The sequence below is a fragment of the Magnolia sinica genome, chromosome 17 (assembly GCF_029962835.1).
Source record: "Magnolia sinica isolate HGM2019 chromosome 17, MsV1, whole genome shotgun sequence".
Taxonomy (NCBI): Eukaryota; Viridiplantae; Streptophyta; class Magnoliopsida; order Magnoliales; family Magnoliaceae; genus Magnolia; species Magnolia sinica.
Genome location: NC_080589.1, coordinates 5,589,564 through 5,733,742, shown reverse-complemented (window position 1 = coordinate 5,733,742; position 144,179 = coordinate 5,589,564). Strand labels below are relative to the sequence as shown.

General features: G+C 40.4%; 6 protein-coding genes and 1 long non-coding RNA gene across 7 annotated transcripts; 2 read left to right on the top strand and 5 right to left on the bottom strand.

The window, feature by feature from the left end:
* Positions 1–9,410: 9,410 nt before the first annotated feature.
* On the bottom strand, positions 9,411–11,167 carry LOC131231795 (UPF0481 protein At3g47200-like). The gene has a single exon (XM_058228101.1). The coding sequence runs from the start codon at positions 11,079–11,081 to the stop codon at positions 9,510–9,512; it is 1,572 nt and encodes a 523-aa protein (XP_058084084.1). The 5' UTR covers positions 11,082–11,167; the 3' UTR covers positions 9,411–9,509.
* Positions 11,168–56,096: 44,929 nt separating this feature from the next.
* On the bottom strand, positions 56,097–58,316 carry LOC131231794 (UPF0481 protein At3g47200-like). The gene is made up of 2 exons (XM_058228100.1): positions 57,652–58,316; positions 56,097–56,826 (listed from the first exon to the last, which is right to left on the bottom strand). The coding sequence occupies exons 1-2, from the start codon at positions 58,314–58,316 to the stop codon at positions 56,097–56,099; spliced, it is 1,395 nt and encodes a 464-aa protein (XP_058084083.1).
* An 18,640-nt stretch (positions 58,317–76,956) lies between these two features.
* Positions 76,957–81,823, top strand: LOC131231159 (protein argonaute 10-like). The gene is made up of 7 exons (XM_058227265.1): positions 76,957–77,232; positions 77,578–78,208; positions 78,408–78,494; positions 80,024–80,131; positions 80,257–80,328; positions 81,519–81,573; positions 81,720–81,823. The coding sequence occupies exons 2-7, from the start codon at positions 78,203–78,205 to the stop codon at positions 81,737–81,739; spliced, it is 348 nt and encodes a 115-aa protein (XP_058083248.1). The 5' UTR covers positions 76,957–77,232; positions 77,578–78,202; the 3' UTR covers positions 81,740–81,823.
* A 2,100-nt stretch (positions 81,824–83,923) lies between these two features.
* Positions 83,924–84,138, top strand: LOC131231160 (uncharacterized). Its single transcript, XR_009164223.1, has 2 exons — positions 83,924–83,964; positions 84,070–84,138. It is a non-coding gene; the product is annotated as an uncharacterized LOC131231160 (long non-coding RNA).
* A 3,636-nt stretch (positions 84,139–87,774) lies between these two features.
* Positions 87,775–89,634, bottom strand: LOC131231793 (uncharacterized). Its single transcript, XM_058228099.1, has 2 exons — positions 89,036–89,634; positions 87,775–88,912 (listed from the first exon to the last, which is right to left on the bottom strand). Exons 1-2 carry the CDS (start codon positions 89,632–89,634, stop codon positions 87,775–87,777), a joined length of 1,737 nt encoding a protein of 578 aa, XP_058084082.1.
* Positions 89,635–91,493: 1,859 nt separating this feature from the next.
* LOC131231792 (uncharacterized) lies at positions 91,494–93,597 on the bottom strand. The gene is made up of 3 exons (XM_058228097.1): positions 93,285–93,597; positions 91,899–92,108; positions 91,494–91,672 (listed from the first exon to the last, which is right to left on the bottom strand). Exons 1-3 carry the CDS (start codon positions 93,595–93,597, stop codon positions 91,494–91,496), a joined length of 702 nt encoding a protein of 233 aa, XP_058084080.1.
* Positions 93,598–98,497: 4,900 nt separating this feature from the next.
* Positions 98,498–131,938, bottom strand: LOC131231791 (UPF0481 protein At3g47200-like). The gene is made up of 2 exons (XM_058228096.1): positions 131,494–131,938; positions 98,498–99,866 (listed from the first exon to the last, which is right to left on the bottom strand). Exons 1-2 carry the CDS (start codon positions 131,884–131,886, stop codon positions 98,757–98,759), a joined length of 1,503 nt encoding a protein of 500 aa, XP_058084079.1. The 5' UTR covers positions 131,887–131,938; the 3' UTR covers positions 98,498–98,756.
* Between the last annotated feature and the right edge of the window lie 12,241 nt (positions 131,939–144,179).

Here is a 144,179-nt window from a genome sequence, read left to right as displayed (position 1 = left end):
GGCAGCCAAGTATACGCATTATCACGCTTTGCATAGTGAAGGGATGCGGGTCTCAAATCTATTACTGAATCCAACATTTTAAAAGTTGAATTCTAACGTGTCGTGACGTTCAACTTCATCGTTCTCTGAGTTGACAAATTCAACCGCTTCATGATCTTATTTCATGCATGTAATCGTGAAGGTGACCCCTGTATGTACTTCACACTCCCTTTTATATTCTCGATCGTTGGATCGATTGTTTTAAGGCCATCTTGTACAATCAAGTTTAGGATGTGAGCATAACACCTTACATGAAGTATCTTTCCACCGAAATACAGGTCAACGGTGGCCTTAAACTGGTTGCACAAATTAATTATCACGTTATCATTTGCAGAGGCATTGTCTAGAGTAATTGTGGAGATCTTCTTCTCAATTCTCCACTCCATAAGACATCTGTGTATGTAGTCTGAAATCATCAAACCACTATGAGGAGGCGTAAGATAACGAAAGTTTATTATTCTCTTGCAAAGCCTCCATTCAATATTAATGTAGTGAGCAGTTACGAACATATACCCCTTTCATTGATTGGATGTCATCCACAAATCTGATGTCAGGCTAATTTGGAAAATCATTTTCAACTCTCCTTTTAACTTGACCTTCTCGCTTTCATACATCTTCATACACACCCTCTTAATTGTTGTACGAGAGACCTTCTCGTATTTGGGGTTAAGGCATCTGGCTAGTCCAACAAAAGTAGGACTCTTTACCAACTGAAATGGTCTTTCATCTATAATAATTAACTTCGCTGTCCACTCATTCACCGACTCTCTGTCATACTTGTAGATAGACACTGACGAACCCTCTGCAGATTGCGAAAATGAAAGTGTTTGTTGCCTTGTCGTACCTCTCACTTTTTTATGACACCTTGAAATATGTTTCTTTAACGTTGTGGTCGAACCATCTGCTTGCTTAGTGTAATAACTCTTACAGTGCTTGCATTATATATTCACTTAGCCGTTCTTCAGGGTTACTTCTTCAAAATCTTCCCACACTGCAAACCTCTTCTTCGATTTTCCTGCAAATGTGACTATGTGGTACTAGTATTAACGACGTCGACGGGCACCTCTTCATGCTCAAGACCTAATCCTTCATCTTCAAGGATCATAGGTGATGTAATTGACCGACCACTAGGGGCCAGGGATAGGGTATTGGAAAGGCCCTCACTTTTCATATGATAGTTGAAATATACTAAATCATATTAGCATTAGCAATCTAATGCTAACAGAGTTATACTAAATCCTAAATTAGTTACCCATTCAAGGTTGGATAGATTGTAATACTTTCATATTTTCATTTAAACGTCTATGCCGAAAATCCGGCAGCATCTCCCCGTGCCTCTCCAGATAAGTTGATTTTACGTTACATTTCGATACCAAATATCTAAAACAATATAAAGATATTTGGCGTTAGATACGAAACAGAAGAAATATATCCAGAGAGAAACAAGGAGATGTACTGCGGATCAGGTATGGACATTTAAACAGATTATATGAAAGCATATTATCCATCTAACCTTGAACTGTTCAAAAATGGGACAAATTGAGCGATTTCTATGTCATCAAAAACACACTATATCTATGTATGGCCACATAGAAATCCTCAAACAGATAACTAATTATCTAACTTACAAGTAACATTTAAATCTTAAATTAGTTACCCATTCAAGGTTGGATAGATTGTAATACTTTCATATTCTTATTTAAACGTCCACGCCGAAAATCGAGCAGCATCTCCCCGTGTTTCTCCAGATAAGTTGATCTTACGTTACATTCCGACGCCAAATATCTAAAGTAATGTAAAGATATTTGACATTAGATACGAAATGGAAGAAATATATCAAGAGAGGAACGAGGAGATGGCATGAACATTTAAACAGATTATATGAAAGCATACTATCCATCTAACCTTGAACTGTCCAAAAATGAGACAATTTGAGCGATTTCTATGCCACAAAAAACACACAGTATCTATGCATAGCCACATAGAAATCCTCAACACGGGTAACTAATTATCTAACTTACAAGTAACATTTAAATCCTAAATTAGTTATCCATTCAAGGTTGGATAGATTGCAATACTTTCATATTTTTATTTAAACGTCCACGCCGAAAATCGGACAGCATCTCCCAGTGCCTCTTTAGATAAGTTGATCTTACGTTACATTCCGACGCCAAATATCTAAAGCAATGTAAAGATATTTGACATTAGATACGAAACGGAAGAAATATATCAAGAGAGGAACGAGGAGATGGACCGCGGATCAGGCATGAACATTTAAACAGATTATATGAAAGCATACTATCCATCTAACCTTGAACTGTCCAAAAATGGGACAATTTGGGCGATTTCTATACCACCAAAAACACACCGTATCTATGCATGGCCACATAGAAATCCTCAAATGGGTAACTAATTATCTAACTTACAAGTAACATTCACAACTCACAAGTCACAACTATAAACTAACAAGTCACAATAATAATTTAAGAAAAAAAATAAAGTAATGATTTAATAGACAGTTGCATGTTCATGTTCACATAAAACTATAAATAGACAGTTGCATGTTCATGTACATACTGCTATTTCAAAGTACAGATTCAGTTCATCTATGTAGTAGTAAAAGATTTAGTGGTTGGCTTCTTGTTGAAGTATCCCTTGATTCTGACATCTACCATCTTAAATAGTTCAAGACTCTTTTTTCCCATTTGATGTTAATCGCTAACCATTTCATTTTTTAACCATTGGTTAAGGGGCAACATTTACAAGGCTAGGATCACCCACTCAGCATGATTTCAAGTGTGGACAGGACCTAACCACCGGATGGTCTAGATTCACTGGCCCACCAATGATGTGTAAGGCATAGGGCCAGAAATGCCTATTGCTAGTGCAGATGCCTGGAGGCGATATATTGGTGGGCCAACATACGTTCTTATTTAAGCCGTGAAGCTGGGACATAAAAATCAACAACATACGATCATCTAGCAAAGTTGATGGTTAGGATGGTCTGAACAAGGAAATTTCTGGTTAGTGGATGCATTGTTCAGATCATCACGCATATGCCATGTGTACATTACACAATATCCAAGGCACTAGATCTATTCCCATATGAGGCCCTCACATCTCTAGATTTACTTGCCTAAAACAACTATAACAAAATATTTTAGATGTAGTTAATTTTCATATTTTTCCAATTTTGTACTTACTTTTTGGTGGTTTGCTAATTCCACACGTTCCAACGTGAAAAACGTATGACTGAGAAATCAGATCTTTCTATAAAGTGGGTCACACCGTCTAATCTTTTGGCTAAAAATCACGCCATTAAAGACTTCAATCATAACATCATGGGGTATGATTGCATACGTTCTTGATCTGTGTAGGGTCCACCTGTGATGTGCATTTGAAATACAAACTGTGCACATGATGCTTCGTACATTCTAAACATCATACATGTGCAAGATTTGGACCACCTGTCAGGTGGTCCCACCATGACGATGACCTGGCACGAAAACAAGGCTGGCCCACACATCAGGCGGCTCCCAACTCAAACATGCACAAGAAAAATATACATTTGTGGAAAGAAAAATATGACCAATGGCCTATATGGGCCATGGCTATATCAGATGTGCACATCCAGCCCACCTGATGAGCAGACCAACTTAAAGTTTTGGGGCCGGCCATGCTCATGGTAAGACCAACCTGATCATCATCACTGACATGCATTTGTACATTGAATACGCTGTTCATCATATCTCAAAGACAGCACAAATATCTACAAAGCTAAGATGGCATAATTCCTCATCCAATCCAGTTGAAATTTCTAACAAAATACAGAAACCAAAAGAATCCCCAACTTAAATGTAAACCCTTTCTATCAGAAAAATAAATTAAAATAACCAATCCAAAGCCTCATCCTTCCAATACCACCAACAACCCCCACAAAAATGAACATGTGGAAAAAAAATCCCAAAAAACCCAAAACCCAAAAAATCAACTCGAAATTCTAAAACAAAATATGCAAAAAAAAATAAAAAAAAAATGGCATGCAAATCAATAAACTAGCCAATAAATAAATAAATAAAAAATCACAGATTTTGCATATATCCCACATCAAATGGATGAAAACGACCCATCCAAAAAAAAGGGAGAAAGGACCCCGACCCTTACCCGGACGTCGGACAGGCAGCAGCGAAGAGGAGAGGAAGAAGAAGAGGATAGGTGGCCTGGAGTGGTTCCGATCGAGCGACGAGCGTCGAGCACGTTCTCGTTCGGGCGGGAGAAATTTGTGGAAAAAATTGAGCTAGGGTAAAAACGAGGGAGAGATTTGGGGAAAAAATGAGCTAGGGTAAAACGTTTGAGTGAAAAAATAAGGTATTTATAGTATACCCGACGTCGCTATCAGGTCTATTCGGGCCGGTTCGGACCCATTCAGTCCGGGTATTCGAACCGGATCTGTTCGGATACAATACTATCCGGACCCGATTCGAAATTCAATCAGATCTGGACGATCAGAATCGATCAGGCCTGATCAGACCGTCGATTTTGTTCGGAAAGGTATCGAGTCAGGTCTGGATCCACCGGATCGGGCCCAAGTTGCCCACCTCTAGGTGTGAGTGTTGGTGCAGCTCTACCCTCTCATCCCCTTTATAGCTTTCTCACTGTAACAAGAGATGTCGTCAGAGCTTTTTCAGTAATGATTGGAGGTAAGTCTTGAATCCTGCTTATTATTTAAGGCTTCAATATGTGTTTGTCCCTAATTCACTGCCAAGTTGAATTGATCAAGGTTGGCCTATGAAGCGGGATCTTCGGATAAAATCCCACCCCGTGCCAAGAGAAGAAAGATCATGCGAGCCGAGATTACCTTGGTGATATCTTTAGAGGCAGATCCCCATTCAAATACAGGCTCCTCAACATATATGACGTGTCCTACTAGGATACGAGGATCGGATGTATTTCATCAAGATACGCTATCTCATAAGCTACCCATGCATCATATAAATACACCCATTACTATTGAAGATGGTAAGGACAAAAAACCTCGGCTAAAGTTTAGTTTTCATTATAAGTTAGCTTCAGAAAGTCCCCAATCATAACCGGCGCCCCAATTGTCTTTCATATACTCTTGGTACCGGTATTCACACGCCACAATCATGATCCTACCTATTCAGTTTAGAGCAACAACATAAAGAGTTACCAAATTAAAAAGCGATTGATAATCTACTGTTATGTTTCATACACACAAGAAATACTCTCATAAGCGAAACATCAAAAATAAAATCTAAACCATTAAGGCATGTTGATCAAGGACTAGGACAGCGGTCGAAAATAGGCAAAGACGGCAAAGAGCCTTTGGCTGAAGGTGAGCGGGAGGAGAATCACGGTCGCTATGGAAGAAAGGCCAGACCATGGATTGGTGAAATGATCGTGCCTCAAGCTCGCACACCACTTGTTCCATTCAGTCTTGCAATGTTTATCCACATCCCTGTTTAAATCCGAAAGGTAATTATTCCGAAATAAACAGGTATGTTTGGAGAGCTGCTTGAATATGTAGGCCACCTCCTTTTCGGTTGGCGTCAAATAATCAATAATCCCATTGTGTTCGAGCAACGCCACATCGATGCCATCCGTCCATTTTTTTTTCCATGTCATTTTAGGATATGAATATGAACCCAAAAACGTGGAAGATTCAAGGTTCAAGTGAAAAACACAGTGGGGAGTGGACGCCCACATTTAAAAACTTCTTGGGAGCCGCATAAGTTCTAATATATTGAAATTTTCCTTCTTCCAGGTCCATGTGACCTTATCAACAGGCTGCTGGATGTCAAATAAACATCACGGTGCATCCCAAAAGCGTTTAAACGCTGGCACCGTTATCACCACTTTGCAAATAAACATCACCGTGGGTCCCCAGAACATTTAAACGGTGGCATCATTATCATCACTGCTTCTCGTGGTGTGGTCCACTTGAGGATTGGACCTGCCTTCTTTTTGGGCTTGTGCTATAAAATGATATCTCAAATTGGATGAATGGCACGGATAAAATACATACATCACGATGGGCCTCACAGAGCACCTACCAAGACCAAGTCCTGTCCCTCCCAAATGCAATCCGCATCCGATTTTCTCGACTCGGTCCAAGCAAGGGCTCTATGCTAATGCAACCCCACCAAAAGCAGCAGTGACAAAGACGCCCAACACTGGGGCTTTCTTGGGCCACCATCATGCTTATTCGCCATCCAACTGTTCATGAAGGTCACATGGACGTGGATAAAGGGAAACCATACAATGTATGATCACCTCATCCAAACTTCTGCCAGTCCCAGGAAAATTTTGAGGGTGGGTGTTCAATCCGTGCTATTTGGTCCACTTGACCCTTGGATCTGTACCACTGTTTGTTGTACAGTATCCTCCTTCTCCGGACATGCCACTTGTGTAAGACATCAGTACCATGTTAATAAAAGGGCCCACCATGAAGGTCGCCTTAGACAAAAGTTATGTCATTCCATGAATCAGGTATGCCATACTGTTGTAATCCATGGATCGATGGCCAACAGTCTCTATGCAGACATATCTGACCCACCCAGGGATTTGATCAGCCTGATTTTATTTTATTTATTTTAAAGTATCCTCACGGTGGGCCCTATCATTTTCATGGAAAGGACATCATAATCAAGTGGTTTGTTACCGGGAAAGATGGTATGGTTACCACAAGTTGGGGTACTTTTGCCTCCGAGGGATTTTTTTTGACAAGGGTACGTAGAGCTGCATACGAGCCGAGTTAGCTGAACTCGCTCGGCTCGATTTGAAAAAGCTTGATTCGACTTGATTAAAAACTGAGTTCCAGACGAGTCAAGCTGATTCTTGGAGCTTGAAAATTTTTCGAGCCAAGCTTGTCTGAGCTCAAATCGACTTAGATCGAACCTCAACTTGAATCAAACGTGGATCAAATCAGTTTGGTGACTCGATTATTTTGATTTTGACATTGCTCACCAAGTGTTTGATGAAATGACTCAACGAAGTGTTGTTTTGAGTGCATACATTTTCCATGGATTGGCTAGTGGTGAGGAATGTATAGATACGAAATAAATCACTACAAAAAAAAAAAATTACATGATAAAACTGCTCTTTAATTTTGATTTTAATGCTACCTATCGAGTGTTTGATGAAATACTTGTAAACCGCTGTTGCTATTTTGTCTTCTATAAGAAATTGAAGGTGCACTCCATGTGTTCGAGAAAATGTCGCAAAATCTCGAACTCAGCTCAAATTGACCCGAGTTGCTGACCGAACTGAGTCGATTGGCAAGTCAGGTTCGAGGACCAAGCCGAGCTGAGTCGGGTTGTGCCAAGCTCGACTCGATTCGACTCGTGTACAGCTCTAAGAATACGTTGTTCTAGTCCGGTGCAGGGGACCGTCGTAGTACAAGCGGCTTATTTTTTGCGGAAGCGGATTGTGTATACTGAGTAAACTCTGTGCAGCCCACCATAATTTATGTATTTTATTCACTCCATCCATCTATTTTAATTTACAAGATAATTTCAGATCTTGAGTCCAAAAACTAAACATATCCAATACTTAAGTGGACCACACCACAGGAAAAGTATGAATTGAACATCTACTTTAGACATACTATTTGGGCCACAAAAGTTTTGGATCAAGTTGATATTTGGTTTTTTCCCTTCATCAATGTTTGTGTAATCTCATGAAAAGATTGGATGACAAATAAACATCACCGTGTGCCATAGGAAGGCTTCAGCTGTGGATATCATTATTTCTACTGTTTCCTGTGGTATGGTCCACTTGAGGTTTGGATATGCTTAAATTTTGGGCTCAACGCCTAAAATGATCTGAAAAAAAATTAATGCACGGTGTGGATAAACCACATACATTCATTGTGGTCCCAAAAGTGTTGACTCGGTATGATAAAAGCATACAAAGTAAATCAGCACATGCAATCTGATTTCACTTTTTGCAGGTTAATTGAGAGCGTGAATTGGGTGCGACACCGGAATCGGCCATGTGATTGTGGCCTGGACTGTGGGGCCCACCTTGATGTATGTATTGAGATAATTTTAGGGCAGGATCCAAAAAATGAAGTAGATTAAAGTTTCATCCATGTGGACGACATAACATGAAACATTGGTTATTGGCTATTAAAAGCATATCGTAGAGTGAAAAAGTTTTGGATCAAGCTTTTATATATATATATATATATATATATATATATATATATATATATATATATATATATATATATATATATATATATATATATTGCTTTTCTTTAATGTATGTCTGTTTGACCTCGTTAGCTAACATTGCGGTGGACCACAGTAAGTCTTCAACGGTGGGCTTTCAACAAACTCAGGATATGTACAAGGAAGTTGTGCTTAGATGTTCAACTCCCGGTCAAGGGTTCGAGTACCCATAGGTGGTGAAATTCCATTAGCATGAGTGTGTGGGGTGTGTGCCTGTGTATATAAAAAAAAAAAGACAAAAAGTTGTGCTTAGATTTTTATAAAATAGCCCTAAAGTTTGACTTTTAATAGTTTTTGACGTCACTTTTGATTTGATTTGATTTTATTTTTAGCTCTTTAAAAAGTTTAAATTGTCCTTACATATTTATACTACCATAGAGTGCTCAAAAAGTTAAGATGACCCGTTTACCCATTTACCATGAATTACCACTGTAATTAGAAATTCAAATCCAGGGGTTTCAAATCCACTCTTTGAGGGGGTTTGCAATCCACGGTGGGTGACAACTTGGATTACACCTAAAATCATTTCAATAGTTGCAGGTGTAACATGTGTGTCACTATACACTATTATTCTATTGGGGACATGGCCCACTAATGATGAGCAGCACCGTCCAAACACTGTCTAGGTAAATCAGTATTGTCCAAACATTGCCCAGCATCATTCAAACATTATCCATGTAAATCAATGATTAAAAATTGTTGATTAGTTGCTTAGACATGATCTTGTGCTTGTGGCCCATTTGAGACTTGGAATTTCTTCATTTTCAGGCAAGGCATATATTTCAGTGGGCTTATTATCACAACCATTGTGTCAAAAATTACATATCTCACTAATTAGAGATATTGAAGTTGATTTAGTAATTAAATTCAAACTCTCTGTATATATACCATGCATAGCTACTTTTGGATTAAAGTTGATTCACACTCCAGGGCCAAACACGCTGGTAGGATTTCAAATCCGGGGGGTTCCGGGGGTTCCAAATCCACTTTCCCAAATAGGCCCTGTCGTCCCAGTCATATGCAACTGATCCGAGTCAATTTGAACTTGATAGGGATCAGTACAGTTGACTGAGCCTAAACGAGTGGGGATGAGTTACCAGATTTAAAAGAAAATGAAGATTTATATTCTATAGTAATGTTTTTCACCCACAAGTAGCGAAACACAAATGAGAAAAATCAAAATAATCTAAACCATTAAAACATGATGATCAAGAACTAGGACCGCGGTCGGTAATAAGGAAAGACGCTGAAGAACGTTTGGATGATGGTGAGGAGTAGGAGGATGGAAGCCGCGATCAAAGAAATGACAGACCATGGATTGGTGAAATAATCGCGCTTCAAGCTCGCCCGCCACATGTTCCATCTGTTCTCGCTATGTTTTTGCACATTGTCTTTTACATCCGAAAGATAGCTTCTCTTGAAAGTATGGAATATCCCAATGCAGAGGCGGTTGAATAGATGGGCCACTTCATCATCGCTTCCCAGAAAATTATCTATGATCCCATTGTGATGGAGTAGCGCCACATCATTGGACGTATTGACAAGGAAATCCATGAACACAATGTAAGTCGTGAAAAAGTGGATTTTTGCTTCTAGGCAGCATTGTTCGAATGCTACGAGGTTCCGAAAGAGAGTATCGCTGTGGTCATGTATCAGGAAGGGTGTGATTTCCAACACCCCGTGGCTAAATTTCACGTTCAAGATGTTATTTGATTCCTTAATCTTCTTGAACTTGACCCCCGCAAGTTGGAGGTCAGTCGCGCAAGGGATCATCTTGCGCGGTTCAGTAGTAGGCTCATTTGAACATGGGAGGAACATAAGTAGCTTCTTCGACTTGTTGAGGACGTATTTGATGATAGGATTGCACAAAAGGTTGTGCTTCTCCTTGCCATCATTTCGGGTTGGTATCAAATGCGAGTGGAACAAATGGAGCAGATGATAGTAGGAATCTTTGATCTCGATTTCCTTATTCATAGGCATGACGTGATCGAAGAAATCAAGGGCCAACTTCTCAAGTAAATGTGGTGCGTTCACTGGACAAGCCATTTTGAAAATACGCTGTAGTACGAAGAAAGGAATTTGATTTTCAAGGAGGAGCATATCATACCTTGGATAGTACACCTTCCCAATCGCATGACGTATCGGGTCTTCGAAGCCATTTGAATGGAAAAGGAATGCAGAAATAAGACCGAGATCCTCCTCGTTGTGCTTGAGCTCCTTCCATTGTTGCGTGAGCAACCCCAGTTTATCCGGATGGAACCTGAGAAAGATCTCGACAATGAAGCAAGCATCGAGCACCATCATTTTCACAAACTCCTTGCGCATAAGTGGGCCCACTTTCTCGGAGTAGCAACTTCGCGCTTCATCCTCCAATTCCTCCATCTCCTTGAGGTAGTCCTCCAACGGATGTTTGGGATTGCGGGAGAGGAACGAATGTAGATACAACAATTTGTTCTCTTCCATGCCTTGTAGCCTCTCCTTGCCGTTATGGTATGGGCCGATCGACACCATCTCAGGCTCATAAGCAACCTCGTTTACTTGCCGGATTGTTCGTGGGACTATGTAGATGGTGGGTGGATCTCCACGTCTGAGCTTGCAAACGGATGCTTTGACCGATTCCATTATGGAATCGGCGAGTGCTTGCCTATCTGGGGTTAAGCAACTCGGTCTCGGGGAGGCATTGGTCGATGTGTCCGCTTCCTCTTCTATTTCAATTATATCATCATCCATCTTCAACGCTGCAGCTGATTTCATCATGGAATTGGCTGCTGCTTGTCTATCATCCATCAACGATGTGGCTGTATGGACCCAAAATAACTCAATATAGTGTGATGCGGGCCTGTATCGGTAGTCAATGATACGATACCCGTTACACTGATTTTAGTCTGCGTTCTCTCTGTGTGTGTGTGTGTGTGTGTGTGTGTGTGTGTGTGTGTGTATATATATATATATATATATATATATATATATATATATATATATATATCTCGATTTTAAGGCGTTTGGAATTCCTAAGTTTCGCTTGTAGGTTGGTGATGGAGCGGTAACCGGATTCTGTGAGGCCCTGAGGTGGGGTCCACCGTAATGCTTTTGAAAATTCCACGTTGTACATTTGTTTTTCTATCTCATCAATTTTAGGACGGAATACATAAAATGAGACGGGTCTAAAACTCAAGGTCCGGCGGAAGCAGTTGGAATCAAGTTATGGTCTACTGGTGGATATTTTCTAACTTATTTAAGTGCATGGACCATCCAACACGTTTAATAGATTGGACCCTATCCACTCATCCAGTGGACCATACTAGTATTTTGCTATTTATCAAGTGTTATGCACTATTTTCTATCATGCATGTAGCTCATTTCATGAACGAATAAGACTAATATTTGCAGCAGTTCATCATCATGGTGGGACCAACCTATTACGAGGATTGACAGGATTGAATGTCACGATGAGTTAACAGGTTGGAATTTATCCAGCAGGTGGACTATAGATTTTGGTACAAAATAATATGAAAAAACTTATGAATGACATGTATATACAATGCATATATGAGGTGGCCCCTATGTTCGGGGTCTCACCCACATCACTGGTTATGGCGTCTCACCAAAGTTGGGTTCCTTTCAAACGAGCTCCACTTCGGTGAGAAACATGTGAGTGAGACCTTGACAATAGGATATAAATTGTTTATCCACGCTGTCCATCTGCCTTTTCACCTTATTTTATTATATTATTAAAAAAACTGAAGCTGATGCAAGTTTCAGGTAGGCCACACTAAAGGAAACAATGGTCATTGAACTCCCACCATTGAAAGCTTTCTAGCTTCTACTGTAATGTTTATCAACCATCCAATTTATTGATAAGGTTGTAAAGATCTAGATGAAAAGAAAAAATAAATATCCACTACCAAAAAAAGGGGCAAAGGCTACGGATTAAATCCGTAGCCATAGACCTATGGCTATGGATTCAGTCCGTAGCTATTCCGTAACTGCTTCGGTTTTGGTAAAATGGCCTAAAATAATTTAAAAAAGCAGATGAGCAGCCTGGCTATACAATGCATATATCAAGGTGGGCTCTTACGGTCAATCCTTGCCATGGGTAGAGCTTTACAAAGTCAAGTTATCTTGGCCATCTCGCTCGACTCGACTTGGAAAAGCTCGACTTGCCTCGGCTTGAAATTGGATTCAAACCAAGTTGAGTTGGTTTTTGGAGCTCAAAAAATTTTTGAGCTGAGTTCGATCTTTCTTTGCTTGAGCTCGACTCGACTTGGATCGAACCTCAACTCCAAATCGACTCGGATCGAATTAGCTCGGTAACTTGGGTATTTTGATATTATTGTTGCTAACTGAGTGTTTGATAAAATGACTCAACGAAGTGTTATTATAGGGTGCGTACATTCTCCGTGGGATTAAGTGTTGGCGAAGAAGGAATTGCTACTGGCCGAGCCGAGCCGAGCCAAGCTCGACTCACTTCGACTCTTGTAAACTTCTAGCTGTCGGGGCACGAAGAACGTCCAAATCTCCATTTGAAAACTAGAATATTTAAAACTACTGGATTGCGTGTTACCCGGATGTTATTGCTGATTTGGTTGCTTATCATTGGTTTATAGATTCTTGTTATATGGGTTAGGTATATATTCTGACCGGTGAAAGTTGATGAACCTATTCTAATAACTTACACGTGCGAATGAAACGGCAACACAACGTTTGACGTATCACTTTTTTCCGAGTTATCCTGGGACACCTGATCCGTTCCTAAATTTTTTCATACTTGATCTTTCAAGCTCCAACATCTCACCTTTTTCAATCGAACGGGGACAGGTTTTCTTGAAAGTAGCGTTGTAAGTAGTGTAGTGCACTTTGAAAGTATTCGCATCACATGTGGAACATCGGAGCCATTCATCAAGCGTTTTCCAGACTTCGATACTATGTTTAAAAGATGATCATATCAATGTGACCATTTTAGGTCACATTTTAAAAATGGAATTTGGACCGTTGGTCAATGCCAATTGTGAGACATCAACTGGTGAGTGCATTAGATCTATCACACATGTCGTTTTATTTTCTTTTTATTTAAGGTGATTCCTTTCTTTGTTCCTTTTCCATGTGGGGACTTATCCGATGGGATTTTATTAATTTTATTAACCTTTTGTGATTTAATTAAAAGATTTTTTTATAAATTACTACCTCACTGATTTGGTATTTACAGACAGGTACCTCTTTCAAAAAGGTTTTCAAGAAACTACCTTACAAATCGGATGTATTGTCATTCCATTATCTTCCGTTGGCTTTCGTGGCAGACTAGATGGGTCTGCCATGTGCGCAAATGATCGGTTGCTTGAGTGGGCCCCACATAATGCTCCTGTGAAATCCCCAACCATCAAGTGCTTTATCCCATGTTAGACCCTGTACCCAAAAATCAGCCTCATCCATGGACCACATGATTATAAACAATGTACAAGGTAACACTCACCTGCCAACAGTTGGAGTGTGTTTTATATCATCATCATGGTGTGTCCTGTACAAATCAAGGGTAGATGTACTCTCTCTAAAAATTTTGCTTTGGTATGGCCCACCCAAAGCACAACTCAACGTAATATATTGTCATTGTGTCCAAAGTGGGATTATACATCTAATAGTACTTGGAGTGGATCTCACATAAACATCACAGTGGGCCTTTTGGAACCCAAGTTATGGTTCACCTAGTTGATGTTTTCTAACTTATTTAAGTGCATGGACCATCCTACACATTCAATAGATTGGACCAATCAAGAGGAACACTTCTTGTAACAAGTCAGCCCTATCCACTCATCAAGTGGTCCATACTAATATTTTGCTATTTATTACGAGTTATGCACTATTTTCTATCATGTAGCTCACTTAACGAACGTATAAGGCTAATATTTTGCAGCAGTTGATCATCAAGGTGGGGCCAACCTATTATGGCCGAAAGTCCAACTAATTGGACTATAATTTCCTATCCACCTGGTGGATAAATGGGTGCCCACCTTTGATTTTAATGGAGATCATGGTGACATGTATGTAAGGTCCACTCTTACCATTAAATATATAATCCCAAGTTAGGTCTAAAGGTAAAAATTAAAGCTAATTTATGATTCAGGTGGGGCATACCCAAGGAAATAGTTAGGAGAGAAGCATCTACCTTGATTTTTTAAAGAACCACTGTTATGGTCATATGAAATCCAATCCAACCTCTAGATGGCATACCATAATTTAGACTGGTGGCTTAGAACTTAGGCCCATTCGTAGCTCAAGTATGCTACACCAAGGGAAACAATTTAGAAGGTGAGTATTGCCTTATACACTGTTCCTAATCATGTGGTTCACTGAGCAACAGTGGAACTGGTATATGGCTTGACGCACCTAATGGTTGGAGTGAATTTCACATAAACATCATGGCAAGCCCACTCGAGCCTAGTGTACTAATAATACTGGTCACAATCCTCGGACCATTTGTCCCCACAGTAGGTGAAGGGGTGTTAAGAAATTTAACAGCAGATGGTGTACTAATAATACATCATTATTAGGAAGCCTTTTGAAAACCTTTTTTAAAAAGGTAGTGACCTGATCATTTTCTTTGTGGGAAGTTATAAGATACGCAGGCAGTATCTGATGCTTGATACGTAGTCAATCCGTTGCTGCATTACGTGGCATAACTTAACTATACCGGCCAAATTGTGAAACCCGTGGTCTCCGAGTAAAGTTTGCAAAAGCCAAGATGGATCAGAAAAGGCCCGGTCGACGACAGAAGTGATCCGGACCATCGGACCTTAGATCGGGCATATCTTGCAATCCGGGATGAGTTATCTGACGTAAAATATATGATTTTGGGGTAGAACGAGCTACTTTAGCCAACCAACCCGCTATGCTGGGTTACGCAGCCCGGAATTGCGAAAAATCCCTTGATCGATGGTCGTTTCCCTGTTTTAATTTCATTTTTACTATAAATAGTAAGTTTTAGTTTGATTATAACTCTTCATCCGTCGGGCTTTAGGAGTTGCGCCCAACGTAAAAAGAGCTTAGAATAATTAGGAGAACGGTTTGGTGAAGCCAAATAGGACACTTACTATTTTTGGCCGAAAACCTTGCGCACTAGTAGACATCACGACCGTCTATAAATAGTAAGTTTACTATTTATAGTAAGTCGCGGATTCTAGGAGTTTGAGTTGTAGTTTGATTCTAATTTCTTTCCCATTGCTTGGTACCCTTATTTAAAGGGTTGTGAACTCGTTTTTAAGAATTCATCAATCAATTTCGAATTTATTAGAATTTATTTCTATTTTCTGCTTTCTTTCCTCGTGGATTCGAGAAGTCTCTGTGAGGAGTCCAGAGAAGTTCCGTGGATTCGGAATAGTTATCCTCTTGAGGAAGACGGTGCTCGACCTCACATCCTTCCCTGCGTCGATTTGGTATCAAAGTGAGGTTTCTCCTCGGATTGATGGCTTCTAATGACGGATTAGGAGTAACAATCCCATGGGCGGTGCTCAGGAATTTACCTTTAACGGCGATAGCTTTGAAGTAGCGCAACGAGAGAATCGAAGCCATGCAAGGGTCGCAGCTTATCGACCGCATGCGGATCTCTTCGAAAACCTAAGGCAACTCCGTGTTCTGGTGGCAATCCTCCACCTCCAATTAATCGCCCCTGATCGCAAGATAGTACCGACAATGCATCCAAGGGTCCTTCCCGAGGAAGGGGGCTCCAATGAGGAGGAAATTGACGACATAATCTTCCAACACCCCGGACATGGCGGCGATCGAGTAGATCGAGCGGATCGAGAATTCAAGATGAGGGTTGATATTCCTATCTTCAATGGCCAACTACACATTGAGGATTTCCTCGATTGGCTTTATGAAGTTGAGTGATTTTTGACTATATGGACATCCCCAAGTAAAGAAGGTCAAGCTTGTGGCCTACAAGTTGAAAGGAGGAGCTTGAGCTTGGTGGAACAACAGCAACTCGCGCGAACCAGGCATATGAAAGCACCAATCCGCACTGGCAACGGATGAAGCTACTACATGCCCGATTCCTCCTAGCGATTACGATCAAGTATTATTCCAACAATACCAAAATTGTCGGCAGGGTAGTCGGTGAGTGAATACGCAGAAGAATTTTACTTTGTGCGGCGCATAACGATTTGGTCGAGATTGAATCAGCAAGTCGCTCGATTCAACGGTGGATTACGTATGGCTATCCAGGATCGGGTCAAGATGCATCCGTCTGGACAATGAATGATGCAATCAAGTTGGCTACTCGGGCGTAAGCGCAACTTGCAACGTCCTACACACGGACCTATCCTCTGCGAGGATCCCGTGGCGGGTCCCCAGCACCCTAAGGGGAAGGAGCCCGTAGGAGCACGCACTCAACCTCCTACATTTGAGAACCGAGATCGGGGAAGCGGGCAAGCTAGAACCCAAAGGGGCATATCATGGTCCAAGTAGAATCCCAAACCCCTATACTCGGCCAAGGCCCGATAACTGCTATCGTTGTGGCCAACCGGGCCACCTATCAAATACTTATCCCCAACGAAAAGTGGCAAACCTCGTCATTAATGATGGTAGTTCTGATAACGCTTATGAAGATCCAGATATTGAAGAACAAGAGTATACCACCAAGGACGAGGCAGATGATTCAGGTTGGATTCAGCATGATCACGGCGAGTCGCTCGTCGTGAGGCGATTATTATATGCGCCAAGAAAAGAAGTGCATCCACAGCGGCATAACATATTCCGCACTAGGTGTATGGTGAATCGAAAGGTTTGTGACGTGATCATTGATAGTGGGAGCAGCGAGAACATCGTCTCCAAGGTTATGGTGGAAAAATTACAATTGAAAATGGAGCGTCATCCCTCTCCATATACAATCGGTTGGATCAAGAAGGTCAGCGAAACAAAGGTAACTGAACGGTGCACCATATCCTTTTCAATTGGCAAACATTATAAGGATGAAGTAGTATGCGATGTGGTTGACATGGAAGCATATCACATACTACTCGGTCGGCCCTAACAATCTGACCGTGACGCCACTCATAAAGGGCGAGATAATATATATATCTTCGTCAAGGATGGTCGGAAGACCATATTGGCCCCTATGGATCCAGAGGGACCACCTGAAACTTCTAAAGTGGATAGCTATTTTCTCTTAATCATACGGGACTTCGTGGAAGAATCCAAGGAAATAGGACAGACTTATACATTAATTGTAAAGAGGGAAGAACTCAAGCCTACCAACATCCCTGAAAGACTAAGGCCCCTACTACATGAATTCAAAGAAATCTTACCCGATGACCTTCCCGATGGGTTACCCCCATGCGGGATATCCAACACCATATCAACTTTGTCCCTGGGTCTAGTTTACATAATCGTCCTCATTATCGAACGAGTCCGAATGAATGCAAGATTCTGCAGGGACAAGTAGAGGAGTTGATCCGTAAGGGTCTTATTCAAGAAAGCATGAGTCCATGTGTTGTACCAGCTTTATTAACTCCAAAAAAAGATGGGAGTTAGCGCATGTGTTGACAGCCAAGCCATCAACAAAATCACCATAAAATATAGGTTTCCTATACCACAGTTGGACAATATGCTGTACATGCAAGAGGGTGCAAAAATATTTTCTAAATTAGACCTAAGAAGCGGCTACCATCAGATTCGAATACGGTCGGGTGATGAGTGGAAAACGGCCTTTATGACCAAGGAAGGATTATACGAATGGATAGTCATGCCCTTCGGTCTTTCGAATGCACCTAGCACATTTTTGAGATTGATGAACCAAGTTCTGAAACCTTTCATTGGGCGGTTCATTGTGGTTTATTTCGATGATATTTTGATATACAGTCAAGACGAAACCACCCATATGGAACACCTTAAGAAGGTCCTTCAAGTGCTCACTAAAAATAAACTGTATCTCAATTTAAAAAAGTACAACTTCATGACTGATAGCCTATTGTTTCTGGGTTTTGTCGTAACATCTACGGGCATTCGGGTGGATGAGAAAAAGGTGAAGGCAATCAGAGAATGGTCGGTTCCTACAAATATTCACGAAATACGAAGTTTTCATGGACTGGGACATTCTATCGTCGGTTCATGAAAAATTTAGCACCATTGTGTCACTAATCACAGATTGTATGAAGAAAGGGCAATTTCAGTGGCGATAAAGCTGACGAGAGCTTTCATGAAATCAAGCATTGTTTACACCGGTTCTTGTACTTCCCAACTTCGACAAACTTTTTGAAGTCGAATGTGATGCCTTATATGTCGGAATTGGGGAGTTTTGTCTCAAGAAGGTAGGCCGGTAGCCTTCACAATGAGAAACTTAGCAATGCACGTAAGAAGTGGTCTACATATGAGATCGAGTTATACGTGGTGGTCCAGGCGCACTGTCGACATTATTTGATTCAAAGAGGGTTTAACTTTACACGGACCATCAAGCTCTCAAATTCATTAATAGTCAAGCTAACATTAACCGTGTGCATGCTAGATGGATCTCGTTTTTGCAGGAATTCACGTTCGTACTAAAACATAAGTCAGGGCAACAGAACAAAGTAGCTGATGCACTGAGTCACCGTGCAACTTTGTTAGTCACTATGAGCAATGAGGTTGTCGGGTTCGAGCGCCTCAAAGACATATATACCGATGACGACGACTTCAAGGACGCATGGGTTAGATGCCAAGAAGGTCACCCCGGCGACTTACATATGCAAGACGGGTTCCTTTTCAAGGAAAATCGAAGGTGCAGCCCAAATAGTTCGCTAAGGGAACAGATAATCCAAGAGCTATATGGAGGTGACCTTAGTGGACACCTTCGGCGAGATAAGATGTGAGCTCTTGTGGAAGAACAGTATTACTGGCCGCAATTGATACGTGATGTGGGAAAGGCAGTCTAACGTTGTTATATTTGTCAGACCTCTAAGGGGCAATCTCATAATACGGGCCTTTACACTCCGTTACCCGTGCCTGACGGCCCTTGGGAGGATTTATCTATGGACTTCGTGCTTGGTCTCCCACGAACACAACGCGGCATGGATTCGGTGTTCGTGGTAGTAGATCGTTTCTCCAAGATGACACACTTTATTCCATGCAAGAAGACTCTCGATGCAACACACGTGGCGAATCTATTCTTCAGAGAAATTGTGCGGCTACATGGGGTTCCTAAGACTATTACTTTTGATCGTGACACGAAGTTCATAAGCCACTTTTGGCGGACTTTGTGGACTCGATTCGATACATGACTTCAGTTCAACAGCGCCTATCACCCACAGACTGATGGTCAAACTGAGGTTGTGAATCGCACGTTGGGAAACCTCCTTCGATGTATTTCAGAATAAAAACTGAAGCAGTGAAATTTAGCCTTATCTCAAGCAGAGTTTGCATTCAACAACATGGTGAACAGCTTGACAGGGAAATCCCCGTTCCAGGTTATTAATGGACGACTACCTCGCCACACACTAGACTTGGTCCCTCTGCCCAAGCTCCCAAGCATGAGCATTGCAGCGGAACATATGGCTAACAAGATTATGGGCATTCATGCGGAGGTACAAACCAAGCTACATGCCTCAAACAAAAAGTACAAGGAGTAAGCGGATAAGCATCGGCGAGAAAAAGTATTCGAGGTGGGCGACCAAGTAATGGTCTATCTGCGTAAAGAACGATTTTCAACCAGAACGTACAACAAGTTGAAGAATAAAAAGATTGGACCAGTACCAATCATTCGAAAGATCAATGACAATGCTTATGTTGTTGATCTTCTAGATGATATGACAATCTCACGAACTTTCAACGTTGCAGACCTGACCGAGTGTCATGAACCAGCGTAGGATGAGAACTCGAGGACGAGTTCTTTTGAAGTGGAGGGGACTGATGTAGAGCAGGTCGTGGACAGTTTCATGGCCAAGATGGATCAGAAAAGGCCCGGTCGACGATAGAAGTGATCCGGACCATCCGACCTTATATCGGGCGTATCTTGCAATCCGGAATGAGTTATCTGACATAAAATATATGATTTTGGGATAGAACGAGCTACTTTAGCCAACCAACCCAGCTACACAGAGTTGCGCAGCCCAGAATTGTGAAAAATCCCTTGATCGATGGTCATTTTCCTGTTTTAATTTCGTTTTTACTATAAATAGTAAGTTTTAGTTTGATTATAACTCTTCATTCGTCGGGCTTTAGGAGTTGCGCCCAACGTGAAAAGAGCTTAGAATAATTAGGAGAACGGTTTGGTGAAGCCAAATAGGACACTTACTATTTTTGGCCAAAAACCTTGCGCACTAGTAGACATCACGACCGTCTATAAATAGTAAGTTTATTATTTATAGTAAGTCGCGAATTCTAGGAGTTTGAGTTGTAGTTTGATTCTAATTTCTTTCGCATTGCTTGGTACCCTTATTTAAAGGGTTGTGAACTCGTTTTTAATCATTCATCAATCAATTTCGAATTTATTAGAATTTATTTCTATTTTCTGCTTTTCCTCCTTGATTCAAGCTATGTCTATACGAGGAGTCCATAGAAGTTCCGTGGATTCGGAATAATTATCCTCTTGAGGAAGACGGTGCTCGACCTCACGTCTTCCCCTGCATCAATTTGGTATCAGAGCGAGGTTGTCTGGGTGATATTAAAATTTGATTAGTGAACATTTACTTGTTGAAATATAACCTTACATTATTCATTTTTACCAGTCTCATCAATTGTCCACTAAAATAATAATATAATAATCAAATAAGTGTAGTTTTTTGGTTCATGGTTATCTAACATAAGAGCCACGAGTCTAGTTGATTTATTCGAACGCCGCATATACTTTTTAAAAGAAATTTCTAAGTGCTTGTGTATCGTCACACTCCCCTGGCATATTAAATATCCAAGTTCTTTGTTGCAGCTCATTTTAAGTCTTCGACACCAAAATCAAACAAATTCAAATCACAAGTGGACCACACCACAGAAAACAACAGTGACTAAATGCTTCACCATTAAAAATTCCAGAGGGCCTATCATAAAATTTCATAATGTTTATTTTCCATCCAACCTCTTGATAATTTCAAGAATATGAAGGAAAAATACAAATATCAGCTTCAACAAAAAAATTTGGATCTTAAAAAAAGCTTTTAATGATTGCATTCTGTATGCAATATTGGTTAGGCTCCTATGGTAGTCCGTCACCATTTTTTTAAATGGTGGTGAATTTTCCTAGTATGCGTGTCTAAACGGACATCCAGACCATCTAAACAGAGCATGGCACTGTCGGTGGAAAACATTTCTAAGATTAGATGCAATACTAACCATCCAATTGATCTATCAAATATATACTTAAATGCGAAAAAAGCAAGTGGGAAGAATCAGGTTGTCACCATCATCTTCACTTTGTTATGCCAGCCGTTTGGATGGTCTGGATTGCCTTACAACTATCCCATGCCAGGTCAAGAGTCACCACTGTTATAAAAAAATGGTGGTGAACAATCATTGGAGAGTGATGTAAAAGGCCAAGTGCATGTAACACCCACCGTTGAAACATTTATAGGGCCCACCATGATGTATTTTTTAGATCCAACCTATTCATAAGTTAACATAGAGATAGATGAAGTGAAAACAAAAATATAAGCTTGATCGGAAACTTCTGTGGCCCCTAAGAAGTTTTGAACGGTGGATGTCACTGTCCTCACTGTTTTCTATGGTGGGGTCCATTTGTAATTTAGATCTATGTAATTATTTTTCTCATGCCATAAAAAGATCTCTCCAAATGGATAGACGGTATGGATACAACAATCATGGTGGGTCCACAGAGCTTGGTGGCATCACTTCAGTAGCGATTTGGATACTTACCTTGTCAGTATCTAATCCGCGCCCACTAATCTGGTTTGTCTATTCCAGTCCACTGCTTAAGTTAAAAAAATAATACTGTTCCGATGATCCAGACCGTTCAAGAGCATCGATCAAAGTAGAAAAAGAGCCAAAATATTTTCGTAATTCGTACCTGCCACGTGTCAGTTCCAACATTTAAATGGCGTTGGCACGCAAAGAAATGATACCTTTTTAAAAGAGAGATTGATTGGGGTGATTCTCAGGGCACGTGCCAAAACGATAACACGTGCATGGTATAGGGCTATTCATCAGATGGAGCCCACCTTAATCAGACAAGCGCCAGAAAATCATGTGGTCCACTCAGCAGGTGGACCATATGTATATCACCATATACGTTTCGCTGACCCGATGGTGGGATTGGTCTTAATTATTTTTTGTCTATGACATGTTAACAGTGGGCCCTGGCTGATGAACGGACCGGATCTCATGCAAGTGCCACGTAGCATGTGTGCCACCGATTCATTCTTCAAATTCAATTCCCTTGCCAGGACCTTACTCTTGCTCGGGTGGTAGACTCTCAGGGCTTCAACTCCCGATCAAGGGTTCGAGTACCCATAGGTGGTGAAATTCCACTAGTGTGAGTGTGTGAAGTGTGTGTGCCTGTGTGAAAAAAATAAAATAAAATCCCTTGCCAGGATGGCCTTCTAATCTCTTGTAAAAGCTGAGCTGGTCTTTTGCCAGCTGCGACACTCGCTTTAGATCGAGGTTGCTTTATGGGAAACGGATTGGCTGGTGGCAGGGGAGTAGCCAATCCGTTTCCGCTTTCCGGCTGTCACGTGTAGAAAATGTCCACCTCACCTAGGTTCTCATACTTGGAGATTGTGATCTAAATGATGATCTTAACCGTTCCTGTTCTGTAGATTCGGGGCATCATAAGAAGCATTTTCTGCACGGGTGATTGTTCATGAACATGAATATAAATGGCTCATATTTAAACCCAAGATTCAAAGGTGATCATCATCGTTATAGGACAGCTGGCAGCAATGAGAAATTCAACGGCTCAGATCATTTGAAAGGGTACAATACCGGGTTGGAAACTTGACACTGTCCCACCTTCCATTCAGTAGGGGAGGCAATGAAGGATCGATCACGACCCACATGTATTTCACTTACTGATCTAAACGGTTGCTACGATGGGCCCACATGGACCCCTTGATACATCAAAAGCATAGTGTGTCAATAACCAGTCAGACGCACAGCTTAGGTCAGACACCATTCACTGTAGACCCCACACAGGCGGAGGTGGGCCACAGTACCGTTCTTGTTTTCAGATTCTACAAGTGCCGCTTCTGTTCTAGTGGCCCACACTGTAGATATATATATTTTGGGCCTACAACGAACCGTTGATGCATCAAAAATCAAAGTGGGACAATAAATAGGCACATGCATAGCTCGGGTGGGCCACCATTTGGCCGTGGACCCCACACACACTCGACGGTGGGCCAAAAAACAATTATTAGATACGCTGTAGTGGTGGGCGACGGAACCGTTGAGCTGGGTCACAGATCTCACATGCAGATGCATGTTCAATTAGATGCAAAGTCCATGGTGGGCCACAGATCTCACAAAATAGAGGTGGGCACAGATCGCACACCACCATGGACCCCACATAACAAGGTGGGCCACAAAACAAGCATGAGTGAAAATAGAGGATCCACGCCCTTGTATAGATCCGAAAGGTAAATTAATTTCATCTGAAATTATCAATTATACCTAGAGGTAGGCATCAGGTTGAGTCGGACGGGATTGAGTCCAACTCAACTCGATCTGATTTTTGCAAGAACCTGACCTAAACTCGATTCGATCCGGGACTGAGTCCAGAAGGGCTGACTTGATCTGATCCAAATCCTTGTTGGCCTGACCTGAACCGAGTCTGACTCGATCTGGGAAATAGAATCGAATTGAATCGAGTCGAGTTTGTCCAGTTGATTCGGACTAGGTTGAATGAAGATAGGGAGAGAGAGGGAGAGAAAGGAAGAGAGAGAAGGAGAGAAAGGAAGAGAGAAAAGGAGAGGAGGGAAATGGGGAGAGAAAGGCGGAGAGATGGGTGGGTGCAGCATTTAGATAGAGAAAGAGAAGGGAGGGATTAGGGCTTGGATGAGGCGGGTAGTAAAAAAAATGAAAATAAAAAAGTAAATATTAATTATATAGTACCTAACCGAATCAGATTGGAACGGATCCATTCAGATCGGATCAATCCGGATCGGCCGCTAATCCAAACTCGACTCAATGTATGTTCGGATTTGAGTGAGCCTACTCGAACCGACCTGATCCTAGCCTTCGGTTCAGATTAGATCGGGTTGGATTCTACCCAGCTCTAATTATACCATTGCAGCCTCATCGCTTCCCAAAAATTGATCTAGATCCCATAGCGATGGAGCAACGTCGAGATAATACATATGAACGAAATGCAAGTGGTTAAGCAAATTGTAGCTTACCTTGGTTTCTACTTATTAAGCTGTAGTGATTAAGTAAAAGAAACTTTAAGTAAAAAAGTTTTAGTAATTCTTAAAAGTTTTAGAAAAAAATATACTCCTTCAGCATAAACTAAAGAGAGAGATAAAGAGAGATGGAAGAGATACGAGAGATGTCTTACAACTACAGGTGACAAACCTTAGAGTTTTGAGATTCGGAATCTGTGAAATGGTTGAACGGAGTCTTCGACCATTTCTGTATACTCTATATATGTACTATGCAGGTTGGCTTTAAACATGAGTGCTCTAAATGGTGATATTACAAGGAAGTTACAGAGGATAGTGTTGGCACACATGCCAAAATGACATACATCTGTGGGATCCATGCCATTCACAAGGCAAGGCCTACCTCAATAGGGTACTTAGCTAGGCCAGTGAAGTACCATATGATTAAACTCTCTTAAAACCCTAAACACATCTCTTTATTAGGTTTTTCCAACACAAGGGATGGAAGATCTGAGAGAAAAGCCCTCGGACATCCTCATCCCTTGGAAAGTTTCATAGAGATAGAGAGAGGGGAGTGGGCATTCCCACCTCCCCCACCTCAAACGTATGCACATCAGGGATGCGTGGCCCACCTCTTTCACGGCACAGGTCAGCCTTTTGCCCCAATCAGATGATCTAATTAGCTTCTCACTATCTTAAACTTGCAATATATATATATATATATATATATATATATATATATATATATATATATATATAGGAAAAAGGTACTATGTGTGGGCCCCACCGTGATGCGTGTCGACCATCAACACCGTGCATTTGATGGGTCCCCTTTAAATTATATGATATCCCAAAAATCAGCCGTATACGGAACTCAGGTGGGCCATACCATCTAAAATCATGTGAAGACACTATTAAAACATATAAAAACACTTGGTGGGGCCCACCTGAAATTTGCATGCGTCTGAAACTTGGTCTGAACCCTCATCCAAGTGGGACGCACATAATGGATGGGCTGGATTTGCAAACCACATCTCGGTGGGCCCAAAAAATGATTATGAATGTTTTAATGGTGCACGGCCCCTCTCCACTTCTGTATGTGGTGTGGCCCACAAAAGTCACGGATTGACTTGATTTTTGAGACCTAGGCCCACGATGGAATGGTGCATCTGACTGATGGGGTAGATGTTTGAAAGGCATCATGGTGGGGTCCACACAACTCGACCTCATGGGATGAACTCGTGAGGTCCGGCGCATAGTACCTTTTCCCATATATATGAGAAATGCTCACGCACAGCTAGTCAGGCCTTTCAAATTGGTCCAACTTGTTGGGCATTAAATTGGTGAAAAATCTTTTGTTGTGAATATGTAAACCATTTATTAAATGGGCATGTTAATTGGATATTATTTATATAAAAAATTATCAAAATATACTTATATATTACTTTACCCATGGATGCAAGTAAAATCTAGACCCTTGTAATGCATTTGTAATTGTCCAAAATTCTCCTATAACTATTTTAACTACTAATTAGAAAATAATTTTTATTTGTATTTTTTTACACAACTTGATTACAAGGTACTATATTTGTTCAGTGGACCCGTTCCCTTATGATAATTTGCTATACCATTTTTTTCCCTCTTCTAATCAATAGTTGATTAGAGTACCACTTTTTTAGGAGAAATTTGGAGCGGTTAGAAATGCATTATATTAATTTAAATTTAACTTTCATATGTGATTTAAATAACTACTATATTTTAATAAAAAATTTTCAAATAACATCTAAATAATGGGTCCTATTTGATGAATGGAAGGAATCTTTAATACTTATTATCATCTTACATGAGTAGGACATTGTATTACATCTTCTACAACGAGGCATTACATGTGAATCAAAAGAGACATTCTTGTTATTTAGTGCACAATAGTTGGACAAAATCGAGAGGTCCATCACCTCTCTCTCTCTCTCTCATATTCATATATATATATATATATATATATATATATATATATATATATATATATATATATCCATCACAGGTCTTAGAATAATCTTCAAAATGGTTGGACGGTTTATCCCATACTCAGTTACAGCCATATTATGTTTTTTTTTTCTCTTAAATTTTGAAACATGGTATGATGCATGATGAAGATTCTTATTGTGAGATTTGATCTCACTATGAAAATACTTCAAAAATTGCTTTTCTAGTGTGCCTTTTGACGTAGAAATGTAGCACTACCATAATGTACTCACACCTCAAAACTCATGCAATCCACAAAGTTTATCCCACCATCAAGGTGTGATCCCAAATCATGAGGCCAGTCCAATTATCATGTGGGTCCTTACATGCAAATTTTAGGTTGTTTTATTTTGTTTTCCATGTGGCCTACCGTTGGGGAATCACATAAGCACCCAGAGATGAATCAAGCAAAGTGTTCGCAATCGCACAATAAAGTCTAAACAAGAACAATTCAAATTTTACATGGAAAGACCCTTGCGGGAAAAAAATCACGGTATAAAGCGACAAGTATGCACTTATGAAAGAAGAAATTACAAGAGATAGATTATTATTGATTTGAACAAGCCTTGAATCCACTTCACAAGCCATACCTATGTCTTTAAAACTCTTACGAACGAATTAAAAAGCCATCTCTATACCGTAATCCCGATTACACATGATATATATACTATTACAACCGGAATATGAAACAAAATTTGACTTATAAAATTCCTCGTATCTTTGAGGGGACCTTTAATGTCATTAACGATCTTCGATATCATTTTTTCGGGGTCACAAAAATCATGGATTAATATGATATTTGTTTTATTCATCTAAGTTTGTGTGATCTAATGAACAAATTGAATGGAAAATAAATGTTACGTTGGGCCCTACGAATGTTTTAACGATGAGAATCATTGGCCCACTGTTAAAAACTTCTTGAGGGTCACAAGTTTTGGATAAATTGGATATTTTTATTTTCTCATCATCTATGTCTGTGTGACTTAATGAACATGTTGGATGACAAGTAAACATTATAATGGGCCCTAGGAAGTTCATGACTATGACAATTACAACTGTTTTCATATGGTGAGGTCCATTTGAGATTTGGTTCTACTTTCTTTACGAGCTCATGCTTGAAAATGATCTAAAAATTTAGATAAATGACATGGATAAAACACATACATCATGATTGAACCAGAGAGCACTATCCAATAGCTTTGCTGCGTGCACTGTGCAATCCCCATGAAAGTGCGAAAGTCTCGGTGCAGTCATTATTCTAGAAGCTCTTTCGTTCTCACGGCTTCTGAATCCCAACGGTAGAAAAGGTCCAATCCTTAATCCATATTATCCATTGTGTGGGTAGCAACTTGGATTTGCCATCTCTCTCTCTCTCTCTCTCTCTCTCTCTATATATATATATATATATATATATATATATATATATATATATATATATACACACACACACACACACCACTAAGTTAATCTATTGATCATTGTCCTTTTCAATGATCCAAATCTTTCAAATGAGTGGAATCATGATGGATGGAGGAAATGTTGAAAATGAAAATCTGAGATTTTGTTAATTTTTTTTTTAGATCTTAAATATTCTAAGGTCACTTAGACCGTACATTTTCAAAGAAAAAAAGAAGAAGCTCAGAAGCGTTATAATATTCCAATATGAGAATTCTATTCCTTTCATAACCCATTCAATGTAATTCCCATCATACGAACGGTGTCGATCATTGAAAAACTTGCCTCAAATTAGATCAGCTAAAGTCCCTATGTATAGTGTAGAAACAGGTCGGGATATATTTTCGGTTCCACCACACCTCAAAAGGAGGAAAGAGCACAATGGACGTTGGAAATTCACTCAATTATAACTTGGATACGAGTAACACGTGTGAAAGATCTAATCCACTAATTAGGCGATCCTCACTTTCAAGATACTCAGATTGAAAAGTCAGAATGTTTTGAACATCAAGCGAGCTACACATGTTCATACAATCTGGACCTGTGGTTAATATCTCCCACCCGTTCATTTATTTTGTATCTGTGTGGCCCACCGTACATTGTCTTGGCTCCACTTTTTAGACGCGACATGCACACCATAGGAGCTGTAGGACCACCCAATGAGTATTCAACCACTTCGGAGTTCGGACGCCTGTGATACTTTACACGTGTGAGGCGATTATGAGTGCATTTATGCATTCCCAATAAAGAAAGGCAGTTGTTTGATACCTTGGCACTTGGCAAAGCATGGCACTGTGCACTTGGCATACGTATACCACAATCCCAACCGTACACATCGTGGGGCTAATATTACGCGGTCAGTTTTTCGTCAGCCGTCCATTTGTTGGTTACCAATCAGACAGTTCTAGTGAGGGTTCAGTGTGATATTATCTAAAGGGGCCCCACAATTTGAACGATCTGGATTGTTTCCACGTACGCCACGTGTACAGTGCTGCGTGCCTGCGTACGGATGGCCTCACGCCTCCTGACACTGTTTATTCTTTCTGCTTTTTGTGTACATGGTCCCGGAAAACAGCCAGAGAAAACCTGTACCATGGTACTGCCAAAAGTACGAACAGAGGCGTTAATTACTGGAAAATCATACGATGTAGATTCTAATTAGTGAGGTTGGGTGTAGATTCTAATCGATGGAAAGCTTTGATGCTCCTGCGGAGTTTAATGTGTGATACACAGGCACTTGGAAAATCATACGCCGCATACAATGTGAGTCAAAACCTATGCTCATTTGATCATCTTACTACTACATTGGTGGTAATTTATTGGACGGTTAGAAACAAAAGACATCCATTAGTCCTATTTCAATATGCAAGTGCCTACAAACCAGAGGCTTGGATTGCCCAATTAGTCTGGTATTGGAGTAATAATTTACAGTGGCTTCCAAAGCGACATCAAATTAATTTGATTAAAGGTATGCCAAGCCAGGGTGCGGATTGGGTACTACGCGCATCAGGACCTAGCTAGAGGCATGGTCCTATCAGGGGTTCTTTTGGGTCTGCCGTGATGTATATTTTTTACCTCTACTAGCCATCAATTTGCATCATGAGATCAAAGATTAGGCATATCGAGGGCTAAAACGAGCTACACCAAATGAAGTAGTGGAGATTAAAAGGGCATTGTTGAAAATCTCAGGGGGTGTGTAGAGCATGGGATTAGATGGGGTTTAAATGGGATGGAGTTATCAAAATGTAATGATTACGCTGTGATAGGAATTGTCGTCTAATCCCATGGCTTATATGCCATCCCACTTCCTGTCTAGGAAATGGATTGGCTACTCATCTTGCAACTATTGGTTGGTGCTACATGGGCTCAATTACAATGTATGTGTTTCATCTATGTTGTCCACCCATTCTCCCGTGTCATTTTATAGTATTAGCCCAAAAATGAGTTTGATCTAATTCTCAAGTGGACTGCACAGTTGGCCCTAGGAGGTTTTTAAAAGTGTAATTCAATCACTATTACTTTCCCATGGTGTGGTCCACTTAAGATTTATATCTACTCCATTTTTGGCATTAAGCCCTAAAATTATATTTTAAAATGGATGGATGGCATGGATAAAACACATACATCATGGTGGGGTTTACATGGCACCGACTACTAGCTACATGAAACCCAAAGTAGAATTGCTAACACTTTTGATCGGCGCTGATTGCAAGAAGGGACTTCACCGTCCATACCTTATGTGAGTCCTAAACAGAACAGTGCAACCATTTATGGGATCTTAAAACTCACTCCTACCTAATCCCATTTAAACCCATGCGCCAAACACCCCCTCAAGTTTTGGATTTAGCTAATATATGTTTTACTTTAATACACGTTGATATGACATTATGAACAAGTTGGATGAGGAATAAACATGACCGTGGGCTTTAGAAAGTTTTCAATAGTAAAAGTTCAATTCTCATTGATTCCTTTGGTGTGGTCTGCTTGACTCATCAATCTACCTCCCTTTTAAGTCCATACCCTATGATAATCTCTTAAAAATAGATGAACAATGTGGATACAACATATACATCACAATAAGCCCCACAAAGCCCCTTATATGATAGTCTGTTACCTGCTTTATCATAGTGGTAGTACTCAACCAGCTTCTAAGAAGGGGTTTGGATGATGAACTTTAGACCACACCATAAAAACAATAGGTATCAAACCTATTATTGAAAACTTTCTCAGGCCACGCAAGTTTTGGATTAAGTTGATATTTGTTTTTCCTTTCACCGTCAGTTACATGACCTAATCATCTAATAGATGCCAAGTAAACATTATAGTGGACCCTTAGGAAGCTTTTAATGGTAGGAGTTCAATCACCATGGTCTAGTCAGCTTGGGATTTAGATTTGTCTAATTTTTTAGCCCACACCTTAGAATGACCTAGAAAAATGAATAAACGGCATGGATTTAAAAAAAATAAAAATAAAAATAAAATCATAGTGGGTCCATAGAGTTTCAACACCGGCTTGGGGTTACCAGCCAAATCGAGTCCATCAAGTGCACAATTCATCTTGTGGGCCACCGTGGAGATGCCATAGTCCACAATGGCCCCACAAACATCCTACGTACTAGTGGACATAGAAAAGCATAAATATGGTTAGGATTGTTCAACCAATCTGATATTAGGACAGTGACTTAGAGACTGTCTTCCACAGTTTACAGTTTAATGAATATACGCCCGACCCGGGGCTCGGGTACAATTTATTATTGCCAAAATGTCAAGTGTCGTACACTATCATTTGATGGGCCCACCGTGGAAATGTCATGGCCCAGAAATGGCTCCACCATGGGAAATGGACACATAAAAACATAAATGAGGTTGGGATTGCTCGCCCAATCTAATATTGGGCCAGCAATGTGGAAATAGTGGCTTCCCCGACCTACTTAGCTTGATTTAAGGTACCCAACTGTAGAAGTTGTAGTCAGCCAGCTGAGCTGCTTGGATCACCAGATTATATGGTAGGGCCCACCATGGACAAACGATGGACGGTCCTCTTTTATTATTATTATTATATAATCCTAACCATTTTCAGAATGGACTTGTATGTAAAACCATTGTCATTTTCATGATTTTAATCATCCTTATATTTTGCGGCCAGGATTCTTAGTTGCAACTCACACTTTTCTCATGACTATTGACGGTGGGCCCACCTCTCGAACTCTTTGGAGGAAGCGGATTGCATCTCACTGCCTGGCTCTGTGCGGTGCACCGTAATGTATGGGTTTTATGCACACTGTCCATACATTTTTCCATATAGTTTTAGAGAATAAGCTAAAAAATGAAGCAAGTCCAAAGCTCAACTGGACCACACCACAGCAATCAGTAGTGATAATGACACCCACCGTTGAAACCCTAATATGGGCCGCGTGATGTTTATTTCCCATCCAACCTATTCATTAGGTCATATACACCGGGATGAAGGAAAATACAAATATGAGCTTGATACAAAACCCCTGCGGCTCCCAAAAGGTTTTTAATGGTGGGCGTTCAATTCCTACTTTGTGGTCCACTTGAGTCTTTGTTCTTCCTCCTTTTTGGTTTCATAAACTAAAATTATCTGAAAAAATGGATGGACGGTGTGGATAAAACACTTACATCATGGTGGGGCCCACAATCTGCTTCTCTCTTTGGACCATGCATGCCCATGGGCCAACTCGAGGAGTACGGTGAATGTAGACCATTGCGGCCAGCTGGTGCAATTGGGCCCATGTTTTGGTGATCCAAAGCTGCTACCATCATGAAACCCACCATGGACAGCAGTCTCCTTTAATATCATCCAACATTGAGAAGATCCTAGCCACATTTTTTTTGGGGAATTTCCCATGCATACACCTATTTTTTTTATAATATTTCTAAGAAAAGGTTTACTTTTAAAGTATTTCTAAATGAACATCTACCTTTTAGGTTATTAGAAAAGTGCTAATCATCATGAATCTTCCCCTCTGATAATCTATCGATTCAGAGCTCTGTGTTGCCCACTGTGAGACATGGACTTTATCCAAGCTATCCATTCATTTTTGCAAATCACTTTAGGATATGATCCCAAAAATGAGGTAGATCTAAAGCTCAAGTGGACCACACTACAAGAATCAGATATGATAATAACACCCACCGTTTCAACATTCTTAAGAGCTATCGTGATGTTTATTAGTCATCCAACCTGTTAATAAGGTCATATGGACCAGGATGAAGTGAAAACACAAATATCAGCTTGATCCCAAACTTCTGTGGCTCCCAAGAATTTTTTAATGGTGGGCATTCAATCCCCACTGTGTGGTCTACTTCAAAGTTGGATTTGCTTCATTTTTTGGTTCAAGCCTTACAATTTTTTTTCAAAATGGATGGATGGCATGGATAGACCCCATACATCATGGCAGGTGCGGGACGTAACTACTTGTATGCCTAAAGCCCTTGCATTTATTTGTAAAATCTTTAAAATTGGGTAGTTTTTAAGACATGTACTGAATGATAAGCAGCTTTATGGACATTTGTGGACATTTAATCGGAAGGTTAAAATATAACAACTTGGTAAATTATCAAGTCCCCAAATCCAAAATGTTCTCAACGGGTGAATTATTTAGAACGGCTAATCATCTATCCAAAATTGCTAAGACCCGCCCATCAGGACACTATTCACATAGGTGAAGCTTTCCACCATTCAAATCTTAACCATCCAAAAAGTGGGACTCACTGTAGATGGATTATAACCTAGAATTCAAATTGACAGTATGATCCACATTGCAGGCATGTAATGGGATGCAGCTTGTGGAGTGAGGAGCTCACCACGCTACAGCATGGTGTGGATTTTCTATGGGGCCCACTGTGGTGTATGTGTTTTATCCACACTGTTCATCAATTTTTTCATCTCATTTTGGGGGCATGAGTCCAAAATAGAAACATATCCAAAGCACAGGTGGACCACACCATGGGAAGCAGTGGGAATTGAATGCCTACCATTGAAAGGTTCTTAGGGGTTACATAATTTTTAGATCAAGCGGATATTTGTGTTTTCCCTTCATTCAAGTCTGTGTGACTTTATAAACAACTTGAATGACAAATAAACATCATTGTGGGCCATAGAGAAGTTTCAATGGTTGACATCATTATTCTCACCGTTTTCCATGGTATGGTCCACTTGAACTTTAAATATGCTTCAATTTTTTACTATGCCTTAAAATGAGCTGGAACAAAGATGAGCAATATGCATAAAACACATATTCCACCAGCATGAGTGTGGGGTGTGTGTGCGTGTGTTAAATAAAAGAAAAAAAAAAGAGATGAAATTATTCCTTCTAAAACAACGAGGACAGGGCCAAATTAAAATAGTGGCTCTACCATGATGTATATGTGACTTATCAATGCAGCCCATTTGTTTTAGCAGAATATTTTAAAATATTTTAGTGTATCAACCAAAAAATGAAGTACATCCCAAGCTTAAGTGTACCACACTACAAGAAACAAACAGTAGTCCATATAATACCTACCATTGAAAGCAATTTTATGTTTTGGGCTCACAACGATGTTTACTTGTTATCAAACCGTTTCTTAAAGTCACAATAACATGGGTAAAGTGAAAACACAAACGTCAGCTTGATCCAAAACCTCTGCACCCCCAAAAACTTTTCAATGGTATATGTTCAATTCCCATCCTTTCCAACAGTATGGTCCACTTGAGCTATGAATCTTCCTCATTTTTTGAGTCATGCTCTGAAAAAAGCTGGGAGAAGGGTGAACGGTATGGATAAGTCACATACATCATGTTGGGCCCCACAGTTTTTACCTTAGTGTTTGGTGATGAATAATTTCATACAAAGCCTTCACCATCCAATTGAAAAAGATGCAGGAATTATCAAAGAAAATAATAATTCCTTATTTAGACTGCTGAATGAACGGTGTGGATAACCGTATCCAATCCACGTCCCTTTCACATGCACACACATAAGCCGGCAGCCACCGCAGTCTGTATACAATATACGTTGGACTTCTATGGTAGTTGGTCACCATTTTTAAAATGCTAGCGACTCATCCTCCTCATATGCCTGTCTCATGTGCGGCCATCCAGACCATCTAAACAGAACACGGTGTTGAAGATGGAAAATATCACTAAGATCAGATTGATCATGCAATACTAACCATCCAATAGATGGCCATCAAATATACGGTTAATTGTGAAAAGAAAGAGGAAAGAATCAGATGGTTATCATCTTCCTCACAGTGTAATTTTGGATTATCCTCCATCCGGAGTTGGGCTAGCAGTTTGGACCGTCTGGATTGTCCTACAACTATGCCATTTCAATTCAAGAGTCACCACTGTTTTAAAAAATGGCAGTGAACTATCACGGAGAATAATGCAGCCAATTGCATGGTTGCATGTAACCTTCCCATGAAGCTAGTTGATTTGGAGTCTTTAGTATCCACACCACTTATCTGGTTCGTCCATTCCAGTTCAATCTCTTAAGTTAAGAAAAAAATACTGATCGAATGATCCTAACCGTTCAAACTTCGCCAGAGTATCAAAGTATTTAAATGTATTTCATACCGGAAGAGCCCGCCATTAAGCCATTTAAATGACGTAGGCGCGCATAGAAACGAGACCTTTTAAAAGAGAGATTGATTGGCCCCACGTTGGGGCACACACTTCAAGAAGGTGATTCACCGGGCCCGGGCACGTGCCAAACCGATAACACGTATATACGTACATGGCATAGGGCTATTCATCAGGTGGAGCAAATCATATGGACCACTCATCAAGTGGACCACATGTATATCACTATCTACTTTTTAAGCTCATAGTGATGTTTATTTGTCATTAAACCATTTCATAATGTAACAAAGACATGGATAAAATGAAAACACAAATATCAGCTTGATCCAAAACTTCTGCAACCCCAAAAACTTTTCAATGGTATATATTCAATTCCCTTCTTTTCACACAGTGTGGTCCACTTGAGTTTTTAATCTTCTTCATTTTTTGCCTCATGCCCTGAATGATGAGATTTTTCCTTCTCAGTTTAGAGAAGAGATGGAGCAGCGGGTGAAAAATCAGAGTAATTCACCACACTGCTCGACTGGTCTAGTGGACTGCTCGACCGGTCATGGGTGGCGCTTGACCGGTCGAGTGGGGCTCGACTTAAAGTCCAGCGACCATCCAATATTTTTCTCCGGGGTACTCGACCAGTTGAGGAAGGTGCTCGACCGGTTGAGTGGGCTGCTCGACCAGTCGAGGTTATGCAGATTTGAGTCCGGATCTTGTGCGGACTGCGAAAATCTGAGGCCTTGCACAACAGGGTGCGGAAGAGAGTTTCCTAAACTATAAATATGGGTGCCTAGGGCTTTTCTAGGCAATACAAGAGGTAATACAAGAGAGTTTCCTAAAGCTTTGTAAGGGTTTGCTAAAGGGTTTGGGGCTATCAAAGGTGAGAGAGAGAGAGAAAGAGAGAGAGAGGATGCTTGTGGAAGGGAGGCTATGCTCGTAGAGGTGATCTACCATATTTCAGCGCATCCATGTCCTCGTAATCGGTGAAATCTCTCCATTTTCTTTATTTCTCTTATTGTTTATCCACTCTTGTGTGAGTGAAGAAGTTTGTAACTTTCTACTTCATAGTGGATTGTTGATCTAGACAAGGTCCCGTGGTTTTTACCTCTTTGAGGATTTTTTATGTAAAAATCTCTTGTGTTGTGTGGTTTGTGCTTTGATTTATTTCATTGCTTTATTATCCCATAATTCTGGTTTGTTCTGAGAGGTTATATCCTAAGGTTTTGTGCAAGACCCCTAACAAAGTAGTATCAGAGCTAAATTTATTGAATGGGTAGGATCGGTTTTAAATTATAGAAGGTGGCTCATCAAGGGTGATCAGCCTCAATGGTTCTAACTGGACCATATGAAAGGCTAAGATGGAGGACTTGCTTTATTACAAGGACTTATATTCTCCAATTTTAGGCATATCAACAAAATCCAAGGATATGTCTAATGATAATTGGAAAAAGTTAGACCGAAAGGTGGTGGGGTTTATTAGACAATGGTTGGATGATTCTGTGTTCCACCATGTGTCTATAGAGACCTCAGTCGCTAGCCTATGACTGAAATTGGAAGGGTTTTATGAGAGGAAGACAGCCAACAATAAGATTTTCTTAATACGACGACTTGTGAATCTTAAATTCAAGGATGGTGGTTTTGTGGTCGAGCACATGAATGAGGTCAACAATATAGTGAATCGGCTCTCCGCCATGAAGATGGTCCTGGATGATGAATTGCAAACTTTGCTATTGCTTAGTTCATTGCCTGACAGTTGGAAGACATTTATGGTATCTCTAAGTAACTCCGCGCCAGATGAAAAAATATCTATAGAACATGTAACCAGTTGTCTCTTCAATGAGGAGACAAGGAGGAAATCTCAGGGGTCTACTCGGCAAAAGGCCCTTGTAACACAAGAACGGGGGAGAGAAAAGAACAGGAACGGCGGGAAGGCCCGAGATAAATTAAGAGGCAAGTCGAGTACCAGGAAAGATGTTGAATGCTGGAATTGTGGCAAGAATGACCACTATAAGCATGAATGCAGTAAAAATAAGAACGACAGGAAAAGAAAAGGAAAGGAGAAGGAAGATTAATCAAATTTCACTGCGGTCGCTTCAGATGGCGATGTTGTACTTATTCTTTCAGCAGATCATGATGTTTGTCTAACGGCTACGAGTCAGGACACCAAATGAGTGATTGACTCAGGAGCTTCTTTTCAAGCGACTCTACACAAAGACTTCTTCACAAGCTATAAGTCAGGTGACTATGGGACTATGAAGATGAAAAATTCTGGCGTATCGAAGATCATAAGAGTCGGTGATATTTGTGTGAAGACTGATATGGGCTGCACATTGGTTCTCAGGGATGTGAGGCATATCCCAGACCTTTGCCTCAACTTAATGTCGACGGGAAGATTGGATGATGATGACTATGAAAGCCGGTTTGCTGGTGGGCGCTAGAAGCTTATCAAGGGTTCGTTGATCACAGCTAGAGAAAAGAAGTGTTACACCCTTTACAAGGCAAGTGTCAGTGTGTGCAAGGGTGGGTTGAAAGTAGCGAAAGATTCAGCTATTGACATGTGGTACAGGCGTTTAGGCCATATGAGTGAAAAAGGGCTTCAGGTACTAGCGGGGAAGTGACTCCTTCCAGATGTGACAGGTATACCTCTCAAAATTTGTATTGATTGTTTATTAGGGAAATAATATAAAGTTTGATTTGTTAAATCTGCTTCTCATGTTAATAAAGTGCATGCATTAGATTTGGTTCATTTTTATGTTAGTGGTCCTATGAGGACAAAAACTTTGAGTGGGGCATTGTATTTTGTCACTTTTATAGCTGATGCATCTAGGAGGGTTTGAGTTTATGCTTTGAAATCCAAGGACGAGGTCTTTGGTATGTTTAAATTGTTTCATGTTATGGTCGAGTGAGAGACAGGTAGATCATTAAAGTGCATCTGTATTGACAATGGTGGTGAATACATTGGTGACTTTCATAAGTATTATAAGTCCCTGGGTATACAGCATGAACAGACGATTCCCAAGACCCCCCAGCATAATGGTGTGGTTGAGCGAATGAATCGCACCATTGTGGAGAGAATCAGATGCATGTTATCCCATACGAAGTTGCCCAAGACGTTCTGGGGAGAAGCAATGCACATAGCAGTGTATCTGATAAATAGGTCTCCATCAGCCCTGTTGAATGGAGAAGTACCTGAGAAGGTGTGGACTAGACGAGATCCATCATACAGTCATCTCAAGGTGTTTAGATGCAGGGCATCCGTTCACGTACCAAAGGACGAGAGGCCCAAGCTCGATATGAAGATCAGACTGTGTGTTCTTGGGGTATAGTGAAGAAAAGTTTGGTTATAGATTGTGGGATCCGACCGAGAAGAAGCTCGTCAGAAGCAGAGATGTGGTTTTCTTTAAAGATCAGTGTATAGAAGACATTGGTAAGCCAGAGAAGAACTAACCTAGTTCAGGTGAGCTAGAGGACGTGTATCCGGTTATTCTTCCTGTGGTGCCTGATGACTGGGGAGTACAACAAGGTGCAGAGGACGAGGGAGTTCCTTCAGAAGATGGACCAAGGGAGCAGCCCCCACTTGATCCACCTGTTGAGCCATAGGTGAGGAGGTCATCTAGGGATAGACAGCCGTCCAAGAGGTACTCGCCACATGAGTACATTATGTTGACTGATGGGGGAGAGCCAAAAGATTATTCTGAGACTCTAGCCGATGAGCATAAGAGGGAGTGGTTGAAAGCTATGTAAGAGGAGATGAAATCCTTGCATAAGAACCATACCTATAATATGGTGAAATTGCCTAAGGGCAAGAAAGCTTTAAGCAACAAGTGGGTGTTCAAAAAGAAGGTTGAGCAGAAGAATTTACAGACGAGGTTCAAGGCCAGACTTGTGGTGAAAGGGTTTGGTCAGAGGAAAGACATAGATTTCAAGGAGATATTCTCACCAGTGGTAAAGATGACATCCATACGGGTGTTACTTAGGTTGGCGACTAGCATGGATCTGGAGATAGAATAGTTAGATGTTAAAACTGCCTTCCTCCATGGTGACCTGGAAGAAGAGATTTACATGCACCAACCAGAGGGGTTCGAAGTTAAGGGCAAAGAGCATATGGTGTGTAGGCTGAGGAAGAGCTTGTATGGGCTGAAACAAACTCCACGACAATGGTACAAGAAGTTCGACTCATTTATGTTGAAGCATGCGTATGACAGAACGGAGTCGGACCACTGTGTGTTTACGCGTAAGTTCTCAGATGGTGATTTCTTAGTTTTGCTCTTATATATTGATGATATGCTTATCATGGGAAAAGACATCAAGAAGATCGACAGGTTGAAACATGAGTTGGGCAAGTCGATTGCGATAAAAGACTTGGGACTGACTAAACAGATCCTAGGAATAGAGATAACTCGTGACAAAAGCAGAAGGAAGCTTTGACTGTCATAAGAGCGGTATATTGAGAAAGTCTTAGAGTGGTTCAATATGAATGTAGCGAAGCCGGTCAGTACTCCACTGGATGGTCACTTCAGATTGAGCAACAAACAGTGTCCTAAGACGAAGGTAGATGTGGAAGAGATGCAGGAGATACCATAAGCATCAGCTGTAGGAAGTTTGATGTATGCTATGGTGTGTACACGCCCAGACATAGCATATGCGGTTGGTGTTGTCAGCTGGTATCTTGCAATCCTGGCAAAGAGCATTGGACAACGGTGAAATAAATACTTCGGTATTTAAGAGGCTCATCCAGGTTGAGCCTATGCTATGGTGACGGAAAACTTGTGTTAGAGGACTACACAGATGAAGATATGGAAGGCAACATAGACTCCAAGAAGTTTACATCGGAGTTCATGGTCACGTTTATAAGGGGAGTGGTTTCTTGGCAGAGCAAGCTACAGAAGGTTGTAGCATTGTTGACGATAGAGGCCGAGTACATTGCGGTCACAGAGGCATGTAGAGAGATGCTTTGGATGAAGAGGTTCCTAGAGAAACTTAGCCTGAAGCAGGAGCAACACATGGTCTATTGCGATAGTCAAAGTGCTATACACTTGAGCAAAAATCTAAGTTAGCACTCCAAGTCGAAGCACATAGGGATTCAGTATCACTGGATCAGGGATACTTTGGAACAGAAGGTGTTACAGCTTGAGAAGGTCCACACGGACGATAATGGGTCAGACATGATAACCAAGGCTTTGCTTAAGGGCAAGTTTGAGGTTTGTAGAAATCAGGCTGGCTTGAAAAATGTGAATCCCTCCTGAGTCAGAAAGGGGGAGATTTGATGGAATTTTTCCTCCTCAATTCAGAGGAGAGATGGAGCAGCGGGTGAAAAATCAGAGTAATTTACCGCACTGCTCGACTGGTCGTGGGTGGCACTCGACTCAAAGTCTAGCAACCATCCAATATTTTTCTCCAGGGTGCTCGACCAGTAGAGGGAGGTGCTCGACCAGTAAAGGTTACACAAATTTGAGTCTGGATCTTGTGCGGACTGCGAAAATCTGGGGCTTTTCGCAATAGGGTGCGAAAGGGAGTTTCCTAAATTATAAATGTGGGTGCTTAGGGCTTCTCTAGGCAATGCAAGAGGTAATAAAAAAAGGGTTTCCTAAAGATTTGCAAGGATTTGCTAAAGAGTTTAGGGTTATTAAATGTGAGAGAGAGAGAGAGAGGAAGCTTGTGGAAGGGAGGCTATACTCGTAGAGGTGATCTACCATATCTCAACGCTTCCACGTCCTCGTAATCGGTGAGATCTCTCCATTTTCTTTGTTTCTCTTATTGTTTATCTACTTCTGCGTGAATGAAGAAGGTTATAACATTCTACTTCATAGTGGATTGTTGATCTGGACGAGGTCCTGTGGTTTTTACCTCTTTGAGAGTTTTCCACGTAAAAATCTCTTGTGTTGTGTGGTTTGTGCTTTGATTTATTTCATTGCTTTATTATCTCATAATTCTGATTTATTCTAAGAGGTTAGATCCTAAGATTTTGTACAAGGCCCCCAACACTGAAATGAGCTGATATAAGGGTGAACAGTATGGATAAGTCATGTACATCATGTTGGGCCCCACAGTTTTTACCTTAGTGTTTGGTGATGAATAATTTCAAACAAAGCTTTCACCATCCAATTGAAAAAGATGCAGGAATTATCAAAGAAAGTAATAATTACTTATTTAGACTGCTGAATGAACGGTGTGGATAACCGTAACCAATCCACGTCCCTTTCACATGCACACACATAAGCGGGCAGCCACCGCAGTCTGTATACAATATACGTTGGACTTCTATGGTAGTTGGTCACCATTTTTAAAATGGTAGCGACTCATCCTCCTCATATGCCTGTCTCATGTGCAGCCATCCAGACCATCTAAACAGAACACGGTGTTGAAGATGGAAAATATCATTAAGATCGGATTGATCATGCAATACTAACCATCCAATAGATGGCCATCAAATATACGGTTAAATGTGAAAAGAAAGAGGAAAGAATCAGATGGTTATCATCATCCTCACAGTGTAATTTTGGATCATGCTCCATCCGGAGTTGGGCTAGCAGTTTGGACCGTCTGGATTGTCCTACAACTATGCCAATTCAATTCAAGAGTCACCACTGTTTTAAAAAATGGTGGTGAACTATCACGGAGAGTAATGCAGCGAATTGCTTGGTTGCATGTAACCTTCCCATGAAGCTAGTTGCATTTGGAGTCTTTAGTATCCACACCACTTATCTGGTTCGTCCATTCCAGTTCACTCTCTTAAGTTAAAAAAAAAAAAATACTGATCGGATGATCCTAACCGTTCAAACTTCGCCAGAGTATCAAAGTATTTAAATGTATTTCATACCGGAAGAGCCCGCCATTAAGCCATTTAAATGACGTAGGCGCGCATAGAAACGAGACCTTTTAAAAGAGAGATTGATTGGGCCCCACGTTGGGGCACACACTTCAAGAAGGTGATTCACCGGGCCCAGGCACGTGCCAAACCGATAACACGTATATACGTACATGGCATAGGGCTATTCATCAGGTGGAGCAAATCATATGGACCACTCATCAAGTGGACCACATGTATATCACTATCTACTTTTTTCTCATACACGTGTCGCCGACCTGATGGTCGGATTGGTCTAATTTGTTTTTTCTATGACAGGTTAACAGTGGTCCCTAGCTGATGAACCGACTAGATCTCATACAAGTGCCACGTGTATGAGATCAGCAATTCTCTTGCTGGGATGGCTTTCTAATCTCTTGTAAAAGCTGAACTGGTCTTTTGCCAGCTGCGACGCATGCTGTGGATTGAGGTCGCTTTCTAGCTGTCACCTGTACAAAAAATGTCCACCTCACCCACGTTTTCAAACTCGGAGATTATGATCTTAAATGATGATCTTAACCGTTCCTGTTTCAGAGACTACCCATCACAAGAAGCATTTTTTGCATGAAGATGGATATAAATGACTCATATTTAAACCCAAGATTCAAAGGTCAGGTTCATCGTCACTAGGACAGGTAGTAGCATCGAAAACATGAACGGTTCAGATCATTCAAAAGGATTCAATCTGGGGTTGGAAACCTGGCATTGTCCCATACAGTGGTGCCTGAGGGATGTGTTGTACCTTATCTGAACCTTACCCATGGCCTACACATCGTGGTATGTACCCCAATTAGCACCTTCCATTCAGTGAGGGGTTAATGATGGATCAAAACCGTTGCTATGATGGGGCATGTCATAATTGAGCCTTAGGGACGTTTGGTTTCAAAAAATTAAATCAGGATATGGAGATACTACTGTTTAAAGTATGACCAATAAATTAGTCATAACTTTTTATCCATTGTAAATCCGCTATAACTTTTTATCCGAGTATTATTACATAGTGCACAATCTATCAATATTTATTGTAATGTACTAATTAGTTGGGTCAACCGACTCACTAAGTCTGTCCATTTTACAAAAAATATGCATGCTTCCTGGTCAAAAATAAAAATTTAAAGAAAATTTAATATTTTATTTTTAGTAATTTCAATTTTTATTGGAGTTTTAGATTTTATTTTATTAATCTTTTAAAAATAATGTTAGAATTTTGTTATTTATGATAATTATGAATTAGGATTTATTTATTTTTCTTTATTAGTAGTGTAATCAAGAGATAATACACATCAGACATTATTGATTAATAAAAATTCAGATTTTTTTTTTCTTGTGGATTTAAGAACAATCTTTTGAATTCAAGGTTTTTCACGCTCAAGGTACACAGTGATCTTCCTCATCACACTCTTCCTTGCTTTAATAGCTAGGGCGTGCCACACCATTTTTCTATGGACCCCAATAGTGGTGGCTACAGGGTACCATTGAGTTGGGTCATAGATCTCACATGCATGTTCGGATATGTGCAAAGTCCAAATGGGCTTCAAATCTCACACAATAGAGGCAGCCCCATAATAGAGGTAGGCCACATAACACACATCGTTAGGCCTTGAAATTCGAGTACAAGGTATGCACCCTCAAATTTGAGTTTTAAGTTGCAACTCATACACTATGTGTACTTGACTCATTACATTATACGATTATTCAGAGGTAAAAGTAATATTCATTTTACATTCCAAATAGGTCCATTCATAATCATTCACATAAAATGATTGAAGTACTAACGTTCATCCATTCTTAACATCCATAAATATTCAATCAGCATAAATTAGGCATAATTCATCAGTTAATACATCTTACTAATGAATACTTATTACAGACCCAACTATAATAATTCAATTTAAAAAACCAATTAAATGCTTAAAATTCTACAACTAAATCATCATTAATTATATATAAATCAGACCATCCCAATACGTAAAATTCCAATTAAATAATTAGGAACCATCCAAATATGACAAGTTCCTCTTTTAATAGGTATGACCACGTCTTACGTGGGTGTCGCACTAGTTCAACCACAACTTCTTGTGATACCAAAATAGTTAAATCATCCAGATTCTTGATGTCTTTGCATATTTTACATATACAAATTAGATGAATGGTGTGCATCTAACAACACATATGTTGATGGCCCCTCTGAACCTTTTACGCCAATTGACACCAACACTTACGCAGAAAATTTGAGCTTTTTTTATTGAACACTTTTAGATCTGACAGCACAATAATCTTATAACCGATTTAGCCTGTTCATTGCATTGTCCAAATAATTAAATTCCAATTTTACAAAAATCGATAATAACTAATCTATCTTCATTCAATAGAGCAATTTATTGTGCCAAAACTTGACCATTTGCACAGAGAATTGATTATCTTCATTCAAACATGTACGATGGTCAGATGACTAATCCAAACCATTCATCGCACATGTCTAGCCATGCATTACATTAACATTAATTATTAAAATTATGCATATGCATCCCAAATTGTTTTTCCATGAATCTTCTCTCTTTTTCTTAGTTGTACGTAGTGTGCTTTTTGGTTAATATTTGAATTGAAGTATAACTCCTCTTACTATACTTTCCTTAAAAGGAAATGTTCGTTGGGAGGCAGAGAGGTACGGGAAGAAAGTCAGAGAGATAAAATGAAGATAGATTAGGAATAGAGATAAGATAAGAAATTAGAATTAAATCGGAGACCAAAGATAGGGTTTTGGATAAGAGGGAAAGATGAGATTCAAAATCTCTCTCTCTCTCTCAATTTCAAATTTAAAATAATAATAATAATTTTTTTTATTTTATTTTATTTAAAAACCATGGGTGTTATACACACTACCATAGACCCCACAAAACAAGGTGGTCCACAGACCTTATATGTGTGTGCATTTGTCATATGGAAAGTAATTAAAGATGAACCACAAAAATAAATTCAAATAGATACAAAACACAAATGGGCGAGAAAAGTAGTCACATGCATATCAAAGGTAGTCCACAAGGAACATGCATGCAAAAGATCATAATGATGTACAATCATTTGGGCAATGTAGATCATTGGTAACATAGGTGGGTTAGAAAAGCAGTCATATGCATAATTTTAATAATGCAAGGAACACACATGCAAAACATTAGATGTGTTGATGATGCTAAGTCTCAATCTGCTCGAAGAATTAAGGGAAAAGGCACAACTGAGGGTCGTTACCTACCAACAAAGGGTTGTTCGTTATTACAACACAATGGTTAAAGTATAGAGATTCCAAGTAGGAGACTTGGTACTTTGAGAGATTCTTTTGAGCACCAAGGTGCCTGGCTCAGGAGTCGTAGGACCGAGTTGGGAAGGACCTTATAAGGTCACCAGTATAGTCCACCTAGGGACATACTGTCTGGAAGACATGTAAGGGCGACCCTTAGTACCCCATCTATAGAACATCGAGCACCTAAAGATATACTATCGGTGAGAAGAAATCTGAGGAGTCCTACGAAGAGAGATATACTATTAGTAAGAAGAAATCTGAGGAGTCCTACGAAGATATCTTGACGAGCTAAACCGATTCTACTTGTAAAACTTCCCTTTTCGAATTTAAGAAAAAACTTATTTATGTTTAATCATCATCCTATTAGGTTTATATGCTCGGCTATCAATCTACCAAGTTTATGCGCCCGACCATTAATCTACCAAGTTTTTCTACTAGGATCATTAAGTTTACATGCTCAGTCATTAATAGAAGAAAATAGGTAGAAGCACACTACACATTGAAATAGGAAACAAAAAGTTAAGCAAAAATTCTTTTTCATTAAGAAGAAAACATTGTTATAAAAGCTACTAAAATACATGAATATAAAGATAACTGCAGACTATGGGGGCCCTTTGGCATCAACAACTATGGCTTTGAGGGCTTCGATGCCATCCTCATCTAAACACCCCAAGTCAAGCTCGGGATATTGATGTTGAAGGTCTTCTCAGCGATGCTAAAAGCCAGCACTGAACGTCTCCTCCAATAACCGCTACAGCCGCCTCTGTAATATTCTAGATTTTTGGTATTTTGGATTTCCAAAAATCCTTGAAAATTTTTCACTATAATTAGCTCACATTATCACTGACTGACCCTTAATACTCGAGGTGAGCCTATACGTGAGTGGTACCGGTAAAGAACCACATAAATCTAATTAATCAACCCTAGAAAGCCAACAAATCCACCTGATCACTTAAACATCGAGTTTATCCACGTGATTTGTTTACATAGAGCCCAAATGTAGCTGACCTATCACTGACTAATCGAGACAATCATAACTAATTAAAGACCTATGTAAAGTCGAGACAACTAGGGTTCGGATCTTAATTAACAAACCAAATCAACCCAGTTACTCATTTAGTATAAGAACTAACAGTTTAGACTGATTAGAACTGAATCACCTTTTTCATTGATTGTGAATAGCTAGGCTGCACTATAAAGTTGGCTAATCCATACCCTAATCGTCGCACACAAGAAATCTCACTATCTAATTCATTCCAGAAATGCCTTAATTATCTAAACAAGCTCTAAATCGCTCGTTAGTAGCCATTAAACTTGAGACTATAGAAAGACGTTCTTCTTAGTGGGCTTGACATACATAGTGGGACATCGAGTTGATGTCATGTCTTGAATTTCTCAACTTGGACCCACAAGCGAAGTGCATGAGATGTGCGAATGGCTTAGGTGAAAACCTAGAATTTAAGTAAAACTAGTTCTTTTGCTCTTTTGCGAAGTTATAACTTCCAGACCATCGATTCATCGCCAAAATCGGGGTACTGAGTAAAGATATTTTTTCACACATATCCATATAGGCACGACCCCAATTGATTATCGGTGACCGTTGATCTAAGTTAGGGCCTTTGTGGTTAATTGGCACGCTCGATCATAATATATTTGTGTCCAAACATAAATTGCCTTATGGGACACCTATCCCATGACTTAAATTGATCAATATGCCTTCTATTGAGTCCCATTAGTGGGAAACAACCTCCTTAAGGGTTAATATAATGAATAAAAGGCCGTTGCGCTATTTGCACTACTTTTAACAATATATAAGGCCCTTATTTGGGCACCCTCTCTTCCCATACGAATTTCAACAAGAGAAATATGGAGAAAAGGGAGAAGATAAAGAAGAGAAAGGAGAAAGAGAGAGAGAGAGAGAGAGAGAGAGAGAGAGAGAGAGCTTGGGGTGTAAGTGTTGGTGCACCTCCACCTTCTCATCCCCTCTATAGTCGTCTCGCTGTAACAAGAGATGTCATCGGAGCTTTCTTGGTAATGATCGGAGGTAAGTCTTGAATCCTGCTTGTTATTTAAGGCTTCACTATGTGTTTGTTCCTAATCCCCATGCCAAGTTGAACTGATCAAGGTTGGCCTGTGAAGTGTGATCTTCAGATAGAATCCCACCCCATGCTAAGAGAGGAAAGATCATACCAGACGATCATGCAAGCTGAGATTACCTCGGTGATATCTTCGGAGGTAGATCCCCATTCATATACAGGCTCCTCAACATATATAAAACATATCCTACCAGGATATGAGGATCGGACGTAATTTATCAAGATACGCTATCTTAAAAGCTACCCATGCATCATATAAATACACCCATTACTATTGAAGAGGGTAAGGACCAAAAACCTTGGCTAAAGTTTAGTTTTCATTATAAGTTAGCTTCAGAAAGTCCTCAATCATAACCAGCGCCCCAATTGTCTTTTATATACTCTTGGTACAGGTATTCACATGCCATAATCATGATCTTACCTATATAGATTATAGCAACAACATAAAGAGTTACCAAATTAAAAAGCGATTGATAATCTACTGTAATGTTTCATACACACAAGAAATACTCTCACAAGTGAAACATAAAAAAATAAACACTAAACCATTAAAACATGTTGATCAAGTACATAATAGAGGCGGCCCCATAATAGAGGTAGGCCACATATCGCACATTGTCAGGCCTTGAAATTCGAGTACAGAGTGTGCACCTTCAAATTTGAGTTTTGAGTTGCAACTCATATACTATATGTACTTGACTTATTACGTTATACGATTATTCAGAGGCAAAAGTCACTATAAGAGAAGGGGGCTTTAGCCTCGGTTCAAAACCGTGGCTAAAAAGGTTAAAAATTGAGGCTAAAGCCTTTAGCCTCAATTTTGCCTCGGTTATCCAAACCGAGGTTGGAACCACCATGGTTAAAGGCTTTAGCCTCAGTTTTAGCAACCAAGGCTAAAATGACTTTTATAGCCTCGCTTCTTCAAGTGAATCTAAAAGAATCTTTTTAGATTCAATTGTCTCAAAACGAGGTTAAATCAAAATTTTAGCCTCTATTGTTTCCAACCGAGAATAAATCTAAATTTTAGCCTCAGTTGCCTCCAACCGAAGCTAAATTTATTTTTAACCTTGGTTCTCAACAACCGAGGCTAAAGCCTTTAGTCATAGGAGTTGTAGACTCAGACCACATTTGTAAAATCTGAAGTCTAAAGGCCGAATCTAAAATCTGAAGCCTGAATCTAAAATCTAAAGTTTGAATTTAAAATCTGAAGTAAAAAAACTTGTTTGATAATTATGGCTGAAGTCTAAAAATTAAGTTAAAAAACTTCTTTGATCAGAGAAAGGAAGAATTAAGGCCTCAGCCTCTTGGTTTGTTTCCTTTGTTTTGCTTTTTGGGCCACATGTCCGGGCCTCCTTACGATAGGTCTTTTGTAGGTCATTTTTCCTACGAAGACCCGAATATTTGTAATTTTTGTCCAGTAATGATATTTTCCTTTTTTTTTTCCTAAAAAAAAAAAAAGGTTACTTTGGTTAAAATCCCCAATTAAAAAAGAAGAAGAAGAAAAAAAAAAGTAATGAATCTGAAACAAACTGTTTGTTAACAAAAATCTTAAATGTCTTAAATATGTTAATTTGACACATTTGCCCCTATCTCCCGTTTGAAAATGTTTTACATTATAAAGAAATTATTTTTTATTAAATGAAAATAAAATCATTATATTTAATTCAAATAAAATAAAATACTTAATAAAAAACTAAAATATCACCATAAGGCCCTCAATTCCTCTTAGCGGGAAGATTGTTACTATGTGTTGTATAAGATTGAACACCAGTAGCAATAAAACCTTCACGTAAGGCCCACCTTATATTTATATGCTATCCAAACCATTTATAAGGTCATTCCCAATTGGATGAAGTGAAAACATATCCAAAACTTTTGTGGCCTATTTAAGTTTATTTTTCATCCAATATGTTCATAAGGTCACAAATACCTGTATAAAGAGGGAAAATAAATAAATTATATTGATCCAAAACTTTTGTGATCCCAAAAAGGGTTTCAATGGTAGACGTTCAATCTCCTGCTACTTTTTGTAACTTTTTTTTTCGTCTCAAAGCTTTTATACGAGCTCGCTAAATGGATGGATTGTTTGGATATAACACATATATACCTCATGATTGGACTCACAGAACTTGGATGCGGATTAGCTGCTGACAGGTTGAATAGTGAGATTCGCTACCGAAGTGACGTCATCAAGTTCCATGGGCCCACTATGATGTATGTGGGCCCACTATGATGTATGTACTTTATCTACACCGTCCATCCATTTGGAGATTTAATTTTAGAGTATAGGTTAAAGAATGAGGCATATCCAAATATGTAGTTGACCTCTGTCATTACCCTAAATCTAGAATTGGTAATCCATGATTACTATACACCAAATTTTGGTTGATAGCATAGGGCTTTGAAGGAAAATCTAGCAATAAGTTAACCACTTACATCAGAAAATTCAGCAATAACCTAACCCTAAATCAGAAAATCTAATTTTTATAGGGCTTTGAAGGAAAATCTAGAAATACCCTAACCCTAAAAATCTAGTCTTTTATAGGGCTTTCAAGGAAAATCCAGCAATAACCTAACCCTAAATCACAAAATTCAGCAATAGGGTTTTAAAGGAAATCCCAACGCACATATATGCATGCTCCTAATCTATGCACTCACTTGTAACGATCAGAGCATTAGCTCTCAACCTCAGCTTCTATTTCCTTTTCTTCTTCTTTTTCTTCTCAACTTCACACCCAACAAAAAAGAGAGTGCTGGAAATGAGATGTCGAAACAGGGTTTTTATGTTTATGGACTTGAAACTTGACTTTAAAATTAGTATTTGTCTAAAAAAAAGGTTTGGGAGGTGTTTTGTGATGTTTTTGAGAAGTATAAACTTATGGTAACAATATAATAATGTTATTTAAGTAATTTGAACTAACCTATTCTAAGAATTTTAAAAACATCGAGGTCATTTGAGTTATTTCATCAAAATATACATGTGCATATCTATTCATAACTTACAATTCGGGTGTCCTATTGACATGCCGTTTTCGCCAGTAAATCCGTAACTCAACTACAGTCACAACGGTTAGGCTCTTGGACCTAATGAATTTTGAAAACTCGAGAATGGGGCTTTGCCAGATAAAATAAGGACATAATTGTTATTTCTCAAATTGTTTAATTTTAAGTCCGTATCTTAAAATTCGAACATCGGGTTGAAATACGTCTTGCGGCTCGATAACAGAACAAATTATCATCAAGTCAAAACATTCTTGAGGCTAATGAACCTATAGCCAACGACTATCTAGTATACGAACCAGATTTCGGGGCCTCGGGTCTTATAACCCCATCACAAAAAATAGTGGCGAGGTTGATGCCTACCATTGAAACCTTCCTAAGGCTCACTGTGATTTTTATTTGAAATCCAACCGGTTCACAAGTTAACACAGACATGAAAGAAGGGAAAAAATAAATATTAGCTTGATCAAAAACTTTTGTGGCCTATTTAAGTTTTTAATGGTGGGCGTCACTCTCCCCACTGTTTTCTATGGTGAGGTCCACTAGAGCTTTGGATTTGACTCATTCTTTGGATCTTTACCTAAAATTATATTTCCAAATGGATGGACAACATAGATACAAAATATACATCATGATGGGGCCCACATAACTTGGTGACGTAACTTCAGTAGCGAGTCTCGCTACTCAACCTGTCAGTATCCAATTCGCATCCGTGGAAACAGATTAAGTACTCCCCTGCCACCAGCCAATAAGGCTGAAAGTCAGGGGGGTTGGGTTGGGTTGGTGCTCAGCCCTAGCCCAACCCAAGGTTCCTATACCTCAACCTTAACCCAACCCAACCCAATCTCGGGTTGGAAATTCTCGACCCAAGCCCAACCCAAGCAAGCTCGATCAGGTTGATCGGGTTAGTCGGGTGGATACATGATAATATTTTCATTGTTACATTAGTCTATTATATTTCAATACATGTCTTATTTTTTATACCTATAATTTTATTAATTATATATGTAGTTATTTATCATAAAGAACTTTATTTTTTTCTAAACAAACAAGCTAAAATATATGACAACTACTCCTTTAAAAGTCATGTTGCGTAGCATGCAATCTATTTAGGAGAGAAATCCGGCATATCTTGGTAGCTTAAGTCATTGCAAATGGTGTGGACCAATGAGACTTGATGGCACTGGAATTTCATGTGCCTTCAACACAGACAATCCACACTCAGTTATAATTTATATATATTGATCGGGTTCAGGTTGGGTCAGGCAACCCGAGCCCAAATGTCAGACTAAAATGATCTGTAAAAGAGAAGGGATGAATGGAGTGGACGAAGAACACATATCATTGTGGGGCCCACAGAGCACCCCGTCGCTGGTGGGAACAGATTGGCTACTCTCCCTACCAGCCAATGGCTGATGGTCGGTGCTATGTGGGCCCCACCATGATGTATGTGTTTCATCCATGCCGCCCATCTATGTTTCTAGATCATTTTATGGTGTGAGAGAAAAATGACGTATATCCCAATCTCAAGTGGACCACATTACAGGAAAGCAGTGTTGAATGAACGTCGACCATTAAAAACTTTTTAGGGGCCATAAAAGTTTTGAATCAAGCTGATCTTTGTTTTTTCCATTCATCTAGGTCTATATGACCTAATTAACAGATTGGATGTCAAATAAACAGTACATTGGGCCTTAGGAGAATTTTAATGGTGGATATCCAATCACTTTTGTTTTCCTGTGGTATGGTCCACATGAGATTTATATTCCTCTCATTTTTGGTATCAAGGCCTAAAATGATCTTTAAACATGGATGAATGGAGTGGATGAACCACATACATCATGGTGGGGCATAAAGAAGTTTCATAGGTTAAAAGTTGATTTTGTATTGCGCAAATAATTTAAAGAGAAAAAATTGTCGTAGTAACTTGAAAAGGGATAATTTTGAAAGAACAAAATTTTTGTTTAATGAAAAATTCATTGAGCGCATTCTGCATTCACCATTAAGCCAGACTCCTATCACAGAAAGAATTCAGTGAAAAACCACTTAGCGCTTTTGGTCTTCCTTAACAAACACCACTAAACATGGAAAATTTTACCCATTCCGCATTAAGTGCAAAACCACCGAACATCCGCCATTGGCTGGTGGCAGGTGGAGTACCTAATCCGTTTCCGTGAAAGGAGGGGTATTTTCGTCCTCAAATTATCTGTCCGTACGAGCAGGTCTAAGTTGCAACACAAAGTTTGTATTCTTTCATAAAAACAGCTGCATAAAAGGTGGGGTCCACAGTCCTAAATTTCTCGTGGACATTCCTCGTCACCTCACATCTTATTTTAAAGGCGTTTGGATTTCCTTTGACCCGGATTCCGTACTGCACCTGCCAGTAGCAGGGACTCTGTGGAGCCCACCGTGATGTATTTGTTTTATCCATGCCGTACGTCCATTTTTTTCCATATCATTTTAGGACATGAATATGAACCCAAAAACGTAGAAGATTCCAGGCTCAAGTGGAAAACATAGTGGGGATTGAACGCCCACATTTAAAAACTTCCTAGGAGCCACAGAAGTTTTAAACAAGCTGATATTGGAATTTTCCTTCTTCCAGGTCCATGTACAGGCTGCTGGATGTCATATAAAGATGACGGTACATCCCAAGAGCGTTTAAACGCTGGCACCATTATCACCACTTTGCAAATAAACATCACCGTGGGTCCCCAGAACATTTAAACGGTGGCATCATTATCATCACTGCTTCTCGTGGTGTGATCCACTTGAGGATTGGACCAGCCTTCTTTTTGGGCTTGTGCTATAAAAATGATATCTCAAATTGGATGAATGGCACGGATAAAATACATACATCACGATGGGCCTCACAGAGCACCTACCAAGACCAAGTCCTACCCCTCCCAAGATGTAATCCGCATCCGATTTTCTCCCTCCTGGATGGACTCGGTCCAAGCAAGGGCTCTATGCTAAATTGCCAATGCAACCCCACCAAAAGCAGCAGTGACAATTGGGGCTTGCTTGGGCCCACCGTCATGTTTATTCGCCATTCGATCCAACTGTTCATGAAGGTCACATGGACGTGGATGAAGGGAAACCATACATTAATAAAGGGAAACCATACAATGTATGATCCACTCGACCCTTGGATCTGTACCACTGCTTGTGGTACAGTATCCTCTTTTTCCGGACATGCCACTTGTATAAGACATCAGTACCATGTTAATAATAGGGCCCACCATGAAGGTCGCCTTAGACAAAAGTTAGGTGATTCCATGAATCAAGTAGGCCACACTGTTGTAATCCATGGATGGCCAACACTGTCTATGTATATAGATCTGACCTACCCAGGGATTTGATATCTTAATCCAGTGGTTTGTTACAGGGAAAGATAGTATGGTTACCACAAGTTGGGGTACTTTTGCCTCTGTGGGATTTTTTTGGCAAGAGTAAATTGCTCGACTCGACTCAAAAAAGCTCGATTAGACTCAGTTCAAAATTGAGTTCGAGCCGAGTCAAGCTGATTTTTGGAGCTCGAAGCTTGTTCGAGCTCGAATCGATTTGGATCGAACCTCAACTCGAATCAAGCTCGGATCGAATCAGTTTAGTGACTCGGTTATTTTGATATTGACATTGCTCACCAAGTGTTTGATGAAATGACTCAATGAAGTGTTGTTTCGAGTGCATACATTCTTTGCGGATCGGCTAGTGGCGAGGAATGTATAGATACGAAACAAATCACTGCAAAAAAAGTTTACATGACAAAACTACCCTTTAATTTTGATTTTGATGCCACCTATCGAGTGTTTGATGAAATACCTATAAACTGCTGCTGTTATTTTGTGTTCTGTGAGAAATTGAAGGTGCACTCCATGTGTTTGAGAAAATGCCACACAATCTTGAACTCGGTTCAACCTGGCCCGAGTTGTTGACCGAACCGAGTCGAGTTGGCCAGTCAGGTTCGAGGACCAAGTTGAGTTGAGTTGAGCTGTGCCAAGCTCGACTCGATTCGACTTGTGTACAGCTCTAAGAGTATGTTGTTCTAGCCTGGTGCATGGGAGCATCGTAGTACAAGCAGCTTATTTTTTGTGGAAGCGGATTGCGTACTGAGTAAACTCTGTGCGGCCCACCATAATTTATGTATTTTATCCACTTTGTCCATCTATTTTAATTTACAAGATAATTTTAGATCTTGAGCCCAAAAACTAAACATATCCAATACTTAAGTGGACCACACCACAGGAAAAGTATGAATTGAACATCTACTTTAGACATACTATTTGGGCCACAAAAGTTTTGGATCAAGTTGATATTTGGTTTTTTCCCTTCATCAATGTTTTTGTGATCTTATGAACAGATTGGATGACAAATAAACATCATTGTGGGCCATAGGAAGGCTTCAACTGCAGATATCATTATTTCTACTGTTTCTTGTGGTTTGGTCCACTTGAAGTTTGGATATGCTTAAATTTTGGGCTCAACGCTTAAAATGATCTGAAAAATTGATGGACGGCATGGATAAACCACATACATTCATTGTGGTCCCAAAAGAGTTGGCTTGGTATGATAAAAGCGTACAAAGTAACTCATAATGCAATCTGATTTCATGTTTTGCGGGTTAATAGAGAGCGTGAATTAGGTGCTACCCTGGAATTGGCCATGTGATTGTGGCCTGGACTGTGGGGCCCACCTTAATGTATGTATTGAGATAATTTTAGGGCAAGATCCAAAAAATGAAGTAGATTAAAGTTTCATCCATGTGGACGACATAACATGAAACATTGGTTATTGACTATTAAAAGCACATCGTAGAGTGAAAAAGTTTTGGATCAAGCTTTTATATATATATATATATATATATATATATATATATATATATATATATATATATATATATATATATATATATATATAGCTTTTCTCTATAAAGAAACTGATGACCTCGTTAGCTAACAGTGCGGTGGACCACAGGAAGACTTCAACGGTTGGCTTTCAACAAACTCATGATATGTACAAGGAAGTTCTGATTAGATTTTTACAAAAATGGCCCTAATTTGATTTTATTTTATTTTATTTTTAGCTCTTTAAAAAGTTTAAATTGTCCTTACATATTTATACTACCATAGAGTGCTCAAAAAGTTAAGATGACCCATTTACCCATTTACCATGAATTACCACTGTAATTAGAAATTCAAATCCAGGGGTTTCAAATCCACTCTTTGAGGGGGTTTGCAATCCACGGTGGGTGACAACTTGGATTCTGCAACATGAATAGTCACACGTATGGACCATGTGACATGTGTGGACCATTACTTCTTTTTTTTTTTTTTTTTAACACACGCACGCACACCACCACACACTCACACCGTAGTGGGATTTCACCACCTGTGGTTACTCGAATCATGAACAGGTGTTGAAACTCCTGAGAGTCTACCACGGGCGTTAGAGCAAAGGGACTTTAACAATTGCTAGCATGATCGATAGGCGCGCCACTCGTCCGAGTCATATGCAACTGATCTGAGTCAATTTGAACCTGATAGGGATCAGTAACAGTTGACTGAACCTGAACGACTGGGGATGAGTTACCATAATTAAAAGAAAATGAAGATAGATTTATATTATACAGTAATGTTTTTCACACACAAGTAGAGAAACACAAATGAGAAAAATCAAAATAATCTAAACCATTAAAACATGATGATCAAGATCAACTAGGACTGCGGTCCGTAGTGAGGAAAGACGGTGAAGAACGTTTGGGTGATGGTGAGCAGGAGGAGGATGGAAGCCGCGATCAAAGAAATGAAAGACCATGGATTGGTGAAATAATCGCGCTTCAAGCTCGCCTGCCACATGTTCCATTTGTTCTCGCAATGTTTTTGCACATTGTCTTTTACATCCGAAAGATAGCTTGCATTGAAATTAAGGAATACCCCAATGCAGAGCCGGTTGAATAGAAGGGCCACATCATCATCGCTTCCCAGATAATTATCTATGATCCCATTCTGATGGAGCAGCGCCACATCCTTGGACGTATTGACAAGGAAATCCATGAAAAAAAAGAAAGTCGTGAAAAAGTGAAATTTTACATGTAGGCAGCATTGTTCGAATGCTACGAGGTTCCGAAAGAGAGTTTCGCTGTCGTCTTGTATCAGGAAGGGCGTGATTTCCAACACCCCGTGGCTAAATTTCACGTTCAAGATGTTATTCGATTTCTCATTCTTCTTGAACTTGACTCCCGCAAGTTGGAGGTCAGTCGGGGCCTTATTTGAACATGGGAGGAAGATGATTAGATTCTTCAACTTGTTGAGGACGGATTTGATTTTAGGATTGCACGAAAGGTTGGGCTCCTCCTTGCTATTAGTTGGGGTTGGTAACAAATGCGAGTGGAACAAATGTAGCAGATGATAGTAGGAATATTCATTGATCTTGATTTCCTTATTGCTACACATGAATCGATTGAAGAAATGAAGGGCCATCTTCTCAAGTAAATGTGGTACGTTCACTGGACAAGCCATTTTGAAAATATTCTGCAGAAGGAAGATGGATCAGAAAAGGCCCGGTCGACGACAGAAGTGATCCAGACCATCGAACCTTAAATCGGGCGTATCTTGCAATCCGGAATGAGTTATCTGACGTAAAATATATGATTTTGGGGTAGAACGAGCTACTGAAGCCAACCAACCCTGCTATGCCGGGTTGCGCAGCCCGGAATTGCGAAAAACCCCTGGATTGACGGTCGTTTCCCTGTTTTAATTTCGTTTTTACTATAAATAGTAAGTTTTAGTTTGATTATAACTCTTCATCCGTCGGGCTTTAGGAGTTGCGCCCAATGTGAAAAGAGCTTAGAATAATTAGGAGAACGGTTTGGTGAAGCCAAATAGGACACTTACTATTTTTGGCCGAAAACCTTGCGCACTAGTAGACATCACGACCGTCTATAAATAGTAAGTTTACTATTTATAGTAAGTCGCGGATTCTAAGAGTTTGAGTTGTAGTTTGATTCTAATTTCTTTCCCATTGCTTGGTAGCCCTATTTAAAGGGTTGTAAACTCGTTTTTATTTATCAATTAATCAATTTCGAATTTATTAGAATTTATTTCTATTTTCTGCTTTCTTTCCTCGTGGATTCGAGAAGTCTCTGTGAGGAGTCCAGAGAAGCTCCGTGGATTCTCAAGTAAATGTGGTGCGTTCACTGGACAAGCCATTTTGAAAATACGCTGTAGTACGAAGAAAGGAATTTGATTTTCAAGGAGGAGCATATCATACCTTGGATAGTACACCTTCCCAATCGCATGACGTATCGGGTCTTCGAAGCCATTTGAATGGAAAAAGAACTCCTGATCCATTGCAGAAAGAAGACCGAGATCCTCCTCGTTTTGCTTGAGCTCCTCCCATTGCTCGATCGGATGGAACATGAGAAAGATCTCGACAATGAAGCAAGCATCGAGCACCATCATTTTCACAAACTCGTTGCCCACCTGCAGGTCGACATTGTCGTAGTAGCAACTTCTCGCTTCATCCTCCCATTCCGACATCGCCTTGAGGTAGTGCTCCAACTTATATTTGGTATTGCGGGAGAGGAACGAATGTAGGTACAGCCATTTGTGCTCTTCCATGGCTTGTAGCTTCTCCTTGCCGTTATGGTATGGGCCGATTGACACGATCTGAGGCTCATAGGCAACCTCTTTTTCTTGCCGTATTTTTTGTGGGACTTTGTAGATGGTGGGCGGATCTCCATTTCTGAGCTTGGAAACAGATGCGTTGACCAATTTCATCATGGAATTCATCATGGAATCGGCTATTGCTTTCAGTCTCGGGGAGGCGTTGGTCGGTGTGTTCGCTTCCTCTTCTATTTCAATCATATCATCATCCATCTTCAATGATGCGGCTGATTTCATCATGGAATTGGCTGCTGCTTGTCTATCATCCATCAACGATGTGGCTGTATGGACCCAAAATAGCTCAATATAGGGTGATACGGGCCTGAATCGGTAGTCAATGATACGATACCCGTTACACTAATTTTAGTCTGCGTCTGTATATATATCTCGATTTTAAGGCGATTTTTTATTCTTTGCTTCGCTTGTAGGTTGGTGATTGAGCGGGAACCGGATTCTGTGAGGCCCTGAGGTGGGGTCCACCGTAATGCTTTTGAAAATTCCACGTTGTACATTTGTTTTTCTATCTCATCAATTTTAGGACGGAATACATAAAATGAGACGGTCTAAAACTCAAGGTCCGGTGTAAGCGGTTGGAATCAAGTTATGGTCCACTGGTGGATACTTTCTTAACTTATTTAAGTGCACGGACCGTCCAACACGTTTAATAGATTGGACCAACATGAGGAATAATTTTTGTATTAAGTCAACCCTATCCACCATCGAGTGGACCATACTAGTATTTTGCTATTTATCAAGTGTTATGCACTATTTTCTATCATGCACGTAGCTCATTTCATGAACAAATAAGACTAATATTTGCAGCAGTTCATCATCATGGTGGGACCAATCTATTAGGAGGATTGACAGGATTGAATGTCAGGATGAGTTAACAGGTTGGAATTTATCCAGCAGGTGGATTATAGATTTTGGTCCAAAATAATATGAAAAAACTGATTAATGACATGTATATCGAATGCATATATGAGGTGGGCCCCTATGCTAGGGGGTCTCACCCATGTCACTGGTTATGGCGTCTCACCAAAATTGGGTTCCTTCCAAACGAGCGCCACTTCAGTGAGAAACATGTGAGTGAGACCTTGACAATAGGATATAAATTGTTTATCCGCGCCGGCCCATCTGCTTTTTCAGCTTATTTTATTATATTATTCAAAAAACTAAAGCTAATGCAAGTTTCGGTAGGCCACACTAAAGGAAACAGTGGTCATTGAACCCCCACCATTGAAAGCTTTCTAGCTTCTACCATAATGTTTATTGACCATCCAAGTTATTGACAAGGTTGTAAAGATCTAAATGAAAGGAAAAAATAAATATCAGCTTGATCTAAAACTTTCGTGGCCAACAAAAGATTTTCAATTGTTATTAACTATTTTTTCTTGTGGCGTGGCGTACATGAAATTTGTATCTACTTCAGTTTTGGTAAAATGGCCTAAAATAATTTTAAAAAGCAAATGAGCAGCGTGGCTATACAGAGTGCATATATCAAGGTGGGCTCTTACAGTGTGGATCCTTGCCGTGGGTAGAGCTGTATCGAGTCAAGTTACCCCGGTCATCACTCGACTCGAATTGGAAAAGCTCGACTTGCCTCGGCTTGAAATTGGATTCAAACCAAGTTGAGTTGGTTTTTGGAGCTCAAAAGAATTTCGAGCTAAGTTTGATCTTGCGTTGCTTGAGCTCGACTCGACTTGGATTAAACCTCAACTCGAATGGACTCGGATCGAATTACCTCGGTAACTTGGCTATTTTGATATTGATGTTACTAACTAAGTGTTTGCTAAATGACTCAACAAAGTGTTGTTTGTGTATATATTCTCCAAGGGATCAAGTGGTGGCAAAGAAGGAATCGATACAAAACAAATCACTATTAAAAATAAATAAATTATGTTGTAAAACTCTCTTCATATCTTGATTTTGATTTTGCTCGCGAAGTATTTGATGAAATACCTGTAAAAAGTTGTTACTGTTTTGTATTTTGTAAAAATCTAAGATGCATTTTGTGTTGGAGAAAATGTAACACATGCTTAAACTCGGCTTGAACTGGATCGAGCTGCTGATTGAATCAAGTCAAACTAGCTATATAGGCTCGAGGACCAAGTTGATATAAGTTCAAGCTGGGTTAGCTACTGGCCGAGTCGAGCTGAGCTAAGCTGTGCCAAGCTCGACTCAGTTCGACTCTTGTAAACTTCTAGCTGTGGGGGCATGAAGCACATCCGAATCTCCATTTGAAAGCTAGAATATTTAAAAGTACTGGATTGCGTGTTACCCGGATGTTATTGCTGATGTGTTTGCATATCATTGGTTTATAGATTCTTGTTAAATGGGTTAGGTATATATCCTGACCTGTGAAAGTTAATGAACCTATTCTAACAACTTCTACGTGTGAATGAAACGGCAACACCACGTTCGACGTATCATTTTTTTCCGAGTTATCCTGTGACACCTGATCCGTTCCTAAAATTTTTCATATTTGGATATTTCAAGCTCCAACATCTTATCTTTTTCAATCGAAAGGGGACCGGTTTTCTTGAAAGTAGCGTTGTAAGTAGTGTAGTGCACTTTGAAAGTATTCGCATCACATGTGGAACATCGGAGCCATTCATCAAGCGTTTTCCATACTTGGATACGATGCTTGAAAGATGATCATATCAATGTGATCATTTTAGGCCACATTTTAAACATGGAATTTGGACCGTTGGTCAATGCCAATTGTGAGACATCAACTGGTGAGTGCATTAGATCTATCACACGTGTCCTTTTATTTTCTTCTTCTTTTGTTGTAGTGTTTCTTTGTTCCTTTTCTATGTGGGGACTTATCCGATGGGATTTTATTAATTTTATTAATCTGTTGTGATTTAATTAAAAGATTCTTTTATAAATTACTACCTCACTGATTCGGTATTTACATACAGGTACCTCTTTCAAAAAGATTTTCAAGAAGCTACCTTACGAATCGGATGTATTGACATTCTATTATCTTCCGCGCGTTGGCTTTCGCGGCAGACTAGTTGGGTCTACCGTGTGCGCAGATGATCGGTTGCTTGAGTGGGCCCCACATAATGCTCCTGTGAAATCCCCAACCATCAAGTGCTTTATCCCATGTTAGACCTTGTACCCAAAAATCAGCCTCATCCATGGACCACATGATTATAAACCATGCACAAGGTAACACTCACCTACCAACAGTTGGAGTGTATTTTATATAATCATCAATTCATCATGGTGTGTCCTGTACAAATCAAGGGTAGATTTCTCTCTCTAAAAAATTTTCTTTGGTGTGGCCCACCCAAAACACAACCCAACTTAATATATTGTCATTGTACCCAAAATGGGATTATACATCTAATAGTTGGAGTGGATTTCACATAAACATCACGGTGGGCCTTTTGGAACCCAAGTTATGGTTCACCTAGTTGATATTTTCTAACTTATTTAAGTGCATGGACCATCCAACACGTTCAATAGATTGGACAAACCAAGAGGAACAGTTGTTGTAGCAAGTCAGCCCTATCCACTCATCAAGTGGACCATACTAATATTTTGCTATTTATTAGGAGTTATGCACTATTTTCTATCATGTAGCTCACTCAGCGAACGTGTAAAAAAGCTAATATTTTGCAGCAGTTGATCATCATGGTGGGGCCAACCTATTAGGAGAATTGGATATCACAAGGAGTTAACAGGGTTAGAATTTAACCACCAGGTGGATCGTAAATTATGGCCCAATTAGTTGGACTTTCGGCCTTAAAATGGGGCGCCCACCTTTGATTTTAACGGAGATCACAGCGACATGTGTAAGGTCCACTCTTACCATTAAATATATAATCCCATGTTAGGTTTAAAAGCAAAACTTAAAGCTAACTTATGATTCAGGTAGGGCATACCCAAGGAAAGAGTTAGGAGAGGAGCATCTTCCCTTGATTTTTTTCAAGAACCACTATGATGATTATATGAAATCCAATCCAACCTCTAGATGACATACCATAATTTAGACTTGTGGCTTAGAACTTAGGCCCATTACTAGCTCAAGTAAGCTACACCAAGGGAAACTCGGGAAATACTTTATAGGGTGAATATTACCTTGTACACTGTTTGGTTCCTTCTCCTTCAACTATGGAATTGACACAAACAATAGAGCAAAACTCCGCGCTCTACATGATGCTATGGTCATTTCTCTCAGCAGGGGCTATAATCAAATTATTCTGGAATCGGATTCTAGATGTGTGGTGGACGCTTTTATTGGTGGACGAGGATCAATAGCTTGAGAGAAAAGGTTATTGGTGGACGAGGATAAACAGGTTGAGAGATAGGGGCTGTTTTCTGATTCTACACTCCCTGAGAGAAGGTAATGGCCCGGTCGATGAGTTGGCCAAGGTGGGTGCATCGTCCCAACAGCAAGCTATCTTTCTCTCAGTTTCTGAGCTTCCATTCAGCGTCAGGGGTCTTTATAGACTAGACAAAATGGGTCTCGGCTCCTTACGGAAAGGCTGATGGATTGGCCGTCAGATGGTTTCTCTCGCTCTCCTGGCCTCCTTTTTTGTCCCCCAGGAGTTTTCTTCTCGTGCCTGTACAGAGGTTTAACGACTGTTATGATTATATGAAATCCAATCCAACCTCTAGATGACATACCATAATTTAGACTTGTGGCTTAGAACTTAGGCCCATTACTAGCTCAAGTAAGCTACACCAAGGGAAACTCGGGAAATACTTTATAGGGTGAATATTACCTTGTACACTGTTTCCAATCATGTAGTCCATTGAGCAATGGTAGGACTGATTTTGGCTTGATGCACCTAATGGTTGGAGTGAAGTTCACATAAACATCATGGTAGGGCCCACTCGAGTATAATACACTAATAATATTGGCCCTAAGCCTCCGACCATTTGTCCCCCCAGTAGACGGAATGGGTGTTAAGAAATCTAACAGAAAATAGTGTCCTAATAATACTTTCCCCTTCCAGAATTAGAGCGATTGAAGCAACCATTAGTTTCCCTAAGGCGGTTTCTCCTTTAACATACCTCGGTGTCCCTCTTGCAACAGGGAGGCTGAAATCGGCTGCCTTCCAACCTCTGTTGGATAGAGTTGAGACCCGCATCTCAGGTTAGCAGGCCAGGTTACTCTCCCAGGCAGGCAGATTGGTGTAATCAAGCACGTTCTCGGTAGCATCCCGGTTCACACAATGGCAGCCACTACTATGCCTACTCAATGCTTGTTGGGGTTACAGAGGAAGATCAGCAACGCCGATTGTTGATGTCGGTATTGCGGTGGAAGAAGTGGTTTAGGAAGCGGAGCAAGGGGTCAAAGAGGAAGGGGGCCTGGGAATTAGGAAGCTTCCGAATCTAATGAAAGCCTTTCGTCTCAAGATGGCTTGGTATATTAAATTCAGGGATAACCATAGTCTTTGGAGTTGCTTCATGTCAGCGAAGTATGATCACATTCAGTCCCTGCAGCAGCAGAGCTCCCCTCCTGTGTTCGCTTCCCCGATCTGGAAAAGAATAGTCTCGCTGATCCCTCTGCTAGATTCCTCAATGCAGCAGCTTATTGGGTCAGGCAACTGGACCTCTGGTTGGACAATTGGACAGGCATGGGTCCTCTCCATCTCCTGGCCACCGGCCTCATTCCGCAGGCCCTCCTTCACCTCAAGGTAAATGCCTTCCTCGGCCTTACCGGTCCTCTCCCTCCCTCTGCTGTTTTTTCCTTTTTGCCTCGGGGAGCAATCGATTTTATCTTCAATGCAGAATTGTTCTTCCCCTCTTCATATCACCTTCGTTTATGCAAGGTATGCTAGGATTTTGAGGAGAACGCTATGGTCGGATTTGACTCTCCTCTCAGCTTCGATGCATGGTCCTTGGGCGGTATGCGGTGACTTCAATGCTATCTTAGATGATTCTGAAAGAAGGAGTAGGAGGATTGCAGACAGAGCTTCCTCTATAGATTTTGCTGATGCAATCCGCTTTGCGGGCCTCCAAGATGCGGGCTTTTCTGGAAGTAGGTTTACATGGAGTAATAATCAGGGTGGCACCTCTCGTGTATGGGCAAGACTAGATCAAGTTCCGATAAATGTGAATTGGTCCACGTTTTTCCCTTAATTCCAAGTCGATCATCTGCCCCGCATCCAATCGGATCACGCCCCTCTTCTTCCCAGCTTTCCCCCGCAGCTAAATGGGGGGCCAAGACCTTTCCGCTTCCAACGAATGTGGACTCACCATGAGTCCTTCTTGACTGTGGTTAAGTCTGCCTGGAATAAGGTGGAATCTGTGCATCCTGTGTATAATGTGCTAGCTAAGCTCAAGCAGGTGAAGCACGATCTAAAGCTTTGGAACAAGGAAGTGTTTGGTAACATCTTCGATCAGATAAAGACAGTGGAAAGTGATATTGCAGGTGTAGAAGACAATTTGATGGATGTTCAAGTTCAGCTGATCAGTCTATCAGTATTCAGCAGCAACTTAACGCAAAGTCCGATAGGTTAGCTTCCCTAGAATTATTGCAGGAGATCTTCTGGAAGCAAAAATCGAGAGTGGATTGGCTGACGGAGGGTGATAGGAACACGAAGTTCTTTCACTCTACGGCAACGGAAAGACAAAGGAGAGCTCTCATTCGTCATGTGGAACTCGAGTCAGGGCGTGTCGTGGAAGACCCGGGCGAATTAAAATCTGCAGCGGCAGCCCATTTCCAACAGATCTTCAGCGCAGGTACTGGGCAAATTGATCAAAATTTGTTGAACTGCATCCCCCCCCTCGTCACACAGGCCCAGAATGACGATTTAATGATTCCCCCCTCTCTATTGGAGGTCCACAAGGTGGTTTCATCCATGCTAATCGACAGTGCAGCTGGCCCTGATGGGTTCTCGGCTAGTTTTTTTGTTGCTTGTTGGACTGTGATTGCGCAGGACATTCATCGTGCGATATCATTTTTCTTTCTTGGAGGTGATATCCCAAGGTCAGTTACGTCCTCGCTCATCTGCTTAATTTCGAAAGTTACATCTCCCAAGCGATTTTCTGATTTTCGGCCAATCAGTTTATGTAACGTGTTGTATAAAATTTTTGCCAAGATCGTTGTGGCCAGACTTAATCAGATTCTTCTGAGTTTGATTTCGTCTCATCAAGGGGCTTTTGTTCAAGGCCGAGCTATTGTTGAAAACATTGCTTTAGCCCAGGAGTTGTTCAGGGATTTAAACAAGCCGGTCCGTAGTGGAAACATTGTGCTGAAATTAGATCTGGATAAGGCATACGACAGGGTTGATTGGGAGTTTTTGAGGTAGGTTTTAGCGAGGTTTGGTTTTAGGAGCTCTTGGATTAAGATGGTCGAGAAGTGTTGGGCAAACTGTTGGTTTTGGGTTCTCATAAATGGGGAGTTGGCTGACTTTTTCAAATCCTCAAGGGGTTTAAGGCAGGGCGATCCCATCTTGCCTAGTTTGTTCATTCTTTCAGCTGAGGTTATGAGCAGGGGTCTGAAATATATGACCGACCATCATCTTTGCCAGCCTTTCACGCTTCGTAGAGGGTGCCCAACGGTTTCGCATCTACTATATGTGGATGATACTCTAATTTTCACAAATGGGGGTAAAAGATCCCTCCAAGCGATGAAGAATTTCTTGGACGTTTTTCAAGTTTCATCAGGCCAGTGTATTAATCTGCGCAATGTTCATTTTTCTGCTCAAAGAAGCTTCCAAGAGATAGAATCAGATCGATTGAGGCTCTCCTTGTCTTTGCAAGCGCTTCGTCTTCGCTTACATATCTTGGCGTCCCTACAATGCAAGGAAGACTCAAAGCGAGCGATTTTAATCCTCTGATGGACAGAATTATAGGGTGAATTAATGGGTGGAAGGCCCAGATCCTATCGCAGGCTGGTAGAGTTATCTTGGTGAAGAATGTCCTCACAAGTATTCCGGTCCATTCTATGGCGGCAGCCCATATCCCTACCAAGGTGGTGAACGAAATTGAGAAGCAAATGGCAAAATTTTTTTGGGGATGGTCAGAAGGGAAAACAAAATGCCATTGGAAGAGCTGGAAAGTGCTAGCCACGCCTAAGGAAGATGGTGGCATAGGTTTCAGAAGGCTTGCTGACATCATGAAGGCTTTTAGGCTTAAAATGGCATGGACAATTAAGTTTGGGAAGGGAGAAAATGTTTGGAAATCTGTCAAGGCAGACAAGTACCAGATCTATCTCCTCACATGTCAGACAGACCTAGGTGCACCTCATCTCCGTTGTAGAAGCGAATCTTAGAGCTCTTTCCTTTGGTGAAATCCCGAGTGCTTTGGCAAATTGGAGCTGGAAAGTGTAACTTTTGGAAGGAAAATTGGACAGGTCTTGGGCCTCTCTCAGCTCGCTATTTATGAGGTGCCGAAAAATTTGCTCGACCTCCAGGTGTGCCAGGTACTTGGAGCAGTCGGTCCTCTTCCCCCTTCTTCCGTGTGGTTCCTCCTCCCCCAATGGGTAATCGACTACGTCTTTCGGACCAGATTCTGCATATCAGGGGACTCGGACAAGCCAATCTGGCCGTTCACTCCAGCTGGGATATTCTCTGTAAAATCAGCCTGGGCGATGAGTAGGGTTCCGAGTACAGGTCGTAGCTGGGCAAGATGGGTATGACATGCAAAACTTCTACCCAAAATCTTGCTTCTTGTCTGGAAAGTCTTGCAAAACGCGGTCCCGGTAGATTGTGCGGTTCAGTCTCATGGTGTTCAGCTGGCATCTAGATGCGTTTGTTGTGCTCTTCAGGATGCCCAAGTCCCCGTTTCATTCGCACAGGAATCAGTTCTCCATTTGTTTGTTTCAATCAATTTAGCGCAGAGTGTGTGGATAACTATTGGAAGATGGTTTCAGATTTCAGTCATGAACGCTGCTTCGACTGAGGCTCGGTTAAATCAGTGGTGGGCGATGGCCTCGACAATGAGAAGGAAAACGGTGGGACACATGCTTGCTCCTTGCCTGATAATTTGGGAGATTTGGAAAGCTAGAAATGCTGCAATTTTTGACTCGAGGGTGGTATCCCTAGCTACAATTATTGCCAATATCAGGAGGTGGTTCGTTCATCTTACCGGTTCAGCTGTGGGTGCTGGTGTCGATGATTGGGGTCGTTAGCTCAGGCCACAAAGTGTTGTTTTCAACTCTTCTAAAAATTCTGCTGGTCGCGCCTTGGTCGTTAAGTGGGAGAGGCCCCCACCTAGCTAGTTTAAGATAAACGTTGATGGCTCAGCTCGAGGAAACCCAGGTAGGGTGGGGGGTTCTGTCGAGGAGATAAGGGTGATTTCATGTTCGCCTTCTCTGATGGCTATGGGATAGGAACTAACACATCTGCAGAACTACGTGCCGTTCATGATGGTTTATCCCGTGGTCTTAAAAGGGGTTTGTTGCAAATCATAATCGAATCAGACTCTAGACAAGTGATAGACATGATTAATGGAGTGACTGAGCCGGGATGGAAGTTGAAAGCATGGATATTCAGGATAAACCAGATGAAGAGGTGGGGTCAAATTACGTTTGCACATATTTTGAGAGAAGGGAATTCTCCGGCAGATTTGATGGCCCGACAAGGTAGCGGAGCCCAATTATCTTCTTGCTTTGACAACCAATCTAAACTTCCTCTCCAGGTCAGAGGTTCTATTTTTCTTGATAGGGTTGGCTTAGGTTCGATTAAGATGCTGTGATGGTCTATGCTTTCTTTGTGCAGGTTTCTTTTTTTTACGATACGCCCCCTTTTTTTATGTAAAGGGGTGCCCTCAAGATGTCATCAATTTTATTTTTGCAAGCAGGATTCTGCCTATCCCAAGGCCCTGACAAAGCTTTCTGGCCTTTCACTCCATTTGGCAACTTTTCAATCAAGCCAGCTTGGGGCATTTGTAGATTGAACCAGTCCTGAAAGATTTGGGCCAGATGGGTGTGGCATGCAAATCTCCCTCCAAAAATCTCCGTGCTGGTGTGGAAAATCCTGATCAAAGCCATACTTGTCGAAGCTTGGATTCAAGATAGGGGTGTTTAACTAGCTTCGAGGTGTGTGTGTTGCAAGGCAGATCCAGCCTTAGGGCAGCCCGACCATGATATTGAATCAATCGACGAGGGAACTCCTTGTCCCATGCGACCTGGGAATTCCCAGGGAGAAAGTTCAAAATTCAGTTTCAGCATGCTGTTTCCCTGGAGCAGAGGCTGATTCAATGGTGGTATGGATCGGCAGTAGGTCAGCCCAATTCAACGACTAAAAATCTAGCCCCTTGTTTTCTCCTCTGGGAAATTTGGATTTCAAGAAATGCAGCAATGTTTAACGGGTCGATGCCTTCGAAGCCCAAAGTTAATGCACGAATTGAGTGGTGGATCGCCTTCTACCTCTCCAGCCGAATGCGATCTAAGTCTCGGCCAATGACTTCGGTGGGACCTTTGCCTGGTCATTCTGATTCCCATGACCACTCAACTCCATCTCTCTGCTCGGTGGTGAAATGGAATCGGCCCCCTACTGGTTGGGTCAAGGTCAACGCAGCCAGAGCTACGCTGGCTAGTCAGACTTTGACACAGGGATGAACGTGATGAGGATAACTACTCCGAATCCACGGAGCTTCTTTGGACTCCTCACAGAGACTTCTCGAATCCACGAGGAAAGAAAGCAGAAAATAGAAATAAATTCTAAGAAATTCGAAATTGATTAATTGATCAATAAAAACGAGTTCACAACCCTTTAAATAGGGGTATAAGCAATGAGAAAGAAATTAGAATCAAACTACAACCCAAACTCCTAGAATCCATGACTTACTATAAATAGTAAACTTACTATTTATAGACGGTCGTGATGTCTACTAGTGCGCAAGGTTTTCGGCCAAAAATAGTAAGTGTCCTATTTGGCTTCACCAAACCGTTCTCCTAATTATTCTAAGCTCTTTTCATGTCGGGCGCAACTCCTAAAGCCCGACGGATGAAGAGTTATAATCAAACTAAAACTTACTATTTATAGTAAAAACGAAATTAAAACAAGGAAACGACCGTCGATCCAAGGGTTTTTCGCAATTCCGGGCTGCGCAACCCGGCATAGACAGGTTGGTTGGCTTCAGTAGCTCGTTCTACCCCAAAATCATATATTTTACGTCAGGTAACTCATTCCGGATTGCAAGATACGCCCGATTTAAGGTTCGATGGTCTAGATCACTTCTGTCGTCGACCGGGCCTTTTCTGATCCATCTTGACCATGTAACTGTCCGCGACCCGCTCCTAGGTCCATCTGGTGGTGGGGGCATTTGCAGAGGGGATCCAGGAAATTTTATTTTCGCCTTCTCTGAAGGATATGGGTTCGGGTCTAATATTCATGCGGAGCTTAGAACTATTCATGATGGTATTCAGAGGTGTCTTGACAAGGGGCTGAACAAGATTATAATTGAATCTGATTCACAACTCGTTGTTAGATTTTTACAAGGTCATTCCGATCCTAGCTAGTAATGGAGATATTGGCTAGCTAGGATTCGATTAATGATTGATTATGGGCAAATGGTGTTCTCACATATTCTCAGGGAGGGCAACGCCTCGACGGATGCGATGGCTCGGATGGAGAGTGGAAATCAAGCTTTATCTATCTTTTCCAATTTCGACGATCTGCCTCAGGTAGTCAAGGGTCTTCTTTTTCTGGACAAGCTGGGATCAGGCTCCATCAGAGACTGTTCAAGAACGGATAGATAAGCCGCTTGCTCTCCTCTTCTCGGTTTTTTTTCGTTGGTTTTGGTCTTCTTTTCGTTAATTGCTGAGAGTTGTATATATTCTTTTGTTGGTTCTCAGTCTCAGTCCCCATTTGTCCCCCCAGTAGACGGAATGGGTGTTAAGAAATCTAACAGAAAATAGTGTCCTAATAATACTTTAGTTATTGAGGTAGTTTTTTCAAAACCTTTTTGAAAAAGTAGTGAATGTAATTTTGTAGTTGTTTATATGAAAACCTTTTGAAAAAGATACTAATATAATTTTGATATAAATTAAATAGTTGTTTATAAAATTTTCTTTAATATAACTGATCATTTTCTTTGTGGGGAGTTATAAGATACACAGGCAGCATATGACAAGTGATGCAAAGGCAATCCGTTGCTGCATTACGTGGCATAGCCTAACTATATTGTGAATCCCATGGTCTCCGAGTAAAGTTTGCAAAATGAAATTGTTTGAGCAATATTAAAATTTGATTCGTGGACACTTGCTTGTTGAAATATGATCACCTTATATTATTCATTTTTACTGGTCTAATCAATTGTCCACTAATATAATAATTAAATGATCAAAGAAGTGCAGTTTTTAGTTCATGATTACCTAACATAGGAACCATGATTTAGACGGTCTAGTTGATTTATTTGAATGCCACGTATGCATTTTTAAAGAAATTTCTATTCCAAGTTCTTTGTATATGCACACTGTTTATCCGTTTTTACAGCTCATTTTAGGTTGTTGTCAATCTCAAGTGGACCACACGATAGAAAACAGTCATAATTGAATGCTTCACCATTAAAAATTCTAAAGGGCCTATCATAAAATTTTCATAATGTTTATTTTCCATCCGACGTCTTGATAATTTAAAGCAGATGCAAGAAAAATATAAATATCAACTTATATCAACTTGAACCAAAACTTTTAATGGTTATTCGTTACAGTTTTTAGCGTCGTGGTTTACCTTATTTTTGTTTCTTTTGGGATACGGCCTTAAATGGGATGGAAAAACCGATGGATGGTGTGGATATACAAAAAGTACATCAAGTAGGTAACAGTAACCGGCTCCCACCACCGCTCCCATGATGGTCAGTCACCATTTTTAAGATGGTGGCGACTCATTTTCCTATTACGCGTGTTTCATGTACGGCCATCCAGTCCATATAAACGGAGCATGGCACTGTCGATGGATGGTCTGGATTGCCTTACAACTATCCCATGCCAGTTCAAGAGTTTCAAAAAATGGTGTTGAACAATTTATTTTTTTACATCTTTGTGTTGTAAAATGATTGGGATTATTTGGTTGTTTTCTAGTGTTTGTTTGGGAATCTGTCAGAGGATTAGAACTGGGTCACTTGGTAGATCAGTTTGGGACTCATGATCATTGCATTTACACTTTAAGTCTTTAACGTAAGATACAAGCTCATTATACCAACCATCTAATTAAATGATGTTGTGGACGTAGATTGTATTCACCCTTGCATATATCAAATGAGCGGTTTCAATCTTGTCCACCTATGACATGAAGGCAGCAATGACATAGAGGAAAGTTCCCTCCAAAACTACCGGATATGCTTCTAATGTGAGATAAGCCATTCATCAAGTTGGCCCCACATGGAAATAGACTTCACACACGCTGACATATACTTCAACCATTGGTCACTTTCTCTTACAGTCCATTTCTTTCACACACATGTGACGTGTTGGCTGATCTTACCTTATTTTGCATTTGTGTATCTGTTTCTGTTTAAATCTTTTTTAATCATCCAAAGCTATACATATTTAGCTTTCTTAAGGTCAGGTCAAAATAGGAGACACTTTTTGAATTGAGTTATGTAGTTGCCTCCTAATCACCTCCAAGAATGACCCACTCTTGTATGATTTTGATTGTATTGATAGGATGTTTGTGTCAAACAAACATGCACTCCAAAAGCTTAAGCTGTCAGAATGTGGTGTATCAATGTATATCAAGGGACTTAATTACTTCAACCCCCCCTCTGCACGTGCGGGGTGGGAACTCCGGTCCCTCATGGGAGAATAATATTTTAGCGAGGCATATTTGCTGCTCTCGAGATTCGAACATAGGACCTTCCGCTTTGATACCATGTCAAACAACCATTCACTCTAAAAGCTTAGGCTGTCAGAGTATGGTATATCAATGTATATCAAGGGACTTAATTACTTCAACAGTTTGATTATTTTGGCATGAAACCATAGATTGAAATTGATTTAAGAGGGGAATTGATATATAACATTTATTTATATTTATATAATTTATGGAGCTTTACACACACACACACACACACATACATATATGTATATATGTATACATATATATATATATATATATATATATATATATATATATATATATGTAAATTATATATACATATATATGTATATATAATATATACATAGATATGTATATATTATATATACATATATATGTATATATTATATATACATATATATGTATATAGATATGTATATATTCAGTTAGAAGTATATATATATATATATATATATATGTATATATATATGTATATATTCATGTATGTGTGGTGGGTTCAAACAGCCTCTAAAAGGAGACAAATCTGGACAGATTAAATTGCAGAATTGTACTTATACTATAGATTCCAAAAATCATTTTTTTAATGGCTGGAGCTAAATAAAGCCTAATGTTTTTTTAAATAACATGGTAGGAATTTGAAATTTAAGGCTATGTTTCCTTTTGTTTGAAGCTTGATTTTGAGTTTTATGATGGATTTTCATGAAAATGTGTGTGAATTTCAACATTAAGTGTATGTTTTTGAAATCTTTAACTGCACACATAATCCTAAAATTTGAATGATCCAAATGACTTTTAAGATGATTTCCATGAAAGCTTCTTTTACAATTGCATTTTCATTTAATTTCCTTTTTATTCCATGCAGGTGATGATTAAAAATATGGAGCAAGTGGTGACGATGGTTTTGAACTCATTCCAAGATCCCCACCCTCGTGTGCGCTGGGCTGCTATTAATGCAAATGGGCAATTGCCTACAGATTTGGGGCCAGACCTTCAAGTTCAGTATCATCAACGGGTGCTGCATGCATTAGCCTCAACTATGGATGATTTCCAAAATCCTCGAGTATAGGTAAGTGGGTTTCTGACATTGTAGTTCATACTTGATAGAACATTGTTTGGTCATCATCTATTTCTTTTTTAGTTGCATTGAAAACTATATCAACCAAGGACATGTCGAAAGTGCATATCGAATCCCATTAGCTGATGTGGGATTGATATAGGTTTAGGAGGCCTAATGATTGTCACTTAATTCCAATGATCTAGGGCAGGGCCCACTTCGATGTCCAACACAAAATATGAAGTATTTATAAAACATCCAATGAAATCAGTGTTTAAACTAAGCATTCAACTATTCACAATTTCCATCAAATGAGGGTCAATTTCCAGCAGTTAAAAAATGATTTTCAACAACTAGCGGAATTTCCAGTGACTAGATTTCAGTATTTAAAGTAAACTTCCGGCAGTCATCTCAAGTTTGAAATAGTTAGAAGCACAGGTGCACCAGCTGGTCCATCTGCGGAGAGAACCTCAGGTTGATTATCCGGTGGTGTTGGGTTGTTTTTTTTTTTTTTTTTTTTTTAATCCTTGTATTGTCTGGATGATCTCCTCTTTTATTCTCCTTTCATTTTTCTTCTTAATAAAAATTTTGAGTTGCCTTCAAAAATATTCTCCCTCTGTCTGCAAAATTCGTTACTTGGAAATTAAGCAGGCATTCTTTTCTTTCCAATGGGTTCTTCAGTGCTTGACACTTCGATTTACTTGCATTGTATAGTGGGACAAGAGATCCGTGATAGATTCTTGGGTGTTGTCTAAGCATTCACTAGAAGAAACACTACAGGTTCCGGTCATCATGATGATCACTCCAGGAACAAGGCTTCAGAAGATGCAGCTGCATCTTCCAAGGATGCGTTAAGAGAAGTTTCAATGCAAATGAGTTCCAAATGGACATTGACTTTTGAGAAATAATGGATGCTTTTCCAAACAAATTTCAAAATACACCCCCACTCTTGTTTGAAATAGCATTGTATAACCAAAAGTGGGTAAGAGGGGTGTATTTTGCAGTCAGGATGGGTGCCACTACCACCTAGCCTGTGGGAATTCTTTTCGTCCGTATTATATGTAATTTTATTGCATTCATTTCATTTCATAGATAATTGTGTGTGTGCGCGCGGGCGCGTTTTGGTTATGATTTTCTTCATCTTCTATTTTCTGAGATTTAGGTGACGCATCTCTTGGGGGTTCTTGGATTTGGTGCAATTTGCTTCCTATTCGGAGCTAGTAAGTTTTCTTCAAATACCTTTTGGGAAGTTTTGTTCTTGAATCCTCAGAGATTATGTATTAATAGTCAATTTTTTGTTACTTTAATCTTCAGGACCACAAGATATACCTTACGTGTATTGTTTGTTCTATGTTACGTCTGTTCCATTGCAATGGATCTACTATCGGTTCAAGAAATGGCACTACTATCTTCTGATGAGCACCTTAAGCATAGATCTATCACTTGATGATTTCATTTGTTAATTTACTATTTTTAACTTTCTGCTCCTCAAAACAGTCTCTGTCATGAATTCAAATTGTGCAATGCCTAGTTCTGTTGTTTCCTCTATTAAATTGATTTATCACTATTTGATTCAACTTGGCACCTAAACACACCCTAATTGCAATTATGTTATCCTCCCAAGAGAAACATGTCTGAGATAAGCTTCTGTAGGTCCTTATGGCACACTTTCATGGCCAAATATAGGACCCGATGGGTGCATTGTTTGCTTTGCTACATTTTGATTTACAGTCATTGTTCATGTGCATTGATTATTTAGAGAAGAGAAATATTCCGTTCGAGTTAGGGTGCATTTGGCTCATGCCACAAGAATTGTGATTTTTAATCTCTGGGATTGTTTGGCAGCGTGGATTTGGAGGAATTTGTTGGGATTTCAGTTTTTTGGGATGTTTGGCAGCAAGGATTTTGAAAGATTTGGATTTTGATTCCTCCAAAATCCTCAGAAGAGCCCTTTTTTGCATTCCCACCTTCAGTAGAATCTCCGTTAGCATGATCACCACCTTTAGTAGAATCTCCAGAGAATGTGAATTGATATTTTTATGAATAGCAAAAAGTTCTTTTATCCAATGCAACACAGAAGAGCCCTATTTCAATAGTTTTGCTTTCTGTTAAGTGTAAAAATTCCAAAACCATGAATTATTTTTCTCGGTTCCTAAAATTTCTAGTGCGCAAGGTTAAACGGTTGATTATTGAATGGGTTTCTAAATGTAGATAGTCTCAAGGGTTGTAATCTTCTCTTTATCGGAGTTTAGGTGATCCGCTTTCTCAATGGCCCCTCTCTCTTTTTTCCTTTTCTTTTAATACAATGCAGTGATCTTTAAAAAATATATAAAAAATCCATGTGTTGAACACAACCTTTATCATTTTTTGGACTTGGTCATTGTTTGCTAATTTGTCGAGCTTCGTGTAATTTGTAAATTACAGAAACTCCTCAGATTAAGTGCAATTTCAAGACTCTTTAAGTGTTTTTTTTACCTATAGAAATAGAGGAATGCTAGGTGAACTTACTAGCTGAGGAAAATCGGAGTCTTTGCAGCACACATGCGAACACAACATGTGCATGCACAATCCTCACCATTCATCAGATAGGGAGGATTATGAGCATGTAGACAAGATTAGGAATATGGACCACTGGTCCCTTTTTTCTGTCCCTTTTTCTCATACAACTATGGCCTACTTAGATCATTATTTTAGAGCATGACCTGAGGCAGATTCATATCTAAGTGGACCACACCACACGAAAACAGGGGTGATTGAAGGCCCATCATTAAAAACTTCCTGAGGCTTATTGTAATATTTATTTGCCATCTAACTTGTTGATTAAGTCACACAGTCCCACATGAAGGGAAAACATAAATATGAGCTTAATCCAAAACTTTTGCAGCCCTTGATAAGTTTTTAATGGTGGCGTTCAATCGGCATTTTTATTTTTATTTTGTACGGTCCACATGAGATTTAGATCTGTTTCAGTTTTGGGCTCGGGCCCTAAAATTATCTGTAAAAATGGATGGATAGATGGCATGTATAAAACACATGCATACATAATGGTGGGCTCACAGCACCATCCAGTAGTGAGTAGCTACTGAGAGTGAAGTCAATATGCAATCTGGACCTGGTAGAAATACCTTATGAGCACCCTTTCCGAGGCTGTAGAAATATGTGCGGCCCAATATTTTCATTTCTTCAACCATCCGTTTGCAATCTTCATGGCAATCATCTACACGCTCAATAAAGATGCCATGATACTTGCTGCTCACATGTGCCATTGCCAACACTTTTTTTGCTGATGACCAGCACGAACTGCCAGTAAATATAAGAATCATTAATTGCCGATGACGATCCAATGGTGTGTTACGGGAACTCTTTGCAGCGCTAATTAAAAGCAGCCGCTAGCAAAGGGTGCGGAAAAAGCTTTTTTTTTTTTTTTTAAACGAAACCCTCGTTCTTATATTCTCTCTCCTCTGTCACTCTCTCTCTCCCAGTGCCCTCCACCCCCATTCCCTCTATCTCTCCTAGCGCCCTCCACCACCGTTCTCTCTCTCTCTCTCTCTCTCTCTCTCTCTCTCTCTCTCTCCCAGCGCACTGTTCCCTTATTCCCTTTCCCTCTCTCTCTCTACAACTTGGAGCAGATCTAGTTTGGATTTCCTTTTGCCTTTCCCATTTCACTAGTTTTAAGGGAGCTCTCTTCTTTTGCGATTTTCCAGTGCGTAAACGAGGATTTCAAATCCCTAATCTCTCTTCTTCTGCGATTTTTCGTGCGTAAACAGGGATTTCAAATCCCTTTTATTTTTTTTTCCAAACCCTATATAGGAGTTAGACAATACCTGTTTGCGATCAAGGGCGACTGCCTTGAGCATGAACTCCTCACCATCGTCAAAGGTGATATTTCTCCAGTAGCTGGTTCGGGCTCTCATTGCCATCCACTTTTTCGCCGATTGGAACGACAGATCAGTGTCGTCATTTGGCGAAAGGGGGGTTCTTGAAACCCTAGCATGGTAGGAAGTGTGGAAGCAGCGTATGCTCGATGGAGCAGGGGTGGAAGTCGAGACTGGGAGCAACCGTAGAAGATGGTGGCCGAAGGTCTGGATTGAGGCCAGATTTGAATAAGCCACGTCATAGGATGACGAATTTAATGGCTGCCTGAGGCGCATGGGTCGCTGATTTCTGAGGGTTGCCGAATTTAATGGAGGATCGAAGACGGAAGCCAATGAAGAAGAAGGCCCTGTGATTTTGCGATCTGCGACAGTGGTGGACTGACAATTGGAGCAGAGCTCTGCTCTTTGTTATTGTAGGTGTGGGTGAAGGCCCTGTTCTTGCACCAACTCAGGAAGACTTGTTGAGTTGACTCGATGCGGTCCATTTGCTAGCTGTGACAACAGTAAGTCCTTTGATTGTGAAGCTTGCCTTTCCTATTATCTAAACATGCTTGTTCTGTTTATCTCGTTGCTGAAAATAAATCAATTCCTCCATTTGCACTGATCCATTCTTATGTGTGGGGAGGGTCTGCTGTCGGATTTTACTCTATTCAGTTAGATGTTTCATTTCATTTATCAATGGTTTTACTAAGTTTATATGGAAATATCTGATGAGCAGCATAAATGAAGTCCCATAAAGAATGGAGATATGTAATTCTCAAAATTCTTGTTACTGATGGATGCAAAGCTGAATATGTACTGCAATAGTGCCATTGGCACTCTCCTGAACTGAATATGTATGGCAACAGTGCCACTGGCACTCTCCTCAGAGGACACCATCAATGGGAAGAGGTATGGTGCTACCTATCTCTAGAAGGAAATAGATAATATCTTCATTTCTGGATGTCCTGATTTCGTAGCATAGTTAGGACTTATTTTTGTGTCTTGGGTGAAAAACTGCCAACATTGAGGTCTCTCGCAAGGTTATTATTGAAGGCCATTTAAGAACAGTATGGCTTCAGTGAATTATAGCTGTGGGTATGTAACACATGCGTACAATGAGTTTTGGAGTATTGCCTCTAGGCTAAACTTTTTTTTTTTTGCCCATGTTGGATGAGAAACAAATGTTATTGCCATGGTATGTATGGCTGTGGGCATAGCTGAGCTCCTTCTTTTGGGAAATCATTCCCTTTTATCTATATCTGTTGACTGTTGTGTTTGACACCTTAACAGACAAGCAAGTGGAGGCCTTTGGCTCTGTCCGGAAATGGATCGCAAACCTCCCAGAAATTCCTTTAGCCTGCAGGAAAAAGGAAACCAAAACTATTGAGAAGAGGAATTGTACAATACTCTGACAGATTCAACATCCACACATCCACAGTGTTGAGCAGGGCATAATTGCAGTTTGGGGGCTACTTCCTCATACAAATACAAATGGAGGTTGTTGCAATTTGATTACCTCACTATTGAAATCCAATTTAGTTGTGTGTGCAACCACATCTTAGGTTCTTGAATGTTCTTTCATTAAATAGTTATTATTTGAAGATGTTGGTTGGCTTCTCCTTCTATTTACACTTGTTTTTATGATAAATAGATGGCATGAATTTCAACTTTGACATACAATGTTCATCTACTGCAGAAGCTCAACCTGGTGAACAGTGTGCTATTTACTGGTAGATGGGCTAAAACTGGTTTATACTATGAGACTGTGCAGGAGATTTTCAAGGTGTTTAACTGTTTTGGTGATTTATGCTATTTTTTTTTTTTTGACCTGATATCCACATTAGTTTTTTTTTTTTTAAAAAGAAGAAAGAAAGAAAGAAAGTGCCTTTTGTGAATTATGATTATTAGGAGCTACACATGATACACATGGACTATGGAAATCAATCCAGATTGTCCCAGTCATGGGCCCTTTTAAGATGGAGCATAGCAAAAGAAACCACACTAATTGGATTACTAGACCATCTGTTTTTCTTTTTCTCCATGAATTTCAGTTCCTCCTAAATCTAGGGTCCTAGACTAATGTCCCAAGGAATTCCTGGAAAAGATCAGCAGGTACACCCAAAGTTTTCATTAATTTAATGTGTGATTACTCATTATATCTGTCAAATCGAGGTTTTGTCAGGTCGACTTCGCTGTCAAATCGAGGTTTTCATTAGTTTAATGTGCGATTACTCATTATATCCTACAACTTTGCATGTCTTACATCTGTGTATGTTTATTCCTTCTCTTTCACCTCTGTACATTACTTGTTCTTTCTTTCCTATTCTGGATCATTGCTGAAAAATGACTTATGGTTATCATACACATTTAGCAGTTACTTCCTCTCACTCAGTTTATCATACTCAGTTAAATGGAGTACTATTTCGTTTATAAATTATATATGAATTGTCTTGTAGGTAAATTATACATGGAAATTATTTTATATACAGAGGTAATTATTTTAAAGAGACAATCCATTGTTCATGTATCACTATAAGATAAGGCAACTCCTAGTTGAATGAAGAGACATGGATTATCCAATCAATAGATCTGGATTGTCCATTAGGTTCAGCCACACTTCATGGGCCACCATGCAAAATACACTGATTAGATTATTGTAACTGTCCAAAAGTTGAACTTTTATTTGCTGACATTCTGTTTTCCAAAACATGGATGTGTTGGTTAGAGTCATCTGGGCAAGGTGGTTGTTTGGAATCATTAACAAATGTGCCCCACCAAATGGGTGGTTAATATGTTAATTGGACCTTTTTCATAGCAATCTCGACTCTCCATTTTATGGTTCTATTAATTGGATGGCTTGATTCGTGTCCCAATGAAGGGTGGGTTGGGTCAAAGGGACTGTCAAAATCGTTTGATTGGTCTGTCTAGGTAGCCCTATGCAATTGGGAGCACATAATTTGTAGAGCTGTGGGAGCACTGGATCATTTCTCTAATTAAATTTCAGTTTACTTAGTTCATAATTTCTGTGGCCAGATATCCCAAATACCAAAAGCATTGGTTGATGCATACAAGTAACAAGAACGTAGGAGGTAAAAGTGCACAAAAGATGTTCCAATGTCGCACAAAAAAAATTGCAAGTTATTCTTACCATGCCTCGAGAACATTCCAAAAGTATGCAAAGCAAGCACATGAAATTCCTGGAAACTATTCTTTAGTGCATCAACATGGTGATTGGCACTGGCCTTATAGTTTGACTTTGTTAATGCTTGTGTTGGAATGAAGTACCCTGAAATTTCATTTTTCTTTGGTTAGATGGTTCACCACAATGCTTACCACGAAGATCCTTATGCAAAGGAGTTTGGCATCAAAATCAGTGAGAAACTTGCTTCGGTTGAAGCACGCATTTTACCTGCACCTTGGGTAAGTAAATTGGTATTTTTTAACAAATGTGGGATTTGGTTCATTGACTAGCTAATTTAACCACAGGAATTCCCTCCTGTGAGTGCTTTATAATTTTTCATCATTGCTTCTGGTTGGTTTTGCAGCTTAAATACCATGACACTGGTAGAGAAAAGGATTGCTTGCCCCAAGTTGGTCAATGGAATATGATGAACAAGGTATACTCCCTCAGAAGTTGAAACTCTCATTTTAACTGTGAATTAAATATGCATGTTGGTTCTAATCGATGGCTCCAAATTCTTAGGCTCCCTATTCTTGTTGCTGTGATTAGAAAAAAAAAAAACTATAGCCCTGTCCTAGTTTCTGTTCATGTCTGAAATCGATAGAATAAAATCAAATGATAAAAGAAAGATGTTATTCCTATAGATAAAAAAGAGAAACTATTATGAGGGAAAGGAAATTAAAGGATTCAGCGTTTGACCTACTATTATGTTTAATTTTATTTTTTTTTAAAAGCAAATTTGTTCATGGCTTTTAGTAAGGATGGGTTTTTCATTCCTGATATTGAAATATGTTTTTCTATGGCATATTGGGACATGGTTATTGTATTGCTTCTACAATTTCGATCCTCACATGAATTCTCTCTCGATTATTTCGTTTCAGCCTGTGCAGATCTAGATTAGACTTCTTGAGGTTAAATTTCTTATTAGTAATTGGTTTTCATGTTACGTAGGATGCCTTGAAATGTTGTTACTGGAGCTTGATACTGATAGCATCTGCGACAGATAATTTGTCAAGGCAATTTAGGGAACTGTTTACCGCATTTACATTTTCTATTCCATGATAAATCTGCATGTAACTTGTTGCAAATTACCTTGTTGTTTTTCTTCTTCTTCTTCTTTTTCTTAGGTCTGGTGTTACTGGGATTATTTATTTCAAGTTTTGTGGAACTAATCATTATTGTTTAAAGTCAATGCATAAAATCGTGGTTGGTACAGCATATAAATCTGCATATAACTTGCTGCAAATTGCCTTGTTTATTTGTTTTCTTCTTTATTTCTTTTGTCTAGTGTTACTGGGATTTATTTATTTCAAGTTTTGCGGAACTAATCATTCTTGTTTATGAAATCAAGGTTAGGTGGTTACTAACTTCGTTGTCAAATCGAGGTTAGGAATTTCAACTGTCTGTAACTCAGCGACACTGCCATTTCATATTTTTCTTAGAAAGCGTTGACCTTTTACATGGCATATGAACCTGAGGAAACCTTGGGATCGTGTCTTGTGCCCTTTCTTCCAGCCATGCAATTATTTATTTTATTTTAATTTTCCCTTTGTATTTACAGATTTCCCAACTGAAGTTCGGAAGTAAAACTTTTTTCTGAAAACAATTTCCCGACAACATTTGCAGGTTTGTTTTCCGGGCCAATTGCAACTATTCAAGTTCCAACTATCAACATTTGCAAGTTTGTTTTTTGGGTCAAGAACATTGCTCCAGGATGCTTCTACAAAATTTTTAAATCCAGTACACTTCTTTTTTCTTTTATTTTTTTTCTTTATTTTAGAAGGATCTTCTAGACATTGGTTAAATCCAATACACGGATTGTTACAGGTAACAAGCCATATATGTGAACATGGCACACGTACAAGATCCAAGCTGATCATCAAATGAGACCCACGATCTTGTTAATATGAAAATGGGGAGAGGGATAACCTCTCCAACCAGCAAAGAGACAAAACCCTGCTCCAAGATTCTTGAAACATCAATTTTTGTTTCCTAGTGATCTTCTTCTTTCCTAGAAATGAATACACTTCTTTTGTTCTTTTTTATATCTTCTAATTTGATATTAACATAGAGATTTATTTCAGGTTGAGTACAATGACAGCCAAATTGCAAGCAAGCAAGATTCCCTACTTTCAAGTATAGAAGTGGCAGAACAGCAGATTCTGTTATTCTCCACCTAGTATTTTCTTTATGAAATCTCTTTTAGCATATCATTTCTGATAAAGAATTCAATTTGTCAAACACATCTTTTCAACGTTATATCATATTGTTATTGATTTTTCCTTAGGGAGTTCCATTACTTGCTGCCCAAAACATCTACACTGAACACTTGACACGCCATCAACTCCTTGTAGCCTCATCAATGATAGGTTGGAGCAAGTTCCTACCAACATTTGTAGGATGCACACGTGTAATCATGCACTCAATCTTTTATTACCTTTCTTTAAAAAAAAAAAAAAAAAACAAAACAAAAAATAAAAAACAAAATAAAAGAGGAATTTTTCTCTCCTAAAAATATTGTTATTTAGCAAGTATCATGTCTTAATAAAAGAGGGATTTTGATGTCTACAGTTGACATGAAGGATGAATCCAAGGGCTCTCTCATTCCAAAAGCTAAGGTGGGAACTGTTAATGCTAGTTTTTAATATTTGTCATGTCAGATTAATCATCCTTCCAACCTTCTTTTTTTTCTTTTCTTTCTTTTTTCTCATTGAAAGTGATCAATTTTCTTTCTTCTCTTTTTTGAAGTGATCAAAATCAAATACCCATGCTTTTTTAACCAGCATGGTTGATTATTTCTGCGATTTTATCAAACTGCCTCCGTTTATTTCAGAAAGACACAAGCATATGCAATTCTTTTTTTTTTTTTGGCTACACTAGTTACATGATCTTTGAATCCAGACTCCCATTTACCTGTTATTTTTGGGAGGTATACATATGCTTTTTTATTGTTTGTGTAGTACGTGGAAATCTCATTTTCTTCGTACAATACTCACCTTGTTTCTAGCGTCAAGAATCTAAGTTATGGAAAAGCAGAGTCCAATCCATCCTGTTTTGTGCTATCCAAACAACAAAAATCATCACATCAAAGGAAAACCCTCCAATCCATCTTGTTTTGTGCAGCTTAGGAATTGTGAGATTGGCCAAGATGATGCTATCAATGCCATCTCTCCCGCATTGGGCTGAAGGACCCTGATAGACCCATTGCAGCAATGCTATTCTGTGGCCCAACTGGAGTTTGGAAGACTGAAGGACCCAGGTTGTTTTTAATACAATATATGCTTGTAGGATTACCTTGATGCTGAAGATTTTCACTTCATGTTTCCATTTCAACCAAACCTCTCTAACCAAACTTGGGTTTCCAATTTCCAAGCATGCCATGAGAACTTGTGTACTCCCAATGCACTAGAATTTAAAATGGTACTTGGTATCCTGATGTACCCATTTCATACACGGGGGGCTCATTATCGTTGATCCACAATATTGATCATGTGGGATCCATTGCAGATTGAGGATGAGGCAGGCTCTTCCAGATTGAGAGACTAACCATTTTTGGGCATGTTCCATGGACAGTGAGTAAAATTGTCTTGTGATCTTCATTTTGTGGCCTATGAAATATATGCTGAACCTAGTAGATCTTCAACAACATAGGGAAGACAAAAACCTTTAAACTAATGGAGTTTCAGTGGTCCCATAGTCTCTCTAAATCAACAGTCTTATATGTAGAGATAAAGCCAGGCTTTTAGTTTGAAACCAAACACCCCATGTCACAACAGAACCAAACACCACTTCATTGAGAACATCAACAATATGCAGAAATCTTCTCAAATGACAGAGACTTGCTAATTAGATTAACCCTCAATGTTGGCTTTCCATTAAACCATCATCAAGATTCAGGCACCATTCTCAAAAGTTCTACTTTGATATCATTCTCATTGCCTTCATTATCTTGATTGTTGATTGCCAGATTGAGCTTGCAAAAATGTTGTTAGTGGAGGGACAAAGTCATCTTTTGGTACATTGGCCTGAATAAGGTGTTGATGATGAAGAAAAGAAAAGTTTCTTTGATCAGGTTCATTTTTCATGGCACTTTTTTTTTGTTGTTATTATTATTTTGGTTCTTACGAGTACAAGAACCTTGTATTCCATGCATTCTCAGTATATTTTTACAACTCAGCTGCTGTATCCTGGAAATATTAAATGGTCTCTGTTGATTTCCAAGTCCAAGCAGCAAAAGTTTAACATCGGTTTCAACTTTTAACCTTCCATTTTCCTCACTCAAACATTTATTTTTCTTATTATTATGATTATTTTGAAATTTATCTTTGGAAGCCTTGCTGACCACAAATTTCTGGTAGAAGACCAAACTGATTTTGATGGGTTTCTGGAAACCTACGTTGCTTTGTACCTGTCAGCAAGATTGTTAATGCTCTTCAAATATCTGCTTATTGATGTCAAGTAGCTCTTTTCTATAGCTCTTTTCTATAGGTAACTCGGCTTAATTCAAGCTATCTTGGTGGTTTGGCATCATGTATTCGAAATGCTAGGAATCTATTAGCAAATTCAAAAGCAGGGAAAAATCCATTTAATGGCTTTACTCCTTCGGTAAGTGAATCCATTAAATTTGTTTTGCAATCTGTTTTTCTTGTACATTTCTGCCAGAAATTTGTCTTCAATTTCACTTCTTTTTTTTTTTTTTTTTTTATGAGAAAGATCTCTCTGGCTACGGTCGCACTGTGGGTACTCATCTTTAGCTACGGATTTTATCCGCAGCTTTTGACCACTTTCTGGTCGTGTAGCAAAAGCTGACGATTTAGCGGCGTCCAGCACAACTGTCAGTAAAGGTCCTGGCCGTCGGTAAAGCCTTTACCGACTGAGGCATTACCGGCTGTTAACTAACCGCAGGCAAAGGATTCTCCGGCGGTTTTCTTCTTCATGGCAATCATCTACACGCTCAATAAAGATGCCATGATACTTGCTGCTCACGTGTCGTGGAGAAACACGTGTGAGAGACTCTATCCACTGCTCGCCTAGGCCCACGGTAAAATCTAGCCAATATGCTTATCCAGTGGGCAACACATGCATTTTGAAGGTGAATTGTTGGTCAATTTCTTTTAATGTCCATTTATTTACACGAGTTTCCATTTGATTAAGAGGCGTTTGATACTCCAGCCGACTATGATGGTTGATAAGCACGCACTCAGAAACTGTACACCTGGTGTAAATTAAATAAAGGGATACTGTCCTAGATAGGTCATCATCCTAACTATCATATTGTTTGAATAGTATTAACCTCTGGTTCATGGGCACTTGTTGCTGAATCCAGACCATTGGGTATTTTTTTTCTTTTTCATCTTCATTTTTTTTTGTTAAATCTCAATCATCCAATAAGTGTCCACCAATTGATTTTTTATTTTTTATTTTCTCTTTTCTTTTAGCTTAAAGTGATGACCTACATCTCGAGTTGAGTTACTTTCATGCCATAGGTACAATTTCTCAGTGCCCATGTCCCACTGCAGCTTGAAGTTCGTCTCCATTTAATCAGATGAGATTGCGAGAAAAAGGAAGAAATGTCTTTATTACAGGAAGTCATGTAAGGCGGCCTCCTAGATAGAAGTCAAGTTTTGGTTTAAAAGTGGCCCAATTGTCAAGAAAAGCCCACCATGAGATCTCATGATCGTGTCCCACTCGTCGGATTAATTTTATATTTTAGGTTTTACTTATTGTTATTATTTAGAACATCGTGAACGCTTTAGATTTTCTTGTTTGGTTTTTATTTTAGTTTACTTCATCGCCAAGTAATAGGTTGCATACATGGTGCGAGTTTTGGGGTATACGATTTTCCCTATAAATAGGCACCCCTTGTAGTTCTTTTGATTCATTGAAGTTAATAAAAAAATTCCTGCTTTATTTTTCTACTCTCTTCGTGAGTTGTGGAAGAATTCAAAAGTGGGTGCGAAGCCCTCCCTTTTCGAAGGGCTAACTACTATGGTGCGAAGCCACATCGATCCCGATTCACCCCCATCCTCCATCATCTTTTTTTCAAACTTCCCTCACCATCCATACTTCGAATTCGTCATTTTGTTGCATCAAATTTCTTACCTAGAGCAGAATTTTAGAATCTGGCCCTATAGGAGGGCTGAAACTTCGACGAAGCACCACGCACAAACCGTACATCGGATCGAGCTGAGATTTGAGGGTTTTGGAGTCCATCCTTGGCCGACGAGGGCCAAGGTGGCCTTTTTCTAAATAGTGGGCCCCACACACGTGTGGCCGGGATCACAGGCACGTCCGTCTGGGCCATTGTTGCTGTCCATACGTGGGATCATCTTTTGGCTCAGGTTTTTATCCTCTCATAGCCGTTTTTCATGAATCATAACCTTAGATTACATGATCCCTAATTGATTTGCCCCTTTTTATCACCTTAGGGTTCCTTGAATTGAAATTAGGGAATCCCTTGGATTAGGGACTAATTTTTATGCATGAGTAGTTGATTTTATTTCCCTTTGACATCGTCTGGTTTATAATTTTTATTGGTCCAGTCTTAGCCTGTGTCGGCTTGGACCCACATAGATTCCCCTTCTTAATTGAATGTTTGGATTTTCATGTGGGACGTGGAATTTGTGTGATTGTTTCTGAATTATAGGATCTAAGCCTGAAATCTTGCATATCATAGGTACAATTTCTCAGTGCCCATGTCCCACTGCAGCTTGAAGTTCGTCTCCATTTAATCAGATGAGATTGCGAGAAAAAGGAAGAAATGTCTTTATTACAGGAAGTCATGTAAGGCGGCGGTCTTCTCTTTTCACTTTAGTCAATTCAAATCCAACAGCTAGTAAGATGGCCACATCGGACTTTTCTTTTCTTTTTTTTTTTTCGAAAATCAGGATGTTAACTATGAAGAATACATTTCATCCAAGGGTATTGGTAATCATTTAAGTGTGGCATCACATCCAAAATATGAAAACCATGCATAAGGAAAATATGAAGTCCACATCCAAATACGATCAAGTAAAGGCCCATAGGGCTTATACAATGCGGTATGAAAAACTATTAGAAAAATTGTATTAGTTATATTCAAGAGTCTCCAGTAACGTGAAAGATCTATCAAGCCTGAGTTTGGCTTGTGCTTCGACGGGCTCCTCTTGGGACCAATATGACCATATTTTTCCCCCTTTTTTTTCTTGAAACATTTTATTATTATTATTATTATTATTTTGGGCTTAACAAAAGCTCTACACCATATTTTGGACCCCCTTTAACAACAAAAAAGAGACGGAGAGGGCCTATCGTAGGGAATCACAGACAATCCCTATTTACAGAGAAATAGAGAGGCAATAATATATATATATATATATATATATATAAAATAAAAAAAGAGAGAGAAACCAAACATGCGGTCAGTCTAAGAAGACTGCTCTGAGCGACCCTATTCCGACTCTATCCAAAAAAATCAGTCTGCAAACTTCCATTGGGAGCGTCCTATGATGAATATGAACCGCATTTACTTGATTGTGGCTCCCTTCGCGGGCCATACGGTCCGCTGGGCCATTAGCTTCTCTAAGCGTGTCAGAGAAGGAAAAAATGTCCTGCCTCCGCAATCAATTAATCCGAGAAATCCAAGGTTTCCACTTCCATGGAATATTGGAATGATTTGTAAGGCTTGCAATCACCAATTTTGAATCTGATTCTACCATTATTCTTTGCATACCTTTCTCTAAGCATAGGACCATTCCATCGTGAATAGCACGAAGTTTCGCCAGGTTGTTTGTACCAACCCCGTAGGCCATGGAGAAACCAAAGATAAAGGTACCGTTGTCGTTCCTGCAGATTCCACCCCCACTTGAGGGACCTAGGTTACTCAATGCCGATCCATCCACATTTAATTTGACCCACCCAGCGATGGCCGCTTCCATTTGACAAGGATTGTGGCAGAACGTCTGATAATGTTAGGCGGCCTTGAAGGACTGGATCGAAGGGACCTGACGAGGCTGTCCATCTGCTCCACCCCGATTACCACGTTAGCCCACCATCTAACATGGGCGATAGACCTTGTTATGTTCATGGGACAGTTGCCATAAATCACCGCATTTCTGGATCGCCAAATCTCCCACAGAATAAGAATAGGAAGCAGAGTTCTGATTGTTTTTGACGCATAGCCTGGGGCCGCGGCATTCCTCCAGTGAGAGAGCCTGTTATCAACAGAGTTATGAGGAAGGGGGGGCACACTGCACTGCACCCCGAACCGCGACCAGAGAGCTGTGGCGTGAGTCGTAGCGAGGAATAGATGGGCAATGGATTCCACCTGAGGCCTGGCATTATCGACTCCAAGACAGCACCAGCACCTTGACGCGAGGGTCACTCCTTTTGCCTGAACTCTGCTGTCAACAGGGGTCGCATTTTGAAGAACTCTCCAAGATGGAGAATTTTGGAGGAAGAGAGCCATGCCAGATCCATCTGGCCCACTAAGAGGGGGGGACGAGCTTCTCAGCAGCTTCCAGGCTGATCGCAAGGACAACAAACCAGAAACTTCGAGCGGCCAGATACACTCTGCATTTTCGTCCGACGTTGTAAAACCACCATTGAAGATATTGTCTATAATCTGTTGTGGAAGAAGGGAGAACACTCGGGATGGGGGGAGCGGTCCTAAGTACCCGAGGACGTCTTTCACCTGAAGATCAGCTAGCTCAGGCAGAACCCGGTTGTTGAGTAGGCGCTGGATAGGGCCCCTACCCATCCAATTGGCTTTCCAAAAATTTAGCTCACCTCGTCCAATATGCCATTGGACAGTCTCTGACAGCAGAGGAAACAACGCCCTTACACTTTTCCAAAATGGCGACAGATTCGTGGAGGGAGGCATCAAGGCGTTGGGGAGTAGGTCCCTACTATACTTGTTGCGCATAAGCTTAACCCACGGACCCGACTGATTGCTGAAATTTACAGCCCAGGCTAACTTGAGACGATGAGCCTCCAAAACCTCTTTCAAGCGTCTCACACCCAGACCACCTTCCTCAATGGGCCTAGCAATCTTTTTCCATGCCAGCCAATGAAATTTACGATTCCCATCATTCCAGCCCCAAAAGAAATTTGAGAAACTTTTCTCTAGTTTATCAATCACTTGGCTCTAGATGTGCACGGCTGACATGATATGGATGGGGACGCTTCCCAAGACATGGCGAATTAAAGTGGTTCTTCCCGCTTGTGAGATGTGTCTGCCGGCCCAACCAGCGGTCTTCCTCTCCACCTTAACCACCAAAAATTGAAGCTCAGAAGAACGGATTCTACCTAGGCGAAGGGGGGCTCCCAAATATTGTATTGTTCCATTGGCTTTCCGAAAACCCAAAATACATGATATGGACCTGATTCGAGCTAACGAAAGGGCTCGAGGGCAGATAAAACAGCTCTTGTTGTTGATGATTTTTTGGCCAGTAGCTTGCTGGAATAAGGCGAGAAACTGAAGAACCTTCAGAAGGTTTTCCTTCTTGCCGTTTGAGAAGAGCAAAATGTCATCTGCGTAGAGTAAATAGGAGATGATGGGGCTGTTTCGGCGCATAAGGAAACGTTGGCATCTACCACTGTTTATCAGCAGTTTGAGGTTTACCGAGAAGGCTTCCATAGCAATAATAAAAAGAGCTGGGGAAAGAGGGTCCCCCTGACGCAAACCTCTGAAGGATTTAAAGAAACCCGAAGGTTCGCCATTAATGAGGATGGAGAACCAGTTGTTTCCCCAACAAACTTCCATTAACTAAACCCAACTCTGGCTGAAACCAAATTTGAAGAGAACTTTCTTCAGGAAGTCCTAGCTCAACTTGTCGTACGCTTTCTCGAGGTCAAGTTTGAGGATGAGGTTGCTCCCTCTGACTTTTCTATCATTGTCTCTAAGCACCTTCTGGGCAAGTGCGATTTTTTCAGCTATGGATCTTCCCTGGACGAAGGCACCTTGCTCCTGCGAGATCATCTTAGGTAATAAAGAGCTTAACATGTTAGCTAAAAGTTTGGCAAAGATTTTATAAATGATATTACACAAACTGATAGGCCGGAAATCGCCAAAACTGGAGGCTGACAGGGACTTTGGAATGAGGCAGATGAGGTTTGAAGAAAAGGCTCTAGGGAGGGGTGACCCTGCCATAAGGTCGACCGCAGCTTTAAGGATATCACCGCCCACAATATCCCAGCAACTAATATAGAAGGCTGCAGAGAACCCATCCGGGCCGGTGGCCCCATCTTTTGGAATAGAGAAAGTAGTTGCTCTTACCTCGTCCATCGAAGGAGGGGCTAGCAAAGCGTTGTTGTCCCACTAGAATAATACCTGAGGGATGACTTGAACAAACTCGGAAGTAGAAGTGGTTGCCTCAGCTCGAAAAAGAACTTCGAAGAATCTGGCCGCTTCCGCCTTTATCTCGTGTTGGGTTGAGACCGTATCCCCTGCCGCATTCTTGTTGGAAGTGATGGTTGCCCTCCTTACTCGTTCTGATGTGTAGAAGAACTTGATATTGCGATCTCCCTCTTCGAGCCAAGAGTTTCTGGATTTCTATTTCCAGAAAATCTCCTCCATAAGTTCCAGTTGTAAGCTTTTGTTTCGTTTCAAGGGACTGACGGAAAAGCTCATCCGTGGGCGAGGATTGCATGCGAATGTCAATACCTTCCAGCTCTTCCTTGGTGCGCTGGATCTGATGGAAGATATTGCCGAAGATTTCCTTATTCCAAACTTTCAACAACTATTTGATTTTTTTTCAATTTGAGCTAAATATTCAGCATAGGATGGAAGGAACAGTCTCCATCCCACACCTTCCTAATGGTATGATGGAAAGAGTCATGTAGGGTCCACATTCTGAGAAATTTGAATGGCCTGACCGTTGGGGGCACCTGCGAGGGGAAGATGAGACGCAGCAGAGCATGATCTGATTTGTTTCTAGTAAGATGCTCGACTTTAAAATGAGGATGATGAGCCACCCAGCTGAAGTTGAGCAGCACTCTATCCAGCCTTGCCCACACCCGGGCATTGCCTTCTCGGTTGTTACACCATGTATAGCGATTACCCTCGAACCCTGCATCCAAGAGCCCGGATTCCTAAATCATGTCGGTGAAATCAGCCACACTCGTTCTGTTAGGGGCACGAGTACCTCAACGCTCATCTGAAGATGCCATCGCATTGAAATCTCCAGTAATGGCCCAAACTCCTTGCACCATTCTGCTCATGGTTTCAATTTTACTCCAAAGCGTTTGCCTTTGGATTTTGCAGCAGCACGCATACACCACTGAGAGTAAGATCAGATCTGTAATGGATGGTGGTGAAATGGAAATGGTCAGCATCTGATTGGAGGATGAAACTAGAGAGACATTTAACTGGTTCCTGAAGAACGTCCAGATTTTTCCGTTCACATCCCCATTCGATAGCGAGCAGTGAAAACCCAATTTGAGCCCCACCTCAACCCTTTTACCCTCAGGTTGCATCGGTTCCAGAATTGCCAATAAACAGGGGTTAAATTTTTTTACCAGCTTTTTGAGAAATGTGATCGTAGGCGCATTTCTGACACCACGCACATTCCAAACAATTGCGTTATCCATCCGTAACACAACCTGAGTTCACTGCCCGACGCTTCAACTTGCGTAATCTGCTGTACCATTCGACCGAAGGTTGGTGCCCGCTTTTATTCTACTCGCCTGAGTTCTGCGAATCCTGTTTACTTTTGATGAAGGAGATTTTGGAGCTGTCAGATCTTGAAGCAACTGAGTTGCAGGAGTATCTGTGTTGGTACTGAAGGAGGGCTGCTGCCTCTCTAGAATGAAGAACTTAGATCAACTAAAATATCATATAGATTGCCTTCCATGGCCAATTCTCGGTCACCGTTTTCTGTACTGCCTGGCACTCTAACTGGTCTGTAGTCCTGAAAATGACAGCTAGTAACCTTCCTGTTGGACAATTTCTGTTGATGAAGGGCGAACCTCCCACTGACCTTGCTTTATTTCATCTCAGAAAACAGCTGGGGGATGTGGGAAAGGTACTCGATACTCCCTGGGTGTTCTGGGGAGGAGAGCAAGGGGCAGCTGCTGTGAGATCGAGAGCTGGAACCAATTCAGATTGAGAGGTAGCAGCTCCTGAGATAGGGTCCAAGTCGAGGGGATTTGGGATGATCTGCAGGGCATCTGGAGTTTGTTTACGGGTGATGGGAGCTAGGATGGGATCCGGGTTGGCCTTTGGGGAGGAAAACGGGACTGGATCCAAAGAATGATGAGGTAGGGCAGCGGGAGAACGTTGCCGAGGATAATCCAGCAACAGGATGGGTTGCTCTGAATTGGAGGGACAGGGGGAGGAAGGAGTGGGAGGAGGGGAGGTTGAGGGGGGTCCTTGCCTAGGATATTTAAGTAGTAAGGTGGGTTGCTCTACCAAGAGGTGGATTGGGGGTGGGAGGGTCTGAGAGTTAAGAGGGTCTATTGGGTTGGTGGGAAAGGAACTGCTAGAGCCATTAAGTCGAACACCCTCAGGGCGATGTTGTTATGGACGGCTATGAGCTGAAAAAGACTGGATAACCCAATCTCTCGTGGATGAAGGCTTCGAAGGAGGGTTAGGTAGACCAAGGTCCGGTGACACCTCTAATTTTCTGTCTTCAATGAGACCAAAAATAGGGAAGGCCTTACCGAGCACCATCATGACTCTGGAATTATGAGAATGGAACAAATGAGAAGGCTATATTCGAACTCTAGCAAAACCCTGGAAAACACCGAGCGAGGTCATGCTGTCGATCTCTATAACCTTTTCAAAACTTTTGGCGACATTGTCGATACCCTCCGGGTACTAGGCATGGGGAGGGATACCGAATAGACGTATCCAAATCCCATAGCAGTTAGGATCTGAGATCGGCTTCCAATCAACAACGGACGAGATCTTCATACGCCTATGCAGGTTGAAATCCACAGCAAACATGTCTCTCTTTACTCCTAATTGGAATTTAATGAGTATCTGAAGAGGGGCTATTCTGGTAAAATCAGCCTACAATCCTGCTAGGGACGATGCTCGGAAGATATCAATCAGGTGGAGGATAGAAACCCCTTCTGCCTCGACCGTTGCAATAAGGGAAAATGCGAGAGATTGGAAGATCTTCTTCACCGCTTCCTCATCAGTCTGGATGATGAACGGGTCAGGGGACCCCTGTTTTGGCTGGGAAACTCTGTTCGCTGTCACAGAAGGTTCGTCTTTCGTCTGTTTCTGCTAGGTTATCGCATCTTTATAGGAAACCTTCTTGGAAGGGGCGGTTTGTTGGGTTTTTGAAGTTCTGCTAGGACCACCTCCATTATGACGGACATCCCTGTGTGTATCAAGTTGTCGTCGAGAGGGTGCCCTATGCGGGTAGGATACATCCCTAACTAGAGGGATCTACATCGAAGTAGGACCTTTACTCTGATTCTTTGCCCATTCAATGTGCACGACCCTGCCATCAATCCTCCTATCATGGAGACATTTGATGGCATTGAATGCTTCTTGTTCATAGACGAAATGGATGAAGGCGAACCCTCTGGATCTATTGAGGTGTCTGTTCCAGGGGATATAGACATTAGTCAGCTTGCCATATCTACCGAAAATACGACGAAGATCATTTGAAGACGTATCGAAGGAGAGATTGGCGGCGAAAATGGAGAAAGGAGCGAAAGGACGACGATTTTTGCGTGAGGGAACCCTATTCCAGGGAGGGTCGCGGTCCTCCATTGTCAGACCTAATACATGGGCTCCACATCAATGGACTTACAGAAGAGTAATTAAAGTAGAGTTCATGAGGTCAGGTAAGAAAAGATGCTACTAATAGCTACAAAAGAAATGGCTGGAAGGCTTTCTATGACATCCAAAGCTTCTATATATATCTCTCTCTTTTTTTTTTTTTAAAAAGCATATATCCAATTCAAATATTTAGAATTTGGATGATATATTTAATTTTGATTTCTTCCTTTTCTATTGTAGACTTACCTTCTCAAATAGGTTGGTTCGGTTAGGGCTTTGGAGAAATGGGTATATCTAGAAATGGATGTGCGCGTTGATTAATCAACACACATCCATAACTAGATATACCCATTTCTCCAAAGCCCTAACTGAACCAACCAATTTGAGAAGGTAAGTTTGCACAATAGAAAACAAAGAAATCAAATATATCATCCAAATTCAATTCATCATTATTACTATTATTTTAAATTAATGAGAATCGCCGACAGTTTTAGCCGTCGAAAGCAACACCGACGCACCCTTTACCGATGGATCAAGGAAGTCATTGTCGACCGTTTTTAACCATCGGCGTTGCCCTGTTTTTTTGGTAGTGACTATCTTTGCAGACAAATTTGACCCACCCAGGGGTTTGATCAGCCTAATTTTTTAAAAAAAATAAATTATCCTCACGATGGGCCCTATCATTTTCATGGAAAGGAAATCCTAATCAAGTGGTTTGTTACCAGGAAAGATAGTATGGTTTCCATAAATTGGGGTACTTTTGCCTCTGTGGGGTTTTTTTTTTTTTTTTTTACCAGAGTACATAGAGCTATACATGAACCGAGTTAGCCGAACTCGCTCGACTCGACTTGAAAAGGCTTGATTTGACTCGATTCAAAATTGAGTTCGAGCCGAGTCAAGATGATTTTTGGAGCTCAAAAAAATTTTGAGCCGAGCTTGTCTGAGCTTGAATCAACTCAAATCGAACCTCAACTCGAATCAAACTTGGATCGAATCTGTTGGTGACTCGATTATTTTGATTTTGACATTACTCACCAAGTGTTTGAAGAAATGACTCAACTAAGTGTTGTTCTGAGTGCATACATTTTCCGCGGATCGGCTAGTGGCGTGGAATGTATAGATACGAAAGAAATCACTACAAAAAAAAGTTTACATGATAAAACTACCCTTTAATTTTGATTTTGATGCTACCTATCGAGTGTTTGATGAAATACCTGGAAACTACTGCTATTTTGTGTTCTGTGAGAAATTGAAGGCACACACCATGTGTTTGAGAAAATGTCGCACAATCTCAAACTTGGCTCAAACTTGCCCGAGTTGCTGATCGAACCGAGTCGAGTTGCCCAGTCAGGTTCAAGGAACAAGCCGAGCTGAGTCGAGCTGTGCCAAGCTCGACGCAGGGATGAACGTGATGAGGATAACTACTCCGAATCCACGGAGCTTCTCTGGACTCCTCACAGAGACTTCTCGAATCCACGAGGAAAGAAAGCAGAAAATAGAAATAAATTCTAAGAAATTCAAAATTGATTAATTGATCAATAAAAACGAGTTCACAACCCTTTAAATAGGGATACCAAGCAATGGGAAAGAAATCAGAATCAAACTACAACTCAAACTCCTAGAATCCGCGACTTACTATAAATAGTAAACTTACTATTTATAGACGGTCGTGATGTCTACTAGTGCGCAAGGTTTTTGGCCAAAAATAGTAAGTGTCCTATTTGGCTTCACCAAAATGTTCTCCTAATTATTCTAAGCTCTTTTCACGTTGGGCACAACTCCTAAAGCTCGATGGATGAAGAGTTATAATCAAACTAAAACTTATTATTTATAATAAAAACAAAATTAAAACATGAAAACGACCGTCAATCCAAGGGTTTTTCGTAATTCCGGGCTGCATAACAGGGATGGTTGGCTTTGGTAGCTCGTTCTACCCGAAAATCATATATTTTACGTCAGATAACTCATTCTAGATTGCAAGATACGCCCGATTTAAGGTTCGATGGTCTAGATCACTTCTGTCGTCGACTGAGCCTTTTCTGATCCATCTTGGTCAAGGAACAAGCCGAGCTGAGTCGAGCTGTGCCAAGCTCGACTCGATTAAACTCGCATACAGCTCTAAGAGCACGTTGTTCTAGCCCTGTGCAAGGGACCACCATAATACAAGCGGCTTATTTTTTGCGGAAGCGGATTGCGTACTGAGTAAACTCTGTGCGGCCCACCATAATTTATGTATTTTATCTACTCCATCCATCTATTTTAATTTACAAGATAAGTTTGGATCTTGAGCCCAAAAACTAAACATATCTAATACTTAAGTGGACCACACCACAGGAAAAGTATGAATTGAACATCTACTTCAGACATATTATTGGGGCCACAAAAGTTTTGGATCAAGCTGATATTTGTTTTTTTTTCCTTCATCGATGTTTGTGTGATCTTATGAACTGATTAGATGACAAATAAACATCACTGTGGGCCATAGGAAGGCTTCAACTGAGGATATCATTATTTCTACTGTTTCCTGTGGTATGGTCCACTTGAGTTTTGGATATGCTTAAATTTTGGGCTCAATATGTAAAATGATCTGGAAAAATTGATGGACAGCGTGGATAAACCACATACATTCATTGTGGTCCCAAAAGAGTTGACTCAGTATGATAAAAGTGTACAAAGTAACTCACTATGCAATCTGATTTCATTTTTTCATGTGAATTGGGTGCTACCCGGAATTGGCCATATAGTTGTGGCCTGGACTGTGGGGCCCACCTCGATGTATGTATTGAGATCATTTTAGGGCAAGATCCAAAAAATGTAGTTTTGGATCAAGCTTATATATATATATATATATATATATATATATATATATATATATATATATATATATATATATATAGAGAGAGAGAGAGAGAGAGAGAGAGAGAGAGAGAGAGAGAGAGAGAGAGTCATGCTCACCTGCGCACCTACGCACGTCCGCACCTTTACACATGTGTCAGGGGTGTCTAATCTGAACGGTCCATGTGATGTGGAATCCCATGAAACCCCATGTGAAAAATTTTCACTCTGATCTAAAATTCTAGTGGGCCATAGCAAAGAGAAATGCAAATCAAGGGAGGAAGCTGTTTTCATTTTTCATGGCCCATCAAAGTTTTAGATCAAAGTAAAACTTAGGCCCGGGAGGTTTCACAAGGTGCTGCTTTACATGAACGGTTCAGATTTTGGATCCACATCACGTATGATGGGTTCTCAGAAAAGTTCGCACCAATTCCATGCGAATTGGTGTGCAGGTGAGCATTTCCCTATATATATATATATATATAGTGCTTTTCTTAATCTATGTCAGTTTGACCTAGTTAGCAAACATTGCGGTGGACCACAGTAAGTTTTTAATGGTGGGCTTTCAACATACTTAGGATATGTACGAGGAAGTTGTGCTTAGATTTTTACAAAAATGGCCCTAAAGTTTGACTTTTAATAGTCTTTGACATCACTTTTCATTTTTATTTTTTTAGCTCTTTAAAAATTTTAAATTGCCCTTACATATTTATACTATTATAGAGTGCTCAAAAAGTTAAGATAACCCGTTTACCCATTTACCTTGAATTACCACTGTAATTAGAAATTCAAATATACCCATTTACCTTGAATTACCACTGTAATTAGAAATTCAAATAGCCACCGAAATCCTAAGGGGGCGTTTCACACATGGGTTTAAATGGGATTAGATGGGAGTGTTGTTTATGATTCCATGGATCATTGCAAGGTCCTGTTTGGGACTCACATAAGGTATAGATTGTGAAGCCCCTTTTAGGAATCAATGCCAGGGTAAGGATTTCTGCAGTTTTACTTTGGGTTTTGTGTGGCTAGTGACCGGTACTATGTAGACCCCATCATGATATATGTGTTTTATCCATGCCGTCCATCCATTTTGAAATATAATTTTAGGGCTTGATCTAAAAAATGAGGTAGATATAAATCTCAAATGGACCACACCATGGGAAAATAGTAGTGATTGAATTACACCATTAAAAACCTCCTAGGGCTAATTGTGCAGTCCACTTGAGATTTGGATCAAACTCATTTTTGGGCTCATACCATAAAATGACATGGAAGAATGGGTGGACGGCATGGATGAAACACATACATTATGGTGCGGCCCACAGAGCACTGACTGGTTGTGGCAAGATGAGTAGCCAATCCGTTTCCCAAACATTAAGTGGGATGGCCTCCAAAACATGGGATTAGCCGGCAATCCCTAACACAGTGTAATCATTACATTTCGGTAATTCCATCACACTTAAACCCATCTAATCCATCTAATCCCACTTGAGGTATTGGTACCGATCGGGGTTGGCTAACATGGACTGTATGTACTGACATGGGTGTGTACTAACAACCCCTAAGGGGCTTTTGGCACGGTGGATTAGAGAGGATTTCACCTAAAATCATTTCAATAGTTTCAGGTATAACATGTGTGTCACTATATACTATCATTCTATTGGGCACATGGCCCACTAATGATGATCAGCACCATCCAAACATTGTCTATATAAATCAGCACCGTCCAAACATTGTCCATGTAAATCAATGATTAAAAATCATTGGTTAGTTGCCCAGACATGATCTTGTGCTTGTGGCCCATCTAAGACTTGGAATTTCATCATTTTTAGGCAAAGCATATATTTCAATGGGCATTTTGTCAAAAATTACATATCTCACTAATTAGAGATATTAATGTTGATTTAGTAATTAAATTCAAACCCGTGTAAATATACCATGCATAGCTACTTTTGGATTAAAGTTGATTCACACTCCAGGGCCAAACACGCTGGGAGGATTTCAAATCCAGGGGTTCCAAATCCACGCTCCCAAACAGGATGGCGTATCGATGTATAGAAAGGGACTTTAACAATTGCTGGCATGATCGATAGGCGCGCCACGCGTCCGAGTCATATGCAACTGATCCGAGTCAATTTGAACTTGATAGGGATGAGTACAGTTGACTGAACCTAAACGAGTGGGGATGAGTTACCAGATTTAAAAGAAAATGAAGATTTATATTCTACAGTAATGTTTTTCACACACAAGTAGCGAAACACAAATGAGAAAAATCAAAATAATCTAAACCATTAAAACATGATGATCAAGAACTAGGACCGCGGTCGGTAATAAGGAAAGATGGTGAAGAAAGTTTGGGTGATGGTGAGCAGGAGGAGGATCGAAGCTGCGATTAAAGAAATGAAAGACCATGGATTGGTGAAATAATCACGCTTCAAGATCGCCCGCCACCTGTTCCATTTGTTCTTGCAATGTTTTTGGACATTCTGATGTAGATCCCAAAGGTAGCTTTCCTCAGGATCATGAAATATCCCAGTGCAGAGACGGTTGAATAGTTGGGCCACATCCTCATCACTTCCCAACCTATGATCTATGATCTCATTGTGATGGAGCAGCGCCACATCATTGGACGTGTTGACAAGGCAATCCATGAACCAGAAGTAAGTCGTGAAGTGGTCTGTTGCGTTCGGCCAGCATTGTTCGAACGCTACTAGGTTCCGAAAGAGAGTTTCGCTGCCGTCATCTATCGACAAGAGCGGGATTTCCAACACCCCGTGGCTAAATTTCACGTTCAAGATGCTATTCGATTCCTCATTCTTCTTGAACTTGACCCCCGCAAGATCGAGGTCAGTCGCGCAAGGGATCATCTTGGGCGGTTCAGTAATAGGCAACGAGGTCTCTTTTGAAGATGGGAGGAAGATGAGTAGATTCTTCAACTTGTTGAGGACGTATTTAATGATAGGATTGCACAAAAGGTTGTGCTCCTTGCCATGATCAGTTGGGGTTGGTATGAAATGCGAGCGGAACAAATGAAGCAGATGATAGTAGCGATCTTCGAGCTCGATTTTCTTATTCATAGGCATGAATCTATGGAAGAAATGAAGGGCCATCTTCTCAAGTAAATCTGGTACGTTCACTGGACAAGCGGTTATGAAAATACGCTGAAGAACGAAGAAAGGAATTTGATTTTCAAGGAGGAGCATATCATACCCTATAAGGTCCACCTTCCTCTTCGTATGAAGTACCTGGTCTTCGAAGCGATTTGAATGGAAAAAGAACTCCTGATCCATTGCAGAAAGAAGACCGAGATCCTCCTCGTTTTGCTTGAGCTCCTCCCATTGCTCGATCGGATGGAACATGAGAAAGATCTCGACAATGAAGCAAGCATCGAGCACCATCATTTTCACAAACTCGTTGCCCACCTGCAGGTGCAGGTCGATATTCTCGTAGTAGCAACTTCTCGCTTCATCCTCCCATTCCGACATCGCCTTCAGGTAGTCCTCCAACTTATATTTGGTATTGCGGGAGAGGAACGAATGTAGGTACAGCCATTTGTGCTCTTCCATGCCTTGTAGATTCTCCTTGCCGTTATGGTATGGGCCGATTGACACGATCTGAGGCTCATAGGCAACCTCTTTTTCTTGCCGTATTTTTTGTGGGACTTTGTAGATGGTGGGCGGATCTCCATTTCTGAGCTTGGAAACAGATGCGTTGACCAATTTCATCATGGAATTCATCATGGAATCGGCTATTGCTTGCCTATCTGGGGTTAGGCAACTTGGTCTCGGGGAGGCGTTGGTCGATGTGTTCGCTCCCTCTTCTATTTGATGTATATCATCATCCATCTTCAACGATGCGGCTGATTTCATCATGGAATTTGCTGGTGCTCGTCTATCATCCATTAACGATGTGGCTGTATGGACCCAAAATAACTCAATATAGGGTGATACGGGCCTGTATCGGTAGTCAATGATACGATACCCGTTTCACTGATTTTAGTCCTCAATGCTGCGTCTGTATATATCTATATCTCGATTTTAAGGCGTTTGGAATTCCTAAGTATCAGATTTTTATTATTATTATTATTCTTTGCTTCGCTTGTTGTAGGTTGGTGATGGAACGGGAACTGGATTCTGTGAGGAATGCTTTTGAAAATTCCACGCTGTACATTTGTTTTTCTATCTCATCAATTTTATGACGGAATACATAAAATGAGACGGGTCTAAAACTCAAGGTCCGGCGGAAGCAGTTGGAATCAAGTTAGGTCCACCGGTGGATATTTTCTAACTTATTTAAGTGCATGGACCATCCAACACGTTTAATAGATTGGAACAACCTGAGGAACAATTTTTGTATTAAGTCAACCCTATCTACTCATCGAATGGACCATACCAGTATTTTGCTATTTATCAAGTGTTATGCACTATTTTCTATCATGCATGTAGCTCATTTCATGAACGAATAAGACTAATATTTGCAGTAGTTCATCATCATGGTGGGACCAACCTATTAGGAGGATTGAGAGGACATGAATGTCGGGATGAGTTAACAGGTTGGAATTTATCCAGCAGGTGGACTATAGATTTTGGTCCAAAATAATATGAAAAAACTGATGAATGACATGTATATACAATGCATATACGAGGTGGACCCTATGTTCGGGGTCTCACCCACATCACTGGTCATGGCGTCTCACCAAAGTTGGGTTCCTTTCAAACGAGCTCCACTTCGGTGAGAAACATGTCAGTGAGAGCTTGATAATAGGACATAAATTGTTTATCCACACCGTCCATCTGCTTTTTCAGCTTATTTTATTATATTATTCAAAAAACTGAAGCTGATGCTAGTTTCAGGTAGGCCACACTAAAGGAAACAATGGTCATTGAACTCCCACCATTGAAAGCTTTCTAGCTTCTACTGTAATGTTTATCGACCATCCAATTTCTTAATAAGGTTGTAAAGATCTAGATGAAAGGAAAAAATACGTATCATCTTGATCTAAAACTTTTGTGGCCGGCAAAAGAATTTCAATTGTTATTAACCACCTTTTCTTTTGGTGTGGCCCACCTGAAATTTGTATCTGCTTTAGTTTTGGTAAAATGGCCTAAGATAATTTAAAAAGGCAGATGAGCAGCGTCACTATACAATGTATATATCAAGGTGGGCTCTTATGGTCGATCGTTGCCGTGGGTAGATCTTTACAGAGTCAAGTTATCTCGGCCATCTCGCTCGACTCGACTTGGAAAAGCTCGACTTGCCTCGGCTTGAAATTGGATTCAAACCAAGTTCAGCTGGTTTTTGGAGCTCAAAAAAATTTCGAGCTGAGTTCGATCTTGCCTTGCTTGAGCTCGACTCGACTTGGATCGAACCTCAACTCCAATCGACTCGGATCAAATTAGCTCGGTAACTTGGGTATTTTGATATTAATGTTGCTAACTGAGTGTTTAATAAAATGACTCAACGAAGTGTTATTTTAAGGTGCATACATTCTCCGTGGGAATAAGTGGTGGCGAAGAAGGAATCAATACAAAACAAATCACTAAAAAAAAAAAAAACTTCATGTTATAAAACTCCCCTCATATCTTGATTTTAATTTTACTTGCCGAGTGTTTGATGAAACACCTGTAAAGAATTGTTACTGTTTTGTATTTTGTAAGAAATCTAAGATGCATTTTATGTGTTGGAGAAAATGTCACACATGCTTGAACTCAGCTTAAATTGGACCGAGCTGCTAATCGAAACGAGTCAAGCGAAATAGACAAGCTCAAGGACTAAGCTGAGATGAGTTCAAGCTGGGGTTAGCTACTGGCTGAGCCGAGCCGAGCGAAGCTGTGCCAAGCTCGACTCACTTCGACTCTTGTAAACTTCTAGCCGTGGGAGCACGAAGAACGTCCAAATCTCCATTTGAAAGCTAGAATATTTAAAGCTATTGGATTGCGTGTTACCCGGATGTTATTGCTGATTTGGTTGCATATCATTGGTTTATATATTCTTATTGGTTTATAGATTCTTGTTAAATGAGTTAGGTATATATCCTGACCTGAGAAAGTTGATGAAACTATACTAATAACCTACGCGTGCGAATGAAACAGCAACACCACGTTTGACGTATCACTTTTTTCCGAGTTATCCTGTGACACCGGATCCGTTCCTAAATTTTTCACACGTGGATCTTTCAAGCTTCAACATCTCATCTTTTTCAATCGAACGGGGACAGATTTTCTTGAAAGTAGCGTTGTAAGTAGTGTAGTGCACTTTGAAAGTATTCGCATCACATGTGGAACATCGGAGCCATTCATCAAGCGTTTTCCAGACTTGGATACTATGCTTCAAAGATGATCATATCAATGTGACCATTTTAGGCCACATTTTAAAAATGGAATTTGGACCGTTGGTCAATGCCAATTGTTAGACATCAACTGGTGAGTGCATTAGATCTATCACACATGTCCTTTTATTTTCTTTTTATTTAAGGTGATTCCTTTCTTTGTTTCTTTTCTATGTGGGGACTTATCCGATGGGATTTTATTAATTTTATTAACCTTTTCTGATTTAATTCAAAAAGGTTTTCAAGAAACTACCTTACGAATCGGATGTATGGTCATTCCATTATCTTCCGTTGGCTTTCGTGGCAGACTAGATGGGTCTGCCATGTGCGCAAATGACCGGTTGCTTGAGTGGGCCCCACATAATGCTCCTGTGAAATCCCCAACCATCAAGTGCTTTATCCCATGTTAGACCCTGTACCTTAAAAATCAGCCTCATCTATGGACCACATGATTATAAACAATGTACAAGGTAACACTCACCTGCCAACAGTTGGATTGTGTTTTATATCATCGTCATGGTGTGTCCTGTACAAATCAAGGGTAGATGTACTCTCTCTAAAAAAATTTCTTTGGTATGGCCCACCCAAAGCACAACTCAACATAATATATTGTCATTGTGTCCAAAGTGGGATTATACATCTAATAGTACTTGGGAGTGGATTTCACATAAACATCACGGTGGGCCTTTTGGAACCCAAATTATGGTTCACCGAGGTGATATTTTCTAACTTATTTAAGTGCATGGACCATCCTACACATTCAATAGATTGGACCAACCAAGAGGAACACTTCTTGTAGCAAGTCAGCCCTATCCACTCATCAAGTGGTCCATACTAATATTTTGCTATTTATTACGAGTTATGCACTATTTTCTATCATGTAGCTCACTTAACGAACGTATAAGGCTAATATTTTGCAGCAGTTGATCATCAAGGTGGGGCCAACCTATTATGGCCGAAAGTCCCACTAATTGGACTATAATTTCCTATCCACCTGGTGGATAAATGGGTGCCCACCTTTGATTTTAATGGAGATCATGGTGACATGTATGTAAGGTCCACTCTTACCATTAAATATATATTCCCAAGTTAGGTCTAAAGGTAAAAATTAAAGCTAATTTATGATTCAGGTGGGGCATACCCAAGGAAATAGTTAGGAGAGAAGCATCTGCCTTGATTTTTTAAAGAACCACTGTTATGGTCATATGAAATCCAATCCAACCTCTAGATGGCATACCATAATTTAGACTTGTGGCTTATAACTTAGGCCCATTCGTAGCTCAAGTAGGCTACACCAAGGGAAACAATTTAGAAGGTGAGTATTGCCTTATACACTGTTCCTAATCATGTGGTCCATTGAGCAACAGTGGAACTGGTATATGGCTTGACGCACCTAATGGTTGGAGTGAATTTCACATAAACATCATGGCAAGCCCACTCGAGCCTAGTGTACTAATAATACTGATCCCAATCCTCGGACCATTTGTCCCCACAGTATAGGTGAAGGGGTGTTAAGAAATTTAACAGCAGATAGTGTACTCATAATACATCATTATTAGGAAGCCTTTTGAAAACCTTTTTGAAAAAGGTAGTGACCTGATCATTTTCTTTGTGGGAAGTTATAAGATACACAGGCAGTATATGATGCTTGATACGTAGTCAATCCGTTGCTGCATTATGTGGCATAACTTAACTATACCGACCAAATTGTGAAACCCGTGGTCTCCGAGTAAAGTTTGCAAAATAAAATTGTCCAAGTGATATTAAAATTTGATTAGTGAACATTTACTTGTTGAAATATAACCTTACATTATTCATTTTTACCAGTCTCATCAATTGTCCACTAAAATAATAATAAAATAATCAAATAAGTGTAGTTTTTTGGTTCATGGTTATCTAACATAAGAACGATGGGTCTAGTTGATTTATTCGAATGCCGCATATACATTTTAAAAGAAATTTCTAAATGCTTGTGTATCGTCACCCTCCCCCGGCATATTAAATTTCCAAGTTCTTTGTATATACACACGTTAACCCTTTTGCAGCTCATTTTAAGTCTTCGACACCAAAATCAAACAAATTCAAATCTCAAGTGGACCACACCATAGAAAACAACAGTGATTGAATGCTTCACCATTAAAAATTCCAAAGGGCCTATCATAAAATTTTCATAATGTTTATTTTCCATCCAACCTCTGGATAATTTAAAGAATATGAAAGAAAAATACAAATATCAGCTTCAACCAAAATTTTGGAACTTACAAAAAGCTTTTAATGGTTGCATTATGCATGCAATATTGGTTAGGCTCCTATGGTAGTCGGTCACCATTTTTTAAATGGTGGTGAATTTTCCTAGTATGCGTGTCTAAACGGATATCCAAACCATCGAAACAGAGCGTGGCACTGCCAATGGAAAACATCTCTAAGACTAGATGCAATACTAACCATCCAATTGATCTATCAAATATATACTTAAATGCGAAAAAAGCAAGTGGGAAGAATCAGGTTGTCACCATCATCTTCACTTTGTTATGCCAGCCGTTTGGATGGTCTGGATTGCCTTACAACTATCCCATGCCAGGTCAAGAGTCACCACTGTTATAAAAAAATGGTGGTGAACAATCATTGGAGAGTGATGTAAAAGGCCAAGTGCATGTAACACCCACCGTTGAAACATTTATAGGGCCCACCATGATGTATTTTTCAGATCCAACCTATTCATAAGTTAACATAGAGATAGATGAAGTGAAAACAAAAATATAAGCTTGATCGGAAACTTCTGTGGCCCCTAAAAAGTTTTGAATGGTGGATGTCACTGTTCCCACTGTTTTCTATGGTGGGATCCACTTGAACTTTAGATCTATCTCATTATTTTTCTCATGCCATAAAACGATCACTCCAAATGGATGGACGGTATGGATACAACATAAGCATCATGGTGGGGTCCACAGAGTTTGGTGACGCCACTTCAGGAGCGATTTAGCCACTTACCTTGTTAGTATCTAATCCGCGCCCACTAATCTGGTTTGTCTATTCCAGTCCACTGCTTAAGTTAAAAAAATAATACTGTTCTGATGATCCAGACCGTTCAAGAGCATCGATCAAAGTAGGAAAAGGGCCAAAATATTTTCGTAATTCGTACCTGCCACGTGTCAGTTCCAACATTTAAATGGCGTAGGCACGCAAAGAAATGATACCTTTTTAAAAGAGAGATTGATTGGGGTGATTCTCAGGGCACGTGCCAAAACGATAACACGTGCATGGTATAGGGCTATTCATCAGATGGAGCCCACCTTAATCACACAAGCGCTAGAAAATCATGTGGTCCACTCAGCAGGTGGACCATATGTATATCACCATATACGTTTCGCTGACCCGATGGTGGGATTGGTCTTAATTATTTTTGTCTATGACATGTTAACAGTGGGCCCTGGCTGATGAACGGACCAGATCTCATGCAAGTGCCACGTAGCATGTGTGCCACCGATTCACTCTTCAAATTCAATTCCCTTGCCAGGTCCTTACTCTTGCTCGGGTGGTAGACTCTCAGGGTTTCAACTCCCGATTAAGGGTTCGAGTACCCATAGGTGGTGAAATTCCACTAGCGTGAGTGTGTAGGGTGTGTGTGCGTGTGTGAAAGAAATAAAATAAAATCCCTTGCCAGGATGGCCTTCTAATCTCTTGTAAAAGCTGAGCTGGTCTTTTGCCAGCTGCGACACTCGCTTTAGATCGAGGTTGCTTTATGGGAAACGGATTGGCTTCTCCCCCTCCCACTCGCGCCAGACCCGTGGCTGTGGTCGGTTCTCTGTGGGCTCCACCATAATGTATGTGTCTCATTCATTCCGTTAATCCATTTTCACGGATCATTCTATGGCTTGATCCCAAAAATGAGAGAGATATAAATCTTAGGTGGACCACACCACGGGGAAAACAATATTGATTGGACATCCACCATTAAAATCCTTCTAAGGCCCACTGTACTGTTTATTTGACATCCAATATGTTGATTAGGTCATACAGATCTAGATGAAGGGAGAAAACAAGTATCAGCTTGATCCAAAACTTTTATGGCCCCCAAAATTTTTTTAATGGTTGACGTTCATTTAACACTGTTTCCTGTAATGTGGTTCTATTGAGATTTGGATATATCTCAATTTTGCTCCTTACCATAAAATGATCTGATAAAATAGATGGACGGCATGGATGAAACACATACATCATGGTGGGGCCCACAGAGCACCGACCATCAGCCATTGGCTGGTGGCAGGGGAGTAGCCAATCCGTTTCCGCTTTCCGGCTGTCACGTGTAGAAAATGTCCACCTCACCTAGGTTCTCATACTTGGAGATTGTGATCTAAATGATGATCTTAACCGTTCCTGTTCTGTAGATTCGGGCCATCATGAGAAGCATTTTCTGCACGGGTGATTGTTCATGAACATGAATAAAAATGGCTCATATTTAAACCCAAGATTCAAAGGTGATCATCATCGTTAGGACAGCTGGCAGCAACGAGAAATTCAACCGTTCAGATCATTCGAAAGGGTACAATACCGGGTTGGAAACTTGACATTGTCCCACCTTCCACTCAGTAGGGGAGGCAATGATGGATTGATCACGACCACATATATTTCACTTACTGATCTAAACCGTTGCTAAGGTGGGCCCACATTGGACCCCTTGATACATCAAAAGCATAGTGTGTCAATAAACAGTCAGACGCACAGCTTAGGTCAGACACCATTCACTGTAGACCCCACACAGGCGGAGGTGCGCCACAGTACCCTTCTTGCTTTCAGATTCTACAAGTGCCGCTTATGTTCTAGTGGCCCACACTGTAGATATATATATATATATATATATATATATATATATATATATATATATATATATATATATATATATATATTTTGGGCCTACAACGAACCGTTGATGCATCAAAAATCAAAGTGGGACAATAAATAGGCACATGCATAGCTCGGGTGGGCCACCATTTGGCCGTGGACCCCACACACACTTTAAGGTGGGCCAAAAAACAATTATTAGATACACTGTAGTGGTGGGCCACCGAACCATTGAGCTGGGTCACAGATCTCACATGCAGATGCATGTTCAATTAGATGCAAAGTCCATGGTGGGCCACAGATCTCACAAAATAGAGGTGGGCATAGATCGCACACCACCATGGACCCCACATAACAAGGTGGGCCACAAAACAAGCAAGAGTGAAAATAGAGGATCCACGCCCTTGTATAGATCGAAAAGGTAAATTAACTTCATCCGAAATTATCAACTATACGTAAAGGTGGGCATCGAGTCGAGTCGGACAGGATTGGGTCCAACTCGACTCGATCCGATTTCAACACGCAAATGACCACAAACAGAGGCTAGGATTGCTCAACTAGTCTGGTATTGGAATAATAATTTTCGGTGGCTTCCAAATTAATTTGAGTAAACGTGTGCCAAGCCAGGGTGCGGATTAGGTACTACGTGCATCAGGACCCAGCTAGAGGCATTCAGGGGCTCTGTGGGTCTGCTGTGATGTATATTTTTTTATCTACACTAGCCAGTCATTTTACCTTATGCGATTAAAGATTAGGCCGGTAGAGAGCTCAGGTCAACTACACCAAATGAAGTAGTGGAGATTGAAAAGGGCATGGTTGAAAACCTGAGGGGGTGTTTGGAGCATGAGATTAGATGGATTCAAGTGGGATGAAATTACCAAAATGTAATGATTACACTCTGCTAGGATTGTCGTCTAATCCTATGGCTTGAGGCCATCTCACTTCATGTCTTGGGAAACGATTTGGCTACTTATCTTGCCACTACTGATCGGTGCTATGTGGGCCTCACCATGATGTATGTGTTTCATCTATGCCGTCCACCCATTCTTCCATGTTATTTTATGATATGAGCCCAAAAATGAATTTGATCCAAATCTCTAGTGGAATGCACAGTTGGCTCTAGGAGGTTTTTTAATGGTGTAATTCAATTACTATTGTTTTCTCATGGTGTGGTCCACATGAGATTTATATCTAGCTCATTTTTGGGATCAAGCCCTAAAATTATGTTTCAAAATGGATGGACGGCATGGATAAAACACATACATCATGGTGGGGTCCACATGACACCGACTACTAGCTACACAAAACACAAAGTAAGATTGTAGAAATCCTTACTTTGGCGCTGATTCCAAGAAGGGACTTCACAACTTATACCTTACGTGAGTTCCAAACAGGACATTGCAATCATCCATGGGATCTTAAAACTCACTTCCACCTAATCTCATTTAAACCCATGTGCCCAACACCCCCTCCAGTTTTGGATTTAGCTAATATATGTTTTACTTTAATATACATTGATGTGACATTATGAACAAGTTGGATGAGGAATAAACATGACCGTGGGCCTTAGGAAGTTTTCAATAGTAAATGTTCATTCTCATTGATTCCTTTGGTGTGGTCTACTTGACCCTTGAATCTACCTCCCTTTTAAGTCCATACCCTATTATAATCTCTAAAAAATTAGATGAACAACGTGTATAAAACATATACATCACAATAAGCCCTACAAAGCCCCTTATATGATCGTTTGTTACCAACTTTATCATACTAGTGGTACTCAATCAGCTTCTGAGAGGAGGTTTGGATGATGAACTTTAGACCATACCATAAAAACAATAGGTATCAAACCTAATGTTGAAAACTTTCTCAGGCCACCCAAGTTTTGGATTAAGTTGATATTTGTTTTTCCTTTCACCCTGAGTTACATGACCTAATCATCTAATAGATGCCAAGTAAACATTATAGTAGACCCTTAGGAAGCTTTTAATGGTAGAAGTTCGATCACCATGGTCTAGTCAACTTGAGATTTAGATTTGTCTAATTTTTTAGCCCACTCCTTAAAATGACCAAGAAAAATAAATAAACGGCATGGATTTCAAAATAAATAAATAAATAAATAAAAATCATAGTGGGTCCATAGAGTTTTGACACCAGCTTGGGCGCGGATTCGCCACTGACAAGTTGAGTAGCCGAGACTGCTACTGAAGTGGCATCACCAAGTTCCGTGGGCCCCACCATGATGTATGTTTTGTATCCACGCCGTCCATCCATCGGGAGAGATCATTTTAGGGTAAGATCCAAAGAATGAGTCACATCCAAAGCTCCAGTGGACCCCACCAGAGAAAACAGTGGGGAGAGCGACACCACCATTAAAAACTTCTAAAGTCCACAATAGTTTTATATCAAGCTGATATTTGTGTTTTCCCTTCTTTAATGTCTTTGTTAACTTTTGTAGAAGTTGGATTTAGAAAAATCATCATGGTGGGCCTTAGGAAGGTTTCAACAGTGGGCATCAATCTCCCCACTGTTTTCTTTGGTGGGTCCACTAAAGCTTTGGATCTGCCTCGTTCTCTGGTTCATGCCTTAAAATAATATATCCAAATGAATGGACTTTGTGGATACAACACATACATCATAGTGGGTCATGACTTAAGTAGCGAGTCTCACTGCTCAACTTGTCAGTATCTAGTCCGCTCCCTCTCAGGGTCACCAGCCAAACCGCATCCATCAAGTGCACAATTTATCTTGTGGGCCACCGTGGAGATGCCATAGCCCACAATTGCCCCACAAACATCCTACAAGTGGCCATATAAAAGCATAAATATAGCTAGGATTGTTCAACCAATCTGATATTAGGATAGTGACTCAGCGACTGTCTTCCACAGTCTAGTCAGTTTAATAAATATATGCCTGGCCAGGGTACAATTTATTATTGTCAAAGTGTCTAGTGTCATACACTATCATTTGATGGGCTCACTGTGGAGATGTCATGGCTCAAAAATTGCTCCACCATAGGAAATGAACACAAAAACATAAATGAGGTTAGGATTGCTCAACCAATCTGATATTGTGTCAGCGACGTGGAAATAGGGGCTTCTCCATCCTAGGTAGCCATTCTGTTTGCCTATGGCTACGAATTGTAACCGTAGCTATTGGTAACGTAGCAAAGGTGCTTTCACTTGAAAATATGTGTCCGTACAGAATGGTATAGCTTGGGGAAGTAAGGTTTGGGAGCATTTGGGAAAGACGGTGGGCAAACGGTAGGATAACGGTCGAAAATTTCTCCTGATTTTTGCATATATAGTAGCAGAAAACGGCGAAAGAAAACCTGTACCATGGAACTGCCAAAAGTACGAACAGGGGTGTTTATTATTCAGGTTGGGTGTAGATATTAATAAATGGAAAACTTTGATACTCCTGCGGAGTGTAATGTGTGGGACGCAGGAACTTAGAAAATCATACGCGGCATACAATGTGAGTCAAACCCCATGCTTATTTGATCATCTTACTACCACGTTGGTGGACATTTATTGGACGGTTAGAAACAAAAGACATCCATTAGTCCTATTTCGACAATCAAGTAACCACAAACCAGAAGCTAGGATTGCTCAACCAGAAGTGGAGATTGAAAGGCTGTCGGGTGCTTTGGATCTAGGTAATATAGGTTTCTCTTTTATATAAGTCCGTGTGACATTATGAATAAGGTTTTTTTTTTTTTTTTTTTTTTTTTTTAAATTTTTTAAATATTTTTTTATTTTTAATTATTACACACGCATACACACCCCTGCACACTCACCATGAAGTGGGCTTTCACCACCTATGGATACTCGAACCCTTGACGGGGTGTTTGAAACTCCTGAGAGTCTACCACCTGAGGAAAAGCAAGTTAGATGGTGAGTAAATATCATCATAAGCCTTTCAAAGTTTTTAAGAATAGAAATTTAATACCCATTACTTCCGCTGGACCACATCATAAGAAATTTGTAGTGACTAGATTTTACAGTTGAAAACTTTCCCATGCAACCAAGTTTTGGATCAAGTTGATATTTATTTTTACTTTCATCCCTGTTTACGGGGCCTAATAATTTAATAGATGGCAAGTAAATGTTTTAACTCTTAGAAAGTTTTTAATGGTAAGAGTTTAATCACCATGGTGTAGTCGACTAGAGATTTAGATTTGTCTAATTTTTCAGCCCATGGCCTTAAATGATTAGGCAAAAATGGATAAACTACATGGATTATATATATATATATATATATATATATGTACATATGTATATATATACATATATACATATATATATATATATGTATATATGTATATATATATATATATGTACATATATATATATATATATATATATATATATATATATCATTGTGGCCCATAAAGCTTTGACACCAGCTTGGGTTCACCAGCCAAACCGCGTCCATCAAGTGCACAATTCATCTTGTGGGCCACCGTGGAGATGCCATAGCCCACAATGGCCCCACAAACATCCTACAAGTGGACATAGAAAAGCATAAATATGGTTAGAATTGTTCAACCCATTTGATATTAGGATAGTGACTCAGAGACTGTCTTCCACAGTCTATTCAGTATAATAAATATATGCCCAGCCGAGGTACAATTTATTATTGCCAAAGTGTCAAGTGTCATACACTATCATTCGATGGACCTACCGTGGAGATGTCATGGCCCAAAAATTGCCCCACCATAAGAAATGAACACATAAAAACATAAATGAGGTTAGGTTTGCTCTACTAATCTGATAGTGCGTCAGCAATGCGGAAATAGTGGCTTCCCCGTCCAAGTTAGCTTAATTTAAGGTACCCAGCTGTAGAAGTTGTCGTCAGCCAGCTGAGCTGCATGGATCACCAGATTATATGGTAGGGTCCACCATGGACAAACTATGCACGGTCCTCTTTTATTATTATTATTATATAATCCTAACCATTTTCAGACTGGACTTGTATGTAAAACCATTGACATTTTCGTGATTTTAATCATCCTTATATTATGCAGCCAGGATTCTTAGTTGCAACTGGTACTTTTCTCATGACTATTGATGGTGGGCCTACCTCTTGAACTCTTTGGAGGAAGCAGATTGCGTCTCACTGCCTGGCTCTGTGGGGCACACCGTAATGTATGGGTTTTATCCACACTGTCCATACATTTTATTTTGTTTTATATAGTTTCAAGAAGGTAAAAAATGAGGTAAGTACAAAGCTCAACTGGACCACACCACAACAAGCAGTAGTGATAATGACACCAACCGTTGAAACCTTAATATGGGCAACTGTGATTTTTATTTTCCATCCAACCTATTCATTAGGTCATATAGACTTCGACGAAGGAAAACACAAATATGAGCTTGATCCAAAACCTCTGCAACTCTCAAAAAGTTTTTAATGGTGGGCATTCAATCCCCACTTCAACCTTGGATTTGCTTCATTTTTTGGTTCAATTCTTAAAATATTTTTTTCAAAATGGGCGGATGGATGGATAAAACCCATACATCATGGAAGGTGCAGGACGCAAATACTTGTATGCCTAAAGCGTCTGCATTTATTTGCAAAATCTTTAAAATTGGGTGGTTTTTAAGACATGTACAAAATGATAAGCAGCTTTATGAACATTTGTGGACATTTGATGAGAAGGTTAAAATATAACAACTTGGTAAACTATCCAGTCACCCCCATCCAAAATGTTCTCAACGGGTGAATTATTTAGAACGGCTAATCATCTGTCCATAATTGCTAAGACCTCCATCAGGACACTATTCACATTGCCATCCGGCCTTCTAAGTCCTGTAGGTTTTGGTAATAGCTTCTCTAGGACATAGGTGAAGCTTCCCACCATTCAAATCTTAACCATCCAAAAAGTGGGACTCACTGTATGGATGGATTATAACCTAGAATTCAAATTGACAGTATGATCTACATTGCAGGCATGTAATGGGATGCAGCTTGTGGAGTTACGAGCTCACCACGCTGCAGCATGGTGTGGATTTTCTATGGGGCCCACTGTGGTGAATGTGTTTTATCCACACTGTTCATCAATTTTTTCATCTCATTTTGGGGCATGAATCTAAAATCGAAACATATCCAAAGCTCAAGTGGACCACACCATAGGAATCAGTGGGAATTGAATGCCTACCATTGAAAGCTTTTTAGGGGTTACATAATTTTTGGATCAAGTGGATATTTGTGTTTTCCCTTCATTCAAGTATTTGTGACTTTATACACAACTTGAATGACAAATAAACATCATTGTGGGCTATAGAGAAGTTTTGATGGTCGACATCATTGTTCTCACCGTTTTCCATGGTATGGTCCACTTGAACTTTAAATATACTTCAATTTTGGACTATGCCTTGAAATGAGCTGGAACACGGATGAACAATATGGATAAAACACATATACCATGATGGGCATTATCTAAAGCTAGACTCCGTGTCATTTCTTGCATTAGTGGGGAAAGAGATGAATTATCTGGGTCCTTACTCTTGCCCGGGTGGTAGACTCTCAGGAGTTTCAACTCCCGGTGAAGGGTTCGAGTACCCATAGGTGGTGAAATTCCACCAGCATGAGTGTGGGGTGTGTGTGCGTGTGTTAAATAAAAGAAAAAAAAAAGAAGATGAAATTATTCCATCTAAAACAACGAGGATGGGGCCAAATTAAAATAGTGGCTCTACCATGATGTATATGTCACTTATCAATGCCGCCCGTTTGTTTTAACAGAATATTTTAAAATATTTTAGTGTATCAACCAAAAAATGAAGTAGATCCCAAGCTTAAGTGGACCACACTACAAGAAACAAACAGTAGTCTGTATAATATCTACCATTGAAAGCTATTTTATATTTTGGGCTCACAACGATGTTTACTTGTTATCAAACCGTTAATTTCATAGAGTCCCAATAACATGGATAAAGTGAAAACACAAAAGTCAGCTTGATCCAAAACTTCTGCAACCCCAAAAACTTTTCAATGGTATATGTTCAATTCCCATCCTTTCCAATAGCGTGGTCCACTTGAGCTATGAATCTTCCTCATTTTTTGCTTCTTGTTCTGAAATAAGCTGGCGGAAGGGTGAATGGTATGGATAAGTCACATACATCATGTTGGGCCCACAGTTTTTACCTTAGTGTTTGGTGATGAATAATTTCCAACAAAGCCTTCACCATCCAATTGAAAAAGATGCAGGAATTATCAAAGAAAATAATAATTACTTATTTAGACGGCTGAATGAACGGTGTGGATAACCGTATTCAATCCACGTCCCTTTCACATGTATACACATAAGCGGGCAGTAACCATCTATATACAATATAAAATTTTGAGGATGAAATTTTTATTAGGTGGGGAGAGCTGTAAGACCCGTATCCTATTCCGTACCGTTCCATAGGCTTCTGCAGTCATCCCGGTTGAATTTCAGCGACCCATGATCTGTTATCGACGTTTGCGCGCGATCCTGAGTCGTGTCTTGTATATCAGAATCGGCTTGCCCCAAGACTTACACCCTTGCGACCACGCCATCGCCATGGTTCCGACGCCATGTCTCGCACGCCGAGGTGATATCCGGACTAGGAGATGTGAGCCCGCATTTAGTACGAGGAAAAACGCCGCACAAGGTTATCTCTACTAAATGTCAAATCGATCCCATCAATCAATCAAAGTACAACCCATCACTCCATCCCATCCTCAAGTACACAAGTCACTCCCTAAGTCGACTCTCTTTTACACAACCCATACCACCCATCACCCATCACTCCCTTACATCACTCCTCTCTCTCTCACTCACTTCACTCCATTCCAAACAACCCATGAGAGCCAACGTCCAAGCTCTCCATGAGAGGAGCCAAGTGTGGCCCAACTTCCTACCACCCAATCCAACCCTTGGATCATCATCCTAACTGTCGAAGTTGTCCCCTTGAAGCTCTAGATTGCATAGGTGGAAGAAAGAGGAGGAGATCAAAGGTGGGTGCTTGTCTATGATTGAATTTGTCATTTCTTTCTTTGATCTTTAATTTTTATTTGCATAGGACCCATCTTGATGTATGTTATAGATCCTAGAGGGGCCCATAGTGGCGGGGTCCCTCCATCACGCCTTCTATCTCCTTCGCTCTCCCTCCTTCTCATTTCATTTTTTTTTAATGGTGATGATGAATGATGGCCCACCTGATGTGGACAGCACATCCAAGCCATCCATAGACCCCATTGTGATGTATGTATTTTATCCATGCCAGGCCTCCATCAGGCTCACTTTGCTGGACTGTCCAGCGCCTATCCATCTGGATAGCCTGCATGAAGGAAGGCAGGAATACCAGCTTTATCTAAAGCTATGCGTCCCAGACGTGAGGACCCACTGAGGCATGTCTTTTATCCATGCCATCCACCGTCCAGACCTTGGACGGTGGTGGGGCCTACATGGATGTATATATCCACACCGTCCGTCCATATCAGAGATGCCATAGGCCTGGACGTGGAAAAAAAAAACGGAAATGTCAGCTTGATTCCCAAATTTTGGATGGGCCACCTATGTAGACCTCTCTTTAATGTATGTATCTGATCCACACCGTTCACCCAATTTACCATCTCATTTTAGGTGTTGAGCCAAAAAATGAAACTAATCTGAATATATGGTGTGCCATAACGTAGAAAAACAATGTTATATAGTGTTAAAATCTTTAGGGCCCACTGAAATGTTTCTGTGCATGAAAATATACACAATATTGGGCTCATTGGACCTGTCTCGAGCCCGAGAACCCCATGGACGGATTGGATCGCCCTGATGTGGGCCCCATCTATGAAATTCCTCTGAAAAATATAAAAATTAAAAAAAAAAAAAAAAAATCATCAAACAGCAGACGCTGTTGCTGTCAGCGTCCAGAGGACGCTGCAGCAAGCAGCGTCCGCTCCTTGGTTGGGCGTAGGGTCCATGGGCCCCACTTCAGGCCACACCTTCATGCGTGTTTAACATTAACACCGTATATCTGATGGGTCCCCTTTATTAATGGGTCACCTCAAAAAAAAATAAAATCAGCCGGCACTTAGGTGGTCCCCACCAACAATCAGCAGGGATTGAAAAGTCTACCATGGAAACCCCTTTGTTTTTGGGTCCAGGAGTTTTGGATCAATATGAAATTTGTTTTTCCTCTGTATTTAGGTCTGTGTGACTTTATCAACAGACTGGATGGAAGATAAATGTTATGGTGGGCCCCACGTGGTACCCACTGCAAGAGGATTGACTGATATACGTAAACACCAACCATATAGCTGCTGTAATTACGTCACAAGCTCTGTGGGTCCCAGCAGCCCCCGCTGCATCACGCCAGTAAGTTTGTGGCCCCATCATGACATATGTGGGGCCTACATGATGTATGTATTTTGTATCTGCACCATCCATATGTGGACGGTGCCATGTGGCCCACACCGTGATGTATCTGATAGCCACGCCGTCCATCTATGTTCTTGAAGGGTAGGGCCTACTTTGATGATGTGATGTATATTCACACGTCCTTCCAATTTTCCCTATCGGTGGGTGGGACCCACCCTGATGTATTTATTTCATCTACACTGTCCAATTGTACTGGACGGTGCTGGACAATGTTTGGACGGTACTGTCTATTGTTTGGGCATACTGGGCAATGTTTTGAGCAGTGTTGATTTCCATGGACAACGTTTGGATGGTGCTGATTTACAAGGGAAATGTTTGGATGGTGCTGATTTATCTGGACAATGTTTGGACCGTGCTGATCATTATTGGTGGGCCATGTGCCCCATGGAATGATAGTATATAGTGATGCATATGTTGCACCTGCAACTACTGAAATGATTTTAGATGTAATCCAAGCTCCCACTTGAGGCTCACCTTGATGTATTTGTGGCCCATCCATGAGGCCCACCTTGATGTATTTGTAGCCCATTCATGAGGCCCAATGTGATGTATATTTAAGGCCCACTTGCGACGTATTTGAGGCCCATGTGTAGGGCCCGCCTATTGCGTATTTGAAGCCCATGGGTCGTGGCCCATTGTGATGTATTCGAGGCCCATGGGGCAAGGCTTGATGTAATAAATTTATGGCTCATGTGCCGAGGCCCATTATGAAATAATTTCGGCCCATGGATACGGCCCATTGAAATGTATTTCTGGCCCATGTGATGCGGCCCATAGTGATGTTTATGTAGCCTTTGTATGAGGCCCATCGCGATGTATATTAGGCCTTTGTGCGAGGCTATGGGCCCACTTTATGTTTAACTCTTTGTGGGCCACTGCTTGGGAGCAATGTTGGTTAAATGGCCACATTGATGGGCAATGATGGTTAAATGTCCTCATTGTGACCTCCCCGTAGGCCTTGTTAAGCCCATTCTCATCATTCTCTTAGTGGGTTAACCCATATAGGTCGGACCCATTCGCCATATACCGATGGTTTCGTGCTATTAGATTTGATATAACCACAGCTGAGGGCCGATCTTTATATTATGGTTGATCGGCTGTTCACCTTGGACCCTGTCTTATTTATATGATGATTATCGGCCGATTATCTATTCCGATTGTCGAGGCCGAGTATTGAGGCCGATTTTGATTGACGTGACCGATTTGCCGATTCTGATTATTGTGACCGATTGCCGATTCCGTAACCGATTTGCCGATTTTGATTATCGATCGATCCCGATTGTCGTGGCCAATTGCCGATTCTGATTGACGTGACCGATTTACCAATTTTGATTATCAATCGTTTCCGATTATTGTGACCGATTGCTAATTGACATGACCGATTTACCGATTCTGATTATCGATCGATTCCGATTATTGTGACCGATTGCTGATTCCGTGACCGATTTGCCGATTCTGAATATCGACCGATCCTGATTTTTGTGGTCGATTGTCGATTCCGATTGACGTAACCGATTTGCCGATTCTGATTATCGATCTATTCCGATTATCGTGGCCAATTGCCGATCTCGATTGTCGTGACCGATTCACCGATTCTGATTATCGATCGGTTTCAATTGTCGAGGCCGATTGTATAGGCCAATTTCGAGTGTTGATTCCGATTGTGGAGACCCATATGATGTATATGCAACCCGTAGTTGAGGCCTACTGTGATGTATTCATGGCCCATGGGCAAGGCCCATTATAGTATATTCGTGGCCTATGGGCAAGGCCATTATGATATATATTAGGCCTATGATGCATTACGCATTTGATGTATTCGAGACCCATGTGTAGGGCTCATGGGACATGACCCATCCAATGTATATAGGCCCATGTGATGCAGCCCATGTGATGTGTACTAGGCTATGAGGTGCGGCCCATTATGATAGTATGAGGCCCATTGTGGTGCATTTAAGGGCTAGGTTATGGAGCCCATTGTGATGTATCTTAGACCCATGTGAGAGGCCCATCGTGATGTGTATTAAGCTCTTAAGTGAGGCTCATGGTGTTGTATATTTGGCCCTTGTGTGAGGTCATAGGTCCACTATATGTTAGGCTTTATGTGGGTCATTCCTTGGGGGCAATGTTGGTTAAATGTCCACATTGTTAAGGTCGATTGTCGATGCCGGTTATTGATACCGATTTATGAGTATGTGACAGCATAGCATCATGATACATGCCCATACACATCATCTGCATGTTTGTTATGAGATGTGGTTAACCATTGCATACGTCATTGGACAGGTTATTATGAGACTCCCTGATAGGCAGAGATTATTCATATGAGTGCACGGTATGCACAAGATTGATGCATGACTGGATTGTATGACTCATGCATCTTACATTGTGTGTTGTGATTATTGTATGCCCTAGCGACATCAGGGCCGTAGCCTCCACAGGTATTTTGTGGATGGCCAGATGGGACACCGAAAATCTGTTCTACATGGGGTGCTATACATATCCTTGGGTGAAAGTCTCTAAACCCTCTTGGTTCCAGAGGTTGCTCCAACGTCTACACCGAATGGATGCATAAGCACATGAGGGCTGTATACCGTTAGGCCGCGTCTCCCACTGTGTCGTGGTCAGTTGGAAGGGGGTACGGCCTTACCTGCCCGAGAGGAGGGGACAATGCTAGGCTGAGTCTGACCAGCTCGAGGAATAGGTCCGCTATCGACGAGCCGAGCTCAATATTGGTAGGCAGATAGTGAGGTTTCTTTCACTCACCTTGTTGCGCGCGATGGGGCGGCAAATATTGAGGTCTCTTCCACTCACCTTGTTGCGCGCAATGGGGCAGCAATCTGGTTTAGAGTGTAATAGACCCTGTGATTTCCCAGAGAGGAACCATACTGATATATGGACTTATTGAGTAAGAGTTGCATACTCATGCATTCATTTCATTCACTATCCACTCAGGCTGATGGTGCGCAACTATTTGTTACGTGTACCTCCACAATGGCCAGGATTTCGGTTGGGGTGCACGACTAACCTGAGATCAGGAGTTTACCACATTGAGTCTGACTATCCAAATTTAGGTATGAAACTGGTTTGGATAGAAGTCCCTTGTGATGGACCTCATAGCTTGCGATACTACGTACTATCATCCCGACTTCACACTTCAGGATGATCATTTCATTCGCACCGCATAATTGAATTACATTCGCGGCATACGACATTTTGGGTTACCTAAGTTTCTGTATTTATATGGTTTAGATACGGTATCTGATATTTGACTCTTTATGACTCCTCATTTGTATAGTTGATCTGTATCGCTATTCTGATATTGTTCCTTATTTGTATAGTTGATTTGTATTGCGTATTATAATATTGTTTGACTCATGGACTTGTCAATATTTTCACTTACTCTGATAACGTATGATTCATGATCTTGCGCCTATTTCGACATTATATGATTAAGGCTTTGCGTTGAATACTTAATACTTACCTTGTGCACACACTTTCACAACCCACTAAGCTTTCTATAAGCTTATACATGATAGATGCGTGCAGGTGGCATTAGGTTGCAGCAGCACTGAGCTTGGAGCATGCAGCGGACCTCTGGAGCTTTGATTTTTGACATATGTATTTCCTTTTCAGCACTGTATTCAACTATTTATATTAGTGGATATATGATGATGATGTTGCCTTTATGATTTGGGTATTCTTGTGGTTATGCCTATTAAGAGTTAAATGTACATTGAAAAAAAAAACCTCCTTGTAGGATCCCAGGATCGGAATCTAGCGTATGGATGCTAGGAGGCGAGAATGGGTACTACGGAGGCTGTCGGCACTGGATTCGACTATCGGAATTCCTGTGAATCCGATTTTCGGGTTTAGGGCGTGACATAAAATTTCAATTAAATAATTAGGAACTGTTCAAATATGACAAGTCCCTCTTATGATAGGTACGATCACGTCTTGCGTGGGTGTTGCACTAGTTTAACCATAACTTCTTGTGATACCAAGATAGTTGAATCATCCAGATTCTTGAGGTTTTTGCATATTTTACATCTATAAATTAGATGAATGGTGTGGATCTAACCACACATATGTCGATGACCCCTCTTAACCTTTTACACCAATTGATACCAACACATACGCAGAAAATTTGAAATTTCTTTATTAAACACTTTTAGATCTGACAATACAATTGTCACGCCCTAAACTTGAAAACCGGGCTCACAAAATTCCCGATCGCCGAATCTGGTGCCAACAGCCTCCGTAGTACCTCATTCTCGGCTCCCAGCACTCATACGCCAAGTTTCGATCTTGGGAACCTACAAGGAGGATTTTCAGTACGTACATTTATCTCATAAGAAGCACAACCACAAGTTTACCCAAATTACAAAGGCAACATCATCATCACATATCCACTAATATAAACAGTTGATTACAGTGCTGAAAGAAAAATATACATATATCGAAAATCAAAGCTCCAGAAGACCGCTGCATGCTCCAAGCTCAACCTTGCTATGATATAACGCGACCTGCACGCATCTATCATGCATAAGCTTAGAGCTGGGCATCGGTTCGGATCGGATCGGATTGGGTCCAACTCGATCCGATCCGAATTCTCAATGGCCTGACCCGAACTCGATTCAATCTGGGACCGAGTCCGGGTCGCCTGACTCGGACCGATCTGAAATGCACATTGCCTAATCCAATCCGAGTCTGACTCGGTCAGGAAAATTGAGTCGGATCGAATCAGATGATACTTGCAATCTCACCAAAGTAGCATATTCTCCATCTTCTCCCTTTGACATCAGCTCAAAGTGGGTCCCACTTTCGACCACTTTGCAATTTTTCAGGATAATGATCTTATCGACATCGCGGATCGTTGACAACCTGTGTGCGACTATGATCGATGTCCAGTCTAGAAGTAGGAGGAGTCCTAGTTGTACATGCAGAGGGAATCAATGACAAATGCGAAGAAACGTCATCCAACGTGGCAGAAAAAGAATCGGAGAGTGGAGATGAGTGGAGCCAAGATTGTTAAAATAAGCATGAGGTAAAGAGAGACACGACATTTTCCTCTTTTACTGGTGAAGGTGTCGTGGATGGTGTGGTTTTTAATGGGAAGGAGTGGGAAAGCTTTTAAGAGAGAGAGAGAGAGGTGCTGTGCGCACGGGAAAAAGAAAGGTAAGTGTGGGGTGCGCAATTTTCTCGTGTTGTCTTGTTTGACTATCCGTTGCAGCGCACTGCTCCATGTCAATGCTCCCTCCACCACTCCTTATGCAACATCTCCCTTAGAAAAAATAAAAATAAAAAATCTTATAAATAGATTTCCCTCCTTGCATAACCCCATTTCCTCTTACAAGATTTTCCATTCTCTCTCTCTCTCTCTCTCTCTCTCTCTCTCTCTGTCTATCTCTCTCTGTTTTGGAGAAGGATTTCGATGGCAGTACAGGCACAATACCCATCAAAAGCTTTCAAGTAAGCATTTCTTTTGCTATTTGAAATGTTTTAGAAACGATATGAATCGGTTTCAATTTGGATTCGAGAGGTTATTGATCATCCATTCTTGATTCTCTCGAGCGCCTGCTACACCACAAGTTCAGATTCCGCTTCTAGTGCGCTCGTGGCATCATCTAGAAGCAGAATCTTTGGATTTCTAAGCACTGCTCTAGTAATGGCAATCCGCTGCTTCTGTCCTCCTGAAAGCTGAGTCCCTCCCTCTCCCACCTTAAATTCACAGAAACACCATGACTAAATAGAAACAAATACACATGTAGACGTGGGCCCCACTATAGAAACAAATACATCCGGTCCGGATTGGATCGGTTCGAATCGGATCCAATCGGATCGGGTTTCAGATCAGATCGGGTCGGATTAGGTCCAATCCGAACTCGACTCGAAAAAATTTCAAATCTGGATAGGGCTACCCGATCCGCACCGATCCAGGTTGTCAGTTCGGTTCAAATCGGGTTAGATCTGGTCGAATCGGGTTAGATCCACCGGATCGGGTCGGAAATGCCCTGCTCTACATAAGCTTATAGAAAGTTTAGAGGGTGGTATAAGTGTGCGCGCAAGGTAAGTGCCAAGTATACAATATCAGAGTAATGCGGAAACATGCTGGTAAGTCCATAAATACCATTAGCCTTATCCAGGCTATGTGATGCAAAAAGATAATAAGCCAATATCATATACTGAGGAAACAATGTAAATCAGTTATGCAATGTAGAGACATAATAAGCCAAATATCATATACTGAGAATGCAATGTAACATACAAATCCTTGGGAGTCCACGAATGTCGTCAACCTCATCTAAGCCATGTAGCAACCCAGAATACCATATGCCGCGGACGTAATACAATATGCAGTATGAATGAAATGACCAAGCTGAAGTGTGAAGTTGGGATGATAGTACGTAGTATCGCAGGCTACGGGGTCTATCACAAGAGACTTCTATCCAAACCAGTCTCATACCTAAATTTGGATAAATAGACTAAATGTGGTAAACTCCTGACCTCAGGTTGGTCGCGCGCCCCAACCGAAATCCTGGCCATTGTAAAGGTACACATCAATTAGTTGCGTACCACCAGCTTAAGTGGATAGTGAATGAATGAATGAATGAGTAAAATGCTGAGTATGCAACTCCTACTCAATAAGTCCACATATCAGTACTGTACATCTCTGGGACCATCACTAGGGTCTAATACACTCTACACGCAATCGTCGCCCACTAGACGTGTAATCATGCAAATGGAAAAGACCTCACTATCCGCCTGGCCAGTAGTCATCCAATATCTACTTGACACGTCGATAGCAGACCCATTTATGAGCTGATCAAACTCAGCCTAGCTATGCCTCTTACCCTCGGGCAGGTAAGGTTACACTCCCTTCCAATCGACTATGACACAGTAGGAAATGTGGCCTACTGGTATTCGACGCTCGAGCGCTCATGTATCCACTCGATTTCGACGTTGAAGAGTTTCCTGGCCATGAAGGTTTAGGAATTTTTACCCAGGGACATCTATGATGCTTGTATGCCAGAACCAAACATTTCCAGTGTCCTATCTGGCCATCCATGACATGCCTGTGGAGGCCACGACCCTGATGTCGCTAGGGCTTACGGTGGTCATATCACAAAATGAAAGATGCATGAGTCACACAGTCCAATCATCAACCCTATGCATACCGAGTGCTGATGTGGGACGACTCCACCTATTAGGGAGTCCCATGAACAACCTGCCCTATGGCATATGCAATGGTCAACCACATCTCAAACATGCAGATGATGCTGATGGGCATATATTATGATGTTATGCTGTCATATACGCATAATCGGTATCGATAACCGGTATCGATAATCAACATCGATAATCAGCCTCGATGATCAGCATCGGCCTCGATAATCGGCATCGATAATCAGCATCGATAATCGGCACCGATACAGTATCGATAATCAGCCTCAATAATCAACATCAATAATCGACCTAACAAAGGGCCTAAGGGAAGGTCACAATGTGGACATTTAGCCATCATTACCCATCAATGTGGACATTTAACCAACATTGCTCTTAAGGAGTGGCCTACATAAAACCTAAAATATAGTGAGGCCATGACCTCATATAAGGGCCTAATATACATCACATCGGGCTATATCATATGGGCCTCAAATACATCACAATGGACCGCATCACATGGGCCTAATACATATCACAATTTGCCGCATATAAGGACCTCATATATATCGTATTGGGCCACACTCATGGGCCTCATACACATCATAATGGACCTCATATACATCACCATGTGCCTCATCACATGGGCTTCAAATACAACACATCGGGTCTCATCAACGGGCCGCACCAATGGGCCTCATAAACATCAAGTGGGCCGCATCAACGGGTCGTACCAATGGATCTCGTATATACATCAAGTGGGCCACATCAATGGGCCACACCAATGGTCCTCATAAACATCAAGTGGGTTGCACCAATGGGCCGCACCAATGGGCCTTATATATATCAAGTGGGCTACATCAAACGGGCTGCACAAATGGGCCTCATAAACATCAAGTGGGCCGCATCAATGGGCCGCACCAATGGGCCTCATATACATCAAGTGGGCCATATCAATAGGCCGCACCAATGGGTCTCATAAACATCAAGTGGGCTGCACCAATGGGCCTCATATACATCAAGTGGGCCGCATCAACGGGCCGCACCAATGAGCGTCATAAACATTAAGTGGGCCGCACCAATGACCCTCATATATATCAAGTGGGCCGCATTAACGGGCCGCACCAATGGGCCTCATAAACATCAAGTGGGCCACATCAACGGGCCGCACCAATGGGCCTCCTATACATTAAGTGGGCCACATCAACGGGCCGCATTAATAGGCTTCATAAACATCAAGTGGGCCACATCAACGAGCTGCACCAATGGGCCTCATATACATTAAGTGGGCCGCATCAACGGGCCGCACCAATGGGTCTCATAAACATCAAGTGGGCCGCATCAACGGGCCACACTAATGGGCCTCATATACACCAAGTGGGTCACATTAATGGGCCTCATAAACATCAAGTGGGCAACATCAACGGGCCGCACCAATGGGCCTCATAAACATCAAGTGGGCTGCATCAACGAGTCGCACCAATGGGCCTCATATACATCAAGTGGGCCACACCAATGGCCTCAAATACATCATAAAGGGCCTCTCATATGGGCCTAACATACATCACATCAAGGTGGGGCCCACATATCAATTAAAGGTCATTTTAGAGCATTTCCAAAAATAAATTCCATCGAAAGATCATCTGGACCATACCATAAATAACAGTGGAGATAATGATTTTCACTGTTTAAATTCGCGGGGCCCACCATTTTATTTTCTGATCATAAGGTCAAAAAGACCTGGATTAAGAGGAAAAATAAATTTCATATTGATCCAAACTTTTGTGACCCCAAAAAGGGTTTCAATGGTGGACGTTCACTCTACACTGTTTTCTGCGGTGTGGTCCACCTGATCATCAGATATGCTTCATTTTTCTATCCCAAGCCTTAAGATGAGCTTGCCAAATGGATGGACGGTTTTGGATGGAACACATCCATCATGGTAGGGCTACTGGCCATCCAGCAGATGGACGGCCCTGATATAACACATGCCATAGTGGGGCCCACAGGATTTGCTGACATCTTCAGCAGGGTCCCCACCATCCAGATGGATAGTCGGGATTCCATCAGAGGTGGGTCCCACCTGATGGACGAACAGTGTGGATGTAACCCACATATATCGTGTGGGGCCCACCGAAATTGCTGCGTACAACAGCTATATAGCTAGTGTGTAGTACGCCAGCTGGTCCATTTCCAGATAGGTGGGTCCCACGTGGGGCCCACCACACAAACCAATATAGTATATAATGTATATATTATAATATTATATATATATATATATATATTATAGTTGTTTGTTGTGTTTTCCCTTACACAGCCCCTGTTGGACGTCCAATGTATGGATGTAATACATTCATCAAGGTGGGGTCCACATACATGTGGCCCACCAACCACATATATTGAGGTGGCCCCACTTATACGTGGTCCTCAGATGGACGGTGTGGATCTAATCCATTCATCACGGTGGGGTCCATACGTCCTAAAATGGACGGTATGGATATAATACATACGTCATAGGTGGGCCACTCGCATCATCATCATCACCAAAAGAGAGAGAGAGAGAGAGAGAGAGAGAGAGAGAGAGAGAGAGAGAGACGGTGTAGTTGAGGGACCCCGCCACTATGGGCCCCTCTTAGATCATAACACATACATCAAAGTGGGTCCCATCATAAGTGGGCCCTAAATCTAAATTATGATCTAGAGCTATGAACACCCATCGATTCTGCTTCTTCTAGGCTCCATGGACTCCTTAGCTCCTAGACTTCAACTTTGATGGAGGATGATGGAGATTGAAGGGCTAGGATGAGAGATGAAAGGGGTAGAAAGTGGGCCACACCATAGCTTCTTCATGGGCAGCTTGGACGTTGGCTCTCATGGGTTGCTTGAGAAAAATGGTTTGAGAGAGAGAGAGAGAGGTGATGTAAGAGTGAGAGGGATGTGTGTACTTGACTAGGTATGTGTTACTTTGACTTTGGGTGAGAGAGGGATGGGTGTTGTACTTGACTGATTGATGAGATTGATTTAAGATTTGGTAGAGATTCTCTTGCGCGGAGTTTTCCTTGAAATAAACGCGAGCCCACATCTCCTGGCATGGGTATCACATCGACACGCGAGATACGGCGTTGGAACCGTTACGACAGCACGGTCGCAAGAGTATAAGTCTCGGGTCGGGCCGACTCAGATCGATAGGATGCTACTCAGGGTCATGGGCAAATGTCGATTACAGATCGCGAGTCGCTGAAATTTGACAGGGAGGACCGCGGGAGTCTAAGGAATGGTACGGTCTAGGATATGGGTCTTACAATAATCTTATAACCGATTTAGCCTGTTCATTGCATTGTCTAAAAATTAAATTCTAATTTTACCAAAATCGATAATAACTAATCTATCTTACAAATATAAATCTATCATCATTCAATAGAGCACTTTATTGTGCCAAAACTTGACCATTTGCACAGAGAATTGATTATCTTCATTCAAGCATGTACGATGGCCAAATGACTAATCTAAACCATTCATCGCACATATCTAGCCATGCATTACATTAACATTATTAAAATTATAAAGGTACCAACCTGAAATTGTTTTTCGATGAATCTTCTCTCTTTTTCTCAGTTGTACGTAGTGTGTTTTTTGGTTAACATTTGAGTTGGAGTAGAACTCCTCTTATGATACTTTCCTTAAAAGGAAATGCTCGTTGGGAGGCTGAGAGATACGGGAAGAAAGTCAGAGAGATAAAAGGAAGGTAGATTAGGAATATAGATAAGATAAGATACTAGAATTAAATAGGAGACTAAAGATAGGGTTTTGGATAAGAGGGAGAGATAAGATTCGAAATCTCTCTCTCTCAATTTCAAATTTAAAATAATAATAATAATTTTTTATTTTTATTTTATTTTATTTAAAAACCATGTGTGCTACACACACTACCATGGACCCCACAGAACAAGGTAGGCCACAGACCTTATATGTGTGTGTGTTTGTATTATGCAAAGTAATTAAAGATGGACCACAAAAATAAATTCAAAAAGATACAAAGCATAAATGGGCTAGAAAAGTAGTCACATGCATATCAAAGGTAGTCCACAAGGAACACACATGCAAAACATCATAATAATGTACAATCATTTGGGCAATGTAGATCATCAGTAACATAGGTGGGTTAGAAAAGCAGTCATATGCATAGTAAACGTGGGATGCAAGGAACACATGTGCAAAAGATTAGATTCGTTGATGACGCTAAGTCTCAATCTGCTCGAAGAATTAAGGGAAAAGGCACAACTGAGGTTCCTTGCCTACCAACAAAGGGTTGTTCGTTATTACAACACAATGGTTAAAGTATAGAGATTCTAAGCAGGAGACTTGGTATTTTGAGAAATCCTTTAGAGCACCAAGGAGCCTGGCTCAGGAGCTAGCCATAGGACTGAGTTGGTAAGGACCTTAAAAGGTCACCGGTATAGTCCACCTACGGACATACTGGCTAGAAGACATACAAGGGCGACCCTTAGTAGCACATCCATAGAACGTCGAGCACCTAAAGATAAAATATTAGTAAGAAGATATCTAAGGAGTCTTATGAAGATATCTCGACAAGCTGAACCAATTCTACTTGTAAAACTTCCCTTCTCGAATTTAAGAAAAAACGTATTTATGTTCAATCATCATCCTATTAAGTTTATATGCTCGGCTATCAATCTACCAAGTTTATTCGCCTGACCATTAATCTACTAAGTTTATCTACTAGGATCATTAAGTGTACATGCTCAGTCATTAATAGAAGAAAATAGGTAGAAACACATGTTGAGGGTCAAAATTGCATATTAGACCCCAATTATTACCTGATTTTACAAACATGATACTGTTTAACATCCTATTTTAATAATGTTTGTGTTGCAAGGTGAATTTAGGAGCCTGGATTGAAAAAGGGTACTAAAAGCATAGATTTAACGCTCAGAAATTACGAAGGCAAGGGACGGATTCCAGGAGACTGAGATCGAAAATTTACACACCAGAGATCTGAGAAAATCAAGTGAACAACGATAAAGAGGCCTAAAAGTTGTCCTGAACGCAAGATCACATGGTGTCCACCATCCGTTTGGCTCGAAACTTTATATAGCCCGAGGACCCTAAATTAATCGTACATGTCGAATTTCAGTAATTAGATCCTTGTGGAAGTGGCTCAATGGACAGATCAGCCCATAAAACACTGATCTGGGGCCCACCTGATATCTGGATATACTTCAACTTTGGTCTCAACCCCTTAAATGGGATGAAAAAACGGATGGACGGATCAGATTTCTCACAAGCATCATAATGGACCCCATAAGGGACGTGCGAGTGCATAAGCGGTGCACTCCCGCACCACACCAAACCCAAGAGATGGGTCAGAGCACGTTGACTCGACTTCTCTTGCACAAAATGCCCAGCGAGCGGGCACTATTCGACGGACGAAGCTAGTGGGCCCCACCCATCACCCATATGCTTGATCTGAACCGTCCATTCAATCAAGGGGGGGGGGGGGGGGAACGACCTTAGAAATGGAGTCTTTATGGTCCCATGCACGTTTACACACGTAAATCGGTGGAAAATGTAGGATGAACAGTGAGTTGATTTGATACAGTGGGCCACACCAAAACTCGACCAAAACCACTCCTTTCCAACTGATTTTTCGCCAGGAATATAATTAATGGGGTGGATTTCCCCAAAAACATCACTGTGGGGCCCACCGAGCACCTCAGGGTAATTCCAACGCAAGTACATGCGTAACGCGCGTCTAGATGATCCAGGCCGTTCTGTGTCAATGGCTAGGATCGGTCTAATGATCTTGACCGTCCAAACCAATCCTAGGGAATGTCTGACTGTCACCAAGGAGTTTGAATGATTCAGATCCCGGTAATGGATCAGTTATCAACATCAAAAGCAAGCCAAACATGGTTCCTCCAATGTTGCTACGTAAACAGGTTACGCACGTAACCTGTATCTCCCTCGACTCCAGCACCGAGGTCCAGCCTCTATAAAAAGGGAGAGAGAGGGCGTGGAGAAGATCATCTTGGGCCATGGAGAGAGAGAGAGAGAGAGAGAGAGAGAGAGAGAGAGAGAGAGAGAGGGTGAACAACTGGGCAGTTTTCTTCTTTTCTCCTTCTTTTCTTCTTTATTTTCCTTGATGTTTATTTCAGATTTAGCTTGATCATGACTATGTCAGGCTAAACCTCTTAGCTAGGGCTAAGATGTGAAGCTTGTAGTGTGATGGGTAGTTTTCTATGGCTTTGATTCATGTTAAGTTGAACTGACTTTGATTCTAGTGTAATTAATAGGAATGCTTTCAGTTTTTAATGGGTTTATTGTGACTTAAATTACAATAGATCTGCGATAGCTTTAAACATGTTGTTTTCATTATTGAGATTATAAGCGTAGGAACCCTATTGTTCACCATCATCTCCGGGGCATGGTTGGATGATGAAATTCTTCCTAACGTTCATAACTCTCTCAGATTGGATGTGGATTGGTTAAATTCTATTGTTTGTTTTATCTTATAAGCATAGTTTTGTGATGGAATCGATTCTAATTCTCATACCTTTCTAGATCAAATAAAGTTCATAGTTGATTTTTAAGGTTATATCTTCCAACTAGATGAAGATGGGACTCTAATTCCAGTTATGTTCATGAATTATGCATAGATATCCCTGATCTCTACAAGTGGATCCTTGGCACCCTAGTTTCTCACCTTTGAATTTTACAAGTTTTAGTTTAATATTTCACCATTATTCTCTTAATTTTCTCTAGTTTAGATTACATCTTCTTCTAGTTCTACTTCTAGTTACTTTCAGAATACGTACAAGGTTCAATCCCTATGGATTCAACATCGATCTTACTGAGATTATTATTACATCGCGACCCTACACTTGGGGTTGTAAACAACACACTACACATTGAAATAGGAGATAAAAAGTTAAGTAAAAATTCTTTTTCATTAAGAAGAAAACACTATTATAAAAGCTACTAAAATACATGAATACAAAGATAACTGCAGACTATGGGGGCTCTTTGGCATCAACAACGACGGTTTCGGGGCTTTGACGACATCCTCATCTAGACACCCCAAGTCAAGCTCGGGATATTGATGTTGAAGGTCTTCTCGGCAATGCTAAAAGCCAGCACTAAACGACTCCTCCAATTTTGAATGGAGAAAGAACTTCATTGCAGAATGAATACCGGGCTCCTCCTCTTTTTGCTCGATCGGATTGCATGTGAGAAACAGCTCGACAATGAAGCAAGCATCAAGAACCATCATTTTCACAAACTCGTTGCCCACCTGGGAACCGATATTGTCGGAGTAGCAACTTCCCGCTTTATCCTCCAATTCCTCCATCGCCTTGAGGTAGTCCTCCAACCGATGGTTGGGTTTACCGGAGAGGAATGAATGTAGGTACAACCATTTGTTCTCTTCCATTCCTTGTAGGCTCTTATTGCCGTGATGGTATGGGCCGATCGACACCATCTGAGGCTCATAAGCAACCTTGTTTACTTGCTGGATTCTTTGTGGGACTATATAGATGGTGGGTGGATCTCCACGTCTGAGCTTGGAAACGAATGCGGTGACCGATATCATCATGGAATCGGCTAGTGCTTGCCTACCTGGGGTTAGGCAACTCGGTCTCCGGGAGGCATTGGTCGATTTGTTCGCTTCCTCTTCTATTTCAGGCATCTTGAACGACAGCTATAGGGCTTACGATTCGTGATACACTGATTTTAGTCCTTCGCTGCCGTTGGACATTTATCATCATCTGACATCTTATTTTAAAAGCGTTTGGATTTCCTTTGACCCCAATTCCATACTGCACCAGCCAGTAGCAGGGACTATGTGGAGCCCACCATGATGTACGTGTTTTATCCCTGTCATCCGTCCATTTTTTTTCCATATCATTTTAGGATATGATTATGAACCCAAAAACGTGGAAGATTCAAGGCTCAAGCGAAAAACACTGGGGATTGAACGCCCACGTTTAAAAACTTCTTGGGAGCCGCAGAAGTTTTGATCAAGCTGATATTGGAATTTTCCTTCTTCCAGGTCCATGTGACCTTATGAACAGGCTGCTGGATGTCATATAAACAACAAGGTGCATCCCAAGAGCGTTTAAATGCTGGAACCATTATCACCACTTTGCAAATAAACATCACGGTGGGTCCCAAGAACATTTAAATGGTAGCATCATTATCATCACTACTTCTTGTGGTGTGGTCCACTTGAGCATTGGATCTGCATCCTTTTTGGGCTTGTGCTGTAAAATGATATGTCAAATTGGATGAATGACACAGATGGGCCTCACAAAGCACCTCCCAAGACCAAGTCCTACCCCTCCCAAGATGTAATCCGCATCCGATTTTCTCCCTCCTGGATGGACTCGGTCCAAGCAAGGGCTCTATGCTAAATTGCCAATGCAACCCCACCAAAAGCAGCAGTGACAATTGGGGCTTGCTTGGGCCCACCGTCATGTTTATTCGCCATTCGATCCAACTGTTCATGAAGGTCACATGGACGTGGATGAAGGGAAACCATACATTAATAAAGGGAAACCATACAATGTATGATCACCTTATCCAAACTTCTGCCCACTACAAGAAATAGGATTTTTAGCAACGAAACTTATTTTCGTCGCTAAAAGTCACTTTTAGCGACGAAAGAAATTTTCGTCGCTAAAAGTTTACTTTTAACAATGAAATTGTAAATTCGTAGCTAAAAGTCACCTTTGGCGACAAAAATTTTCGTCGCTAAAGCTTGTTTGCAGTTTTCTTTCGAAAAGTTACTTTTAACTACGAAAATTTTCGTAGCCAAAAAACGTGGATGAGACTTTTAGCAACGAAACGTTTTGTTGCTAAAGGTTCTAAACAGTATTTCATCATATTCTAAAGGTTCACTTTTAGCTACGAAACTTTTCGTAGCTAAAAAACCTGGATGAGACTTTTAGCAACGAAAATTTCGTCACGAAAGGCTGTAACCAATTTCTCAAAATCTTCGAAAGGTTTACTTTTAGCTACGAAAAGTTTCGTAGCTAAACAACGTGGATGAGACTTTTGGCAACGAAATTTTTTGTCGCTAAAGGCTGTAAACAATTCGAAAGGTTTACTTTTAGCTACGAAAATTTTTGTAGCTAAATAACGTGGATGAGACTTTTAATAATGAAAATTTTTGTCGCTAAAAGCTATAACCAATTTTTCAAAAACTTCGAAAGGTTTACTTTTACCGACGAAAATGTTTGTAGCTAAAAAACATGGATGAGGCTTTTAGCGACGAAACGTTTCGTCGCTAAAGGCTTTAACCTATTTTTCAAAAAATTCGAAAGGTTTACTTTTAGCTACGACAATTTTCGCAGCTAAAACATGTGGATGAGACTTTTAGCGACGAACTAAAAGCTATAACCAATTTTTCAAAAACTTCGAAAGGTTTACTTTTACCGACGAAAATGTTTGTAGCTAAAAAACATGGATGAGGCTTTTAGCGACGAAACGTTTCGTCGCTAAAGGCTGTAATGAATTTTTCAAAACATTCCTTAACGTGGATGAGACTTTTAGCTACGAAAAGTTTCGTCGCTAAAGGCTGTAAACAATTTTTAAAATAATCGAAAGGTTTATTTTTTGGGCCCACCGAGATGTGGTTCACAAATCCTGTCCATCCATTATGTGTACGTCTTATTTACCCTGTCCATACATTTTGCCAACTTATTTTAGCCAATGAGGCCAAAAGTAGGGCAGATCCAAATCTCTGAAAAATTATGGAAACTTTTTGGGGCCACAAAAATTATGGATCATGCGGATATATGTGTTTTCCTTTCATCCATGCCTGTGATGTTATCAACAGGTTGGATGAGAAATAAACATTACAGTAGGCCATGGGAAGTTTTTAAATGTTGACGTTCGATCATCATTGTTGTCCTACGGTGTGGTTCACTTGAGATTTTAATCTAACTCATTTTTGAGCTTATGCCCTAACTTTATATAGAAAAATGGATGGACGATGTGGATAAAACACATACATCATCGTAGCCTATAGAGTTTTGACTCGTGGACTGCTGGTGTTGGGGTCACTTGCCAAACCGCGTGCAAATCCTACACCTCCACTTTATCCATCTATTTTGACAGATCATTTTAGGTTATAATATCCAAAATGAGGCAGATAGGAGACTTTGGTGGACCACACCACAATAAATAGGGGTCACAGCTGTAGTCATTTAGGTGGGTCCTATATAGTTTCACAATAATGTCCACCACAAAAATTCATCTATATAGATCATTTCATGTAAGTGTTTTATCCACACTGTCAATCCATTTTCTAGATCATTTTAGTGGTTGAGCCCAAAATTAAAGCATATCCAAAGCTCAAGTGGACCATACAGCAGGAAACAGTGGGAATAATGATTTCCATTATTGAAATCTTCCTATGGCCTACAGTGATTTTTATTTGTCATCCAACCTGTTTAATAGATCACAAATACATGGATGAAGGGAAAACTAAAATATCAACTTGATCCAAAACTTCAATGGCCTGCCAAAATTTTTCAATGGTAGACGTTCAGTTTATACTATTTCCTATGATGTGCTCCACTTCAGATTTTTATAGGCTTTGTTTTTGAGCTTATGTAATAAAATTATATGTTAAAATGGATGAACGTTGTGGATATAATAAACACATAACTGTGGGGCCCTTGTAACTTTGATATCTTTTGAACGGAAACGGATTGGCTACTCCCCCTGACATCAGCCAATGGCTGATGGTCGGTGCTCTGTGGGCCCTACCTTGATGTATGTGTTCCATCCATGCCATCCATATATTTTTTCAGATAATTTTACAATATGAGACCAAAAATGAGATATATCTAAATCTCAAGTGGACCACATTACAGGAAACAATGTTGAATGAGCATGGACCATTAAAAACATTTTGGTAGCCATAAAAGTTTTGGATCAAGCTAATTTTTGTTTTTTCTCTTCATCTGATCCTGTATGACCAAATCAACAGATTGGATGTCAAATAAATAGTACAGTGGGCCTTTGGAGGAATTTAATGGTGGATATCCAATCACTATTGTTCTCATGTGGTGTGGACCACTTGAGATTTATATCCCTCTAATTTTTGGCATAAACCTCTAAAATGGTCTTTAAAAATGGATGAACGGAATGGATAAAACACATACATCATGGTTGGGCCCACAGAGCACCGTCCATGGTCCCGCCCAAAATTGGGCGCGCGCTCAAAACAGAGCCGCGCCCAATCTCCCCCCATTCTCTCACTCGCCGCCCTTCCCCCTCTCTCTCTCTCTCTCTCTCTCTCCTGCCCTCTGCCCTCCCTCGCCGCCCTCCCTCTGCCCTCTCTGTCTCTCTCTTAGCCCCTGCAAAACCCATTGTTGTTGCCACCATCATCTCGGGCGTTCAAAACCCTGTCCGATGCAACCCACCATCATTCAAAACCCCCATCCTCTACATCCCGATTCAAAACCGTACCTGCCATTACTGAAACACCCTACTCACCAACCCATCATCCAAACCCATTTGAACCCACCTTCTGGTCTAGCGATCAATGCCGCTGGTATTACAGTCCCTTTCGCCCTTCCCGCACGCGATTCCCACTTCCCACAACTCTACCCTTTCCCTGCCATTACTCATGCAAGATGTCCTCTGCCATTGCTTGCACAAAGTTGTTCCTCATCCCAGATTCGATGATTAACTGCTAGATTTGAGTTTCAAGAGGTGACAACCCTCTCTCTCTCTCTATTTGGCGATTTGTATTGTCGAATCTCTAATTGGGAATTTGTATTATCAAATCCTTAATTAGGGATTTACAATTTTCAAAATCTAAATAATGGTAGGCTTCTGACTTATATATGCATGTGGGCTTAGGAAAGCTCTATAAAATTTGTTGTTGAACATTATAGATAGCTGTAACTGAATGTTTTCACCGAAATATACCATATTGAGGCATGCTAACTCAAAATGGAAATGACAGTGTCAACTTCGATTCACCCACAAGTCTTATGTCTCTTACTATTGCCTGGAATCATTGTTTTCTAACTTCATAAATATGCTCTCTATGTTGTTGAACGTGTCTATTATTTACTGTTATGAGTTGTGTACACTCAGCCATCCTAGTTGTGCATAACTTGTGATGATCTATGCGTAACTTGCCATAGGTTGGAAGATTCCAGCCATTAAATCCATCCATTTGATCGTTGCTGTATTTTCTTTCCAACATGACCATCCGAAATGTTCAGGTGATGAGTTTTCTCATCTGGTGGGAGCACTTTTTGTTCATGGGCCACCTGAAGTGGGTCCAATGATGCCAACAGTATGAATCATCATATAAAGGTGGAACACCTGAACTCACGTGAGAGATTGTGCCAGAAAGAACATCTTCTTTCTGCAATTGGCACATGGATTAGCATGTTTGGCCTGGCTGGCCATTGTGCTACATGGTTGAAATTTGAATCAGTTATATTAAGTCTCCTAGAAATCACTTGGTTTCTTTATCTTTTTATAGACATCTATCTCAAGCTTAGCTTTTATGTTTCAAAAACATTTTTTGATCAAAGGATATTGGGTGTTCTGGTAATGTATTCATTCATATATGTAAGTTGCTTCATGAAAAAGTTATTCCTTCTTCTCTCTTAATTCCTGGTCTTGATTGGGGTGTTGGGGAGGTAGGCAGTTTCCTATACTACACTGTTGAGAAATCGGCTTCTCTGATTTGAGGCCTTGGATTTCGGCTATCTACTCATTGATTTGTTGTTTGTGGAAAAAGCTATGGCTATCTTAAAGTGCTTCTGCTTTCTTTTTATTTTAACTATTTTTCATTCACCACCAGGGTTCCCTATTGTCCTCATGTAGCCACATCAAGTTTCTTCATTTGCTTCGTCAGGATTTCGCCCACAGAGCAAAGCTTTAAGTTCCCAATAGTATGTCTATGTGGCTTTATTTTTGCTTTTCAAAGTGGATTTGCTAAAAATCTTGCACATCATTTAATTTTATTTTAAGGTCCTATAAACATAGCAAGTGTAAGCACAGTACTCATGAAGAGTAAAGACAAAATCATACAACTATGGAAAGAAAGAAAATGTAGTTGATGGTTAATTTGGAATTTTATAATGATTGAGAGTATCAAGTCTATTATTATATCTCTAATAAATAGTTTACAGAAAATGTTGCTGAAACTTGCTCCAGTAAAAAAGAAAAATAAAAAATGCTGATATTTGTGGATATGCATATCATAATCTGGTTTTCTAATTGTTCAAGAGGGCCCATAATTTAGTTATACTGAAAATTTGTAGTCCACCATACCGTGTGCAAATTCTCCCTTATAGAAGGTTAGGAAGATAAATACACCAATCTTTCACATTCAACTAAAAACAGGCCCAAATTTAGTGGGGATAGGATCTTCCAATCTAGGAGATTTTTGAGGCATGATGTGCTCAAAAAGCTGGCTGGTTCGGTGTGGAAAAGCTGGCCGGTTCCCATTCTCTGCTCCAATCTAAATGCTAGGCAATTGGTTCTATTGCAATGTTTAATCAATCCCGACTTGTGTGGACTTGTACACGAGCCCTTGTGTCTGTCACTATTCGTTAACTAAGAATATCCTACCAAGAGTACGAGGATTTGGGTGGACCGTACACAAGCCTCTTATGTATGTCATTATCATTGACTAAGAGCATCCCACTAGTGGTTTTGGAGTGGAAAAATCTGGGTGGCTCCCATTCTCTACTCCAACCTAAATATAAGGCAGATTCTTTCTCAGTGATATGTGTGTTCAGTGACTGAAGTCTTCTGTTAATTAGTAACCACTTCATTAGAACTGTGGCAAGATTTTTTGTGTAAGCTAGTCTTGCATATGGGTCTCCTTATTGTAAAGAAACCAAGGATTTTCAGCTGCTGCTGTTGCCACCGCCCATGGGATTGAAGTTGTAGTGGATTTTAAGTTAGTCCAACATCCGATTGAACCTCTAGACACTGATTAGCCAGTCAGATGTCCATTGCCCGAACCTTCAATTCTAAATGTAAGCACAAACCCAACTACTGATTCTCTTTTCTGCTGTAACTATATATGAGAAAGGAGGGTTCCCTGGTATTTTTCTGAACAATGGTCCTGCTTTTGCAGTTTCACAGGTACTTGCTCATGTTTACTTCTTTTTTTTCTTTTCTTTTTTTTTTTCTTTTTTTTTTTTTTTTTACGATTTTGTCATATTTACATTTTCTTAACAATGAGTTTGTGTTGTATCACGCTTCCTTTTTTCACATTAATAAATGTGGACAGCATGATGTTGGTGATTCTCGAATAAACAGGAACATAATGGACTCATTATCCGACATTGGAGAGTTTGTTAAAGCTACCCAGTTCGGTGGTCAAAGATCAGGTTTGTTGGTCTTCACCTACTTGTTTGTCTACTGTCAAGCAGACATTCTTTATGAGGAGCTAATATTTTTCTGTGAATGCTAAATTCTGTAAATTATTAGTCTCAACTCTCAAGGGCAGACATTCAGCCACCTTATCTTTATGTTCTTTCTGAGGTACAGTTACATGCTCTGAGATCTAAACTATTGCATCCTACTTCATGATTGGATGACGTGTATCAACTTGATTGGTGCCTCCATATTGCCAGGTAGAAGGAATATGGTCGATGCTTGGGAAAGGTATTTTTGGACAAGTGTATGTGGGGCGTCAAATTTTTGCTGCTCTTGGTGGCCTAGATAGGATTACTGGCCCTGTTGCTATAGAGGTTTGAAAAATTCTTAAATTTTTTTTATTGTTTGGTAGAGCTGTGTATTCGATTTTCCTTCTTAATGGACATTGCATTACTCCAATCAAATGATTCTACTAATTTGATCAATAGTCATTAAAATGAATGATCCAGTCAATGGCCTACAAAATTGGTCCATGACTAACTGATTTTCACCAACCATCCTATGGACTACACGTTTGATTTCATGGGCTATTTTATTGATTGTGGAGCTCAAGATCACTTTGTTAGTGGAATTGACTGATTCAGGAATTGTGGAATTTACTTTTTTTTCCTTGTTTGACACCATGCTTTTGGACCATCTAATTGCCTAATTTGTTAATTGGGTAAAGGGTTGTTGCTCAAATGTCTTAACAACACACTTCATGAATTGGGTGGTATTAAATCTACCGAATTCATGAATTACCTGTTGATGCAAAACTTCTTGCAGGCTTCATTTTTTCTTCTTTCTTTACAGTGAGCTTTGAATATTGGTCTTTCATATTCATATGCATTGGGCTTCAATCAATGCAGGGGTATTACTCAATGGCTAAACAGCTATTGAACTTTGAGGTTCTCAATCAGGTAACCATCACTTGCTGTCCTCTGTCATCATTGTTATGAATGTTTTTCTTTGAACAAGAGAAAAGTATCATTGGAGATTTTCAATGGTATTTTGGTATGGCTACCATCATCCTGTTTGTTCCTTCTAACTGAAATTATTATATCAGCAATCTCCTGAGAAAACCATTTCTAAATTTGAATTTCTTAAGAAGAAATTTTATATTGAAAGAAGCTTAGATGAGTTTTTTAATTGGAATGAGCAAGGAATAGGAGGAGAGAGATTTTAAGATGAATTAGTCTTCTTTATATATATATAACTCAAGGTTTTCTATTAGCATTTTTCACCAGTGAGGAAATAGCTGAATTTATCGTATGTAACATGCATGCAAGTAATGTGTGCTTGCAAGTGCCCCACACATGCCAACGTGGGACACGTGTGTGAGTCCAGGTGACTCATTAAGCATGTCTAATGAACAGCTCAGATAATGCATCCATGCTGGCACCACAGTCACTTGTAACCATTGCATCTCTTCTTGACTATCTTCTTGCAGGCCATAAACTTAAATGTTATGATTGTCCCATCAAGGAGATTTTCAATGCTTGGTCCATCTATTATGGGTCCAACAGACTGATGGTGGGCCCCACTTGTAGATAGCCTTGGTTGAAACACATGAAGAAAATGAGGTGTACTCTGAACCTTGGTATGATATCTTCTTTTTTGTCTATGTTCATCCATTGAGCACAATGTTGGGATGGAATTTAATGAACTACATTCAATTGTTTGACTTGTGTTGGAGTAAAATATCACAAAGTAAAATACACGTTGACACAGTTTTTGTATTTTGAAACTTATGATCTAAGGTTTTGTCCTTATGCTAAACCTTATCACATGCTGGAAAGGGTACTCATGCAGCTGTGATATGTGTATGGTATCCTGATATAAAAGAGATAATAAGGCATTGGTGTCTGTCCATATCTGGCAGTTGTTTCTTTTAGTAAAAGACTTGGGGTTCAATTTCAAATATCGAGGTGGCTGAGTCAATGAAAACTCACTGATTTGATAAAGAATGAGTTTGTGGCTTGGTATGGGGCCCAATAAAACGATGCCATGGCAGCTTGTGAGTCAGTTAATGAGCCTTTTGAACATTGCTAGGAACATGTCACATATTATATTTCAATTTCTAATTGTCAAAGGGTTTATTTGAAATATAATATCCAATGTAGTGGGCTTCCCAATAACTATTAGTTTACCTGCTTTTTACTTGAGTCTATGCAGATTGCTTGTTGAGTAGTTGGCAAAAGTAAATCTAGTTCATATGAGTAGCAAGTAGAGTCTGGCATTTTTTTATCAGCTTGTATAATCCTGGATCATGCATGTAATTTCTGCAATGAGCAATCAGGGAAGCCTTCAAACCTTCCTATTTGGCCTTTGCTTGGTTATCCTTTTCCTTGTGTTGCTTTGTTTGATGAAATTCCTAAAACAAATGTGTGTAATTATATTATCCATTGAGCAATAAGCATGTCATGTGTTTGATGAAATTCCTGAAATTTCTTTTCACTTTTGACTAAATATCCCTAAAATTATTTCAAAATTACAATTCAGCGGTTCAATATTTTCAGAACTTATTTTCCAGTTTATCAAATGGCACCTCAGTCATAAAGAGGGATTAAGGACGTGAAATCTGTATGCATAAATTCCATTTCTGCCCACATGCCATTAAAATGTGAAGTTTGGTTAGCCACGGATTCACAACAATGTTGGCTTATACTATTCTTAAGGGATTATAAATACCTTGTCAAAGATCCTTGAAGTTGACTTATTTTTCCTTCTGCTGCTTCCAATTTCTTGTGTTTCTCTTCACTTGCACGTTGTGCTTCAGCAAATTTACTCTTGAAATCATCAGCTCTCTGTTTCTAACTGTAACAACCTCTATGAAGGCATAAAGTGATGATCAACATTACAAAGTAAAGATGCCACAAGTCCCATACAACCATGTCAGTAAAATCATTACTTGCTGAAAAAGGCATCTTTGATAAAGAAAACACATAGTTGGATCCAAGGAAAAAGTTTGAGAACCTGAAATCAACTCAAAATGCATTTTTGGCTATTTTCCATACCATGTACATGTGTTCAGTTTTTCCTTATCACTTAGAATTACATGAATTTGGAATAACATCCGCTCCTTTTATATGGATGTTCCAGGTCAAGTACTACAGTTTAGTGCCACACAACTAGGCAGTTGGTTGCATTTCTGCTTCTTCGTTCTTCTTCTAAATCATAGATCAGAAGACATACAAAAATCTACATTTGAAATTCAAGATGATTGTTTAAGAGTTGAGAAATAGATGTTATTTCAATGTTTTTTATTTATCAGAGCATGACCTCAATGTGCCTAGGATTTTGTTAATTAACATTCTATTTCTCTTCAAGATGAGTGGAATACCAGTTCTTATGTTTCAGTGTGAGCCCCCACAAGATGTAAAAGCTTATATCCATCGATTTGGCTGCACAGGGAGAGCTGGTAATAGAGTTTGATATCCATCGAGCTGGTAAGGACTGGTTGCACATTTACTACGTGAGTTCTCTTATATTAGGCAATAGTGTGAGCCCCCATGAGATGTAAAACCTAAAGAAGCATTTGTTGATGAGTTTTCTTATACTAGGCAATGAAGAGTGGTAGACAGATTTTTAATGCAGTTTCTAGTGCTTAAAATCATATACTTTCTAATTTGAAAACTTGCAGTGATTTGTTCTTAGGTTTGTATTGTACTTTCAAGTGTGTCCAAGGTATCTTATTTTTAAGCTTAACAATGAGTCTTTTGTTTATTTTGTGATGGTACAGAGATCAACTCACTAGAGATGATATCGAGGTATTTGCTGCGGTTTTACGAAAACTGGAGCAGGATTTCCTAATGTGAATAGTTCGTATGAGTGCGTTTGATCGCAAGTAGCCGTAGTGTTACCTACGACATTTTTCGTAGGTAAAAGGTTCATTCACAATATTTTACCTACAAATCATTTCGTAGGTAAAAGTTTCATCAACAGTTTTACCAACGTCAAATTTCGTTGGTAAAAGTCTTAATACATTTTGTACCTACGAACCATTCCGTCGGTAAAAGACTTAACACTGTCTTCACCCAAAATATAGGTAAATGTAGTAACACAATTATTAGCTATGAAAACTTTCGTAGGTACCGGTTGGTAGGTGAAAGTCTTATTAGCTACGAATATTTTCGTAGGTAAAATTCTTAACACTGTTTTCACCTACGAAAACGTTCACAGGGAAAAGCCTCAACGAAGGTTTTGGCTACGATTACACAGTTTTTACCTACGAAAACGTTCGTAGGTAAAAGTCTTGTCAACCATTTTATCTTCATAGGTAAAAGTCTTATCACAACCAACGATGACATTTTTCGTTGGTAAAAACCTTTAGCCACAGTCTTTTACTAACGAAATTACCGACGAAATGTTTCGTAGGTAAAACTCTTCGCCTACGAAATAATATCATTTACCTACGAAATTTTTTGTAGGAAAAAGTGAAATTTCTTATAGTGACTTCGCCTAGAATTTTAGGCACTGCAATCCGTGCTACTTGGTCCACCTGACCTTTGGATTTGTACCACTGCTTGTGGTACAGTATCCTCCTTTTCTGGACATGCCACTTGTGTAAGACATCAGTACCATGTTAATAATAGGGCCACCATGAAAGTCGCCTTGGACAAAAGTTAAGTCATTCCATGGATCAGGTAGGCCGCACTGTTGTAATCCATGGTTGGCCAACACTGTCTATGCAGACATATCTGACCCACCCAGGAATTTGATCAGCCTGATGTGGTTTGTTACCGGGAAAGATATTATGGTTACCACAAGTTGGGGTACTTTTACCTCAGTGGGATTTTTTCTGACAAGAGTACGTAGAGCTGTACACGAACTCAGTTAGCTGAACCCGCTTGACTCGACTCGATTCAAAACCGAGTTCGAACTGAGTCAAGTTGATTTTTGGTGCTTGAAAAAATTTCAAGCCGAGCTTGTCTAAGCTCGAATCGACTCAGATCGAACCTCAACTCAAATCAAACTCGGATTGAATCAGTTTGGTGACTCAATTATTTTGATTTTGACATTGCTCTCCAAGTGTTTGATGAAATGACTCAACGAGGTGTTGTTTTGAGTGCATACATTCTCCGTGGATCAGCTAGTGGCAAGGAATGTATAGATACGAAACAAATCACTACAAGAAAAAAGTTTACATGATAAAACTACCATTTAATTTTGATTTTGATGCCACCTATCGAGTGTTTGATGAAATACCTATAAACTGCTGCTGTTATTTTGTGTTCTGTGAGAAATTGAAGGTGCACTCCATGTGTTTGAGAAAATGCCACACAATCTTGAACTCGGTTCAACCTGGCCCGAGTTGTTGACCGAACCGAGTCGAGTTGGCCAGTCAGGTTCGAGGACCAAGTTGAGTTGAGTTGAGCTGTGCCAAGCTCGACTCGATTCGACTTGTGTACAGCTCTAAGAGTATGTTGTTCTAGCCTGGTGCATGGGAGCATCGTAGTACAAGCAGCTTATTTTTTGTGGAAGCGGATTGCGTACTGAGTAAACTCTGTGCGGCCCACCATAATTTATGTATTTTATCCACTTTGTCCATCTATTTTAATTTACAAGATAATT

Bases quoted from the DNA above. Each gene is read 5' to 3' on its own strand.
- LOC131231795 (XM_058228101.1), bottom strand. From the start codon at position 11,081: ATGGATGATAGACAAGCAGCAGCCAATTCCATGATGAAATCAGCTGCA.
- LOC131231794 (XM_058228100.1), bottom strand. From the start codon at position 58,316: ATGGATGATAGACAAGCAGCAGCCAATTCCATGATGAAATCAGCCGCA. The intron at 56,827-57,651 runs GTATGATATGCT...ATTCATGTGTAG, and splicing joins GGGAAGGTGTACTATCCAAG to CAATAAGGAAATCAAGATCA.
- LOC131231159 (XM_058227265.1), top strand. The intron at 80,132-80,256 runs GTAAGTAAATTG...TTGGTTTTGCAG, and splicing joins GCATTTTACCTGCACCTTGG to CTTAAATACCATGACACTGG. The intron at 80,329-81,518 runs GTATACTCCCTC...CAACATTTGCAG, and splicing joins AATGGAATATGATGAACAAG to GTTTGTTTTCCGGGCCAATT.
- LOC131231793 (XM_058228099.1), bottom strand. From the start codon at position 89,634: ATGGAAGTTTGTTGGGGAAACAACTGGTTCTCCATCCTCATTAATGGC. The intron at 88,913-89,035 runs GTCAGCCGTGCA...AAAGATTGCTAG, and splicing joins AGCGTCCCCATCCATATCAT to GCCCATTGAGGAAGGTGGTC.
- LOC131231792 (XM_058228097.1), bottom strand. From the start codon at position 93,597: ATGGAGGACCGCGACCCTCCCTGGAATAGGGTTCCCTCACGCAAAAAT. The intron at 92,109-93,284 runs GTCCTACTTCGA...CTTTGGATCCAG, and splicing joins GGCAAAGAATCAGAGTAAAG to TCCCGTTTTCCTCCCCAAAG. The intron at 91,673-91,898 runs GTACCTTTCCCA...TCTTCATTCTAG, and splicing joins GAACACCCAGGGAGTATCGA to AGAGGCAGCAGCCCTCCTTC.
- LOC131231791 (XM_058228096.1), bottom strand. From the start codon at position 131,886: ATGCCTGAAATAGAAGAGGAAGCGAACAAATCGACCAATGCCTCCCGG. The intron at 99,867-131,493 runs GTGGGCAACGAG...CTGCACCTGCAG, and splicing joins CCGACAATATCGGTTCCCAG to GTGGGCAACGAGTTTGTGAA.